This window comes from Pholcus phalangioides, unplaced genomic scaffold, assembly GCF_987345545.1.
Source record: "Pholcus phalangioides strain wild (caught in Gottingen) unplaced genomic scaffold, Ppha-v1.0 ptg000011l_1, whole genome shotgun sequence".
In the NCBI taxonomy this organism is placed as follows: Eukaryota; Metazoa; Arthropoda; class Arachnida; order Araneae; family Pholcidae; genus Pholcus; species Pholcus phalangioides.
Window position 1 is genome coordinate 57,102,658 of NW_028301604.1, and position 119,432 is coordinate 57,222,089.

General features: G+C 34.3%; 1 protein-coding gene across 2 annotated transcripts; it reads right to left on the minus strand.

The window, feature by feature from the left end:
- Positions 1-21,723: 21,723 nt before the first annotated feature.
- LOC149080616 (RYamide receptor-like) lies at positions 21,724-95,920 on the minus strand. 2 transcript variants are annotated; one of them, XM_089239764.1, is made up of 5 exons: positions 95,300-95,920; positions 41,783-41,975; positions 37,898-38,053; positions 35,605-35,826; positions 21,724-26,224 (listed from the first exon to the last, which is right to left on the minus strand). In XM_089239764.1, exons 1-5 carry the CDS (start codon positions 95,689-95,691, stop codon positions 26,015-26,017), a joined length of 1,173 nt encoding a protein of 390 aa, XP_089095890.1. In that variant the 5' UTR covers positions 95,692-95,920; the 3' UTR covers positions 21,724-26,014. The 2 variants fall into 2 exon arrangements, with proteins under 2 accessions (XP_089095890.1, XP_089095891.1); XM_089239765.1 differs by having other exon boundaries at positions 26,068-26,224; positions 35,568-35,826.
- Positions 95,921-119,432: the final 23,512 nt, after the last annotated feature.

Sequence of the window (119,432 nt, forward strand, 5' to 3'; positions counted from 1 at the left end):
AACTCCCATTTGTAAAGTTTTTTTTCCCCGTGATCAATTTCGTATATTTTCCAAATTACGTGGTACTATGTTCTTATTTTCATTTATTATATTATCTGCGCTATCATTTTAGAAAAATAACAGAAATGCAGAATGGTAACACGCACAAAGAAAGAGGAAAATGGTTTGAAGGAAACAATACTTACAGAATTTTCTTACACTGTTGATTATTTAGTTTTTATTACAAAAATAGAAGCAAACTTTTACAAAATATAATTTTCTTTTATCCATGAAAATAAAGTATAACTTTTTGTATGAGAGAAATCGCTCAATGAAAAACATTTAAAAATATCTGTTTATAGGACTATTAACATATAGATAATATTCTTATCAAATATCACAAATTTAAAGATAAGACAAAAACATGTATAAAAAACATAATTATTTCTGAACGCAAAATGAGAAAATAAGTAAAAAATACATTTTTATTTAAAGTTTCCTAATTTGGCTTTTAAAAAGCTTGAAAAAAGACAGACTTTCGTGTGGAAAAGTGGATTAATTGGGTAATTCGCATAAAGAAAGAACGGTTAGTTTGTTTTTCAAGCATAAAAATTCCACTTAATTTTTAGAGAAATTACTTTTTCCATTTCTTAAATACATTTATTTTTTGGTAATATCAACAGATCCTATACACAGAAATCTAGCTATCCAACCTAGCTAAAAATGCAATATTCAAGTGCTTGTATAAGATTTTTCAATAAAAAAAGTGTGCATAAGTTATTCTTCTGAACAGACGTTATGTGAAGGTTGAATATCATTATGCCATGTGCGGGCTAAATGGCCAAGTTTCAAAGGTACAAGTAGTTTTATTTTAATAGTAATTACCAATCGTGTGAAAAGAATGATTTGTTTATAAGTTTGTTGATAGGATTCTCTACAGCAAGTCGCATTGTTAAATTTTTTTCATTGCTTATCAAGATATAAAATACGGCTTTGTAATATGAATTATGTTCATCGTACACTTATTTGCAATCAATTATTTTGGCATTTTCATGGAAAATTGCCGCTACAAGGACACAAACGAACGGTGAAACGCTACTGATCGATATTGTGAAATCTGACACTAACTAATTAGTGTCCCTTAGCTAAACTTTCCCACCTCGCCATTACGATGCATTACACTGTGATGTAGTGCTTTAACTTTCACATCAATTCAACTTCTCACTTGCCACAGAATCGCCTGGCTGATGTTAGTTTGGGAAAGATGAGCAACCATAAGTGATTCAGCTTAATTTACCATTCCAAGTGAGATTGTAATGAATTTATTGTTAGTACATAAGCAGAAAGTATGTTAGCAAAATTTAAAACACAAGGCGGAAAAAGAGGCTTCTCTTCAACTTAATACAATCAATTTTTCAGAAATTGCAATATTTTTGCATTTTAAGAATAGATGGTTTAAGACGTGCATGTGTGTGATGGAAGTCTTATTTTAAACTACTTGAAGTCTTATCTGAAGACGATTTCAGTAAATCGTCGTCAGATAAGACCTTCAAGAAAAATACAATCATTTGCCTGAGAGCAATATGTCCAGGAAAATTGTTAGAGTTGGTTACAAACACATTCATCCCTGAACCAGAATTTGGATCCAGGCCTATAGTGTCTGATACCAGCACGTCATTCTCTCGAAGAGATGGATTTGTCATTAACTATCAAAATTTTTGATCACTTTCAAAAAGTTAAACCCATTTTTTCATTCCCCACTACGCTTGAAATTTTTCACGCATATCTTGAAAATAATTTGGATGACACATGTGATATTGTACTGTATTTGTATAAGTTGCTTTGCATGAGTCCGGAGATGTGAATGATTCTATCTACTGTATACCTACAATGTTTTTATTTTTTTCTCGACGTTACATATACGAAAAATTAATTAAATGAAAATATAAATCTTCATCTTGTAGAAACAAAAAGATTTGAATCGAAAAGAGCGTAAGAAGATTTTATATACCAGTTTTGTGTTCACAAGTTCAATATTAGGATATCCTGAATAGAAGACACAGGATCGCCATTTAGGGCGGGGGGGGGGGGGGCAGGGGGGGAGGGGCTCTTGAAAATACACTAAAAATGGTATATATATATATATATATATATATACACACACACACACAAATATATACACTCATGTCCATAAATTAAGGATAATGCCAGCTCCGGCAAATAAAGGTTCAGAAACAAAACAAACATTACTTATTCATAAAGCCCATTTATTAAACAAAAGATAAAGAACAAAGGCGATGGTGTATGTATGATACCATTCATAAAAACTACGATTTTTGCTCCCTGGAGCAATTGTAAAAAATATCTCCTTTACAAAAACTTACTATTACATGGTTGGTATGATGGTTAATACATTATATGTCTCCCATGCGATGAAATACAGTCCGCACAACGCCTAGGCATGCTGAGAATCAAATTATCGATCTGATCTTGGGGAAGATCACCCCACTCAGCAAGCAATGCTCTCCGAAGTTCCGGTACACATGTAGGAGGTGGTTGACGGGCTGCAACTCGTCGACCAAGCATGTCCCACACATGCTCTATCAGATTCAAGTCAGGTGAGAATGCTGGTCATTCCATACGGGTTATATCCTCAGATTCAAGGACGGGCGTTGGTGAGCCTGACATCGCAGGTGAGGACGGGCGTTGTCATCCATAAACACAAATTCTGCGCCCATGGCACCCCTAAACAAACGTACATGTTGCTCCAGAATGATGTCCCGATAAATTTGGGCTTTCGTGGTTCCGGTTTGAACATGCAGATCTGCTCTGGAACCCAGTATAATTCCACCCCAAACGAGCAATGCTACACCACCGTAACGGTGTCGTTCAATGATGTTGTCTTGGTGGTAACGGGTACCTGGCGTTCTCCATATGAAAGTCCGACGTGAATCAGACTGCAAGCTAAACCTGGACTCGCCGGAAAACATCACACAAGCCCACTGTGACGATGTCCACATTGCACGTTCTCTACTCCAGGCTAATCGCTGCCGACAATGAGTTGCCGTGAGCGGAACACATCTGACAGGCCTGCGAGCATATAGACCAATATCTCCCAAACGTCTGTACACGGTTTGCCTTGAAACTGTGGTGCCTGTGGCTGCAGATAGCTGACGAGACAGGTCGGATGCTGTGCTCCGTCTGCTTCTTTTGGCAGTTACTGCCAAATACCGGTCTTCATTCGGCGTTGTAACTCGGGGGCGACCTGTACTGTAACGGCTACTGACATTTCCGTTATCTTGAAATCGTTGCCAAAGCCTAGAGATGACACTGTGGGCAATTCCAAGTTCCTCGGATACTTACATCTGAGTACGCCCACATTCCAGGCGGCCGATAATTCTACCACGTAAAAAGTCATCCACATGCGTCCTCTGTGTCATAACTATTCGCTTATGGCACTGAGCGCCTTACAGAACTCTTGTGAACAATTTTACTTCTTTGCCACCATTCCTTATATACCCCCCTCTTACACTCTCGTCATTGTGACGTACTATCGGCATCACCTGGTGGCTTCCTGAAATTTGCATATCATTCTTGCAGATTTGTGTGATAATTCTACAGGTAAAATTTTTACTTTAGATTTCGATTTCCGTGTGATTCTGAATTATCCTTAATTTATGGACATGAGTGTATATACATACATTGAATACATGTGTATATGGCTCATTTTGGTTCGAGCAACCCACGGTTCTCTTACGAGTTGAATGGTGTCACTATCCCGGTTGCAACTAGGGTCACCGATTTGGGAATTCTCATTGACGAGCGGCTTCGGTTTTCTTAACATTGTTCAGCGGTGGTCTCATTTTCAAGAATCTCTCTTCGCGTTCTCCTAAAGTCATTCTTCCGCTTCTTCGAGGCTTAGTTCGTCCTGGACTGGAGTATGCTGTAAGGTTTTGGAGACCATACCTACAGAGGAACATAGACTTGGTTGAAGGGGTGCAGAGAAGAGCTACACGTGTCCTTATTGGAACACGGGGCTTGAGTTATGAAAAGAGACTTCATTTTTTGAATAGGTTTACATTGGATGAACGCAGATGTCGAGGAGATATGATCGAAGTGTTCAAAATTTTCAATGAGATGGATAGAATGGACCATGAACCGCCAATCGACTGCTTTTACAAGGGGACACCAGTATCGATTGGTAAGGGACAATGCAAGGTTATGGTGTCGCAGGGAATTTTTCTCTAATAGGGTTGTCAATAAATGGAATAGCTTACCCCCGGAGGTAGTAAATTGTAATACAATTGACACGTTTAAAAAGAAGTATGATAACCATGTTGGGGTAAATCGAGAAGCTATTCATACTTAGAATGACAACCATAAGTATTCTTTATAGGCATTGTATAATATTTTATCATGTGTATATATTGTTTATAATGTTTCTAATTACATTTTTAATTGGGTTGCTTTATTTTTGAAATATATGACATCCATATTTGTTATGGGCATCATTTTCTCAGCCACCTCGCTGGGCATTTTGCCTGTTGTGGTGTTGTATTTGTATTTGTATGTGTTTTGCCCCCCCCCCCCCCTGGAAAAAGTTGAAATGATGGCCCTGAGAGAGAAGACATGAAAACCTTAGTTGTAGCCTATATACGTATATTTTGTCTGCTATAATTTTCTGCGACGCAATCGAAGAATAAATAAACTGTGTAAGTTTTCTACGCAAAGGCAAATACTGGATTGGTTTTGCAAATTCATATCTGTACGTGCGATAACATCAAATCATATGGTGAATGGAACATAAAAAAGATATCTGCTTCTTTTTGGATAAGCAGTATACAGTCAACCCCTTAATATTAAAGGCTGCAAATTAGAAGGATGTGATGGAACTGGACTGGAAACACGTCGGACAGAATGAAATGTGATTTTACGAAGAACCGAAAGCAGACAATGCAACCGATGAGCCAAATGTCACCGAGGATGAATTCGACTAGTAAAAACAGTAATTTTTCCATTGAAAAAATGTTAATTTTGCACTACTTTAGAAATGAAATATTGAAATGGTATCATGAGTTTTTATAGAAAGCTACTCTTCCAGAAAGTGATTAATCATAATTTTATAGGGAAAGGGGGTAGCTCCAAAATTCAAAAATTTGCTCTAGCCCGTAGGACATATTTTTCATGCTAATAGAACCAAATCATGTAAAAAACGAAACTGATTGAATTTTTATTGAAAGTTCCTTTACAAAAACAAGAGAATTCACCTGGTAGAACTCTTTTTTAGCGTTTATAGAATCACCCTCGGGTATTGTTAAATTGGATTCGAAACTAATTGGTTGCATAGCCATTTGGATCAAGGTATAATTTTTTGTCTACCAGACACACAGAACAATTATGGTTACAGAGCAATTGCCAGTTTTTAAACTGAAAATTATCTGTGCGTGTACGATGTAACTGAAGATCATTCTAACTGAAATCAGAATAATCTAACACTCTAACTACATAATTTACCCTTTAGTTTGTTTGTTATGTAGTGCTGAAAAATTATAAGCGAAACACATACAGAGAGTAGTATTATGTATTAATTATAATTTCAAGTGAGTTTTTCTTAGAATCGTATACCAACTTTTTATACGAATACCCTGTCCTAAAGAACCCACGTAGGAAGCTGTTACCCTGTCTCTCCTATAGCCAAAAAAACGTACGTTTCTGAGTGAGATATTCGTTGCAATGTTTGAGTTCAAAAATTGGAGAAAATTTGGAAAAAACAGCATAAACTAATGAACGACGCTTCTTTCCCTCGTTTGTGCTGTTCTTTCCCAACTTCTCTTCAATTTTTAAAATGCTATATCTTAGCGAATATTGCACGAGGAATATATTTTTTGGCCTCAGGAGAGACAGGACAACAACTTTCTAACTGGATTTTTGCGGAAAGGATGTCCGTATAAGAAGTTAATTTTTATAACTATACAACCTCTCGCTATATGAATGACGTATATGAGTTCTGCACTTCATTTGAATACTTTTTCTGATTGTTAGTATGCCTATAGGATCATTTAATCATTTTTGTCGTACCACAGTCATTTTCTGCACACGAGGACTAATTATACCGGGATCTACAATTTATTGCCGATTTTGAACGGCAGCTTTTCCGAATGGCTCTCAACGAAAGGTTGGTGCGCTAACCCCTCGATGTGGGACTCCCTGTGGTAGCAATCTTTTCTGTGGTCATGTCGCCATTTCTGTTGTACCCGTGTGCCAGAAAGGTTTCTGGCAAGGACGAACCGGGTATCGAACTCGCGACATCTCTAAACATCCTTCAGTACTTTAGGCGATTATCTTACTGACTTATGATACCGCGCCCATGTCTCTAGGACCAACAGTTCGTCAGTGAAAGGCGGCAAGAAGAATTATTAATAGCTCTGTGTAACAAGCAAAATAACGTTAACGAGGAAAAAATAATTGAAAATCATTGTAAATATATCAAAAATCTTCAAAGTTACCTAGTCATAAATATCCAAGATGGAAAATTTTAATACACATTTTGTTCTTATATTATAGAAGTATCACTCAAAAAAATCACGCATTTATATTTATTCTGAAACTTGACATTGTAAAAAACACAACAGTTGCCATACTACAAAAATTAATTTTGCTAAACAAATGTTTTGTACAATATTTTTGTTTAAGAACTAAAAACAAATTATATATATTCCAAGAAATAAACCATGACTTTCGTAAATAATGTTCTAAACATAAAAAATAGTTTTTGCTAGAAAACAGCCGACTCAGGTATCGTCTCACTTGGGATTTTATTAACAAGGATTTAAACTCTCTCACACATCTTATTTCAATGTTCGGAAATAAGAATGCATAGAGAAAATGTCCGGTTTTTGAAAAGAGAGAGATTTCCCCGAAAGCAGAAGATATAATTTCTTTTGAAATCGAATACGATTTATTACAAAAAAAAATAAAATTTTCTTCGAGTATGAAGTAGTTGTCATTTTTTACAGTATTAAGAACTTTTTGATACTTTATTTTTTTTGTCATTGATTTCACAGTTGAACAAGATTATATTTCATTCTTCCAAACCTGAATATAGAATCTTAGCAAAATAATAAGATTGATTAATTTTGTTTTTTGCCGTGGAAAATATTGTCTTTTTTTTCTCGGGCGGAATTGTATGTTTTCTGGAATAGTTATGCGTTTGTTGGCAATTCAGCGCTCTTTTGTCAATATGCTGGGCCTACATTCATTAATCTCTAGCGTTGGTCAGTTTCTTACCTTACTCGTTTCTCTTTTTTTTTCTTACTGTTCTCAATGGGCAGCCTTGCTGCATGTATGTAGTGCTGTATATCCATTGTCACATCCCATTATCACTCACTGTAGTTTTTTGTTCGCTGCTGCAGAAGTAAAGCCAGATATTGTCTATTTGCTTGTTTCGCTAGTCAATTACAATGTGTAGTCCTCTACCATACGCTATCTCAATATTTGCTCTTTCTATGAGGATCTTCGTGTGATTTCATCCTGGATACGCGTGTTGCTGATTACCTCCTCAATCTTGTTCATTTGACGACGCTAAGATAGTATGTATGGCATTAATGGCATTGCTTACGCACTGATCGCATTGCATACAAGGTGTCCTGTAAGTCCTATTGCACCTTTATCTCATTAACCCTCTGCCGTAAAGGTATGGTTCCAATTTAAAAAAAATGCCTAAATGTGTTCATGTCAAAAACGAAAAATCTAAATTCCTATACGGTCCCACGTTCTTACAAAAACCAATTAAAAGGGTGTTGCCCTGTCTGTCCGGAGGCCCACAAAAAAATCCATGTTTCCAAATGCAATATTCGATGAGATGTTTAAATTAAAATATCGGAGAAAAGTTTGAGAAGGGCAACATAACCTAACGGACAATCCTCTTTTTTCTCATTTATGCTTTTCTTTCCCAACTTTTCTCTGATTTTTGAATTCCATCAACTTGGCGAATATCACACTTGGAAACATGAATTTTTTTTTTGTCTCAGGAGAAACAGAGCAACAACTCTGTAATTGGAAGTTAGAATACTGTATTTTCACTGTCAAAAATGGTAGAGAGTGACTCCTGAACATGTTTTGAGCATTTTTTAAATTGAAACCATACCTCTACGTCAAAGTTCATGCGATAAAGTCCGAATTAGGACTTACAAGACACCCTGTATATAAATAATAAATGAACAGTGGAACTCTAAATACACAAATAAAAAAAACAGTAAAGTCTAAATTCGGTTCAATAATTTGTTTTAACCGTAGCATTTATTTCGCATCCCATTATAGTTTGTCTTTCTCACATTCTCGTGTTGAAAAAAAAAAGAAAGAATCCGATAAAATATTTAAAAAAAACTGAAAATTGTTGTTATTCAAATTGTTCAAGAAACTGTGACTTTGTTGTGTTTCTTAAAGAAAACTTTTGAGGTTGTCACCACTGAATACATAACCGTATTTCACTCCAAAAAGCGGCAAATGAAATAGAACTTTCTATATTTTATTGTCCTGAACAGAGCTTTCTCTACTTCTAGATGACTTGTCCAACAGAATAAATACTGGTTTAAACTGTTTTCGTAAAACCTATACTGTGCCATAGAAAATATTTATTTTTATTCCACTTTTACAGTTACTGGCTCGGGAAAAATTCGAAGTCAAATTTATAGCAAAGTTAATATTAACTTGACCTATTTGTAAGTGTAATTTAATCTGTGCTAAAGTGCACTCAACTCCTGAGAGATGACTGATATATTCATTCGCCATGCTATTTGCGACGGGCATGAAGGATTTATTTGAATGCATATCAAAATACAATACAAATACAACGCCACAACAGGCAAATTGCCCAACGAGGTGGCTGACTTAAGAACATCATGGATCCCCGAGCCATTTTTTGGTGGCCCTACCTACTACTACTACACCACACATGCACCCCCCCCCCGCGGAACCCCCCAACGAATCGGTACATGCGGGAATGTGCGTGTGCGTGTAGTGAAACCTGACGTGAAGTTTTGTTGTTTCGCTGTAATGCTTGTTATGTGTAGTGCTGCCATCTGCCACTAGTTTTTCTACTATGAGTGAAGTGTTATGATTGAATGATTTATCGTTGTAGGACTGTTGCTCTCTGTGGCGAGACTTTTTAACGGGGAGATCGGCTCACATTTGCGCCTTGAAGTTGGGAACCACAGAAAACCAACTTCAGCCGACCACCACTGTGGGGTTCGAACCCGGATCCTCGCATCGCGAGTCCGTCACTATAACCACTCGACCACCACAGCGGCCACAAAATAAAGAAGACACGAACATTGACTAAAATCAGAAAATTTTGTGATAATACTTACTGGTCTCGATTCTAAAAAAATTCAATCAATCATATTTATTTTTGTACGTAACACGTAAACGTTTGGTTGAATTTTCTTCTTTCTGTCATTTAAAGAAAAGAAATGATTAAGAGAGCATATCCAGATGTGAATATTTTCATTTAACACCAACTTTTATACTAGATTTATAAGCAAAACAAAAAATTTCGATCTTCAGTTCATCTTTATTCAGTAGACTCGATCAAATCGTTTAAAAACTATACCAACATATATTATGTGACAAGATGGCAAAAAAGTACTGCTTAGATATATAATATTAAATATAAATTTAGTGTTTTTAATAAAACAGTTTATCTTTAAATATTGATTGTTGATATTGAGTAACATAAGTTGCTTCGTAACATATTGCTTCTGCCTAAATATAAAAATGCGATAACTTTTATTTGGTTGATTCACAAGGACGTTGAGAAATGTGGAAAAATAATATTTGGTAGTTTAGTCTTGAAAACGGGTCTTAGTGTTTCTTTGGAAAACATCATCAATATTTTATAAATAATTATTTCTTGTTTAAAAACAGTTGTAGATTTGCTAAAAATAATTTCAATAATTAAATAATGAAGCAAATAAACATTTGTTAAAACCTATTGGTTATTTTTGGTATATTCAAGGGATTTTTTTGGGAAGACCAGAATAATTTTTGTCACAAAATGGATTTCCAAGCTATCGATATAAGGTTGAAGACCTTAATCATAGGGATTCTGGTCGACGTTTATCGAATAAAAAAGAATGAAGTGGAGTACACGTAGGTAGTCTTTTCGAAGACAAAAGAGATAATGGTGTGAGAGGTTCTGATAAGGAAATTCGCAAATTGTTCTCCATTACCCTAATGTAATGAGCCGGGGATTGAGCTGTATGTAAAGAATCGATACCATTTCCTTTACTCATTTTTTTCATACACAAGTGAGTGTATGTATCACATGGAAAATGTGAAGCTGGGGTCATTTTCTTCTAGAAGCGATATGATCAACTAAGTGATTTGATGACGCTTGCTCAGCAATGTATTATGCAAATATTGTATACAGATCTACTGCAGTTTTAGTGGGTTGTTCAATAAATTATTGAATAAAAATGGAAATTTTTATTTAATTTCAAATATGTTATGTTTTTTCAATGCAATTTTTTTACGAATAAATCATGCCCTTTTTTCAATGCATTAAATACGAATGCAGCAATTTTTAGGCCTAATGTGCATGATATGCTTTTGTTCATTGTAATCGTCAACATGTAGTTTAATTTAGTTAATGTAATGTCAATCAGTTTGCAAAGTTTTCTGTCATTTCATTTCAACCAGAATGGTAATAGCGAACTCAAAAGAAACAAAAAAGAAAAAAATTATTTCAACGCGGATAATGCTATAAATTTTTCCCCCTAAGGATTTACTAAGTAAGAAAATTTTTAATTATTTTCTTTGAACTGGTGGCATCGCGCTTTTTAATACAAATTCGGCACACTTCCGTGGATATTGCACAATTTCATAAACTAATTTATAAAAACACGATGCTGTTTGCTTACATTTTTGAAGAACAGAAATTAGTCTAACTATTGTGATGAAATAAATTGCATTTATTTAATGGGGCGTAATATTAATTTCTAAACGTAACATTCCATGTATGATGTCAAGTTGAAAAATAACCTTTTTTACCCCTGAGTCATTGCAGGAAAAGGTAATAGATATTGAAGGAAAGATTAAAAAATAGAAATTTCTTCATCATTTTCCAATTCAATTTTATGTGAATATATACATATCGCTTCGCGAGCAAGGCGAATTCAGTCGAACAGCAGTTACTCAAATCCGTTCACCAGAGACCATTTGGAAACCTCGTTAGTACCTAAGCGTCTAGCAATCCCTGATTGTAATTAGTAACTGCGTGGAAACGAAATTATTGAAAAAATAATAATTTTGACAGTTTTGTATAAATCGAGTTTGATTTTTTAAAAATTAAAACACATAACGTCCCAAATGAAAATAGAAATTAGGGTGTGCATTTTTTTTTCATTTTATTTGGTTAATAAATGAATCAGCAATTGCATTTCATTACTCGTATTTCCTGGAATAAGTGCCAGATAGGCAAAAACACAATAACTTGAAGCATTTCAATACTCTTTCCATTTTGGGACAAAGAAAAGCGTAATCTTAAGAAATAATAATAATAGCCAGGACGTAAATTGAATCGAACTTTGTAATGTGGCTGTGATTCCCAATCAGCATGTTATTACTTTAGGATGCCGCGAAAGTGCATCGATATTTAGGGGTGCTTTTTCGTGATATGATAAATTGTTATTCCTTGTTCTGCTTGTTCTGACGAGCATATATTACGAATTTCATTACGTTTCAGTGAAGTGAAGGTCTATTTTCACATAAAATTGAATTTCAACATTTGTTGTGTATCTAAGTTTTGTAATAAGATAATAAATGCGATGCAGTAGAGTCTCGAAAATCCGAGCCCCAAAAGTTCCACTTTTCAGATAATCCGAGAAGAGGAAAAGAAGACATTGAAAATTTTCGAATTCCCTTCTTTTGAGACCCTCTTTCTTTCCTTTTTTTTTCTTCCAAGAACAAACTTATTTATTTTTTCCCCAGGAACACTACGTAGTAAGTACGTAATGTAGTATTTTCAGTTTTTGAACTGAAAGGGACTAGGGAGTTCTCAGCTCTATAAAGAGTAACTTTGGTGTAATAGAATAGTAGATACACTACTCCCTTGAATGGGCGTAGCAATTTTAACTTTCGGGGGTCACTGAGAAAGAGGAGCAGGGAATTTTGTTATTGTTTTTCGAATAATTCGAGTTTTTCGATGATCCGAGATGGCTTCGGTCCCATTCACCTCGAATAATCGAGACTCTACTGCACTTGACTCACGTTTCTCGATGAAACTAATGAAGTGTTGTAGTCTTACTCTGCTTACTCTACTTTTAAAAGAGGCTTATTCAAATATATAAAATCCACGTGAGCATAATACATGTACAGTCAAATCCCGTTTTAACGAATACCGTTATAGCGAAAAAATCTCGTTATAACGAACACTTTTCTAACCCCCCAGATAAGTTTACATAGGAACAATGCAAAAACCTGGAATTCTTTTATAACGGAATATTTTTTTCGTTATAATGAAGTGATTTTTCTGGTTTCTTGGAGTTCGTTATAACGGGATTTGATTATATATATATATATATATATACACACACCAATACAACATCTTACTCGAATCAAATGTGATTAGAATGGTTCATTTGCATTTAAAACCAGACCTTCATCGTTTTTATTTATAATTTCTAAAGTATACATAGTTCGGAATTCTTGCAATCGTATCTAAGAACTATTTCACGTTTAATATTTATATATGATACATTTTTTAATATCTATATGTAATACATTTGTTCATTTTGTACATTTATATGTGAATCTGACCATGTGATTGTTTTAAGAACGTATTCTTTATTTTAGCATTTAATGTGAATGTTTGAATGTGAATTTTGAAGTTTTACTTGAAAAAGATTAAAAAATTATCCATCGTAAGCCACTGCGAATGTGAAATACACAGTTTATAATAAGTAATTTTCATTTCCTTCTACCTTCCTTCTACGCTTAGAGAGGATATTTACTGACACATATTGTACACTTATTTTTTTTGGAATAATTTTTGGCCTCAAGTACGACATAGGTATTATTTTTCTATCCGAAAGAGGAACTTGCTGGAGCTATAAATATCAATTCAATTAACATGGTGGTGCTTCATTACTGATTTCAACGATCGATTTTTTGAGATAAAATAAATATTTATTCCGGATCTTATTTTCTGAAGGCTGTAGGAGATTGGTTCACTATATATAAATATTTTTATTTGTTTGCAGTAATACAGAACTATTTCTCTTTGCAACAAGCATCATTTATGATTCCTACTTAGTTTCAGGTCAAAACAAGATAGGTAGTTCGTAACGTAAGAATCTGTTAGTTTTTTTTGTTTTTCATCTGAAGTTTCTGAAAAATAAGAACTTGCAGAAAAATTGGTGTTTGCATCCTACTACTCTCTTTAGATAAGCACGGATGCCAACTAACGTCATTTTCGCTTATCATAAACAAACACTGAGCAGAGGATTTCACTAACATAAAGTGAAATAGAAACGGGAAACCCTGTCCTACCTTCAAACATGAGCCGCATTCCAAAGATTAATACGTGTCGGCAAAAGTGTTCTGTTAAAAGCCCAGCGAAAGGAATCGAGAGTTGAAAAATAAGAATGTTGAATTCATCTGACTTTTGTCGCTGCAAATAGTTTTCATCCAAAAGAGGAAATATTCATTCCTTCTCACATCAAAAGTGCACCAGACCAAGACACAAACATGGAACAAATGGTGGGAGAAATACGGGAAAAGAAGCACTACGTCACAGTTATTATTTGCACATAACACCCTCGTGTAGGAAAATAGTTTATTTTCAAATATATTACTTTTTTTTTTTAATTTTATGTGAAAATGATTCAAGGAAAATTAGAATTTTCTGACATGGCTTTTCAAAGAGATATGCGAGCAAATAATTATATTATAATGATGCATGAACAAAAATACAGATACATCTTAATGAAGAGATGTGTGACTCACGTGTGAAGCATAGTAAGTTCGTTAACCATATGTGGAGAGATATCGCACACTATTTCCTTTCATTCCAATATATTTATCTTTATCAGCGGAAGCTTCTCATTACGGAAACTTTTAATTTAATTTTAAAATGACATTACTCTTTCTTTACCTTCATAACTGCATTAAAAATTTTTAAGGTTTTCTTTTTCATGTCTTCTTAATAAGTCAGCTTTGCGTAGGGCTCAAAATATACAGGGTGATTCAAAACTCAAAGTATAAACTTTTAGGGGAGGTGGAAAACACAAAAGGTAGAAAATAAAACCGAATCACATAGGAATTTATGACCGAAAACCCCAACCTGATCAGCTAGAGGATAAACGAAGATGCAGAAATTACAAGTCAATAATGGGTGGAAAAACTCTTTATTTAGCGATACTTTACACGAGAACAGTACGTGTATAGGTTAAGTTTCACAACAAGTGCTCAAAGTTCTTACCATCCACAGCTATGCACGCATCACAGCGGCGATGCGTTGATTGTCGAACCCTTTCAAAATTACCCAGCATTTCACGGACGTTTGCAGCTGCGACGGAGATTCTTGCGAGTGAAAGGTAAGAACTTTGAGCACTTGTTGTGTGAAACTTGATGTGTACACGTATTGTCCTTGTGTAAAGTATCGCTACATAAAGTATTTTTCTAACCATTATTGGATTGTCACTTCTGCATCTTCGTTTATCCTCCAGCTGATGAGGTTGGGGTATCCGGTCATACATTCCTGTGTGATTCTGTTTTATTTATGTGTTTTCTACCTCGCCTAAAAGTTTATACGTTGAGTTATGAATCACCTTGTATTTACTAAGTATGCTTTATTGTTTTTTGAAAGTAGCCCTGATAGTTTTATTCTATTTGTATAATCAAACAACGCTATAATAAGATTTTACAATAAAATGTATCTTAACGATATACAGTATATTAACAATTTTGTTGAATCACATTTAGTAATCACTTCTCAGGAACATCAAACTGTTGTGACGTTCAAGGCCGGTCGCCCACTAGAAGATACCACGAGTAGTAACAGTTCGCTTGTATGCGCAAGACTACGGTCTCTATCGTGTATTGGAAACTACTACGAGAGATAACAAGTCACGTATAAGCGCAGGACTACCATAACTGTCTTGCGCATACACGCTACTTGTTCCGCAACTTCTTTAGCACCTTCCAGTGGACGAGCGGCCGTAGTCTTGCTCATACACGCAACATGTTATCGCTCGTAATAGCTTCCAGTGGAAGACCAGCTTAAAATGTGAAATGTACCATGTTTTTACACATGATCATTTTATAAGCACGAATGAGGTATTTTTTAGACTGAAAATGTTGAGATAAATGTTCAGTGATGTTGTTGTTATTGTTATACGAATACTAGTATTATCAGGGTTCAAAATGAAGTTCGCATGTCCCTCTACTTTGCTAAAGCAGTAGGCGAGTATCCTGAGGTCCGGTTAATTTGAATCTTGCGTGAAATGACTACTGTTCATTCTAATGGTATTAGAACAATGCTTTCAAAACCGTAATGTTCAGTACGTTATTTTTGTATTCAAGCATAACAATGTACAGGGTGGTACCTATGTAGCATAGTCCAACCCAACAGAAATAAACCCAGAGCTTACTTTCTTTCCGTAGCTTGCAATATAACATGGCTTTTGTTTTTGTCACGCAGTGTAGAATGCATCAAAAGAGGAAAATCAAAAATAAATGAATTTACATACATTATTTTAGCTCTGAACGCAAATTTTCTATTGAAGAAATAATCCAATTTTTGCCACGTATTTTGCACGCTGCTTTATTTATGCTGCATTTTTACATGTTGCAATTCTATTTCCGGATATAGTTTCCCCGAATTCCATATCGACGTAAATAGTATATTGGGTTTTATGAACTCAAACGTTGAGAAAAATATTCTCCAAGCAGAAGAAAATTGAATGTGTGTTATATAGTAAAATTTCATTTCCAAACGTAGACATATTTTCAAGATGTATATGTCTTGGTTCACGCGGACTATAGCAAGCCTATAACCTGAAAATGAATATTTCAATATTATCATCATGAATATATATTTGAATACAAAAAATTGTCGAAAAGATTCTGTTGTTATCATAGCCCACAAAAATTCAGATGTTTTATTTTTGCATATATGTAAATTTTCTTTTTGTGTGTGTGTGTGCCAATTCGTTTCTATTAGAAAAAAAAGATGTATCTGTATATGGATAAATATCCAAAGTATCTGTTTGATAAGAGACGGTTAAAAAATATACTTTTCTGACTGTTTCTCAATCCTTGTGCAATCTTTCCATGTAAAACACAATAAAATAGAAATCAAACAACATAAAGCAGTCAGCTATTTTAGCACTGAAATGAGAGATTACTTACCATGAACCGTTGTAAAATTAATATGTTCATGCGTGAGAGAATCTAGGAAAAATTGCGTGTTTTTTAATGAGATTCTTGGTTCTAATTATTTTAAGTAAATCTAGTCTCCGAGATCCCAGTACTCAATTATCTTTATGGTGCTTGGGAAAAATTAGGAAAAACAAATGACTTATCAAAACGAAGGTGTTTAAATTATTGTCCTTGTAAACTTCTAGCACTAATTGCGTTGTAGAAGACAAAGGAAACCACTAATTATGGTGTATTTGTTAGATTTACTTTTGGATTACTGAAAATAAAATCAAAATGCCATGTTTTTGGATATTAAGATTTCCATCTAAGGCTTCTACGTGAAAAGAAAAAGCTAAAAATACTGTTCCGTAACAAAGTAAAATCAGTTGCGTAAATTCAAAATTGTTGTTTTGAAACTGTTTCTATAACGATAAAGAATGACAAACTAATTATCAAATGTGATCTTAATTAAAAACATAGGAGGAATGGAAGTATGTTTGTGTGGGCATTTAATATTTTCGATAAGCCTTCTAATGAGCTTTTCCAAACAAAAAAATACATATAAATTTGCAGATTACTAGTTGACCACCTAGAGGTGTTTATATTTTTATTGTATATATATTATTATTTTTTATTATAAGGTATTTGATGGTAAAATATGGTCATTTGTTAATATATGCAACGTTTCTGTATTTTTTTCATTTCTAACGGAATTAGAAATTTGGTCCTCTCATGCTGTGCAGCTTTAATGAGTAGAGTTTCACCATATGGTGCGAGAAATGCCATTTGGAAAATCATGTGATTTTCTTACGGTACGTTTCTATTTCTTCTCAGCTTCCGCCATTCCAAAATATTAGTTCGTTAGTTATGACATGCGCAATTTCCAATGCTCTATCAGCTGCATTCATTGTAATTTCACACTGTATAAAATTCTATCTATCATGTAGTTTTCTTCAAAATATTTGTAGTTGTCTTAAGGTTGGTGTTATGGGCAGGTATGTTATATTGCACTACGCATATGCGAATATCAAATTTTTTTGTTAGAACTTTCAACTGATAGGTCTCTAAACACACACCCCCCCCTCCGATTTCTATTCACTAAGAAGAAAGAAAAATGACTTATCTGATCGAAATGTGTCTCTAATCAATTTTAAAAAAAATTCAATTTTTCATTCATTATTTTAATTTTATTTGAAGTTTAGGCGAAATTTATTTTCTGAACGATGTATATGTTTCTTTTTCGTATTTAATTTTCAATTAAAAGTTTGCTTTGGTGAATAACTTTTTTAAACTAATAATTTTTCTTGAAAATTGCTAATTTGTTGAGGACTCTTTGAAAAACACGATTTTTCATATTTTCTGTTGAGATCATTACCAGCCGTGAAAAAAAATCTCTCTTCTCATTATGTTTTATCTTTTAACAACATTTCAAAGTTTTTATCGTTTTTTTTTGGATTTATCAGACAGGCCTCAGTAAAAATGATTGAAGCCAAGCATTACCATATTACCTCCACCTATCTCCTACGTCATAAAATAGAAAATCTTAAAAAAAAAGATTTCAAATTTTAATTTTTAAGCCTGAATAAGCTTTTGGTGTTTAGCAGAACACATGAAATTTTGATCCGTGCTATTGTAGGCGTTAATCAACAGATGGTTATGACGGTTATCCAAAAAAATTAATAAACAAAAATGGAATTTTCCATTAGTTAATTTGTGAAACTAAATAAGCTTAATACTTGTCATCCAAATTAAAATTATCAATCAAATTGTAGATACCAGTATTTTTGCTATACACCATATTGTTACAGTTCGGATAAATATACAAATACAAATGGGAACGCGATTTCTTGATTTTTAGACTTACATTCGCTCACATGTCACACGGGAATCTTTTAAGACAGTAAAAAATAACTAAAAAATAGCCGATAGGTGGTGCTGACGTACACAATGTCAAAGGAAAATTACACACATAACGAACAGAATGCCTCCAAATCGTTTATTATAGCAGTCTGGGTTCCATATAACCCCCACCACCACAGCAGATAACAAATTGCAGGCGAGTTACAAATCCTGCAAACTGCAGAGTGCAGCAGGGCCACATACACAGTTTAAACCGGTGAACTAATTGGGGATTAGGAGCGCAAGTTCTTATAATCTTTTGCATATTTCCACCGAAGTCGCTCATATCAGCGCCACCTATCAGCTGTTTTTAGTTATTTTTTTTCCAGTTTTAAAAAAGTTTCCATGACCTAGTGATGCCAACCCTGCAAACCGTTTTTTATTTCGGTTATTTTTCCGGTTTTCGACCATTTTTAAAATTTCTACGGACTTTTCTCCCCACCCTGTATCTGTGTCAACGATATAAATCTTATTCCAATATATTCCCATGTAAATGAATAGAATTGTAAAATATTACCTCCGATATTGGACAACCGAACCATAGATTTCGGTTGCTATCGACACAAGTGTTTCAATTTAATGGTTTGTCGAATTTTGGATAATGTAGGCCTAGCTTACATTGGTTTTATTGGGTTTTTTTTTTTTTGACTTGAACTGATTCTTAGCTGTCTCGTTCATGCATTTGATGAAACAACCAATTTTGTATTTCTTGGTGCATGCTTCTGAATATATTTTGTTCAATATTGAGAAATTATGATTCTTCTCTAAAACTTTCCAAAACAAGTTTGTGATTTTCCGCTGATTCGATTGTAAAATTGAAGATACCGAAAACTGACGAGTATGCGAATGAATCATAAAAACACGTTTTTGAGTCAATACTAAACTTGATAAAATAGTCTTTGCTAAACTTGGAGCTTTGGTGAAAGGTATTAGTTCATAAATGAGCCAAATGAAGTAACCACGTAGTAACTCTTACATTAGTCACAAATTACAAAGTTAGCTAAAAATGAAATTACCACAAACAAATATAAACCAAAAATCAAGTAATAATTTATGAATCCCGAAATTGAATTTTAGAATCGGCTTGTCAATCTCAGTTTTTGAAATGTTTGTTTTTAGCTTCAGAAAAGTGATGTTACTACCAGCATTATGGAAGAATGTAAATCTTTCTTTCTACGTGGCAATTACTTTTGCATGAGGCTTCACTTCTGGTTCACAAATGAACTGCAATAAAATTTACGTACAGTAAGTAAGTAAAATCACAAAAAAAGAGAATTTTCTGAAAGTATAGAATAATGGGTAAAATGTGACGGATATATTTTTTTTACAAGATTTTTGTCAATACACTCGCACCGAAATTCTATCAAACAGAGATTAACAAATTTAGACAAAAACACTTCAAAGATTAATACTGGCCATGATGGAAATTTCTGTTGGAAATTAAAGAATTGATTCACCAAACTCTTTCAACTAAAGTGAACGTGTTTTACAACATTCAATTGCAATTGCTAAAATAATTTCCGAAGTTTCCCTATCGGATACCGATCAGAACTATCCCGCTTCTGGCTATAGTTAGTTTCACTGCATGGGTCATCCTATTCTTTACCACACACTCACACGAAGCAAACACGTACCTCTTCTTAGTCTCCTTTTTCTGAAGTATTTTTTCTATGTCTATTGCGTCAACATTGATTTTATCCGAAGAAAGATTTCGAAGAAGTCAATGCTCTCCTCCCACAGCAATTTTTTTAATGATTCTTTTCTCAGGGTGTGACAAGAAAGACAGCCACCTTGAAACATTTTTTTAGCAATATTTGGGGAAAAATATATGCCCGAAAGGAAAGAAAAGTTACACAATATATTGCGTATTTTTCCAAGAAAAGCAACACATTGAAGTATTTCTGATATTCTTGGTATTCTTTACTTCTGTGTCATTAAACGATTTTTCCCTGTTGCTAATGGCTTCAGGTAAAGTAAGCTATCGATGCGCATTTATCCTTTTAAACGTTCGACATAATTCCTTCAATTTTGAAGGATAAGAGGTTATTTGTCTGTCTTAAATTACAGGCATATTGTAATCTTTAAATTAATAAGATAAAATCACTTACACTTGTGTAAGCAGCTAATGCTTCTTCTACGCACGGGTGTGCGTGTATGAAATATTTTTCTTTTTTCTTTTTCAATTAACAAATTTACTGAATCTAAATTTATTTTTAAAAAGTTTAGGAGAAAGAACATTTTATGTAATACAAATATGATTTTCTGGTAAAATCCAATTCCTAAATCAAAGGAATTAAAGATTTTTATCACACCATGGTCATTTTGTCCAGATAAAGACTAATCAGACCAGGCCAAAAGTTTACAGCCCAACCAAGATTGCGTGGAATGTATTTCAAAGGGATAATATCAATCTTGAGCTTAATCGTGAAAGTCAGTAGATTATTTATCGTAATCGAAGAAGATATATTTGAACAGTAGGATGAACTTTTATAAAAATATATTTAATTTTTTTATCTGTAACGTAATAATAATAACTTTGATTTCTCATGTGCACACTCCTTTAAGTTGTTTTGAGGAATACGTCTTATTTTCCATGTATATAGTATGACAAATCAGGCACAAAATACGTAAAAAAAGTGAAAAGCATACTATAATTTCTAAACTACAAGTAAATAATAAAGCACGGCAACAATACTTGTAAATCACTATAAAGAGATGAAGCCTAAGGCCATGTAATCACGTGATAAGCAAAAAGTGGTGGGGCAATGTGGACAAAACAAATATTTTGGCGAGTGGAATTCAATCAGCATAACTCGTGAACACGAAGTCATACAGCGGTAAAAGTTGTGTTGTTAGGTTTGTCTTGTAGAGAACTAACCATATATTTACTGAAATCTTGAATACTAACATATTATTATGTCTCAACGCGTGGAATTAGTGACACCGATAGAATAATGTGCACCTTGCCTGAAATTATGCTATAATTTTTCAAAACAAATGAACATTTCACGACAGTGCAAAGTGATTCGAGAGAAAGATCTAATGAGACTAATGAATGATAATCTAAGGTCATGCAGTTACGTGATGGGTTGGAAGGAACATTCATCACGAAAATAAATCAAAAGATAAATATATTTATCCTTTCACTGTAAGATAAACTAATTTAATGTTCCATCTCAACACACGCTACAGACACCTCACGCTACCAGCAGCAGATGACGCTACGAAGACGTATTGTAGATCGTAAAAAATACCTTCAGCCTTGATTGACACAGCACACGACTGTATTTTGATGATCCTTTGAATGAGTAACTTCTGAGATACTTAAAAAAATAAACACCAGTGTAGTACATCGAGTTTTTTCACAAAATAACAAAACGACGATGATGCTTTCAGTCATGCAACACTTTATTTGAATGAAAATCTTATCTCAAAAACACACACATACACATATAATATGTGTTATACGTACATTCATATATATAAGCTCGGTGATTCGCATACATATACATATACACGCATATATATATATTTATATATATTTTTCATTCAAACATACATGCAAGTTGAACTTCTGATATAGTACCGAAATGTGATAACTTTAATAACAATTCTCTCTGACAATTTTTTTTCTCTCCAATTCCCGATTGAACTAACAACTAGCTCTAATGTATAATCCGCATTTTGTTTTCTCAATATTTTTTTATTTCTCCTTCCTGTTAATTTCATATGATTTGACGTAGCTCTTAAAAAAAGAATTGCCTCAATATTATGTTTCATTCAAGAAAAGGTTTTCATCTCTGTCTACATTTTCATCGTAAAAAAACTTCATTAAATTGAAATAAGTATTGAAATGTGCCTATAATTTTTTAATTGATAATATAATTACAAACATAATTTCAATATTCATATGTGACACCATCATTCGTAAACAAAAAAAACTTGCTCTCAGAGAACGTAGAGTTGAATGTGTTTCTTTAAAACCTTTTTAATTAAAGTTGGAAACTTTCTTGTCAGACAAGTGTTATATGAAAATCTTGAGAGATAAACAAGGTGAAGTATACGCAAAGCTAGCCTGAACGTTTCAAGTCGTGTTCCTGAAACCCTTTTTTTGTGGTTTCGTTTCCCCTGTTAAATTAACAACTACTTCTTAGGGTAATGTCTTTTTTCCCTTAAAAAAACTCGGAAAAAAATGTTAAACTGCACTTCTCGGAATTTCTTCTAAAATATAAAATAAAATGCTGAGAGAAATAAAAAATATGCTAATTCAATTGACTTTCCTTTTTTTAAATCTTGGGAATAGAGTGACGTCGATTTGCTTTTGTTTGATACTTACGTATGTCTGCAGTGATTAAAATGATGTCTGCATCGTTGAATACAAGGATCTACTACGCAGTACTACAGGACAGCGTAATTCAAAGGGAAGACCTTGACATTATATTCAGCTTGAACGTTAGAGGTATCACAAAACTAAAACAAAAAGATATTTTTCCTTTTTCCTTTAAAGAAACATTTCTTAGAGTTTCTTTTAAAACGTCAGACGAGTTGTTTACGATCATCGTTTAATCAATTATGGTAGAAATATATGCTTATATTTTCTTGCTCTTCCAAAATGTTTCCTGAGACACGTCAATCTTTTCATAAAATGATTTACAATTGCTATAAATTATTCGTTTCCAGGTCAAAGAAATATTTGAACGATAAAAAACTAGTGTCAGTCTTAGAATGATCATTGAACACTGGTTAAGAATATTTTGATGTGAAAGAAACTGTAGTTTTGTATAAAAGTTCGCGTTCATTTTTATATAAAAACATGCATTGTACTAAAGAAATATATTTCTACAGGAACAGAAAGCGTTATGAAAATCAATTTTTGGCTACTTTCACGATTGAAAAGCCACCACTTTCCATCTTTCTCGCTTATACCAAATTTTTCGTTATCTGCCTTGCTTAGACACTATTTTTTTATGTGAATAAATTTTTGAAATTAGATATCAGCCCGGACCGGCTGCATCTCTAAAAATTTTATATAACAAAAATACTTAAATGCTCATATCTCAAGTAATATACAGGGTGTCTCAAAAATATTTTGGCAGAAGTTTATGTGAGGTAGATATCATTTAAAGGATTGATTATCGCATGGGAATCCATAATAATCGGAAACGTAACGGAAAAGTGGTAGCAGAGGCACATAAAGTTGAAATGACACGACACAGTGATTACTGTGAAAAAGATTTTTGGACACATTTATAACAAATTCAGTACTCTAGAGCCTCTGAAGATCCCATAATCAATAGCACAAATTTTCATACACAGGCGCAAACAAACGGTGGTCCGGTATATGTGTGGGAAGTGCTCTTGATGAGCTTTTTCATTCTCTCAATGTGTATGTCTTCCGAGTTCATGTGCATTCTCTTCGTACGATAATTATGCTCTAATGATTCGCTCGAATGAGCAAATCAGAAATGTACGCAACGCCACCTACCGGCTAACGGTGACGTTTCCGGTTATGGATTCCCAATCTGATTCTTTTAGATGATATCTGATCCCCACCCCCAACATTTATGCCAATATTTTTCAGATACTCTGTATAAACATGTTAAACGTTTTGGCGTTTTTGGTATCTAAGCATAGATCCCGCTAAGAGAAATCGAATGGCATTTCATTCGGTTGAATAGGTCTCTTGGTTTGAATTTCAGGCTTGCGCCACACTTCACTAACGAACTTGTTTTACGCCATATAAGCGCGATATGAACTACCAGCAAAGGGATTCCACATAGCAGAAGAATGTTGCTTGATATTTCAATCCACGTACATACAAGGACAAATTCAAAAACAATAAAAGAACAAAATCAAACCAATGGAAATGTGGTGTTATATTTTTCTCTTTCGTGTAATTCAACTTTTAACCCCTTTTTTTTATTACTCTGGTTTGTTATAAATTAAAAAAAAAGTAAAAAAATACCTCCAAACTATGAAACAAGTAAAATTAATGCATAATAAAAAGCGATTACTTCTGAGGGAAATTATAGTTCTCACACAGCTTTTATGTGGTTAAATACATATGCTATGCAATTCTGTTTACAATCGCATACTCAATAAAATTATGATATACAAAAGGAAAACTGAGCCACGGCCCGATGTATAGACTCCGTATTCTCCAATGGCCGTGATGACGCATAAGAGCACGTCGCATCTTGCCGCACGAGCAAGTTTCCATCAATTCAGATCAGAATTCACCTCCATCTGTTCTGTCTCGAAAACTATGAGAAAATAATGATAGACTTCTTCAAACAGTGACACCATACTGATCTTGTTCTAAGTTCGCTAAAACAATCTTGCGTAGCAGTACGTGTCACTGCTCGCTCACGCAGCTTACGCCTTGCAAACTGCTTTCGAAATTTGATTGGACATGCACGAGTATACGAAATGGCACTGTATGTACATTTAGCTGAATTTGACTTACGTGAGACTATCAATATAATCCAGAACTGCATGCTTAGGCACGCGACAGGGAGTCCAGAAGTTAATGGGAATACCATACTTTCGTCGGAGACAGCCTCTTCACTCGTTTCGGAATTTTATTAGTTTGCGTTTGTAAATTATGACATTCATCTTTAAAGGGCCAAAGTGTTAATGCATTTTTCAAACTTTAAGTAACTATCGGTGGTGAAAGTTACAGTATCACCGATCGTCGAGTTTTTGCAATATCAGTTATACACAGAGTCGAGTAAAAACTTTTAAACAACCTGCAGGATATGCTAAAATAGCAAACATATGATAAAAATCAATATAATTAAGATACATACGCAGCCAACTACTTAAGAGGATGATAACATTACATAAAGGAGGGGTTACATTGTTTTGGTTTTGGACTCTGTATAGGTTTTTGAAATAATACCCTGTAGTTTCAAAACATTCATTCTGACACATCAGTTAAGAAAGTTAAACCACATAAACGACCTACTAGTGGTTAATTGGAATGAATCGAATCATTCAAGTGTCCACACATACTTATTTGGAAAACTAAAACGCTTGATCAGACTCCAAAACTGCCAGAATAGTACCTCTAGTTTCATTTTGGGTAAGAAACTTTATATAGGCACACTCTTTAGTTTAAAATATCTACATCGAATTCATCAAAATATTTCATGCCATACTTCATGATACTTATAACATCATGATCAATTATTCATCATATTACAATGCTAATTAAAGGCAATATGCCGTTCTCACAAGGTTTCACTATCATACTTCTATTTTTGATTGAAACGTTTTTCAAAAAATTACTTTCGCACTTCGGTACACGCGAGCAAAATAATATTTTTAAATGGATTTAATATGCGGTTAGTATAAAAATGATTACTGGACGCAAAGACGTTTCACACGAATACAGATGCACTCTGTAATAGTGAACAAAAATTACATAGATGTACATGCCGATATCTGCTTTCTTTCTTCATGAAAGCACACAAACTACCAAAGACTAAAATCATGATGGCCACTTACCATTTGATAGCGTTTTCTGCACACACACACAACTAACATCATGCAATCCTAATAATATATGAAATACAACATAAAGTCGTTTGTACTCAAAAAGTTCTCGATTAATAACATTTTCAAACATTTATCATATCCTTTACATCATGACGAAACATTCAAACGTATCAATTCTTCCCGTTCTTCTACCGTGTTATTTTGTCATTGTTGTTAATCATTTGTCATCGTGCAGGGCTATGTCTGACGTTGTTGTCTTTTGCAGAGACCTCAATGGCATAACGTTGCTATTATTCCTGACAGAGCAAGTGGATAAAACCATGGTGGTTGTTCGAAACGAGCTATGGTTACGAGTAGGTTTGGCTCCTCTGTAGTTGCGACGTCGTGGTAGTATGTAGCAGCAAAAGAGAAGCTGCTTCAGATCGGTCTGAAAAGTATAAGAGATGAACATTTCTAATGAAAATGCATTTAGTTCCTTTCCTGGCATACAAAATAAATAAATAAATATATATATATATAGACACTGATATTCGAAATCGAATAAGAGTTAAATTTTCTGAACATAATTTGTTATTCGTAACTCGAAAAACAAAAGTGAGCAAACATGAAAATATGCTGATTTTTAGGTTACAAAATCATACTAATAATTGCTTAGTTTTGAACAAAAAATATGCATAAAGTATATGAACCAATTTCCTGACCCTTCCCCTATTTTGTGTTATCTAGGTGGTTTTTTTTTGTCAAACTTAATATTTTTTGTGAATTTATATACACTGCTCAAAACAATTAAGGGATATAGCCATTTCGGCTATAAACAACAGATCGAGGAATGTTTTGGAGGCTGAAATGTGATTCAAAGGTGTATTATAATACGAGGAAAAATGATCACACATGCAACAGGGAATAATCAAATTCTCTTCGTGTTTTATGCGAAAGAACAGAAAATGCACTTTTTATGCATTTAAAAAAGAGATTTTAAAAAATTTTTTTCGGATGAATAAAAAGGGTTTCTGGTCGACCATCACGTTCATCTGAAGAGGCGCCAACATGAAGAAACATTGGGGGGGGGCTGAAAATCGCCATTCGTGGCTAAAAATACAAATTTTTCTAATAGCTCTAATACTTCGTATTAGAAATGATAAAGCTATTAGAAAAATTAGTATTGGAAAAATTAAAGCTTCTTCGAACGGAAAGTAATGTTTAACAACTGTGATGCATGGACTAGCAGAAATTATTGATGAGGGACAGGTATTCTGCCCCACTTCTGCTAAAGTGCGGTTTCCAGTTGTTAAGCAGTTTGTGAGGGTCATACTGGAACCTGGAAAACTCAGGCCATTTGAGCCCTCCCCACAATAAATTCAATCAATTTTGTGAGGGGTCTGAGCCCCCCCCCCCCGCAAAAAAAATTCATGAATATGCAATGGAACTCACCATTCCGCCCCCTGCGTACGAACTCGAGTACGCAGGAGGCGTATATACGGTACGAATGGCGATTTTCAGCCCCCCCCCCCACCAATGTTTCTTCATGTTGGCGAATGATGAACGTGATGGTCGACCAGAAACCCTTTTTCCTAGAATGTCTCAAATATGCTCAATGGGATTCATGTCAGGAGAACACGATGACCAGTAAGCCTACATTTAAAGAATTCCTTCGTCAAAAGTCATCCACAAGCCGAGCACATGTGGGGTTACGTTATCGTCCATGATAAGGAATTCACTTCCAACTGCTGCAGAGTAGGGGATCACAAAATCTGAGAATCTCGTCTCTATAGCGCTGAGCCGTCAGTAATCCCTTCCTGATGATGTACTGGTAGGTGCGGCCATTTATGAAGATACCCATGCTGATCATTAGTCCTCTTTCATACCGGTTACTTTCCTGCACGAAGGCTGGTTTATTTTGGATGTCACGTTCCCTTCAGATCAACAATCCGTATTCACAGGTTCTGTTAATCTGAAGGGATGATTACTCGGATGAGAATAGAGCATTGGAAAATTTATTTCGACCACAACTGTGACATGTTCTTGGGCTCACCGTCTGCGGGCAGTACAGTAGTGTCTGGTTAAAGCAACGTGCACCATAAGTCTGTGATCACAGATCAACAGATTAGAGTCGGTTTCTCTCAGTTTGAGTTGAAACACTGTTTTCAAAAACTTCCCGAAGTTGTTGCTACAGATGAGTACATTGCATTCATACTGGGGTTTCTCCTGGCTGTTAGTATCAAATATCGATTTCATTTTGTGATTTTGAAAGCTTACGACTTTTACCTGATCTTCGACTTAGTCTCCAGTTTCCAAAAATCGATTCTACAGACGGGAAATCACACTGAGAAATGCCAATGGCTTCCTCTGCAGCGGATTGCCTTTGACCTGCTTCTGGATGACCGATAGCCCTCTATTCTTCTGATTTGTCTAAATTACGCCATTGAGATATCTGAATCATTGACTGAGACATTCATTCATTGAAACGATCAAGGAGCACTCGATCGTTTTTTTCGGTTGCCTTTATAAAATTCGTTGCAAGTCATGTTCCATTGGCTGAAGGTGACACGTGATTTTTTACTTCATAAAAACAATCCTGCATACTCTGAAGTTCGCGAAAGTGTGATGCATTTGCAATTCAATCCCTTTTCTTTCAACATGGACAAAAAAATGAGGTGGTTATGATGTCGCTAATTATAACCAAATTGTCTAGATATATCCCCGCATATATCATCACAATAACTCTTAGTTGTTTTGAGCAGTGTATATTTTTGATATCTGAAAGACAAATTCAGGCGTTGAAATGACAGGTCAGGTAATTATTGAATGATGTAGGCTGCATGGTAGTGCTTTTTTTGCAGAGAGAAAAATAATGAATTGTTTTCTTACACGTTAAACTTAACGAAAATGATGTGTTTATTGTGGAATCTCTTGTTTATTGTGGAATCTCTCTCTTGCCATCGCATGGTTAATCGCACGGGAGTTCTTCACAAAGATGAGTGTTGTGATAAAACACCATAAATTTCTTAGAACCCTCAAAGATTCCTCTTTTTGATCTAATCATGTACCTAAGTACTAATTTTTTCAGAACATGAAAATTTATTAATTCGTTATGAGAAAGAATGATTTTTTATTCCATAATATTTTCAAGATTTTAACTCTTTTAATAGAATCAATAATTTCATACGTTATCCTTCAAATTCGAACATCGCTTTCATATATTTTTCATTCGCCGTTTGTTTTGGGAAACTTCACATTATATGTGAATTGTGTGGCGTGTTCCTGTGAGCGATAACGTGTAATTTTGTTGCATTTTTTTCCTTCCATCACTAGTAATGTCACTCCATAGAATATAATTCAGATTTAATATTTCTATTGTATATATATATATATATAATATTGATTTAATATTTCTATTGTATATATATATATATATAATATTGATTTAATATTTCTATTGTATATATATATATATATATATAATATTGATTTAATATTTCTATTGTATATATATATATATATATAATATTGATTTAATATTTCTACTCAGAAAAGTAAATGTCAAAACGCATTCTCATGCGTCAGAATACCTTATATATTAATGTGAAAACCATTTCTATCGATGTGTTGTTAAAGATTAAAATACGGAAAATGTCAAATAACATACTGATAATAATATAGAAACATATGAGGCACATTCTGGTAGTACAAAATATTTATATTAGGTAGTGCAAATTTGTAAAGGATTTTTTTTTATTTGCCAAAGCTCTATGCAAATTATGAAATGACTTGAAACCGGAGTAGGTTTTTTATACAGCCAATAAACTTCTCGTCCTAATATTCAAGAGAGTTCATTTGTTTTGGCTCATCTCTATGCAATTCGATGTTTTCAAAATCTTTGAAAACGACGATGGATAGGTTTCTGCATATACTACCCCTATTAAAGAAGCTTAATGGGGCTCCCATTAAAAAACAAAATCTGAATTGCAAATTTGCGATGTAATGGTTTCCGGCCAAAGTTCACTTACGGTCAGATTTCGTGAACTTCAGAAAATACAACTTTATGTGATTTCAATATTATAAAGGATATAGACATATTTATTCCTGATTTTTTACAGAGATGTAAAAAACTTTTTTGCTTGATCATTAACAATATTGTTTTGCATTAATGTAGCACCAAAATTCTGCTTACCCCTATACAATGTAATTAAATGCACTAGATATTTCATGTGTACGATTTGACAAACAGAGGTAGAATACACCAATGGCTTCAGGATTTAAAAAATAATAAAAACAATATTCTTTGATATCTCTGCACCTCAGAACCATACTATCGTATGTCCATTTTTGAGGCATTACTGCACTGTGCGTAGTATTTCATTTTAGCTAAAATAATTTTTGAAATTAAAACATTATTTAAACTGAAATACAATACTATGGCCCTAAACTTCAAAATGAGAACTACAAGAATACAGTAATATTTTAAAATTGACAAAAATGGTAAAGATTTAGTAAGTTGTATGTTTTCCCAGATAAGCGCATCATTTTCTGTAAGCTGATCTTATTGACTGTTAGTATAATCATGCAGGGAAAAAAACCAATAAAACTGAATGGAACTTAGTGCTGTTTTACTGATTTCCATGCTGCATGCGAGAAACTGTGATATCACTCTTTTGTTGTTATGTATAACTGCTGAGTACATACGATTCTCATTAGGAATTCAAGCATTGAGATTGATCATCTGTTAGAATAAAAAGCAAATCGACAAACCATTTTTGATGGGTTTGAACCATAAAAAAGAACCCCGTTTAATAGACGCAGCTAAACATTGGTTCGAAAATTTAGCAAACTGACTACAAAAATGCTACTGTTATTACTTAAAATATACTATGAACACGAGAAATATGTATGATTTACGAAAATGCTGCGAGAGTAATTGAACCGCTAAATGTATAAAGGGTCATGTCTCATTTTTTAGCTTTCAGCAGAGGGGAAAAACATTTTCTCCAATAGTCGTTTTTAGTAAAAAATTTAATTGTACAGTAGTATCTGTGGAATACATTTAATGAATGCATTCAATTTTTTTCCATAAAACGACGTGTTGGCTTCTCGATTACACGAATCCATCGAAGCATAAAAATAAAAAAAAAAAGACACATTATTCTTTTTACATTTGGCAATTCAATTATCGAGAATATTAGAAGAAAGCATTGAGCTATTTCAAAATATAGAAAAGGCTATAATAACTACAGTATGCGTATAATCCAATTATATTTTTAGAGTTGATTTATCCATTTCGGTAACAGATCTAAATAACAATAAAATACTTTTATTATTTAACAGAACCAACTATTCTTAGAGTAATGTTCATTGGAAAAGATCACATCGAAAATTATCGAGGAAGGAGAATCTGAATTTTCCTACACTTAAACCGATATTTAATTAGATTGAAATATCGTTAACCATTTGCTGCCCCATATGCCAATAGTAGACCATTGAATTCGTTTATTGGAGTTCATATGAGTTGGCTCTTTTATATGCAGGACTACCGAATCATTGAGTACATATGAAATGTATCTGTATTCTAATTTAATTCCCATTAAAGTAATTTGAAACATATTTTATACACAAGCTTAACGATCATGCATTTCATTAGACGAATGAAAGTAATTTTCATAAATACCATATTCATTTATTGTATCATGTCATTTGAAATTCGGATAATATTTGTTTATTCACAGGGTGGGCAAAAAGTCTGTAGAAACTTTGAAAATGAATAAAAACTGAAAAAAAAAACGGTTTGCAGGGTTAGCATCGCTAGGTCATAGGGATCTTTCAAGACGGGAAAAACAAAATAACTCAAAAAACAGCCGATAGGAGGTGGCGCTGTTAAGAGCGACTTCGGTGAAAATATGCAAGACAGACGGTTATATATAAGAACTTGCACGCTCCTAATCCACAACCAGTTCACCGTTGTAAACCGTGTATGTGGACCTGCTGCACTCTGCGGATTTGTGACTCACCTGCAATGTGTTATCCTGTGTGGTGATGCTCATGTGAAAACATACTGCTGTAATAAACGATTTGTAGGCATTCTATTTGTTATTTGCGTATGTTTTCTTTGACTTGTGTACGTCAGTGCCACCTATCGGCTATTTTTTTAGTTGTTTTTCCTGTTTCAAAATATTCCCGTGACCTAGCGATGTTAACCTTTTCTTATTTCGGTTATTTTTCCGGTTTTCATTCATTTTTAAAGTTTCTACGGACTTTTTGCCCACCTTGTATTTTGTGTTTATACTGCTAGTAAAAAAAATTCTCTCACGATACAGTCAGATTTGTACGGTGAAAATTTCATATAACAATACCATCTACAATCGTCGCTCCATTTTACGAACCTACAGGGTTTTACGAACTAGTCCTCTAGTCCCAAACAATATGCCATATATTTGAACATTATTCCCATTCGCGAAATTTTGATTTTACGAACTATTTATTCAAATTCATTTGAATTCGTACGTACGAGCGTCGACTGTAAAGCGATAATATTGCATATAACAATATTACTCTTGAGGAAGGGAGATTTCCCAAAACTGTAATGTATCGTTGAGTCTATCTGCATATTTAGTCCTAACAACGGCAGTTCTGTTCAATTTCTGGTTTTTCATAGTCTTAAGCCTCGTTTTTTCCTAGGAGTAGAACTTTTGCGCCGTATGCAGCGTGAAAACGCTGATTTTAACTAAACGCTTTTTTAACCGATCAGCGTTTTCACGCTGCGCGCTGTAGAAACCTGCTCCTAGGAAAACCGGGCTTTAAAGTGTTTCACCAAAACATCAAGTATGCCTAACGATAAATATCTCTATAACTATATTTTTTTCAAACTTTGTTTGGAATTGTCGATGATGGAATTTATGATGTTAAATGCATCCTAATACATCGATATATATACAACGATGTCTTTTTTACTACCGTAAATCCCTTGATGACGATATTTTTTAAAACATTATAAAACGTTTAAAAATATTATAAAAAGTGCCTTAAATATATGTCATCACAAGTTTTGCGTTTGCGAGGGTGTTTAGTAATATCAATATCAACGAAAATTTGATGAAGTAACCAGTATTACTATTTTCTATGTAGTTAACGGAATTATGATGCAGTAAACTCTCTTTAAAGAAGCAAAACATCTTCACCGTTGGAGATGATTGCTTATAAAAATCCTATTGCGACATGGGAGTGTAACTTAATTTCAGTGTTTGAATTTAATAAGAACGATTTTCTTATATTTTCAAATTTAATTTTGATCACTGTAATGAGGTAATAATTGTCTTATTGCTTCATTTCTGGTATGAGAAAAATGAGAACTAGGAAGTAGAAATATAAAAAAAATAAGTAAATGTAATCGTACCTGCTGTACCTTATCCCATAATTAATTCATTGAGTAAAACATTTTTTGCTTTTTGATACCATAAGCAAATAGAAAACAGGATTATCTGCAAATTTCTTAATATTTACTACAGCCTTTAATTAAACGAATAGAAGCATAGTAAAATTATAGTTTCAAACTCCAGCATGAAATTTTGCTTCATATATCATTCTTCAGAGAGAGAAGAGAGAGAGAGAGAGATTTCAACCCCCGATATAGAATATTTCCTATTCCTTCAAGAAATAACGTAGCTCGGCTTAGAAGGACATTCATGAAAATAGGAAGAAGCATCAAATTCAAAGAGCACGCTTCGGCCTACACGTTATGTCTCGTGTATCCTTTGGAAAAATATTTTTGAATGAACGTACCCATTCTGTTATCCATGCGAGTAGGCCATGAAAAAATTCAACAATGTTTGAAACTTGAAAAAAACTCAGAAATATTAAGAGAGTTAATAAAAGAGTTACTAAGCTGTTCTTTTTTGTTAGTAATTCACTACCCGGATCAGTTTGTCAAAGAAAATTGCATAATCATTTATATACAGGATGGTCATAAAACAACTTAATTTATAAAAGATAATTTATAGGCCCCAATAACTTGAGGTATACTGATGAAATTCCTTTCATACATACTTATTTCCAAGTATGAACTTAAAGGCTGTGTTAATGACATTGATCAAGCACATACGGTTACAATTACAGTGGCTAAATTCGAAATAAATTAAATATGCACTCTACTTCTTTTTATCACAACCATTTGAACTCTTTAAAAACGTTGTAATTATTCCTATTCTTCAAAACTCAATCACATTGGAGAATATTAAAGACATGAGCTTTGAAGACAACGGGGGTAAAAATGACAGCAAGAAACCGAAAATGAAGGCTTTACTGGAACATTTCTGTACGTGGGCTCTTTCACCGGCAATGGTATATTGCATGCGAGATATATTGTAAACGTTGTTTGAAACGTTTGAACTTTTGAAACTACGTAGAAATAGAAATATGCTTTACACATTTAATGACGTCTTTTGAGTCATTAAGAGTTCGATGATATTCCATGTAACCTGGCGATTTGCAAAGCCCAATTTACGTGTTTATCGAGCTTTTCCCATGGCCAGGCATCCATTGATACTTGGTCAGGAGATCGAGATGACCAAGAAAAATGTAAAATGTCGGTGTATAACTCTGTCGCCGAAGTGATGAAGTAACAAACGTTTGATACGTCCGTTAACCATGCAACAAAGCTGCATCGTGCGTCCACATGATATTGGGTATAGCGTCTCTGTGCTAAAACTTTTCCTGACATAAAAATTTAATAAAAATTTAGTTCTGCATGTTCTAACGTCTATTTTACATGCTTCAAAGATCTCAATAATATCTCTCATGCTTTATCACTTTCATACCCATATAGCACCTCAGGAGTTGAACTCTGACTTCAAGGATTATGGGTGTTTTATCGATGAAGTCATAGCTGAACTCACTGAGGTGAAAAAAATATATATATGTGTAGTAAGACAAAGCAGCCCACACGTTTGTGCGTACCAGGTCTGAAAGGGGATATACGATCGCCAGTAAAGGACCCCACGTAGAAAATTGTTCATTAAAACTTTTATTTTTTTTCTCGTGCTACTTTGTCGTCTAAACTTTTGTCTTTAAATGTTTTTCTTCACAATTGTGTTTTTAAATTAAGAAAAAAATTTAAATTATATATGCACACACACATACAAACAAAAAAAAAACACCCACTTATACAAAGCAAGCATGAAGATGCATTTTCGTAGCACAGACAAATTGCAGACATACACAAAACACTAAGCAAGGGCATAACTTTCGTTTGCGCAGTTTTGGAATTCAAGTTGTGTACGAATGAAAAGACATACTGTAGTTCTAGGAATTATTAGATATCAAACCACTCTTAAACAGAGAAAATTTTTGGTATTCACGAAACCTGTTTTCTAGATTTTGAAATTCGGAGAAAAATCTCACTCACTTTTCTTACACGTTATTGAATGATTTCTAAAAAAGAATTCTCAAAAATATCTTATATTTTGCAAGGTACTGGCAAGTTTTTTCTTATTCTTTCCAATTTATGTATTACTACATTCAAGTTATGCGCACATCTTTTCAATTCATGCAGATGGAAAAACTACGAAAAAATTTAGTCTCGCTCGTTAAATTCGATATCATAGCTAGCATGAAAGTCTAAAATGCCATTCATCTAGAAGTTTTGAATGACTGTAGAATTCCATAACTGCGCAAAGATATATAAGCAAACATGAGAGCTTTGGGGTATGGTGAGAGTGCGTGAGTGAAAAGGAGGGCTATCACAATTGGTTATAGAGAAACAGAGTGAGAGAAAGCCACATTACAAACGTGCGACGATGATGTTTTGGAAGATTTTCCTACTCGAAAATTCTCGCTCATGAAGCAATATATGATGGGGTTGACGAAACTATTTGCCATCGAAAGCCAGTGACATATAAAGAAAGCCGCCGTAAAGGTCAAAAATTCTTCGTCGGTAGTTGGCATTATGAAATCTCGGTCCAAATATATTAGCAGGTTGAAGATTTGTATTGGGAGCCAGCAGAATGCGAACAATAGCACCACGGTTGCCATCATCTTGACTACCTATAATGAGTAGTGAAGTAAATAATCATTATGTATAGCGGAGTGGACCAAATGAAACAACTGATGTTGTTTTCAACCGATGCAATAAAGTTCAGTTTTCGTTCACCACGTTCATTTTGCATGAATTTTTTTAAGTTTCATAATATTTTGACTTTATGAAAACAATGATTATATTCTTACTGCGATTTTGCTAGTGCAGGTGCTATATAATGAGCATTTTTTGTACAAACATAATGGTACTGTACTAGCGGGCTTAATAAATTACTGCTATTGAAAAGAAAGAGTTGCAGCTACATAGTTTTATAGTCAATACACATTTAGTTTCTTTAAAGTTTTATTTCAGTGTGTATTAACTTTTTCCGTGAAAACTGCTATTTTGGAGTTGTGCTGTCTTTTAGTTCTAACTGACATCTATATTTTCTATGGCATCTTTTTCAGCCATCTTGCTTGGCATTTTGCCTGTTGTGGTCTTGTATTTGTATTTTGTTATTTGGATAAACAAATAATCTGATTCTGTCGTAAATACTTTTTGATATAACTGTCTGCTGAAGCCCCTTTTAATTCTGATAGTAGCTAGCGTTTCAATATAAAAATTGTTCGAATAAAATACAAAATAAATTAAATGTTACCGTGATTGTAATTGTACCAATTGCTAATACACCCACTATCATTACATTATATTAAATTCAGAAGTCCACATTCTAAATAGCAGTTTTACTATCTTGTTTTTCAGTCATCTCATGCTATATGAAAAATTTCAGCAAGAACTAATAACGATAATGTAACGCATGTTAATACAGTATATCGCATTTAGGACGTTCCCCTAAACCATATTATTCTTATAAATGGCTTACAAATGTTTCAAGAAAAGTGGGATATAGTAAATTCCTTTAATTTTTTAGCGTGAATGAATAGGTTTGCGTGAACAGTATGCAAAATGCCAAAATCACACATAAATTTAATTTATTATTTATTTTCCTTTTTGTTCTGAACATGGATTTTCTCGAGCACAATCGCAATACAGATCATCAAAAGTTTGTTAGCTCGATATTTGTCATAACAAAAGTGTTAACCGTTTCATATTAAATCATTTAGATATACCTTACCATAATGAGATTTGCAATATTGAATAATTGAAAATTTTAAGTGAAATTACAACGATGCCTTCTTTAAATCAAGAATAAAAAATTTAGTTTTTTTTTCAATTTTTTACACATCCTTCACTACTCATTGGAATTTCAGACAGTTTGCGTTGTAGTTATGCGTGAAGAAAAACAAGATGTATCCCAGTTCTGCCATAAATAACAACATCGAACATTTTAGAAAGTGCATCCATATATTAGTAAACTCGTACTTCTGGGACTTGAACGCAGGGAAATTTTTACTGTTGGGTGTCGAACTCGAGAACCATAAATTGTATTTTTCTAAGGGAAAAAAAAGGTTAAGAAAACAAAATCTTACGCTGCTGTTATTTCACACGGAGACCAAGTATTTTACGTCTGAAAATTCGTATGCATACGAAAACAGAAAAAATTCTTATTTCCTTATTCTATATAGTCTGCGTTTGCTTATATTTGCTATCACTTTTTAGTAATATACAGTATGTTTAATGCTCGCTCGCAAAAAATTATCGATACCATATATTTCTTCCATGTCACAATTTGCTTTTTTTCTAATCTATATTTTCTTTCATTTTGAATTAATGTTCTCAAACAATTTTTTGAAAGAAATGCATTTTGCACAAAATATTATGTCTACATTTTTTAATCTTTTATCGAACTTGTAAAGCAAATTAGAGAAACCTTTTTGTTAAAAAAATAACAATGATTCAAACTAATTAATTCTTTAATTTAGTCCTCACCCTGATCAATTTTAGCTACAAATGAAGACAATGCTAGGACCCCGTAAACTCATCCTTCGATCTTTGATACCTGTTCTTCTATCCTCTAAAAGCTTCCCTATTGCGATGATCACAAACAAACATTTTATTTCTTTCTAGTGATTTTTAAATTTAAAAAATTATAAGTTCATTGTTGTTTAACATATGTGGAAAAAGTTTGAAATATCTTACTTTCATTTTCGCCAACATTTGTTGTTGGTCACGTGAAGCATCGGCGTTCCCAGGTGAGGTGTGGCGCCACATTTTCCACCCAATTGAACTATAAACAAATGTTAACACCACCATCGGTAGGACAAAAGTGACAACAAACACACCAACTGTGTACACCTAGATGAGTGAGAAAAAAAGAACACTGAGCTATTTTGCGGTGAATCAGTGTGAAATTAATTTGGTTGGAAATTATAAAAGCTTGAATGGAGTATGAAATAAGGGTGTGATAGTCCTTGATACCTACATACGTATATTATAGGAATTAAAAATGTTTGAATATCATCAGTATGAAATTGCTAGATTATCTTGAACAGCGTATTTTGAGAATTTACTACCATATGATGCTAACTATCATCCACAACCATAACGCGACATTTTCTCTCAGACGAGAAATATATAGTGATCTCATAAATGTATTTCTTTTTCCTAGTTAACATAGCCAACGCATTCTCATGTAAAATAGAAAAGTAATTTTTTTTTAATATTGTCGGTTACTTATTAAGGTTTCTTGATTTTTCTGTCGAAGAAAAATTCATGAGCTTCCTCATCAACTATACAAGTATTATTTATTGAATCAGTATAACATTTAGGACATGGTTTAAACTATAGTCCCAATTTTTGGATAGAAGATCGACAAGGATTGGTTAAATTCAGGTTTTAACCACTTCGTGTCGATATCTTATCCAAAAATTGCGACCATACTTTAAATCATGTCGGTCCACTATAATGTTGTAAATCCGCAATTTATATATGTTAATTGAAAGTCTATTTCAAAAGTTTTGAGTTTTTGACCGTAACCTACTGTCATGATGTAACTGTAAATTACTGATTCATCAATGTTGATTGTTGTTTATATGGCACATATACTGAAATATCACATACTTTTGTTGCTAATTAAAAGATTTATATTAATTTGGACTATCTTTCATTAATAAACTGCCATTTTAATGGCTGTCATTAAAATTTAACTAAAAGTATTTCCTCTAAGTTTGCTGCTATTATTATGTCTATACAGATCATGACAAAACATCACTTATAAAACACGAGTGTTCATGTTTCTATAGTTTCGCTAAGCCATGCTATGAATTCCAATAATGTAACACACAGGTTTGCGGGAACAATATCAACAAGTTTCTACATTTTATTTATTACAACTTATCTGTATGAGTTTCATTTTAATGAGCAGAAAAAGAAGCATCTGGTGCTCCGATCATGTTTCCTCATATTTTTACGAATGAAATGTTTTTACTGCGTATGAATTCGATAGAGATCATGGTTCTTTCTATACTTTATAGTTCTCGGTCACTCTACATTTTTCTATTTTTGTTCCCAGGGGTCATACTCATTGCATTTCCATAAATTCCATAAAAATCGGTGGTGCCATGGCAAATATTATTCAAAAGTCCACCTCTCCGAAAAAAGGTGTTCAATTTTTCGGTTTAGTAACTGCAAAAAATATTGTGGATCTTCTATCGGAGGTCAAGGTTTTAAAATTCAGAACGCAGTTTCGTTGATGTTTTCGGTCACTGTCCACTGACGATGTGCATCTTTTATTCAACTACCCCGCCTAAAGTTCTTGCCCTAAGGATATTCAACAATTTTATTTTCAGGGAAGATGTTATATATTCTGGTTTTCCAAAAAATGACAATAATTCACTCACTCACTCCGAAATGTATCCAACTTTGGACAGAAGGTACTTCAAAACCAAGCGCACGATATACACGTACATGAAGCATCTATTATGTAAAACATTTCTTTTGATTCAAGAACAGCATAGTCTGATCATTTTTTTACAAAAAAAAAAAAAGCAAAAAAAAAAAACAAAAAAACCAAGATATTCACTCTTAAAGTAAACGTACTCAACTTTCTTTCCTTATTATCAGTGAAATTCGCTTCCCACATTTTAGAACCAAGCAAGGGATTTTTAAGTGGGATGAAAAATTAGATATAATGAATTTGTTGCTGCTGATTGAAAGAAATATAAAAAAATCTCCCATTGTATATATATATATATATATATATATATATATATATACAGGGTGCCCTGTAAGCATTGACATACGCAAAGGGGGGTTGGGGTTCTAACCCCCCCCCTTGAGAAGAAAAAAAATTGAAACCCCCCCCTTCCCGAAAAAATTATGCTTAAGCCTATGCCTGTAAGTGCTAGCACAGCCTTTATCTCATCAACCGTCCATCGTAGAGGTATGATTCCAATATAAAAAATGCTCAACAGGCGTTCAAAAATTACCCTGTAGCAGTTTTGAGACGAATTTTTTATACGGTCACCCCTGTGCTCTAACTTCCAATTGCAAAGTTGTTGCCCTGTCTCCCCTGATGCCATAAAAAAGCAATGTTTCTAAGCGCAGTATTCACAGAGATATTCGAAATCGAAAAACATAAGAAATTTGGGAAGGGACAGCGTTAAATGCGGATAAAACGGTTTTTCTGCATTTAATGCTTTTTTCCCCAAATTTCCTCCGTTTTTCGAATTTGAATATCTCTGTGAATATTGTACGTGGAAACATGGATTTTTTTTTATGGCATTAGAAGAGGGCAACAACTTTGTAATTGGGTTCTTGAGCACACGGGGACCGTATACAATTTTAGATTTTTATTTTTATTTTGTGGTGACACTGTATTCCCACTCTCAAAACTGCTACAGGGTAATTTTTGAACGCCTGTTGAGCATTTTATAAATTGGAACCATACCTATACGATGGACAGTTGATGAGATAAAGGCCGTGCTAGCACTTACAGGACACCCTGTATATATATCTATATATATACACAAAGACATGTCTTGACTGATTCACTGATTCATCATCGCGGAGCCAAAACCGCATAGAAAACTGTATCAATAGCAGCAATTGCGTTTTTTAAACAAAACAAGATGACATTATATAACAAATTGATTTAGAATTTTTTTTAAAATACCATATCATAAAACCAATTAGATGCTAGGGGATTTCAAGTGGGTTTAAGAACATCTTAAGAACATCAAATTATTTGCAGAATTTTGTCATATTTTGCCATTTTCAGAAAATATTTTCTCTATAGAAATATTTTTATGATAGAAATATATTTATAAAATTTTTCTGAGTTCATTTGGTTTGTAATTTCGGTTATGTTAAATCATTTTCGATATTATGCGGTAATCTCAAGGGTGTACCGTGTTTCAAACCATGTATTAAACGCATTCAAATCATTTCTGGTACGAAATGAAAAGAATTCTTGAAAAAAAATCAACCGATAAGAATAAAAACGGACATTTCTATTGCTTCATGGTACCAATGTACCAACTATCGGCGCAGGACTGGAACTTGACGCTTTCTCCTCGAGTAAGCATAAGTTCTTTTGTCCTTGCACTTTGTCATTGGACCAATTCAGCACAAAGACACAAGGACTTATCCAAATAATTTATTACTTCAACTCTGTTATTTGATATTACGATTGTTCTATTATTCGTCATTTTTCAAGACCCAATCACTGCAGAAATTTAAATCATGAGGGTTTTCGGTGTTATCAATTCACCATGAGCAAATACTCGTATAAGTTTTATGAATTTTTAAAGACTTTTCAGTGCGTCTTAAAGCGCTGAACCTTGTACTTACATATCTGAATCTGAGAGAAAACACAGTTTGTGCATTTTCGTCCATCGTTTACAATCTAGTTTCGGAACTCATTACAAACCTTACCTTCCAAAATTATATCTTTAGAGTTAAGAATATTGGATTCAAAAACTTAGAGCTCTAAGTAATACTCCGTTGTTAAAAACTGTTTTTATTTTAGGCATAGATTTCTTACCTTTTTTTCTGTTACAAGCGTTGTTTACACTTGGTACTTACCTTGCCTTCAACCTCGCCCCATATTTCATTGCAGTCGTAAACATCTTGTGTACCGAAAGTGAATATTTCGGCTTTTCCATGAACTAACTGAGCACTTGACAGACACATGGCGCAAGACCATATAACAGTCACAATTATTGGTCCTCTTGATTTGGTCCAACGGCAGCTCAGTGGGTGCATGATAGCATAATATCTAAAAGTAAAACAAGGTATATTGTGGTAAAGGTCTTTCTTTTTATATCGAAATTATGATTTCGTTAAAAGAAATTTGTGAATATTACCAGGTTCCAATAAATTGAGCTACGAGTATAATAATCTGTCAACAAGCATTGAAATCATGAAAATTTTTCTTCCGTTTGAAAATATATGAACAGATTCACACACATAAAATAAGAAAACAAATTAATTCGAAGTTAAAGTTACTCAAGAAAAAATTACGAATTGATTAATAGGCCACTGCAGTAACTTTATGTTTTTATACAATTTTAGTTACGTTCAAATGATACGAATGTATTTTTGGTAACGCGTCGTTTCTATTAAATCATACACTGAGGGACCAATTTGTTATGATCACGTGAAAGTTTTAAGTAAATGAGCTATATGGCGTCTAATTGCTGCCGCCACAGAGCTAGACTAGAATGAAAAATGAAAGCTTAGTTCCTGAAACAGTGACATAAGTGAATTGATTGTAAAGATAGTTATGGGAGGAAACGTGATTTGACGAACTTTGAACGTGGGATGATTTTAGGAGCTCGAAACCATGGAGTGAATATTAGCGAAACTGCCATACTTATGAAATGTTTAAGAGCAGCTCTGTAGTTAAAGCGTTTAAGGACTGGACTGTCAGGCGAACAACTGGGTCTCAACGTGCAACTTGTGGTCGCCACCGACCGGTGAATGTTCGGGCGGAACAGACTTGTGAAAGGCAACAGAACGGTAACAGTGCAGCAATTTGCAGCAGATATAATATCTCTGAACGCACTGTTCGACGCACAATGCATGTATGGGATATGGAAGTCGAACAAGAAAAAACATCTCGTCACGAAAGCATGGACGCCAAGTGTAAAGCGACAGTCCTTCTTGCTGTTGGAGGCAATGTGATGGTTTGAGGATTATTTTCGTGGAAGGTTGAAAAGAACCCGTTTCCACTGATCTACGGTCCAATTTCGATGTGCTTTGCACCACATTAACCGAGCAACGCGGTTGGACTTTGTGATCAAAGGCTTATGGGCAGCAGCACGACCATGAAAACCAATCAGATGTGCTTCCTTACGGATGGTATTCATTGAAACAATACTCACGGATCCGGATACCTGTTGAAACTCCTCGCGGATGAGGGCCATCGGTTGGGTGCGGTTCTTCCGAATTTCTCTGGACAGCACCCGGTCGGTCTCTATCTCCCAGTTTCGTTGGTCTGCCGACTCGGGGCAAATTCCGACAATCACAGCTCACCTTCCACTTCTTAATCACATAGGCCACTGTCGATTTTGGGTACTTCAGCTCGCTAGATATGTCCCTTAAGGATCGGCCATTTTGGTGATACCCGATAATTATACCTTTCTCGAAATCAGAGAGCTCCGAACTGCGCGGCATCTTGCATGCGATTAATGCCGATGTTGTTTCCTAAACGATATATACCGGGGGAGGGCGTGACGTATCTCAGGACCGCAGATATCGTCATTTACATAGGTGTTCAAATACTTATTGGTAGATAGTGTATATCAAAAACACAGCAACCTAATAAGAGCAATAAAAAACAATAATTATGATAAAATATAGGGACGTGGTAGCCCAGGTCGATAACATACTCGCCTAAAGTACTGAAGGATGTTTAGAGGTGTCGCGAGTTCGATACCCGGTTCGTCCTTGTCAGAAAACGTTCTTGACACAGGGGTACAACACAAACGGTGACATGACCGCAGAAAATATTGCTAAAGCAGGGAGTCCCACACCGAGGGGTTAACGCACCAAAACCTCTCGGCAAGGGCGTAGCGAGGGGGGACTTGGAGGGTCTGATCCCTCCCCCCCCCCCCCAGAAATGTGAGAAAATGACCGAAAAAAGGGAAAAAGAGGGCCAAATCTATTGGTCTATCACTTTGCCCCCCCCCCGAATGAAATTTCTGTCTACGCTCCTGCCTCTCGGTGATTATAAAAGAAAAGGCTGCCGTTCGGAATCAGCAATAAAGTGTAGGTCCCGATCTAATTAGCCCTCGTGTGCAGAGAATGACCGTGGTGCGACAAAAATGATCAAATGATAAGATATAAATATAATGTCCACAAAAAATTACACTTGTCTCATCTAAGTCTGGATAACTTCCCAATTTATCCTATTTGCATTTTGATAAAATATATAAAAATAAAAAATATTTTTTACACGTATTTTCACACCTTGGATATTAATTAATGTGCTGCTTTAAAATTTTTTCCATGAAATCATATGTATATATATATAGTATGTATTATATAAGGTAGGTTCGATAGATCTTTTTGAAACGTTTGCAATTTCTGTGAATATACATCAAACCAAACCTCTTTCGCACGTGATTGATGACACAAAGACGTTTTCATTGGCATCAAAGATAAGTGGTTTGCGGTGTTTTGTTGGTGAGAAAAAGTCAGAAATGAACACAGGATATCAGCCCATCTTTGAACGTAAATATAAATGTTTGAAAAGATCATGGTAACACATAAATTCAGAGAAAAATAAGGAAAATCATTTTTATCGGAAAGTGTTTGAAGGTGTTTGTTACACGCATAAGCTTATGAATATATATATGCATGCAATGTATGTATACATACATGTATGCAGATATAGATGGATGGACAAAGTGCGGGGTTTTCCGATGCATAAACTAGTAGCTGTAGGTAATAACAAGTTAAAAGCGGTATTATCTGCCCTGTGGATAGAAGCAATCAATCTTTATTGTATGGAGCAGTAACACTCCTAAGAGTTTATTGTGGGCCGCCACGGAACAGAAAAGAGAAATTTTCATCTTAGTTATTGATATAAATTATGCGACACAAGCAAGTTGATTGACTTTTCTGATGTTTTATGACAATTAATTTTTTACTCATATACAAATTGTTGCTTGGAAACGATTTTCTCGTAAACCAATTTCGTAATGCACGATCGGCTGGCAGTTTAAATTATAGAATTTTACAGTTCTTTTTTAATGGCAAAGCGTGAAACGCTACTGTATCACTTCACATTAATTGTTTGTTCATGTACTTGTTTTTCTTTCCTTGGTCTTTTATTTTTAAACTTATGAAAACACATAAATCAGCACAATTCCGAAAGTAATGCAAATCTAAGAAAATTAGATGAAAAGAAAAAAATTGATATTTTTGGTTCTTCAGTTTTAAATATCTTTGTAGACTTAGTTAAACAAAAATATGCGCAATAAATAAAAATGTATAAAATAAACCACTTCCCACGTAATCAATTGCATAGTGTATTTTGTTTTAACGAATTACTAATTCTGCTCATGTAAGGATATTATTTTCAGTTATTAAAGGTTGAAACTTTCCGATACCTGTAAAATCCTCAAGACATCTAACTACGATGTGAGAGAAAAACCAAAACTGCAGCGTCATTAAACTGCATCTATGAAATATTACATATGACAATATATCGATCTCATTCAAGAAATGGTCCGTAGGCAGGTAAAATTCTCTATAATCCCATCAACACACAAACAGCGGTGTCTCTTTCTTTACTTCTCTCAAAAAACTGACAAGTATTGTTCGTATACTGACGGAACTTTGACAAAATTTTGCTCTCAATAATTTTACCAAAAGAACTACCTCAAAAATCTAAAGAACTACGGCGTTATTTGTTCATTGCGTTCTATATCTAGCATACACATTACCTGTATCAAAAACAAATTTCTTCATTTTCCTAAAATTACTTCTCGATAAAAAAAGAAAATTCAAGAAATTTTTTAGCTTAGTGTTTTTTGCGTTTTGTTTCAGAAATGTATTCATAAATAAAATGAACTTGCAAACATTCATGAAATATAAATAATAAATTTTCTCAAACACACACACACACATACCCCGAATATATTATTTTAGCTTTAATTCACTGCAAAACATCAAGTAAAATGTTCTTTATTTAATGCTTTCATATTCGTTTGTATATTTTTCCTGGATATATTTATCTTAACTATGTAACCATATGAATGGTGTCTCTATAAATATAAAAAGTGGAATCTGTTGTATAAATTCTATACGTACGTATTATTGAAAATTTTTTATGTTTAAACAGATTTATCTAAACGTGTAAAATGAAATCCGAAAATATATGAATGCAAAAATGAACTTTAATGAATATTTGTGAAAGTTTTGGCAGTCTCTATTTCAGAACGAAAGTAAGAGAGCAAAAACAGCTACCGGAAAGATATGTTGAACAGATGTTAACTTAAATTAGCTTATATGAGGAAGTGCTATTCATAAACTGAGTAAATTTACATGGAACGATGTACCTAAATACTAAAATGGCATGTATACAACAGGCTAAAACATAGTAAGAATTCGAAACATGACATTAAGTCATGATCTCTATACTAGATTTTCAAAGAATATAAATAACATTACTCGTTCGGTAAGATACAAATCATTTGAAATGGCTAGGAAACACATGTGTTTCCTTGAAAGTTTGGTACTTTTCCAAATACATTTTCCGTTGTTTCTTTCGTTCCACTTGGCTCGGCAAGATATATGAAATGGACGATCAACGGGCGATGATATCCCATCATAGTGTTTGCCGACGCCTGGTTGCAAGTAACATTTTGATCATACAACCGGAAAGGATACACAAAATGCTATTTGTCATGATGTTTGTTGCCTCTTCAGTTGACAATCAAGCCAACCGTTTGTTTTTGTTTCATTTTCTTTCAGAGAAGAGGAAACTACGAAAAGTTCCCGGAGGCAAGTAATCCATTAGATGAATATTGAAGACTCAGATAGAAGAGGATAGAGTTAACTTCTTACTCCTTCTTCATATAATTAATTACCAGTGATATTTCGACAAGATCTACGAACAATCAATTAAATTCATTATCCATGCCAAAAGAAACAAAAGAATGAGAATCATGCTGCTAACAGGTGATCGCAGCAGCCATTTTGATTTATAACAAAATTTTCATCTGTTTATCAGTTTATCAGAAAATTATGATTTTTTTTCACGTGGTTTTATATTTAGACTTCTAGGTGTATAAAACTATATTTTATAATCCTCTGAATTTCTTTTTTTTCAAAATGATGCGTCATCCCAAACATATTAGAACTTACGTAAACCATTGTAACGTACAAAGTAAACGCGATACAAAAAATCAAACTGAGAGATTTTTCTTAAGTAACTCATTTCAACACACGAATTTTTGTTTTTGATCTCAGTAGTTAATCTAATTTAGGATTAAAAACTCAAAAATAAAATGAACATGTTTCCATTACACTTTTCTAATCACAGATGTTCTATTCTTGGTTATTTTAATTTGACATTGAAAACAATTACATTATATACAATAAATCAATAATGGACTATCATATAAGTTGTGGAATTATCATATAACATAATACCACTAGGGTACTTGTGGGTAAAAGAACAAGCCTGGAATTGATATGAACAAAGTTGCGTTGAGATCTTCAAAGGGATGAACAGGATAAATCATGCTAAAATTTATACTTCATGAGTCTATCGCTTCAACAAGGGAACATCAGTTTATGTTTTTTAGCGCCAATTACATGCTATGGTGTTATAAAGAGTTTTTCGTTAATACCCCTATGTGGAAAAAAGTCTGTGGATACTTGAGTATCTCTGGGAACATTTTACTTTTATTTAAAAACTAATATGGTTTAGGGTCACTTTTTTTGCTGCAATTACACTGTCCTTTCTTCTGAGCAACACACTATACATCAGTTTTCAATAACATTTCACCTGCATTTTGCGCAGTTCTTGTTTCAATACAGAAACTCACAGAGGTCGAAAATCTTCACAAGAATTGCAATCATCGGTTTATCCTTACCAAATCACGACCCGCCGATCTGACTCAATGAAGAGATTTTAGCTGGTGGTCGAAGAAGACTTGGGCTCATGCTGCAAGCGAAGCTGTGTATGTATGTGTCGTGAACCTGACGCGTGAAGTCCGTATCTTTTTAATGCTTGTTATGTGTGTAGCACTTACGGGCGTCTGCCGTCAATTTTTCTAACTATGAGTGAAATGTAATGATTGAATAATTGTATCATTGTGTAGGCCTGTTGCTATCTGCGGCGAGACTTTCCAACGGGGAGATAGGCTCGCATTCGCGCCTGGAAGTTGGGAACCACGGAAAACCAACTTCATTCGACCACCACTGTGGCAACGGTGGGGTTCGAACCCTGGTTCCGTGATGCGAGTCCGTCATTATGACCCATCAGTTTATCCCAAAGAGCATCTATTGAATTACAGTCAGATCTTTGAGCAAACCTGAAAAAGTTTTTCACACCTAAGTGGTTAAACCATTTCTTAACCGACCATGCAGTGTGACAGGAACGCTATTATAATGAAACAAGTACAGGTCTCCCAATCTGGAGCACTAAAACAACGTTATAGTGACGGACTCGCGATGCGAGGATCCGGGTTCGAACCCCACAGTGGTGGTCGACTGAAGTTGGTTTTCTGTGGTTTCCAACTTCAAGGCGCAAATGCGAGCCGATCTCCCCGTTAAAAAGTCTCGCCACAGAGAGCAACAGTCCTACAACGATAAATTATTCAATCATAACACTTCACTCATAGTTAGAAAAACTGGTGGCAGATGGCAGCACTACACATAACAAGCATTACAGAGAAACAAAAAACTTCACGTCAGGTTTCACTACACGTACACGCATATTCCCGCATGTACCGATTCGTTGGGGGTTCCGCGGGGTAGGGGGTGTGGGTGGGGTGCATGTGTGGTGTAGCAGTAGTAGGTAGGGCCTCCAAAAAATGGCTCGGGGATCCATGATGTTCTTAAGTCAGCCACCTCGTTGGGCAATATGCCTGTTGTGGCGTTGTATTTGGATTTGTAAGTAACAGTGCATTTTCTAAAATGTTCACGTATATTTCGGCATTCGTAATTCCACCATCGAAAGCAGTCGTCTACGTAATTTTAATTTACCAATTCCTAAAATTCGTGAGATATCACACTTTTTCAATGCAGAAGTTTAAAGTATCGGCGTGAAAAAATTCTCTCTTAACGTTATAGTGAACTGATTTCGAAAATTTTGAATAGCAAAGGTTCTCTGCATGGTAACGGAAGTGTTAAATATTTGTTACTGCAACAGTTGGGGGATGGAGTTATATCCTAGCATTTTGTGTATGTCTGGCCAACGGCCAACTTCGTCTCTTACTCTAACACCAATAGATTTCTGGCTTGGCTATAGGGTTTTGGAAATTACTACAAGAAAAATCTTAAAATTCCTCCTGACTTGAAAAAAGTCATTAAACGTTGAGCTCTGCACATCCCCTACGTCGGTGATACATGCTCGAATGTGATATGTCATCGCCAGTCAATGAGCCCACGCAGATTTCTTCGATAAAGCCTTCATTTTTCCAGTTTATTGCTCTCATTCTTACCTGCTTTTTTGCTCAACTTGTGTTGTTTAATGTTCTCCTGTGCTATTGAACTTCAGAGTAAAGGGAAAATTCCAACGTTTTTATAGGTTTCAAACGGGGCTTATGGCATCGCGATAAAAAACATATGGTGATGCCATTTAAAATTCTTAGATTTAGTTCACTGTAACCGTAACGCGTGTGTCGTCTTACTGTTATTGACATGATCTTTGATCGCATAATTTAACATAGGTATGTGTGCAACTTCTTTCACACACCTCTAGCATTGCTTCCTCGATGATCGTGCCAACGTGTTTTTATGTATTTTATGTGATAACCCTGTACATATTAACATACAGACAACTTCAACTTACTCGTGCATACGAAGGTTTTAACAGCTGGCTGATTTATAGATGAATTTAGGAAAGAAAGAAAGAAAATTAAATTGCCCTTGTGGGGGGAATCGAACCCACGTCCTCGCATTTGACGGGTGATGACCCAAACCACTGGACTACAAGGGCAACATATCTCAATCTTTCATCCCGTTCAGTGCACACGAACTCTAAAAGAAAGGCTGAGATTCGTTGCCTTTCTAGTCTAGTGGTCTAGGGGTGCTCACCCGACAAGTGAGAGGTCATGGTTTCGATTCCTCGCAAGGTTAGTTGGATTTTCTTTCTTTCCTAAAGTCATCCTCACGCCAGCCAGCTGTTAAAATCCTTCGTATGGATAGTGCTTGGATCACACGTGCATGTTCGAGTATAATTTCGTTATTTATAAATAGTGTATTATTTCATCACATTTAATGTAAAACAATATAAATTGGCTGCCACACAGAACAACTTTGTTAGTCTCTTGTTATAACACTATATACAGGGTGTCCTGTAAGTGCTAGCAGGACCTTTATATTTATTATAAAGGCTGTGCTAGCACTTATATTTATTTCCCGAGTGGCAAGATGCTCGTCTACCCCGTAAAGGTTGCTATCAGGATCCTAGGTTCAAACCCAAGTGAGGATATAGAGAAGTTATTTTCCCTAACGGCTTGAGACAACGATCGATAGACAGCGCCTTCATTTCCAACCCATCTAATTAATGGCAGTAAATTGCAATATAGCGATATGGCCAGAGCTGGTGTTTGGTTAAGTATATAGCACGGCCTTTATCTCATCAACCATCGGTCGTAGAGGTATGATTCCAACTTAAAAAATGTTCAGCAGGCGTTCAGAAACTACCAGTTCTGAGAGTGAAAATACAGTATGAAACAAAATAAAAATACAAGTTTTTATACGGTCCCCTGTGCTCTAATTTCCCATCAAAAAGTTCAGGAAATTCTATGTTTGTGAGTGCAATATTCACAGAGATATTCGAATTCGAAAATCGGAGGAAATTCGGAAAGGAACAGCGTCAAATGTGGAAAACCCGTTTTTTACCCGCATTCCACACTGTTTTTTTCCCAAATTTTCGAATTCGGAGAATACCTCTGTGAATATTGCACTCAGAAACATGGAATTTTTGTGTTGGCATCAGGAGAGACAAAGCAAAAACTTTCCAATTGGAAATTGGAGCACAGGGGACCGTATAAAGATTTAGATTTTTTATTCTTTCTGAACACCTGTTGAGCATTTTTTAAATTGGAATCATACCTCTACGACGGACGATTGATGAGATAAAGGTCATGCTATCACTTACAGGACACCCTGTATAATGCTTACAAACATATTATACAGGATGTTATTATTATACATCAGAAAAAAGAGGAAAACAATCCCCTGAAAGGAATTTTGTTGAAATTCTGAAATGGTTTCAAATCATTCAAGGGTACTCGCAAATATCTTTACCGTGACAGATGTCGAAGATAACGTGGAGAATTTTCTGTTTTACGTTGTTGGTGAATTATTATATAGAGAGCAGGAATATGTGTATGTGTGTGCATGTATACATTTTATTTATCTACGCGATAGCCCTAAAGAGCAAGATGTAATGAAATTGTGAAAAGAGAGAAAGAAAACTGTATATTTCAGAGTGAATGATTATTGATAAATCAAGAGAATTGAAACAAGTGATGGCTGCAAACTGAAGGTATTATAACTGGAATATGTCATAACACAACAAATACAATAAAAAAGACACAGTAGAAAAATAACAAGATGATGTCTATTTTATACGAAACATTGAAAATTGAAATGGTTGGACACAACAGACAGCCAAAATTACTATGCAACAAAGTATGATGAGATTTGATGGGTGAATGTAGAACAAATGCTGTCAGTGCCGAATCCAATATAGGTGATTTTAATCTTAATAATGAGCCCACAGTAAAGAAGATGGCGGTAAACAGTTTTTTCCTGGAAATCGAATGAATATGCATAATGTGCATAATGCTTTGTGAAAGACAAAAAGTATACCGCAGCATTCGTTTCAGGTATGTATGGGTGGTCAAGTCCTAACCGCACCCCAAGGCCACTAACTACCGTGGTCAAACGAGAACAAAAATTTTTATTATTTCATGGGCGTTGGCATGTCGATGGGCGGAGAATGTGAATTTCAAGAAATATTTCCAATTGTGCAATTTTATATTCATTCTACCTTTTCTGACTGTATATTAGAAAAATTTGAAAATGGTCTGCATTTTTTCACACATACAAAAGTCATTTATTTTAAACAACACAAACGTAAAAATTAAATAGTGAAGAACTACTTGATAATGGGATAAAAAAAATCTGAATGTTCAAAGGTTCACATTACGCATTATTCTAGAAATTTATATTTCCTCTCTTACCGACGATTTATAGATATATCGTCGTTAAAATATCACTAATTGTTTTTGTAAGCTAAATACTTGTATAATTATTATGTTCACAAATTGTACATGCTCGCTCATTAATAAAAATAAATAAGGACAAGTTAGCGAAAAATAATATATATGTAGTAATTATGGATGGCAATGATATGAATATCATATCAGGTCAAGATATAAATACGAAAGGATACTACAAAAATAATATTGATTTCCGCGATGCAAATGACGAGGGTTTTCTTTTTTTAGTCCGCACCTACGTGACTCGAATTAATGCTCGCAAAAGTGAAACAAAATCTGTTTATGCTTTCTTTTTCCAGTGATGACTAGGTGGGAAATGATTATAATCTATTTTGGTTAGGTATCTCACTCTCTAACTGAAGAATCCAAGACCCTAAAATACATCTTAATACTAGTATGTCGATGCCTCCATGTTGCCCCAAGGGGATAAAGAAAAGAATAACGAACGGTAAAATCCAGAGATTCCCATTTTTCTTATGTTTGCCGCACTATTGAAAATGAGATTAGAACTTTATATAGTTCATGACATTTTTGCTAGATCTTGATGCACATATGTGGCATGCATAAATGGCATGACACACTACTTTCGCGTCAGAGCCCTATTACTGTGTTTCGTTTAATCCAGTTTTATCCTCAAAATATCTCGTGGGAAAATTATTAGAAAAATTTGAAAATAGTCTGCATTCACACATACAAAAGTCATTTATTTTTAACAACACAAACGTAAAAATTAAATAGTGAAGAACGACTTGAAAGTTCGTTGTCAAAAAAGCGAATAGAATGCTTGGTCTCATTTTCAAAAAGGTCTCTTCGCGTTCTCCTAAAGTCATTCTTCCGCTTTTTCGAGGCTTAGTTCGTCCTGGACTGGAGTATGCTGTAAGGTTTTGGAGACCATACCTACAGAGGGACATAGACTTGATTGAAGGGGTGCAGAGAAGAGCTACGCGTGTCCTTATTGGCACACAGGGCTTGAGTTATGAAGAGAGACTTCATTTTTTGAATATATTTACATTGGATGAACGCAGGTGTCGAGGAGATATGATCGAAGTGTTCAAAATTTTCAATGGGATGGATAGGATGGACCATGAACTTTTAGTACACCGCCAATCAACTGCTTTTACAAGGGGACACCAGTATCGATTGGTGAGGGACAATGCAAGGTTATGGTGTCGCAGGGAATTTTTCTCTAATAGGGTTGTTAATAAATGGAATAGCTTACCCCCGGAGGTAGTAAATTGTAACACAATTGACACGTTTAAAAAGAAATACGATAAACATGTTGGGGTAAATCGAGAAGCTATCCATTCTTAGAATAAGACAACCATAAGTATTCTTTATGGACATTGTATAATATTTTATCATGTGTATATATTGTTTATAATTTGTGTTAATTGCATTTTTAATGGGGTTGCTGTATTTTTGAAACATATGACATCCATATTTTTATGGGCATCTTTTTATCAGCCACCTCGTTGGGCATTTTGCCTGTTGTGGCGTTGTATTTGTATTTGTATTTGATAACGGGATAATAAATTTTCATATTTTTCTAATAATTTTCCCACGAGATATTTTGAGGATAAAACTGGATTAAACCGATAAGTTGATAACAGGATCGTCCGTCGTATATACCATAGGATACTGTAGCATACCGTTTGGGTGTTACTGGTCTATAGCCGTTGTTAAATGCTGTCAGATCCACAACTAGGGGAAGGGCAGATAAGTCTGGTGCACAGGGTGCGGTACCCGGAAGGTCACCGGGTTTTCTCTTTATTCGTTCAAAATGCAGCAGAAAAATCAAAGGTGGTGAACTTGATGTTATATCCGTGAAAATATCATTGTACTTTGACACTTCTTATGTCTTTCGAATCATTTTCGTATTCCACACAAAATTCAATGGTTCCACTTTCAAAAAATTACTTCTAATATGAGATCTTTGAATTATCGTCTAGTTGACAGTAATATTAGAGCCATTAATGTTTCAAAAACGCAATGGTATGTGTATTAAACACTCAATAAAACATCCACTGAAGTATTTCTTTTGAAGAAGCAAAAAAAAGTCCATATAATCGAGGTCCAAATTGAAATTTTATCTTTTTCGTGTATGAAAACTTTCATTTCACAAAACATTGAATAGCTCTACAGTTTTAACAAACTCGCTTTAATTTTCTTTGATAATCAATTTATAGAACTAGCTCGTTTGATGACTTGCATGATTTTTATTATTTCACAAACAATTTTATGACACAAAATGTCTACTATTTTTTGTTGACTTCCCCTGTAACAAACGTAATAAAAACAGTTTTGTTCTTTGCTCTCTCGGGAAATAGGAGCATCGATAAAACTACCTTGGCCCTGGGCTTTGTTTGCTGAATAGCGTTGTGCGTGCGAACTGCCTGAGAATGTTGCACGAAAAGCCTGATGCGCGGATTTGTTGGTGATTTCTTTTTTACGACTTGCATGAAAGAAATAATGACCATCTGGGAGAAGAAAAACCAGGCTAAAATTGCTGAAAAGATGCGAAATAAATGCAAGTGACCGCGTTTTCGTGGACAACGTGAACAGAAACAAGCGAGTTAACAACGTGTGAAGTTTCTCGGGCACGTGACGAGTCTTTCAAAAATGGTCAAGTGCAATATATGCAGTATTTTGCAGTCAGAAAAAAGAGCAGTATATAGTATAATAAATTCTATTGAAAATAACTAGAGACAAATTTAACGCATATTTATACCATTTTTTTTATTAGCAATCCAAAAAATATATAACTTTGCAGGCTGCTGTAATATTTCAAACGCTAATTAGTTCTAGCTTTTACGAGAAATGGATTCTGATTCTGGACATGCGAAAAAGGTATTGTCAGGAACTATATGACGTTTTTTATGATACATATGCTGTACGATTAGGATATATATACCTATATATATATATATACATTAGTCCATTAACAGATAATTCTGTATATATATATATATATATATATATATATATACAAAATTATCTGTTAATGGACTGACAAACTCAGAGGGTTGTTAGTAGACATCAGAGGAACAAAAATTGCAATGGAACGTGGTGTCGCAAAACCCCGTTGAGAGGGTGAAAATCGCGAAAAACACATGCAGGTTTCGACGTCACGTTGGAATGACAAAGAGTACAATAATAACTACAAAAAGAGATTTATTTCATTAATTATTACAAGAGTTTTTTTGGAAGTAGCGGCCGCTGACGTCATTGCAAGGTCTTCAACAACGTAAAAACAACTCCCGGACGCGCTCGAAGATACCAGGTATGCTTTTGATGTCTGCCGCAGCACCACTATCCGCTGTATGAGGTCTTGAGGTGTGTCCACAGGCGTCGCATAAACGAGTGATTTTACGTCAGATATGGTGAGCGAACCCGCGAACTCATTCAGCTAGCAACTGACATCCACCTTTCGTCTCCTCTGGACCAAGAGCTTGCATGCGTTCTTCACGATTTTCCCCCTCTCAACGTGGTTTGCGACACCATGTTCCATTGCAATTTTTGTTCCTCTTGATGCCTACCAACAACCCTGTGAGTTTGTCGGTCCATTAACAGAACTCCCTGTATATATAGGCTGTCCAAAATTGTTTGCACAGCGGATATCCGTGTAGCTGTTGATTTTGGAAACAATACTTTCAATTACAAAAAGTTTTCAAGTGACGCGAAATTACTCAAAATCTCAAAATTTGTTTGAGGGGTCGTATAAATGAGGAAATAAAGACACACATTAACTTTTTATACACTCCCTGTGTGCTTAAAAACCCAATTAAAAAGTTGTTGCCCTGTCTCTCTTCTGAGGCCAATGAAAGAAATTCCATATTTTTAAGTGCAATATTTACTAAGATATTCGGAATCGAAAAACAGAGGAAAGTTAGGAAAAATCACTCTAAATGAGGAAAAACCGTTTTCCCCTCATTTAATGCACCTTTTTTCTTAAATTTCCTACTTTTTTCGAATTCGAATATTTCAGTGAATATTGCACTTCGAAACGTGGAATGTTTTTTGTTGGCTTCAGAAGAATCAGGGCAACAACTTCTAGTCGGGTTTTTGAGCACAGGGTGTGTATATAAAAATTATTTTTTATTTTAATAGCTACACAACTCTTCCATGTTATTCTTCCAGTCTACAAATGTTATTTGGATACTTTTTTGAATTGGAAATATGCTTCTAGGATCAACGGTTCGCCAATAAATTGCGGTGCCAGCTGTTAGCTATATTCTCCCTGTATATATTATAATCCATATACAGAGGATGCATAGCAAACAGGGGGGTATGGCATTTTACTGTTGAACCGTTGATCCTACTTCGAATTAGAAAAAAATTATAATGCAATCGGATATATCATTCATGTTTCATAGTCACTATTACAAATACAAATGCCACAACAGACAAAATGCCCAACGACGTGGCTGAAAAAGGATGCCCATAAAATATATGAATGTCGAATAACATACTAAACTATATCAAAAATACAGCAGCCCTATAAGAACAATAAAAAGCCAATAATTATGATAAAATATAAATATACTGCCCACAAAAAATTATGGTTGTCTCATCTAAGTATGTGAATAGCATCTCGATTTATTCCAATATGTTTATCGCATTTTTTAACAGTGTCAATTGTGTTAGAATTCATGACCCCCGGTGGTAAGCTATTCCATTTATTCCTTTGGGAAACACTGTTCTAGGAGACCGCAGAGATACCTTTTTGAGAATGGAACCGAGCATTCTATTCGATATCTGTCCACCGCTGACCACAATGTTCAGAAATTATATTTTATAATTTAGATATCCACTATAGGACGGGATTTGTGAAAATTCATCCCCCATAGGGTTCATGAGGGATTCAAGTGTTATAAGGGGGAATCATCACCGAGTAGTTTTCGGATTACCGAATCCAGAGGAGCGGATCCACATGTAACAGCTAGTATATGATATAATATATATGAACTGTGCAAGGTTATATTTCAGTTATTAATAATCAGCAGATATAAGTAATATTTTATGTGTTTGATAAATTTCTCAAAGTTATTTTCATCGAATCGATTCTCAATATTTGAAAACTATTATGTCAAGTTGTGTGTTTAAAAGCTGTCAATTTTCTTAAATTATTTTTTATCAATTTATAATCTTGAATTAAATTTTCGGCTACGTGATTGTAAGATACTCTAAAATAATGAAAATCTGAAGAACATCGTTGATAAAAACAATTAATAATTTATTGAGCTCATTTTGAGAAATGGTTTTTGCCCAAAACTATTTCTCTAAAACTAATTAAGGAACAAAAAGTTTTTAATAGCTAGTTGATGCGAAGATGAATTTAGAAAAAAGAGAAAGTTCAACAGCCCTTGCGGGGAATCGAATCCACGTTCTCTCACTTGTCGGGTGAGCGCAATATGACTACAAAGGTAACGGATTTCAGTCTTTCCTTAAGCCGGGTTTTCCTAGGAGCAGGTTTCTACAGCATTTGCAGCGTCGAAACGTTGATTGGTCAAAAAAACATAAATTTCATGTTTTTAACTAATCGGCATCCTCACACTGCACACGGCGCAGAAATTCTACTCCTAGAACAACCCGGTTTTAGAGCTCGTGCGCACTGAACGCAACCACTAACTGAACGGTAGCTGTAAAGAAAAATTGACGTCCGTTGCCTTTGTAGTCTAGTGGTCCAAGGCGCTCACCCGGCAAGTGAGAGTACGATTCCCCCATTGGGCCGCTGAATCTTTTTTTTTTTTTTGTTAAATTCATCTTCGCATCAGCCAACTGTTAAAAACCTTCGTGCGGACATTATTCTTGGAAAACGAAAAGCATGATTAGAATATAAAGAATTCATCGTCTATAGCAAAGATCTTCAACCTTTTTCTAGTCGCGAGCACCACCTGTACCCATCTTCAAAAGAAGAGGGCACTTACGATAAATTTGACATACCGAAATTCACGAAATGCATACTGATGCATAAAAACAGGATGATTTCAATCATTGAATGGAATATGTATAAGGTGTTTAATTGGAACGTTGATCAAGTGGCTCGCGAAATCGGAAACGAGCATCAAGCACTCTGGGTGCTTCAGAGAGCACTGTGGTGCTTGTGAGCAACGGGTTGAAGATACCTGGTCTATAGCAACAATACAAATACAAGGCCACAACAGGCAAATTGCCCAACGAGGTGGCTGACTTAAGAACATCATGGATCCCCGAGCCATTTTTTGGAGGCCCTACCTACTACTGCTACACCACACATGCACCCCGCGGAACCCCCAACGAATCGGTACATGCGGGAATGTGCGTGTACGTGTAGTGAAACCTGACGTGAAGTTTTTTGTTTCTCTGTAATGCTTGTTATGTGTAGTGCTGCCATCTGTTTTCTAACTATGAGCGAAGTGTTATGATTGAATGATTTATCGTTGTAGGACTGTTGCTCTCTGTGGTGAGATTTTTTAACGGGGAGATCGGCTCGCATTTGCGCCTTGAAGTTGGGAACCACAGAAAACCAACTTCAGCCGACCACCACTGTGGGGTTCGAACCCGGATCCTCGCATCGCGAGTCCGTCACTATAACCACTCGACCACCATTGCGGCAATGATATGGATGTATGGATGATATGGATATGAATATTACGGAAGTACAGTATATTCCTTCATGTAACTGTTCAGGTGAAACTTGTAGTTCTTATAAAATATGTAAGATTGTCACATAATTTAAACACTCATTGTAATTTGCCCGCGAGTTCAGTTTTCAGTTATCTTTGGATTGACTGCTAGACATAACTGCTTAGAGGTTGGTCTGTACCATACTGATGGCATGTAATCCTTCTGTGCTCATTGTGTACTAGCGCAGTTGTCATCGGTCAAAATTGTTAATCATCTTGTCCCTTTCTAATTGGTCGAATTATAGGGCAGCGGCACTGGAAAAAGCTTTTTTAGCCGCTATAAATATCTCTCTTTTTTGTATTGTTTATATAATTGATTGTGTGTTATAATTGTGTTTGACGGCAATAAAGATAATTTTCCGTGGTCGCTGCGTTGGTGCTAAAAGCGTATTAATTTATATAGTTTATTAGATCTATAAAACTAATTCATTGACTAACTGACTGACCTATTCATCATCGCCGAGCCAAAACCGTTGAAGCTATAAATATGAAACTTGGTCAGTATATATATATAGTTTTATTGCATGACGTAAAGAGTCACTAAGAAAAGGTTTCTCAAAATTCGACCTCTAAGAGGATCATCAGGCGGTTCAAAGGTTACATAGAGAAATCATGCCGAGCTGAAATCACTGAAGTTACAAATATGAAATTTGGTCTGTATTATATTTCATGATGCAGACACCCACTAAGACGAGGTTTATGAAAACTCAACCCCCAAGGGGATCATGCAAGGTTCAAATACTATATGGGTAAATCCTCGTCGAGTAATTTTCAGATTGCCAAATCCACGAGAGCGAAGCCGCGGGTAACAGCTAGTTAAATATATTTTCGAGACAGTAAACGAATTTATACAATACCTACGGAAAACTGCTTGAAAAGATATTGATGTTTAGAAAAGAAAAGCTTATTTCTGCCCTCACGGGGACTTGAACCACAGTCTCTCGTAATCCGTACGATTGCTCTAAGTTATGAAAGCATATAGAATAATCCCATATAGGTATATATACGCTGAATGCTGAATGGCTCCGATACTATCAGCTATCATAACTTAGAGCACTCATTCGCCATACTAGGAACCAGGGTTCAAGTTTCCGCAAGGGCAGAGACAGCGATTTTTCTTTCCTAAACATCAATATCTCTTCACACAGCCTATTTTTCGTATGTATTCTATTAACAAAGTAGAGGTGTTATTCTCTAATATACACAATAAACAAATCTCTTTCAAACTCATTCGCGTTATTACGCACTCTACGTGAAAATATCTAGTACCAAATACGTAGATGCAGAAGATCTTTATTTTTTTCTTATATACAGGGTGTCCTGGAAGTGCTAATGGGGCCTTTATCTCATCAACCGTCTGTCGTACAGGTACAGTTTCAGTTTAAAAAACGCTCAAAAATCATTCAAAAACTACCATGTACCAGTGTTGAGAGTGAAAATACAGCGTGTAATAAAATAAAAAGGTGTAAATTTTTATATGGTCCCCGTCCTCTAACTTCCAATTATGAAGTTAGAATACAAAAGAAAAAAAATACAAAAGAAGACACAAGTTTCTTAGTGCAATACTCACTGAGATATTCGAATTCGAAAAACGAAGGCAAGTTGGGAAAGAACAGCATAAATTAGGGAAAAGACCGTTGTCGTTGTCCATTAGTTTTCTTGCTGTTCTTTCATAATATTAAACTTATAAACATGGAATTTTTTCTGTTCGCCTCAGGACATATAGGGCAACAACTTTCTAACTGGAAGTCAGAGGACAAGGGGACCATATAAAATTTTAGATTTTTTTATTTTGTGACAAACTGTATTTTTACTCTCAAAACTGGTATAGGAAAATTTTTGAACGCCTTGTGAGCATTTTTTAAATTGGAATCATATCTCCACGATGAACGGTTGATGAGATAGAGGCCGCAATAGCACTTACAGGACACCCTGTATAAATCAAGTTTTTTTTCATGTTCAAAAGTTAAAAATAGCGAGCGCTCTGCAGAGTTTTCTATACTTATGTGGAAAGACAGTTCTATCTGTAGTTGGAAAGAAACTGCAAAGAGGTCATCATCGCAATATTTTTCTCGAACAGGAGACTAAAAAAACGCAGCCATAAGGTCATAAGCGAAATCCATCACTTTGAAAGATGTTTGTCGAGAAAGATAAAAATATTTTGAATTTATATCTCCTTCCGAATGCTGTTGCTATTGCTGTATTCCACAAAAAAAATTGCTCTACCAGTACTAAAGTAGAAGGATCAACTATCATCACACTGCTGCTGCTCAATAAAGCATTTGGAGATATAGAAGAAAGGCTTGAAGAAAATACTTTTCTTGGAGTATTTCGTATCTAATGATTATGTCGTATTTGGTGTTTCAAATTCCCCATCAGGTTATCTGAGATCTACGGGTGTAGTACACATATATATATAGATATTGTTTGTGTACACTTACCCTAGAATCGAATTCTATATTGGGTCGTATCTTATATATTCGGATGTATTGAACTTAGTAGAATCACTTGACCTACTTTCCAGCTATTTTTACCATTCTATTTTTTGTCCATAGAATGCTATTTTCAGTAATTTTTACTGTTCAAAACGAATCGCGTGCATGTATTTTTTTAGGAAAAAAACTGACCGTAAGATGCGTTGTGCGTGTCAACGGACCGATTGTTATAAAATAAAAGATACATTGTTTCACAGCAAAGAAACGAGTTCTATTTTATTTTATAATGACTAAGTCGTTTATTAATAATCATTTGATCACTGTATCTCGTCTGAATTTATCAATTTTTCCATTTAATTTGTAAAAACCACAGTCGGTCATTACTTCTGACTTCCATCTGCAACTTGTGTGTTCTTAGACACAGTATAGAAATGCAGCGTTCAAATGTGATCTGTTTTATTACAGTTTTCCCGTTGTGACATCCAAAGCTACTCTTAAGGGTGTGCGACAGGTGTAATCGCACTGGGCCCCATGCTTTGGGGAGCTACGCACTCACGGAAAAATAAAAGAGAAAAAAATATATACTGCATACTGCACATTAAAGAGGATCGCGCCAAATTTTCAGTTTTTTCATCAAAAATAATAGAGGGATCACAAAAATACATGTTTACCCCGGGTAACTAAATGCATTTTTCGTTTGTAGTTTGGAGCCAAAGGGACCCAGACTCCCAAATCAAACAAGGGGACCCCAAATTATAAAATGTTTCATTATAATTCTTAAATCACTTACTTCATTAATTCAGAATTTTCATTAGTTCTGGGATTATTGCATAGATTCTGAAATTATTTATTGCATAGATTCTGCAATTATTTCTTTCGTAGATTCTGCAATTATTTCTTTCGTAGATTCTGCAATTATTTCTTTCATAGATATTGCAATTATTTCTTTTATAGATTCTAAAATTATTCTTTCAGAGATTCTAAAATTATTCTTTCAGAGATTCTAAAATTATTCTTTCAGAGATTCTAAAATTATTCTTTCAGAGATTCTAAAATTATTCTTTCAGAGATTCTAAAATTATTCTTTCAGAGATTCTAAAATTATTCTTTCAGAGATTCTAAAATTATTCTTTCAGAGATTCTAAAATTATTCTTTCAGAGATTCTAAAATTATTCTTTCAGAGATTCTAAAATTATTCTTTCAGAGATTCTAAAATTATTCTTTCAGAGATTTTAAAACTATTCTTCCATGAATTCTGAATTTTCAACAAATTTAAAATTATTTGTTTCATTAATTCTGAATCTCAACAAATTTATAATTATTTGTTCCATAAATTCGGAATTTTCAACAAATCTGAAATTGTTTGTTTCACATTGTTTTTTTTCACAAACTTGCATAGGTACTGGAATTATTTCTTTCATTTTTGACCCTTTAAGCGGTCTTTAAAATTTTCCTTGATCTGCATTATATGCCTTCCCATATTGCCACGTATTTTAAGATTTTTTCTGATTACGAGCAGATAATTGCTTCCCCCCCCCCCGACAATAACATTTACTCCGCCCATCGCTTTTATTTCCCTGACCATGATACAAAATCATCTGCCATGTGCTGTGCCTTACTAGGAATAGAAATACTTTTTTTTGTATCATTTATAATGAGTATATATATATATATATATATATATATATATATATATATATATATATATATATATATATATATATATATATATATATATATATATATATATATATATATATTCTTCCTGTATTTTTCTCGCTCTTTCTCCTTGTCCAAGGTTGAACAAGAGCTGGCTCCGCCCACTTCAGCTGATTGGTTAGAGGGAGGGGGATGGAAAACATACTTTATCGTAAAAATAGCTTTATTGCGTTTTCAGAAGACGAAATATCTCGGGATGACAAAAATAAAGCAGATCAGGTTTGACGAGATATCTCGGGATTGGATTGGTGCTTAAAAGGGTTAAACATTTTCTTCAATTCTGGATTTTTATCGGTTCTAGAATTTGTTCATTAATTCTGAATTTTCATCAATTACGGAATTATTTCTTTCACTGATTCTGAATTTACATAAGCAATGCAATTATTTCTTGCATTAATTAATTTAACTTTTTCGTAATTTCTGAATTTTCATGAATTTGAAATTTTCATTAGTTTTTGTGTTAATTTACATATTGTCTGTTCATAATTTTGTATGAATGTGTTTCATCATTTCTGTATATTCTGTAATGTATGAACTTCCTCCCCCAAAAATACATAATATCGGAGCTAAACATTTATAGGGCTCCGAAATTATCGAGATACCCTAGCCCTGATATTGATTTTAGACCACGCTCTGCGTCTGTTAAGGGCAGCCCTGATGACTTCCAAGCTTGGAAATGTATGCACATGAAAGATTATCGTCGGATTTGTCCTGATAACATCTCTGTTCGTAGACACCATCAATTTGGATGCATACTATGTCGTTTCTGCGGTATCCAAAAAACCAGAGATCGCCAGGCGTAGTTTTGCCCTCAAGTGCTCCCACCAGGAACCTTCGCAGCCAAAGCTGGGTCAATAATTTTGATCATTTTTGTCGCACCATGGTCGTTTTCTGCACACGAGGGCTAATGGTTAGAACATAGGATTTGCACAATGAAGATTGTCGGCTTGAGAGATTCCCGTGAAAATCCACTCAGAATTTTATTTAAAGTATTACCCGCGGACGGTTTTTGGAACATCCTGTTTGAACTTATCATATGCCATATCCATAATTCCAGTTGTGGTGAAAACAGAGTTGATATTTTCAGTCCGGGGGCAGGGGCCCCCTTTAACGGCCGGAGGAGCGAAGCCGTTTGCGGACCGCAGTAGTATTTACTAATAAAGTAGTAGGAAACTTTTTTTTCCGTTGTGGTATTATATTATATATCGTTATCATTATGATAATTATTTTATATTATATTACTATAAAATTATAGATCCTTATAATATTACCGCGCGAACAGTCATGACAAAATAAAAGTGATATCGCGCGCGTTAATGAAACCTCTGGTGTCTGGCGATAAGTTGCCAAACGTAACAGCCATAGCTTTGAATCGGTAATGTTCGAGTCTTCGGCTACTACGTCACGAGATAGGTTCGAAGTTAGAATTCCCCTCGATCTTTAATGATGTAATTGTGATCTTAGCTAATGAGAGCATATCGCATGGTAAAGTCTGGGTACATTATGGAATTGTGCGACCGGGACCTACAATTTATTGCTGATTCCGAACGGCAGGTTTGTTTTTTTTATACTCATCGAGAAGTTGGTGCGCTAACCCCTCGATGGGTGACTCCCTGCGGTAGCAATTTTTTCTGCGGTCATGTCGCTTTTGTTGAACCCCTGTGTCAGGAAATTTTTCTGACAAGGACGAACCGGATATTGAAATCGCGACACCTCTAAACATCCTTTGGTACTTTAGGCGAGTATCTTATCGACCCCTGGGCTACCGCGCCCTATAAGCTGGGTTAGAATTAATTATCCTTTTCTCCCCAAGCTTTGCTCAAAGCTGTTATAATGAGGATTTGTTTTTAGATTAGAACAAGTGCCATAAGAACTAGGGTTGCCTGTCTTGAAATATTAAGACATAGGGTTTTTTGAAGAACGAGGGGGTCCCAACGCGTCAAAAAATGTTATGCTTATATATTTGAGCTTATGTTTCGTATTATTTGTCGCTATCAAAATTTCGGAATTTAAGTTGCTCCACGACATCCGAGTGACACACCACCTTCCTACTCTGGGGTTCCGGTAAGGAAAAACAATGAAAGGTTATTAGGGATGCCAGACGTCTGATATATATAAGGGATTCAATAAAGCACGCGGGGAATTGTACGTGCATTGCTTTGTATGTTTATGAATTATTGGAGGCACGCTTCACAGAAATTGCCGAGGACTCAAGTGACCCGAATCCTTAGGATTTCGTCACCTACGGTCGTCCCCCATCCCAGTCAAGAAAATTTCATGTTTGAAGCTAATACTCAATATATACCAGCAGAAAGAACCTGAGGTGTTGTCATTGCAATTTTGTAGCTTTTGTTCTCATGTGATTGCAATGAACAAACTATTTTGTCACTTATTATATAATGATATAATCAGCCCAAATAATATGGAAAGTAATGGCTCTGTCCGATAAATAACGGAAATAGGATCACTGTAAAACTTTCACGAGCACTTAGTGGGCTCTTTGACACTAAGTGCAGTCTCCGGCTACATGGTCGAAAATAAAATAGATTTACTTCCTTGGCTTTACCCTCAAGAGCACTCTGGCATATCTGTTTCCTCCTTTCCACCAAGTATTTGTAAGACAAAAAAATAGATAATTTCAATGCATTCTACCACCTTTTAGGAATTAGCTCATCTTTTTGAAAAACCATGTACGTTTGCTTATGCCTGAAATAAAGTGAAACATGGACGATTCTGTGCCCTAGTTTTAGAATGGTAAATGAATAATTTCATTTCCTAAAAAATGCATTCATAGTACTTTTAATGACATAAAATTTTCGTTTTTGCTTCAAAAGATTCTTTCCGACGAATTAGGAAAAGTCACGGAGGGAAATTGTCAAATTGTGAAAAATAAAGAGTTGAAAATGACTGGTGCTTAGTTCTGGTGCTAAACCCCATAGAAAGTCATGAGAGACAAAAGAAAAATTTGACACGCGTGTAATGTGTGACACATTACTGTGTAAGTGGAAAAATTTAACACGAAAAGTACACATATTTGCAGTTCAATGGCAGATGTATATAGCCTATATAGCTACAAATAATACTCGAAACTTCATATATGTATATTATTACCTATACGCATGAAAGGGAGCTCAATTTCAAAAGAAACACAATTACTATGGCTTTATCAGAAGTTTAATGACCGAGAGAAAAATTGAAAAAATCTTTCAAATTCAGAGGGATTTCCTATAAATTATTAAAGCATCGACATAATTTTATTGAGCGTATTCAAGTTACTAATGCGAAATTGTGAAGTTCGAAATGACGTGGTTTTTACAGAATGTGAACTAATGAGAGCAAAAATATAAAAGCAACCAAAATTTCTTAGATGTTTGTATTTCATAAATTATGCTGACTTCACCTGCGGACGTAAATGATATATTTTTAGCGGGAAAATTGATGTTTTCAATTTCCCTGTTTCTGAAGGAAAATTGTATTTGTTCACTCTGCGATTTTTTTTTTTTTTTTCATTTTCACAAATGAAATCAATCGAACAAAAATTGCATAGATATTCAAAATCAATTCCTGAAATTCATTTCTTTAGAAAATCAAGAATCACACGTGGAAAAAACGAGAGGTATATTTTTCTTGTATCTCAGAGAAAAAAAAGGTATGTATAGGTTGCTTATGAACTTCACTTTTACCATTCTTTTTTTTACTTGGTTAAGTTTCTTTTTTACATTAAATTTCTTACAACATTTTTTCAGAACTTTACAACTTTTTTTTCTTACGTTTTTTCAGAAACTTTATTTGATGGTAATAAAAAAATTTGTAGTATCAAATACTTTTTTATGAGTTTGTGGAAATACAAAAAAGAAAAAAAAAAGGAAAATAATTTTATTTTATAAGCCAAAAATAATCGAAAAATCTGGAAATATTTATCAATGTGTGGAAAAACACACACACAAATATTTTTCCATAATTGTATCATTTTATCAGAATAAAGTAGAAAAATTACATTTCGGTAACTATTTTACTCTCTTTTTAACCTCAAAATAATAATTAATCAACAACAATAATAACGTGTTGGCATAAAAGCTCACTGCGTTGTTTTTTTGATCCCTTAAAATTTTCTTTCCGACATCAATAAATTTGTATTTCAGATTATAAAAGAGAAAAAAAATGAATTTATAAATTGAATACCCTTCTTTGTGCTGTCATTAAAAAATATAAATCTGTTTCATCATATGTACATGTAAGTTATTTACCGAGAATATCTTAATAATTACTCTAATTACATTTTTTACATGCTACTAAATTGCCATATATTCCGGATATTATGCTGAGGTGAACTCGGAAAGAAAACTCATCACAAAAATAACTGTTTCCTTGATATCTCGGGCTGAGAAAAAGCCATCTATCTCTAAACTATGGCCCGAGGGCCATTTCCTGAAGAAGCTACTAATGCCTCTAGTTCAGCGCCTCACGCCACAGTGCGTGAAATAAGAAAGGCAGGGTCATGTCTCCAGTGGTGTAGATGGTAGCATGCTTGAGGACCCTTATGCAAGAGGGCCTGGGTTCGAGTCCCGTCGGAGACGTGATGGCTTTTCTTTCCTCTTTCCGAGTTCACCTCAGCATAATATCCGGAAAATAACTGTTTCCTTGATATCTCGGGCTGAGAAAAACAAAAGCCATGTATCTCTTTAAATATGGATTTTATTTATAAATTCTAAAAAAAAACTAATTTTATTCTGTGTATATTCTATATTTCTTCTATATTTTTCAGTAAAACTCTTAATTTAAACCATTACCCATTATAATCTATGGGTTTTATTTCTGTTGGTTTGTGCCACTAATCTTTTTTTTTTTCATATTTGTATTTGCATAAAATTTTGTGTGGCCTAGAAGTGTGTGTTGATCTGTTTCGAAAAAAAGCTGTTAAAGATGGGGGCAAACGTTTTGAAGCATTTAAAAGAGAGGCTTCAAATTTTTCATTCCCATCTATTTAATTTATATCCTCACCTTTATTCTTTGTATTACCCATGTTACAAATAATTACATGACAAGGAATGTTATATAGGCTTGACATTTCGTCCGTGTCACTGAAGGTGCGCATGTAGAAATTCTTTAGTACTGCAAGTAAAGGAATTCTTTGATACCCTTTCTTTCAATGCCTTAAGTCGTTTGTCTCTATCTTTAACAAATTTGTCTTATATATATTTTTTTCAAAAGGGCTGAGGACTTATGTACCACCCAGTATTATTGATCCTAGAAACCATGCACGGGGAGATTCGTTGGAATATCTTCTACTGACATCATAACATTACTTTCGCAATCGGAACTACGAGTATAATTTGAACCTTCTGAACGATATATTTCTTGAGCAATGTCATGGAATGGAATAAGAAGCTTACCGTCACAAACCTGATTTCGCTCTTCAGAAAATCTATATACATCAAATAAATCGCCTTACATAGATCAATATCCATCGTGACTTCGTCGTAACCAACTCAAAAAGTTTGTTCCGCAGGATACCTGTGTTCCCTTGCCTTTCCCTTTATTATATATATTGTTTGTAATTGCATTTTTAATTGGGTTGCTGTATTTTAGAAATATATGACATCCATATTTGTTATGAGCATCTTTTTCTCAGCCACCTCGTTAGGCATTTTGCCTGTTGTGGCGTTGTATTTGTATTTATATTTTCCCAGTTAAAAAATCTGTCTTAAAATTTGTAACACACTTATGGATCATTTCGTTCTTGACTACATGATTTGAAACAATTCCTTCTACTATAGTTAAGATATTTCATCCTCTTCTCTTACCCTCAGAGGAAATATTTTGATTTAAAGATCACTAGTTATTTTTCAGCAATATATTTTTTAAATAATTTGATTTTTTTAATAATGATTTTTATGATGAATGTGATGAATAAAATTTTTGTTTCGAAAAGAATAGGTTTTTATGTTATAAAACCAGTGATAAATCAAGACTATGAAAGAATTGGTGACTAGAAACAAATGCTTTGTAACGATATTTTTCAAGAAACCATTTTTGAAATGTATTGTAGTTTTCGATAGTTTCTTTTGTAGAAGGCATTAGTTCATTTTCCATTGACATATTAACGTGAGAAGAAACTACCAAAATTATATTAACGTATTAATTTTTTTTTAGTTTGAATAAATCCATCGTGATTTTATTAAACATCAAGCATCATTGATCTGATGATATGAGCCTGAATAAATGTAGAACGTAGTTTTGTTTAAAGCCATTACATTGACGTGTGATTATGGCTAAAAAGGCTGATGTATTTTAATAAGAAATACTCTGACAGATTCTATGCTTCTTTTCCAAATACATTTCTTAAAAGAAATGGTTATTCTCTCAGAATTTTATTCCTCAAATTCATCATAAAAATTGTAATGCACCTAACTAGTAGCTACACATTGTGTAAAGAAGTTGATATAAAAAACTACGCCATTTGAACGTTTCAAATTACAGTTTATAAAAATGATAATCAAAAGCCGTTTTTTTTCTGAAATGAACTACTTTATGGAGATAAAACATTATAGTGTTTCAATATCTTTACGTTCTTCATAGCTAAGAAACGGTTTTAAGAAAAAAAATGCTCCCACACCCCCAAATTTCTTCTCTACTGAGTTTGGGAATCTACAGATAATGGGTCAGACATTTCCACTGCCAAATGGTTTTATTTATTTATGTCCTCTTTCTGTTTTCGGTTTCCACAAAACCTCTTCCTTCCACCACTGCTATTAGACAGAAAAACGGTAGGCGTTTTGCTTCTATTTCTTACAAGGAAGTGTATTTTTAGATTTCTTTCATGAGGTTATGTGTTTTATGAAGGTGACAGAAAACTATTTAAAAATTACAAATTTGGTTATAACTAACGTTCATAAGAATCATCCGACAAAACTGGTATAAATAAATATTTATGGCTCATTATGATTAAGACATCAGTGAATGTTTGAATTTACGGCATTTTACATGCGTAATAAAAAAAAAAGTTTCCTACATGATTATAACAACAAAGCAAGTCTAAGATAAACATGAATATGGGATATTGACTATGAATACTGTATTTTTTTACTATTACTTACACTATTCTCATGTCCATTTAGACGTTTATCTGATCCAACGACTAACGTTTAAATTCGAAAATAAAAAAAATTTAAAAAGCATGCTACTGCAGTGATATTTTTGCCGCTGCTATTGCACGTTATTGTCAGAACAGAATCAAGAGCTAGATGAATGTTTTTCGAAGGGAAGAAGTAATAATCACACTTGGGGCCCAATGCAGACTGTAGGCATGATGACTGAAACAATTGAATGTTTAGGTACATATTTCTGTTTGTGCGTATTAAAGTCAATCCTTACTTAGTCTGTCGTTTTTAACATCTCTCCGCTTTGTTTCATGCAATGCAGTTATAAATTACACAAAACTATTAAAACGCTTTCGTAAATAACTGGGACTGTCTTAACTTGTATGTAGATAGTTAGGTACCTACGTTATCACTCAATGAACTTTTTGAGCCTTTTTTAAGTCACCCTACGTATGCAATAACTTGTAGTATAATAAAACAAAAAATGTCTAAAACGGATTTTGTCATTCATTGTACTTTTATATTACTTTTTTCATCTTGTTGAAATATAATTAATAATTACGACAAAAAAAAACAACAAGAGCAATAATTGTACTGTTGAAATTTCTACAACTGAGACAATCATCTGGATAATGTTCGCTGTAATTTGTAATTTATAGTTCACGATTTACAAACGATCGAATTATTCGACATGGCAACAAATTAATACTAATGATGAAATAAATCCCCATCATTAGTATTAAATAAATAAATATTTTACACTAATGGTGAAATAATTGGTTGCCTACTATTTGAACAAAATATACCTTAACAGACATATTTTGCTACCCCAAAAACTTCTAATCTCACTCTAAAGAACACTGCTATACTTTCACTTACACTACGTACTGTATACTACAAAACGTTCCGTGTATATCATTAATAACCGAGTCATGCCAAGATGTTTGAGAGATATTATTAGTCTGCCATATATTGAAAACTTGTAACTCTAGAACGCCCTTGGCGTGATTTTAAACATTCGTCAGGCTATATGAGCATTATAAATGATTTTTGCTCCGTTTCGATGCGTATAAAAGCTATGCGGAAATTGAATCGCTTTTAAACACATTTCATACATCGCACGTTACATTTTTCTCACGAAGTTTCTTAGTGTTTGTATACTCCCATCCCATATATGCATGTTTGTTTAAAAATCAAAATTCTTCAGTCGTGGTGAAATTCACATTTTTCTATTTTTTTTTTTTTTTTGTAAATTTTTGATACCATAGTAAAATGTATAATTTTCAATCATTAAATTCTGATATCGATTCATCATCTCAAAAAGTTATCTATAAGCACCTGATCTGAGAAGAAAAAAACCATCTGGCATAATTTCTGGTGCTGTTCCATGACGACCGATCATTACGAAAATATTTTGCTATTGTTTCAAAACACTCGAAAAACGTTGGTTTTCTTACTTATTGTCTTAAACTGTAACATTTAAGTATGAAGTGGAAATACACATAATTTTTTCACCAACAGATCAATGCGGTTGAAAATTGATTAATTTAATTTTATAAAAAACCCGTTTTTAGTATAAATAATTCATCTTCAAACAGTGCATTATTATATTAAAGAATATTATTATATTAGAATATTATTATATTAGAATATTATTATATTAGAATATTATTATATTAGAATATTATTATATTAGAATATTATTATATTAGAATATTATTATATTAGAATATTATTATATTAGAATATTTATTATGTTATTAGTTTATTAGGCAATAATTAGATTCAAAAGTAATATTCCTTTCCGATAATTCTCTTTACATTCATTGTGAACTAACTTGCATATTATTCATCAATTTAATCAAATGTATGTAATTTTCTTCACTTTGCAATTTTTGTGTTCAAAGCTGAAAAGCCAATTTGCTCAGAAAAACAACCAGAGGCTACACTTTGATTCAGTTTTCCAACACTCTCTACTTCATTATTCAATTACTTCACTTTCAGGCATCTTGAAAATATTACAATTATTTTTCTTTCTTTTCAAAACAGTACATGTGAAGAAAACTTGAAGATCTATACTGATTTTATTCTAATCAAACTATGTATGAAATGCTTTAAGGAAATACTAAAAATGTAACCAGTAATACTGAACTGCACTTGAATATAATTTGACTCATTTTATTCGAAAGCATTCTCTCCCAAGACAAAAATCCCTAGAGATCTTTCGATGCATCATTCCGATTCTCGGGTTATTACGGAAAGTGCCATAAGACTGGATACAAAAAAACCATTAATGTCATGTTTAGTGCATTTTATCCTGGAAAATAATGTTACGTTATTTTTCACATGGAATGATATCCCTCTCACCTAAAGAACAAAAAATATTTTTGTTTTATTTGTGTGTGAAATAAAGATTTGTTATGTGAAAAATGAAATTACAAGTAAAAAAGCTATTCAGGCTTGAGCTGTTTTTCAGAGAAATGTTTTCCTGTTTTTTCAAGTCTGAATCTGTCTTTGTTTTTTTCTCTTCAATTTTATGATAGTTTCAAACTTATTATAGATTACATACAGACGTTTTTGTGAGAAAAGTAACGTCAGAAAAAAAATAGGAAATGTAGCCTCGAAGGGTTGAAACTACTATATTTTTATTTTCAAGGGACTGAAAATTTACATCTGGGGGAAAAAAAAATCCGGCTTACGACAACATATATACCGCGTGGGCGACATCACAACAACTTCGTTCGAACCACTCTCGAACACAACTGCCACGAGAGCGAATCTCGGGCGCGCCACCTATATTAACGGATACGGTCGGCCTTGACCGTCACAGACTCCCCCCTCTGGTTTCATGAAACCGTCTTGGTATGAAACCAGGAAGAGTCTTCAAACATAAACAATACGGTGCATATAAACAATCAAAAATATTTGACGAACACATTTCAATGGTGGGGAGGAAAAAAAAAATCACACATATTTTCAAAAATAATATATAGTTCATTCTTCACGAGAACGATGACTTGTAGGTAGATCAATCTACGACTTTTTCAAAGGGCGGCCTCGTCGACGCATAGGCATCACCGGTGTCTGTGCAATGTTCTTGCAAGGTCGAAATGCTGATGTATGATTCACTCCAAGTGATACCTGAGGTGAAGATGTATTGGCCACATCATGGCTACATGGAGATCTCTGGGACACCGCAGAATTTTGGCGCCTCGGCGATGAGCGTCTACAGTTTTCGTCTCTTTCTTTTGTCTTGTGGAACTCTAGGTGATCCTGGAAGACGGATTCGTCCTCGAAGGTCATCTCACAGTATTGACAGACGATCACCTGGACGCGAATCGGCTGTCGCGATTCTGGCAATGACGCTGTCGTTTCCTCGTCGTACGCCTCGTTCATGTGGGTCATGACGTGCTTTATCATCTGCAATTTCCGACTGAATGTAGACTAGCAGATTCCGCAAACGTATGCAGCCCGCGAGCGACTGGAGGACACGACCTTGCAGCTGCTTGAAGTTGGTGACTTTGTGGAATGGTTTCTTGAGTGTTGCTCGTCAACGTGTCTCTGAAACTGACTCTTCTGAACGAACTGGCAGACGTGACATCTGAATAAATATCTGGCGTCGAGCGGAGGATTCGCGGCGACTCTTTGTTTCTTTGCATCGTCTTTTCCGGGCATAGCCGTTGTTTCTATCAAGGCCTCGACCTTTTTGCGTCCCCTTTCTCTCTGGCTTCGGATATTCACGACTCCAGGCGGGACAGGCTTGCGACCCCTCTTGGTTTTCGCTGGAGACATTCGGTACTGAGACACAGGTGTTGGTGAACTATTACCAGTGTTGATATGATGTTCAACGAATGAACTAGGTTCTCCCCCTGGTTTGAAGACATCCTGATGTTCGCTTAGCAGGGCGCTAAGTTGACGCTTTTGTTCAGGAATCAAATCTCTTCCCTCGTCAACACGTAATCGGTATGAATGCATGAGGTCCACTGATTCCGATACTACAGGAGCCGTTGGAACCTGTGGGAATGAGAATTGGTAGTGGGGAGTGTCACTGAAAAACCAACATTTCCTCTTTAGATCCACAGCGAATGCCTGCTGCCGTCAGGAAGTCCAATCCCAGCAGCGATCGGTTACCCTTTGCTTCTGGAAACACTAAAAAGGTGGTATCAATAGTTCGATTTCCAACGCGTACAGGTACTTTGACTTCATAGACCTTGCTGATAGACCGGGTACCATCAGCCAGACAAATAGTCGAGGTGTCACTATTCATTGGTACATTTTTACTTAGAAAAAGCTTGTATAAGAGTTCCCCTGCAACCGAGTGTGTCGCACCTGTGTCGATACATATGAGACCACGATCTTGACATACTTGAATTTCCATCAGCGGTAGCGATACCTGAGCGTCTGTGGGTTCAAGTTCGAATTGCATTTCCAACTTTCGGATTTCGATTTCCTTTTCCGCTTGAAGCGTGGCTTGTTCCCGTTGATCCTGGCGTTTAGAGTCCGAAATTCTCTCATCGATGACAGTTAGCAGGAATTCTTTCATAAAGTCCTCATCATAATCGTCGTGGTTGATTATTGCAGATTTTATCTGAATGACTGTCATGTCGGTTGACACTGCTACTCCCTATGCTTGAGCTAGAACGATGAGGTCTTGCTTCTTTCCTTTTGCTAAATAAGCCATGTCACACTATATATAAACGAATGTTTCAATAACAATAAAAAAAATCTACACTTTTGAGACGTGCGGAACGACATAAAAAAAACGAGCATTAAACATTTTCACACTCGACGAACACTTCCGCGAATTTCGAAACAGCCGATGTGATGAATTCTTTTCAGGTTAAAAACGAACACGGATGAACATTCGAAACAACTGATGCCATGAGTTCTTTTCAGGTTGAAAACGAACATTTGCGACGAAAGTTTCCCTTACCAATTCGTAGGTACGTTCAGGCTGAACGCTGACGATTTTCCTCGAGTTGAAAAAAAACCGTCATATTTCACGTTGGGCGTCAAATTGTAGCCTCGTAGGGTTGAAACTACTATATTTTTATTTTCAAGGGACTGAAAATTTACATCTGGGGGGGGGGGGGAAATCCGGCTTACGACAACATATATACCGCGTGGGCGACATCACAACAACTTCGTTCGAACCACTCTCGAACACGACTGCCACGAGAGCGAATCTCGGGCGCGCCACCTATATTAACGGATACGGTCGGCCTTGACCGTCACAGAAATGAATTATATACGGTGTGTGTTGTAATAGACTGCCTATTAGGCTAATTTTTGTTGCAAATTTGAAGCGGCTTCTTTCCATTCTGATCGTGGTTGCGTGATCCGGATTATATCGTCGAGTCTCTAAAAGTAGTTTCATGTATGAAGAGAAAATATGGTCTCACCCTATATATTTTACATTAGAAAATTTTATTTAAAAGGGATAAATGTTCCCATTTCATTTTTTAAAGCTAGTTTATTTTGCTTTAGTAGAATCAAGATTGAATTACGGCGTTACATGTTGTTGGGGGGAGGGAGAAGGAACATATGCTTCAGCAATCTTTCTACACTTTTCGTCACACAGAAGTCCTTCATCCGTATCATCTTGAGTATATAAAAATAGACTTACACATGCTTTCCACTTAATTCTCAATTAATTAAAGATACTCTCTCAGCATCATTTGTATGTTTGTAAATGTTTAAAAAATTTTTTATGAAAGAAGTGTCCATCTCTCTCAATCTGAAGTTACATACAGCTGCCATAACCAAAGAGAAAAAAACTTGTTTCAAAAAAATTTTCCTTTACTTAGCTCTTAAAATATTTTATGATCATATATGCAGTGAAATGCCTCCATAGCGATGGAACGGGTGTGTATACTATTAATGAAGTAACTAATATGTTTATATTGTACATATTTAATGAATAACGAAACAAAAAACTACAATACTATAATGAAAAATGTCGATATCAATGAAGGTGAATCACTATACAGTAGCCATTCAACCTAGTGAAAACCCCCAATTAATCCACTGATGCAATATTGCAATATTTTCACTCATTGAATGCAACCTGGATTACCTGGAAATTACCTGGATCTGTTGATGTACTTCTTATATTAAGTAAGTATCAAGTTAATCTCAGCAATATATCGTGATAATGACAGAGTTGAACAACGGAATTTTCATGTTGAACCATAGTAAAAACACACGGATCTGCTCTGATATTGATTGAATTTTTTGTAAGCATCACTCTAAGAAAAAGTCAAATAACAATACGTTTACTTTATATTTTTAACAAAATACTAACGACAAATAAAAAACGAGATTTATTACCTCCCATAAAGCGGTCAGCTTTCCTTGAATTTTCTACTTAAAACTTGTCACTTCAATACCAAACATTCGCTTGATGAGTGGTTATATCAATAGAAAATACTTTCGGAATACATATATATAACAGGCAGTTTTTTTTTAGATTTAATTTTTTTTAAGTTCTATATTGAGATCAGAATTTTTTCTTTCTATTCGACAAACTTATTCTTCTCGTTTCTAAATATATTTGACGATATTCCTTTTCCAGAGAAGACTCCAAGGATTATCCACAAACTCTTCAGTATTCTCAATACAAAATATAATATACAGAGTGTCCCGTAAGTCCTAATTCGGCCTTTATCTCGTCAACCATTCGTCGTAGAGGTATTGTTCTAAAAAAATTTCAAAATCTGTTCAGAAATCACTCTGTACCAGTTTTAAGAGTGAAAATATAGTGTATCACAAAATGAAAAAGTCTAATTAAAAATTGCTGCCCTGTTTCTCTTGAGGCCAAAAAAATTCAATGTTTCTAACTGCAATATTGACTGAGGTATTTTTTTAAATTAAAAATCGGAGAAAAGTTGGGAAAGAACAGCATAAATTGCGGACAACGCTTCATTCTCTCATTTATGCTGTTCTTTCCAACCTTTTTTTCTGTTTTTAATTCAAATATCTCAGCGAATATAGCACTTTGAAACATGAAATTTTTTCGGTTGGCCTCAAAAGAGGAAAGGCAAAACTTTCTAAATTGAAGTTAGAGGACCATGGGACTGTATAAAATTTAGATTTTTCATTTTATGAGACACCATATTTTCACTCTCGAAACTGGTATAGTGATTTCTAAACATATTTTGAGCATTTTTAAAATTAAAACCATACCGCTACGACGAACAGTTGGTGAGATAAAGGCTGAATTAGGACTTGTCCCTATATAGGTATACGGCATTCCAAACGTAATTTCAATTTATAATTCTTATATTCGGCAAAATTTGAATAAGAGGAGAGCGGATAACCCTCCCACTATCACGGTTTTCTTTTTATATGAACGTCAGTAAATCCCTGTTAAACATGCTGATATTTATAGTGCCACTTCTTATTTATTATGATCATTTTAGCCATACGCATAGGTATTTTTAAATGGTGTTTCCTGGAACATAGGTGTTTTAAGAGAAAAGGATGTTCTGAAACAAATGACTTTATGAATTAGAGAGTTGATTTTTCTTTAGTAAATTCCATGGGTCATATGTCAGTATTGGGCCGATTTGATGCATGCAGTGTATCTAATGCAAGGGAAAAGACAAAAAATTGTAGGCTCGTTATTGATACACAAATATTATTGACTAATCAAATTTTTTCACATGAATTTGTTTTTCATGGTTAAAATAGATCTATAGGAGGATTTGAAAGTAATCATTTACTGTTGTTGCATTGTGTTTGAAAAAACATTTATGATGCTTTGTATTTGAATGATTTTACATCGGAAATGGTGAAAGTTGAGGAAAAAAGAACAGTAAATATAAATAAGTTGAAAAGACAGTATATGCAGTGAGAAATGTTTGTTAAACTTTTTCAAGTTAATCCTTACTCGTTCAAGACAATCGTTATATAATCATAGACAAATGTGTAAATGAAAGAGGTTTTGATAGTTATTTTAATTTTCCAAACAATAATATTTTTCTAAGTTTTGCTGTTTTTTATAGAAATTTCTAACCATCACTTTACTAAAATAATATTTCTTTTTTGTTACATGATCTAATGTCATTGATGCATAGTTCAATTCCATGCTTCCTTCATGTCTGAAAGCAAAACACTTACCGTTAGTTTCGTCATTATTGAAGATATTGTAATATCCGCCGCTATACAAGAGAACTTGGAACACTTGGTTGGATTAAGCAATTAGTTAACAGCGTGAAATGAGCAATATCAATTTAATAATGTAACCCGGCCATGCGATTTTCGAGTTCATCACGATAATTTCACATCCGAGAAAGAGGTTTACCTGCGAGATGAGCTGCCGCGTATGCAATGATTGCATTATATTCTCATCATAATTGAGTAGATATTTTACTAAGCTACCTTATGTTAAATTGACTCACTTCATGGTATGAACACCGCTTCGTTCGAATATCAAATGCCCGAGACCGAATAATAATCTCATCAGTGGCTGCACTGGAATGACAGCTTGAATAAGTGGAACTATATTGCAAACAAAGAATGAGTTTACCAACTCACCCACGCAGTTTCAAATTGAATATGAAAACTCGCTAATCTATATTATATATATTCTACCTAATAAAAATAGTTGTCACGTGAGAGGGGGAAAAAGCAGTCATATTGTAACAATGAAATGCTTATTAGCATTTACACGAATTTAGTTAGTGCCGAGTTAACAATTGAATATAAAATGATGACATGCGACAATTGCTGTTATAACCTATCCTGTCTATTGCCCTTACAAACTTCTGATTTAAGTTTTTTAAATTCATGAAGAAAATGAAAACGTGTATCCAATCCTCCGTTCATGTGAGAGCACTTCCATCCGTTACATCGCTCTTCAAATTAATGACATGATAGAGTGTGTGTGTTGGACTGCAGATAATCACAGAAAATGTAAGGGCATTTTTTTTTTAATCTTTAGCAAGATAACAATCTTAATTCCAGTTTTTTCTCTCCATCGTTAGCTCGATAGATTAGAATGAATTCGTGTCCTTAACGAGGAAGAACATACATGATTTGATATCGATGAGCATACGATATTGTCACACAAGAGGCACGATTTTTTCTCAAAGTAATTAAGTGGCTCATAACGACAAGTTCCAAAAATCTGTATGCGCACTCTACCTGCTATGAATGTTATAAAGGACAAATGGCATGCACATTTTCAGTTTCTGGTTATTTGAAAATCTAAACACGAAAGTGAATATAAAATGAAGCTCTATAGTTTTCTCCGAAGGTAATATTAATCTCGACTGTGAATTCAGATACATTTCGATGCCGCTGTGATATTTTTCTGTTGATAATATCCAGAGAAAATGCATAATTAGACAATATAGATAGAGCATTCATATCGAGTGCTTTTTTTTTTTACTTTTAAAATAGATGAAATTGCAAATATTGGAATGACAATTAGATCGCACAAATGGTCTTCCTAAGCAATTCTATGAGTTGTTTCGCTAGAATAGAGACATTTTTGAATGTCGGTGAGTCTTAAAAAATTTAATATAAAATTGAGTACCAGCCATAGTAATCGTTATGAGAAAATTATGTAGAATATTCCACGTTTTTTTCAAAGTAAATGTGGATAAAATTATTTGTGTGTGTGAATAAAAGTCTTCCACTTTTTACAGTAATTAATTACAATAACTTCTTAGATAATGATTTTTTTTTCATTGAATACCCTTTGATACAAATTCTTCAAGAAACGAAATTATAAAATAACGTACTCCCACATCGAAAAGAATTGGTTATCCATTTTATGTCAGGCCTAAAACCGAAAGCTTTCCCCTGCAATAAGATTGATGAACTACAAAATACAAAAAGAGATGCTCCCAAGTGAGTATTGTCGATCTAAAACGCTCCATTGCTTGCTGGGAACTGCAATAGAACATCCTTAGGCGATGGATGGAACTGTAAAGAACCACTCAAACTACTGTTGGAAGCAATTTCAATTACTTTTACACAAAAGTATGGAAGAAGCACTTTTTCATAGTGAGCCACTGGCAGCCACTAAACCTCATTTATTAAGGCATGATATTTTCCATTTAATTTCCAGTTATGGTTTCGAGAAGAAATTCTCATGTTCTCAGAAAAATGAAGACAACTTTTCCTATTCTATGTATATTATGTTCTTCAACCTTCTATGTTTTTAGTACGGGTTTTAAGGCAAGAAGTTGAGTTTTGAAAGATTTTTTATTAACGAAATATACTGATTTTTTCCAACCCTATTGTCAGGAACAAACATACGTAGTACGTCAACATATATCGAATGGTGCCAGTGCAACAATTTGAAATTGTCTCTCTTACTAATTACCTTTTTTTTAATGCATTTTACATTTCAAAAATAAAGCATGAAATCATCGATCAGTATAGCCAATTCTAAATACAAAATGCAGATGCTCAGATAACTGCCTGTTAATTTTTCATGTTGAATTATCATCATCGTATTTCTCAACCTATCCATCACATGGCTTACGTTCATAAAAACATAATTTTAGAGGCTTAGAGGGATTGACACGTACGCTAACTTTTCATTCAAAAAACATAATCTTTGAGAAAGTGACTATGAAAATCATTGTTTGAATTTCAAATATCAGATATCCCTAATCGGTTTTGACTATTTTCTAATAAATAATTGTGTTTTGAACACAAGAGAACAGTAATTTCGCCAAAGATAAATTTAGTCCTTAGAAATTGCGAGCCAATGTGGAGCTTACGATAATCAAACATAATGTTCCGATATTTTTCTTTTACACTGTGGTGCTTACTTTAAGAAATCCGATATTTCTCCGTATTATTTTACTGATCTACGAATTCAACTAACAAAGAAAATAAACTTCTCAAAACAGTCGTGGTTTTACAAAGAAACATTCACTCTTTTTTAGATATGGTGCATAAATATTTTTTTGATAAAATAACAATTCACAAAGTATTTTCATAATAAAAGTTATCAATTATTTAACGATATTTTAAGATTGGTATCACACACACATACCAACATCCATTTAGGATTCGTTAAAGCATCAGTATTTCATGATGTTGAAGCAGCTCTTATTTTTGTGGAATTTCTTTAGAATAATAAATACCGATAAATACAAAGTTATGTGAACCAGTCGCATTCATGTTTATGATCTCACGAATAAGTTCAGTAACAACGGTTAGTCATTTTATATTTCATCTTAAAGATTCTTTCATGCTGTGACTTGAGGCATACTTTTACTTTACGCATTTTTGAAATCTGAGATCACGTTTAGATAAATGAAATTGAATGTTTAAAATAGAATTCTTGGTGATATTCAAATTTATTGAATTACCCATTTAATAAACTGAAATTTCCTAATATAAATATTTTTTTCATCAATTTCATGAGCATAATTAAAGAAAATCTAAACATCAAATCATTTTCAGGGTTTTAAAGTGGTTAATGTTCTTGAAATATATTCCGAGAGTATGTCACGTGTTCATAAATTGATATTTTATTTTATTTTTCTATAATTTATGCAATTTTAAAATATACTTCTTTATAGTTTTGAGACTTAATGTGATATATATAAATACGGTGAAACCTCGATTCAACGATACCTTGCGGGTCAAGGAAAAAATCGTTCTAGAGAGAGAGAGATGAGATTATCGAGAGGTGGCATTATCATCAGGTACCACCAAGTTCATGCCGCTGTTGGCATCTCTTCTCACACAATAGGCGTTGTTAGTACCACCATAAAATGCATTTATAAGCATTTATTCGGCAACCAAAAATTCTAATTGATTAGTTGATGAACAAAATTCAGTTGGTTGTTTCACCCTATAAAGTAGCTTCTTTCGCAATATTTTTGTACATTACACAGAAAATAACTTCACGGCAACTTCATTAACACCTTCGGAGGGTAGATAGTGCGAAATGCCCATGTTATTATAAACATCCTACATAAACAAAAAATGGTGTGAGGAATTTAAAAATATATTGAAGATGTCGTACGAAAGTGCATTCATCAGAGAAAAACAACAGTTGCCGCAAAATCTGTTCGTGCTGCACTCTGCTGTAGGAGCCAGTGGGTGACGTCTACGCGACGAGCACAATCTTCTTCATTCAATGCTTAGACTCGTTGAAAATGGTATGGGTACAACCTCTCACTCTTCAGCAACCACCATGTCGTTTCGCACAGCTGCCGATGAAAGCGCGCAAATGTTTTCGGATTGGGCAACCGCCTGTGGGGAAAACGCTTACCGTACATTCGTGCTGCCTCTGTGGTACTTCCGTTTGCAGCTCCGTACATGAAATGCATGTCTGCTTTTCCAGTATTACTAAAGTGCGCCATTACCCCGTACGTTACAACTGTTGGAATGGTTGCACGCTGGAATAACTTCACAGGGCTGGCGTCCGCACCTTCCACTCACCGTGACGCAGATTTGCATACGGTTTCTTCTTCCCCAGGTTACATTTGGATGCATGGTGTGTTTTTTCTTCCGATAAATTTCAATAGGAATGCCGTTTTAACGTTTCCGGAGCGACCGTTTCGAAACGCGCTAGCGCGTTTGCGTTTCATGTTAGACCATGCATTCTTTGATGACAATTGTTTGTATTTGTGTGTACTAGCACCTCTCTTAAACTTTTCCCCCCCATCTTTTCTGAATCACCCTGTATAAAATCTGCATCTTCTATGAAAATCACGAATCTGAAAAATAATGAAATTGACATCCAGAGTGATTAAATTCAGTGTTTGTACCCAAACACTTGAAATTCACATGCATGAATGTCATCTTAATTTACTAACAACGTAGCACAAGGCTTCATTAGTTTCGTAATTTCCTATATTTTAAATATTAGCCAGAGAAATACTAATATGTTAATACAGTAAAAGTCCGTTATAACGGCAGTTTACAATCAGAGGGAAGATTGCCGTTGTATCGGGCTTTTCGTTATAAACGAATTTTAGTTTTTTGGACTGTGGAAACAAAAAAATGGGGGAAAAACAAACCAGATAAGTTTACCTTCCTTTTGTTTTGAACTACTTTTGCTGAAATTGCATCTAGAGTTAATTGCTTATGCATACACAATGTTGATTATATAACAGAAAAAAACAGCTGACGGCGGAAGCAAGAATTTTTTTCGCGATGTCATTTTTTGTTTCATTATTTCTTTCATATTCGACAAAAATATGAAGTTTTGTTTTGGTTGCTAAACTTTTCGTTTTTTTTTTTTTTTTTAATTTGCAAGAAAAAGGTCTAACTAAATCTGACACTATCTCGCTCATGCAATTTTTACGTAAAAAAAGCTGAAAGATCTGGTAGCGAAAGCAAGTTAAAACAGAAAAAATGATTAAGACCTGTTTGTCCTGTGTCCAGATAAAGCCCTGAATGATATTAACAGGCTTTTACTTTACTAAGTTTCAGCTAATTTCTCATTATTCTATGTTTCGCCTTTTATATTTATTTATTGTCAAAATATTTTTTTTATTGCACAACTGAAATGTCATTCAAACTTCGCATTTTAATGATTAGTAACAATAGAAAAAATTATTTATTATTCATTGATATAATTTTGGTTTTAATGAGATTAACATGGCATAGTTCAACATGGTATTCAACTTTTATTCAACGTTAAAATAAACTAATAAATGACACAGTTTGCCATTTTTACTGCATTGAAAAAATTGAAATATTACGATCTAAAATTTCGAAAATATTACCTTTTTAAAATATTTTTCCATATTGTTAATTTTTTTTTATTTCTACATCGACTGCCTTCTGTGCGATTCTTTTTAAACCAATGTTTTGAAGAGCACTCAAACATTTTTATATGAGAGAGTTAATGGTCATGCAAAAATTGTGTATCTTTTACTTTCAAGTAATAAAAAGACCAAAACACATTACCGTTGGTAGTAAATCACTCACTAAATGCCATTTTCTTTTTCTAGCCGAATATTATACTATACAACAGTTTGTAGTTTTAACGTATTTGCCGACTTCTCTAAAATCCTTTTTATAGCCACAAAAATTGTGAATAATACGTACGCGGTAGTTTTTTTTTCATTAAAAAGTTTCTGTTGCATAAATATTTTAATACATAATGAGAAAGCCACTGAAAAAAAAGAAAGAAAGAAATCCTTACTATAATATATATTCTGAAATATATCTGTGATTTGAATTTTCCACCGAGTTCCTTATCAGTTAACGAACTCCAGTAGCAGCTAATTTTCTTTTTTTTCAAGTAACGTTGAGACCATATCATATTTAATTAAGATATATGCTGTGAAACATTTCTGGGCGCTTCGAAAATGTTGGTTGAAATTATTCTTGCCGTAAAAAGAACCGAGAAAAAGAGTACTACTGAAAATATTCAAATTGGCTTTTTAACATTAACAAGCATATGGCTATCTATTTAAGTAGCAAGTTGATAGAAGATAAGATTTATATACCTCGTTCGTTTCGCCACTAGTTTCCCAACCTTTTTGTCCCATCGCCACCAACGCAATCTAACCCATAGGATCCCATGTTATACCCGTAACTTCTACCACCCCCTGGAACATTCTATCGCCCCCCGGGGGCGTTAACGCTCACGTTGGGAATCACTGGTTTAGTCTATATGATGCAGATGCATGTACATATACATGTGATACATGCGTACAGACAGGGCCCGTTCATCATAAGGTCGGTCCCGGGGCAGGCATAAATTTCGGGGAGGACCCTTTATATATAACGTTCTTTGAGGTAATGTTGTGAATGTTTGTTTTCTACAGGTGCTGCCGTCAATATTCTATATTTTGAGGTGAAAATGGCATGATATCATGCAACAATTATGTACAATTACTATCAAAGTAAATTGTTATATATACTATGGCATTTGCTTACTTTGCACTTTCATCAAGGTATTCAATTTTGCATTTGAAAATTCAACATCATGAGGAAACTAAATAAGCAGAACATACTCATAATTTTGGGCTTTGAAAATAAAGATGATGAAAATATAAACACACGATACATAAAGATTGAGTGAGGATCTATTTTGTTCCAACTAGCGTATATTTTCATGAAAAAAAGCATTTACATATTATTAATGAATAATTTTCATAGACTATATATATTAACACATCCTCTTTACAAATTAATGGCAAGCATGAATTGCTGTCAGGTACCCTTGTGTGTGTGTGTCCATAACAGTCACTAAAATTCACTTTCTTCTCTTCAGTGCTGCAAAGTCTATTGAGTTCGTCATATTATAAATTTCAAGTAGTATCACTTTCAAATGAAAGTAAATACTGAAAGTTGGAAATGGCTGATACTCTATAATTGTCCCTAGGAGAAAGATCTACAGAAGCAGTATACCCCATCACCCAAAGAATCTGCTTCTAGGTGATTTTCTTTTTTTGTGGTATCATACATTCCATTAGGATTGAGTGACCCTGCTACTGCCTTAAACACATAAAAATGTTCTCTGACTGTATTCTACAAAAGAGAGGTAAATCAGTAATATATAAAAGACAGAAATTTCTGGAGAAAATCCCTGAAAATTAGTTGGCCCTGGGCACGTGCCACGTTTGCTCCTGCGATAAACAAGTCCTGTGCACAGGGTATTCCACAAAAAGTGTCCAAAAGGACAAAAAAAATTTCACTTTCCGAAATTCAAGTAAAACATGTGATACGATCAGCAAAAAATATTTTATGTAGTTGAGCCCCCAAAAAACGACTATCAGGGAAAATACTAAAATTTATATTTTTATATAACCCTAATCAAAAAATGTTTAACTAGTTAAATTTTCATTTCTCTTTATTTTAAAGAAAGAAATTTATTACGTGACATCTGATAAAAATGTACCATGACGTCGGTGATCGAAATTGGTCTCTTCGAAGTGTGAGAAACTATTTTGAGGTTGTTTTAGAACGTACAATGTGGGGAAAAAGCAAACATTTTTCAGTCATGCATATACCGAAATTTTTTATTCGATTGTTACAAATTGAATTTCTTTCGGAGTAATAAATTAAAAAAATTTTGATTGGAGGAAGTATGAAACAATAATTTTTTAACATTTTCTCAAATAATTTTATACGAAGTTGCTGTAATTACAGCCGAACTTCTTTTAAGAAGGAAACTTCTTATATATTTTAATTTAAGAATCAACCATAGAACTTGAATTCCTTTCGGGCACTTTTGGTAAGACAGACCATGTGTATACAGTGATCCTAAAAACATGGGCAAAACTTAGAGGTGGTTAGAACATACGAAAGCATTTTTGTCATAGAATTTTCAATTGGAACAGCGATCACGTAAAAAAACGTGTTTCTCTCATTTTTTTGAAGGGCCATTTGAAAACCATCGTCTACATATGAGACTTCCAATGAGTCTCCTGGGGTCCTCGCTGTGCACAATATGCCCGTTAAATTTCAACATGCACCATCCGTTCCGTGGACGCTATGGGGTCAGGATTGGTGGTCGCTCTTTGAGCAATTTCTGTGAAAATCTAACTATTAAAGTTTATTTTAAAATGTCCGGTGTCACTACTATGTTTGTCTTTCAATAATATATGAGATTCGCTTTATTTTACGATAGCAAGGAAGTGCCCATCTCAGCTTTCGCTATTCAAATTAGACCATATATTCTTCAACAAAAAATGTTTATGTGTCTGTTTTAAAATTCTTCAATATGTTTTGCCATCTTTTTAGACTCACCCTGTGTAATTGTTGTTTATAATATGTATTTTATAGCGATTAGTTAGATGAAAAAACGTTGTTTTGGAGATTATTTAAAATTAAGTAATTAAATAAACAAATTTCAAAACTCGTTTGCGTATGCATCACATACTATCACTCTATAGAATTGTCTTTTGCCGGAATTACGTATCACTTTATGGCCAATTTATAGTTTTCGGAAGAAACTTTTTTTATGTCATAATTTCAATAATTATAAAAGTGATCATTTTGTTAGCATCAAGACATTTCCATATCTGATATGACTGAGGTTTCACAAGAAAATCATCATAAATTTCTGATTAATAGACTCAGAATAAATTTGCTTATGGGCTTAAAGAATTTATTAGGTTTGAAAAGCATTTACTTCGAAAATTTATGTGACACGGGGCTTTAACCAGGTATGTAAATGAAGCATCGGGGAATAATCAAAGCATCTAAAAAACAAGGTTTACGAAACCTCATTGCTTATAATAAATGAGCCGAATACCAATATTGAAGACAAAATACTTTGGAAGACAGACGAGATTCCAATAACTTCATGTAAAAAGAATAATGTGGGAGGGGGGGGGGTGTGGACTCAATCTCTTTCTTTCCATTCTTTGGAAAGGGTGGAACGCGTTTACTGCTTGAAATGTTTACCCCATGTTACCTGCATATAAGGGAAAGGTATGTTCCGTGATATAAGCCGGAGCTTGACTTTCTTGAGCTCGATAAATGTCAGCCAAGAGTTTTAATAAAGAAACAAATATATATTGTTCCAAGATTGTGGAATGTTGCCTACCTTCTTTCCCCAATTTTCACTTGATTGCAGATCAGAAAATCATCTACCACATCCAATATTAAATGTCAATAGACATTCATCTTGGTGACATGTAATCGGTTCTTCGAAAGTGGCATAGATTAACGTTTTTATCTCTATGTCAAGTGAAATGAGGTGGATAAAGAGCTTCTTGCATTCTTCGAATAGGATTCCTATGAACTACAGGCACTCAAAAAGAAAAAAAATTAAACTTGCCATAAAGTCATTCTGTACATCATCGAAATAATACATTATTTTGATTCTACACATTGTTAAAAAACCAGTGGTCTGAACAATGACATTGAATTGAGAATTATCCACAAAATTTTCATTATTTGATCTAGAAAATATAAAACTATTTACTTTATCGAATGCAACCTTTTTAATTTATCGAAAAAATATCCTTTCATTGTATCAAAATAATTTTGTTTTAACAAAATATTTTTAATGCTTATATCAAGAAAATTTCTTATTATTTCATAAAAAATACTCGTTGTATCAATTAAATGGCAAAACAATATTTTAAAACAAAAAAATAAGGATCACATACAGCTTTCTTTTGTATGGCTTTTCATTCGGGTGATGAGCTTAGCATGTACGTGACTCAAATTTTCGTTATTTCCGTCAGTTGAATAAAAATTTAAATTTAAAAATCACAGCAAAGTGATTGTCTTCTTCACAATCGCAACTATCAGTTATCGAACACGTATAATATGCAAATATAAATTCGATGTAAAACGTGACTACAAAATTGAAATGTATTTATATGTTCTAGTATAATAAGGTAACTGTGAAATTGAAACTAGTTTGAGTATTTCATCACTGCCATCATTCTATGCCCACGAGAGCTAATTAGACCGGGACCTACAATTTATTTCCGATTCTGAACGGCAGCCTAATCTAGACTCACCGAGAGGTTGGTGCGCTAACCCCTCATGAGAAATTACCATAAAAAAAAGTTTAAACATTATAAACGGAATTTGATTTCTTCTTCGTGTGCTGATCATTTGTTGTTTTTAGGAAACTAACAATAAAAATAAAACTTCTTAGGTACCGAATTTGAGATGTGTGTCCCCACGGGAAACTTCTAATTCCATACGAATTGTCCATATAACTCCATTTCGAACACGTCACTTCTAGCCAAACTACAACGATATTCATTTATAGAATAAAAATAACTATTTCATATTGAATAAGAGCTTGGTATTTGTTTTGTAATAATACAATTTGAAGAGTTTTGGTAAATATAATGGTTGAGCAAAGGTTTTTTTTCAGTGTTGAAAACAGCAATTTGGAAATAAATTTTGAGAACTATTCTAGTACTAAATACAGTAATACGTTATTTTTTGCAGTACAAATAATGGCCCAATAAAAATTTTAAAGATGGAAAAGCTCATAAATCAATAAATAGTTATGAGAAACAATTTTTTTCGGTTTAAACAAAGCTAATATTTATCAAAATAATTTATATTACGTCTCCAGGACATTTGTGATCGATTCTTTTTCAATGTTTCAACTCGACTTATGGTTAAATTTACGTGTGAATAAAATAAACAAGAAGTAAAGTAATACTTATAAGTAAAGTAATACTTATAAGAAGTAAAGTAATAAGACTTATCAGTTTTTACCAATTTTACATCTGTAGATTTGCTTAATAACTATCATTTCACACACAGTTAACACTTTTACTAAACCCTTGCGTGAATTTTCATGAGTCATCTTTAGAAAGCTGTGTGATCATTAACCCAGGCATTCACTTGGGTTTTTTTTCCAGGTCCTCGTCATTTGGAAACCCTTAAGATTTCAACTACAACTTCATTTGCGTAAAGAGCTGAAAACCATGGAACCTGAGTCTGTGCTATATGGTGGGTGTTTCAAGTGCTCCCATTTGAACATGCATATGATTTCAGGTGACTCGCTGCAGTATGAATACGAGCTTTTCTCTGTAGAGAACAACAGCATTTCTCTTATGTTACGAATTGAAATTTGTAGAAGCTTCTATGAGAAGAAAGCATGCGAAAACTCGTGTCAAAGTATGAGTGTAAGTGCCTCAATCAAACTGATATTTGTGTAGAGAAATAGCGTTGTACATGAATTTTGTATAAAAAGAGTTTGTATATTTTTTATTTTTATTTTTATCGATTTTCTAAAATTTGAAAAAGGAAAAAACTACATATTTTCTTACTGTGTGATCCAAAGAGTTTGCAGGATTAGTATAGAAAACTTTTTACTTCACTTTCTATTTCATTCTAGTTTGTAGACGAGCTGACAAGATGTGAATGGCACAAAAATTGATTACAGTCTTCTACGAAGAAATTGAGCGGAAGACGTTGAAAGCAAATTAAGACAGGTCTGCGTGTAAATGAGCGTTGGGCTGGTATCGCGACCTTTGTCCTGCTTGCATGTGGAGCTAATTGCCTTAGAGCATGAATGACGAATAATAAAACTGTTAGGGGATGTTCGTAATGTTTAAGCATCGACTTCTTTCGTCTCCCTGAATGTCAGAGACAAGACAAAAGCAATAAAAATTACGCGTGAATGGAGGTAAATAATGTAACAAGTTCAGTACGTGTGGTCATTTGCAAATGCTTTTCCATTAATTATATACTATCTGGAAGTTACGAGAGCAAAAGAAATTGCTTGGAATGGACAAATGTAATCGGAATTTTAAACTTTCTAGAAAATAGCTGTGAAGATAAATAAGAGAAGTGGAAGAAAAGAGAAAAGTTGAAGAAAAAGTCTAATACCTTAACAACCATTTGCGTATTTACTAAAACACTATAAAAATGCAATATTAATTCTCTTTACAAAGAAACATTAGTCTTTTCTGTTCAAGAAATTCGCAAATGCTAAAAATTCAAAAATGTCCGGAAGCATAATGAACTTGTTTGCACCACATTTCTTCTTTTACCATACTCATTTGTTTCCCCCAAAATGTTTTTTCATTGTTGCGCATTTGTATTCTTTGTGCTCCTGAATTAAAATTTATGAGCGTTAGTAATCACGTGATGTCAAATGTTTGCAATGAAAAATTGGTGAAAAGGATGTGCTCCGGAAAAGGCAGCGCTTTTTAAAGCACCAAGTTCAACTTCGAATACTTGTATTTCTTTTTTCTGCCAAATTTTAAAGTATGACTTAAAAAAACCCACATTCATTTGTACTAGTTGAAATTAAAAAGAGCCATCGGCTTCATAGTCAAGTACTTGTGAAGAGCATGAATTGCTGCTTAGGGTTTTGAACTAAAACAAAATAAATTCATATTCCGTTTGCAACTCACTACATCATTTTATGTGAGCTCAGGCTATTCATTTTTTCACCCAAGAACCCACAAAATATACAGTTATTGATTAATTTTTAGGTAGAATTGTTTCTTATGCCTTTACCACGTGAATGTGCACATGAATTTGTCATTTTTATATTAATCATGCTCAGAAAAGAAAATATGTCTGCCTATGAAGCCATAAGTTCCTGCTATTGTAAATAAAGTTTTGCAGCAACACAGACGAAAGTTGAAATAGACTTTCATACATTTTCATCTTTCCTACCTATAAATACTTATAAAGCATTCGTTAAGTTAACCAACACTGAAAAAAGGAATCGATTGCTTCTATTTTTTTTGCCTTATTAGAGCATTAGAACTGAACTTTATACTTGATCAATCCTAATGCGAAAACTATGGATAATAACTATGTTTCTTCACATTGGTTGTTGTGACTATTGAAATGATGGCCGATCTTTTTATTACCATGCATATCTTCTTCTTAATGTTCAAGAATAGGAACTGTTTAATTTAATACCAATTTTTTTACATTAAAATAGGAGAAAAATCATAAGTTTCTGATTTTATTTCAGTTTCAGCTTGAAAATCGTTGTTAAGACAGAGAGGGAAAAAACGTGCGTTTCACTAAGACTCACGTCATCACGTGAAGCGTTAAATTTAATGAATAATTTTTGGCGAAAAATTTAAATGATCATAAACTATAGCGGGTAGCCGGGAATACTGATATGCTCTTCTCTAAGCATTTGTTCAGAGCAGTGTTTCTCAACATTTCTAAACCCAAGGACCAGTAAAATGTTTGAACAATTCGACGAATCGCTTGTGTCCCGTATTACGGGACATTCCGATATTTCAGTTGCTCCGAATGGTTTTCATTGTTGTTCATTTTACCAGTTTTTTCAGCGATGCTTATTTAAATTTATAATGTTTATTAAAATCATCAACAAACAGCGTTTACATAATTATTGCGATAATTATGGCTATAAATATAAATAAATATTAGTCGTACGTATTTTTATTAATTTCAGCGTTTTATTTATCAATTTTTTCGCCATTTTAAATATAATTAGGGATTTCGCCGACTTATGGCAACATTTTTGATAAAAATTGTCGGCGTACCGTATTTTACAGTATTTAAAATTCCAGTTTTTGCCCTTAATTTTCTCAATAAAATATCATCATCATATGTGCACCTCAATGTGCTTTTCGTCAAATATATTTTTGTTCACTGCAATTAGTAGCAGCCGTTTATTTTCCCACCTTTCACCCATTTTTGCAGTAATGAGCAAATTTGTCAAAAATTACATCTTTTGGCTACAATCAGTGATATTCCCGTCCCCTACGAGTGATACATTTCGGCAGCCATAATCTTTTTTATGGGCAGTGTGTTACATATTATTAAATTATTTTAGTTGATATATGCTTTTTTATTGGGTATTTTGGTTATATTTGACATCCATCTTTCTTTATGGGTAATTTTTTTTATTTTTGTTTCTTTTTTTTTTTAGCCACCTCGTTGGGCAATTTGCCTGTTGTATTTAGATTATTTAGATGTATTTGTATTTAGAATCGCAATTTCCCTCATTTTCTTTGATGAGGTATGGTAAACCTAAGTATGAAGGTACAATTTTTATTCGAACCCATATGAATATTAGTAATATCAATTGCAACGACTAAATAATATTTCATTCAGTTAGAATCGAATTATCAAGTCTGTCCGTGGACCACCTCTGGTCCGCGGACCATAGGTTGAGAAACGCTGGTTCAGAGGAATTAAAATGAATTCGTTTCTACCGGAAAAATTATTTTTGTCTTCTTGCTATACTCTGAAGTTTTGTCTCACAGGACTCTGCCATCTGTTTCATTCAAAATTCAACGATCAAAGGCTAAAGGGAGCGTGAAGAAACCTGACAGGTGAAAGGCGTATAAGAAACGTTAAGGAGAAAAATGTGTGTTTCTCCTTCATCTTCCATTTGTTCACGATTTTCAGTTAACGTTATGAGATCCCAAGAGAAGTTACTACTTCTTTTTAATGCATAAAACAATTCATCCGCTAACGTCCGTTATTTACGATCCAAATATCGAAAATATATCTGTATACTCCATGAGAGTATTATAACTATTATAAATTTTAATGGCCAGTTGGCTTTTTATAAGCATTGTTCCAGCTCAATATTTCTTATTGACAGATAGTGTTTAAAATATCCACTGTGGTAATGGCTTTCTATTCCGATAGCAAACTTTCCTATCATGTTTTTTTTTCAAAAATTTTATTCATTGTGAAGTCGCGAAACCAAATACTTTCAAAATCCATAAAAAGTCTACGTTATAATCGAATATCTTTCGTTACAAATCATAACTATTAAGTTAATTGATTATTCAAGCTGAAGAGAAAATTGCTGTAGGTTGACGGATTAGTATATATTTCAGCTACTCAACTAAATTCATTTCCTTTGAAATCAGAGATCAGTATAATTGATTCTCATGACTTACTATTTATAAGCACTAGATTTTAGACATATTATATCAATCGATATCGCATTAGAATTAATTACGAATATATGTATAAATGAATGATTGTAAGCTTGGGAGCAATAAAATACCATAAGCTTGGCTCTTTGTCGGTAGAAACACACAAATTCGTAAGATAAATCTTTGACTGTAATAGCCGGTTCGCATGTACCTGGAGTATATTTTATTGAGCATTTACCTCCGAATTGAAAATACCATTGGAAAAATCTATTATAAACCATTTCCTACACAAAAGGTTTGAACTACTTCTAGATATTACACATTATATACAGAAACTTTGAAGCAGTTTTTAATGTATTTCTCGAGGTAAGAAATATAACTTTTATGCCATATTCATAAGGTTAAAAAAAGGTTTCTGTCAATATATTATTGGTGTTGAGTAATATTAGAAACTTACCTCTTCAATCAGAAATGTTAGTCAGTATTGGAATTTCGAGTAAAATAACCCCAGTATGAGTTATGGATTAATTGAACACCGAAAGAACCACTTACCTAGTTTTAGCTTAATTTTAAACCGTTCAGTACAACATGCTTTCGTACTTCAAAAAATAAAAAGCTAAGTGTAGTATATGGGGGATAGTTTTTCTTGCCAACCTTAGGTAGAGTAGGGATAAGAAATGAAAATGAATACAAAACTTTGGTACACAGGGTGCACACTTATCGATGTTGAGTAGCAAATTGTTATAGGAATCTTTCAATTGCAATTAAAGTTTTGAATATTTTCTCACATCAAACTAGAATTCGAAAGAATTATTTCTTTGAAAAAAAATGAAATATTTTAAACTTTTTTTACGGGTACTGAAACGCATCAGTCGTTACTTTTACAGGTTGAACAAGATATCTATTGTCGGCTTTTCAACCAAAGCATCACAGTATGTCGGAAACTATACAAATTGTGAAATAGTGTGATTAAGTGTACCGTAACTGGACAAATGATATTATTGCTATTAAATGGATTAAAAAGAGCGTTTCACCAAGTGCCGTTGATGTCAGAAGTTATCCTCGGCTGAGAAAGTGCGGGATGGCCGACCGATACACTACAGTTGAGAAATTTACCGTCTAAATGAGCCTTTTTTCTATTATTTCCTTAAACATGGTACTATATGAACAGTAAAATACCATGCAATAAATTTCACCGCGGTATTTAAAGTATAAAGTAAGAAACATGAAAAGCAAAAACGCATTGAACTGTGTGACGGTTATATTTTCTGTGATTTTTCGATATTTATGCAAAACGAAATAATTCGAATTTATAACCAAAGAAAAATTATAATTCTATCCTTATGTTTATTTTTCTGAGGAGAGAAAATTACATGTAATGAAAATCTTAGTACATGGGGCGAGAAGTAAAAATTGAAATGAATCAAATTTAACCCCCTCAAAACAAAATTTCGATACGTGTCTTAGCAACTCATAACACTCAAATATTTTTTGTTGTTAAAGATCTGTCAGAAGTACGAATGTCAGAGCATTAATATCCGTTTCAAAATCCTCATGAGCTCTCAATTCATGTGAAAATCACGTTCCTACTTTCATAGCATATTCCAAATATTCAATACTTCTATGAGTAGAATATATTAGTCAATGCAAAATAATTTTGTTTCAAAGCTAACATCTGGGCATCAAACTAATTTTTAACAAGACGTGTCATTTGAAACTAAAGTAAACTTAAGTGAAATTAAATATGCGCTTGCTGATCGATTTGAATACTCTTACTTCACTAAATCATATTTCTGCAAAGTTCTGTAAAAATCATATTTCTACCTTTATTTTTTTCTCATAATAGACATGTTAATAATTCAAAAAGAACATAGCATGCATAAATGGAACTACTTTTGAACTCTTCCGAGGAAGAAATATATGTTTTTTGTAGCACAATAAAATTTCTTACCTGTCCACACCGATAGCGGTGAGAGTGTACACACTAACGATGACGGATACATGCTGCATGAAAAGAACTATTGGGCAAAATGTAGGATGAAAAATCCATCTGCCTAGCATGAAGTCTGTGTATGTGAATGGTATAGAAAATAACGCCATGGTTATGTCAGATAATGCTAAATTCATAAGAAAAACACGAAGCTCTCTTGATGATTTCTTTCCGAATAATAGAACAACAATAACGGTCGCATTGCCGCCTAAAGCAAGTAGAGCTGTTAAAGAATATAAAGCAATCAGAAATGATTGCATTAATGGACCTAAAGCTTCTAGTGAATTATAAAGATCTTCCAGCTGCCCACTGTCCAGCTCAGTAAAGTTGCTCATATTACTTGATTCGAACATGATTTCAATTTCTTTATTTCTTTTTGAAGAACTTCGGTGGAGAAAAGTTTCCAGTTATTAAGTAAATATTCAGTGAAACTAAATACTAAGTCAATTCAATTCACAGTTTTTTTTTCCGTGTGCTCCATTTTCTGGCCAAACTTGAAAATCCGCACACAATTCGATCACATCAACTTAACTCTGTAGATTTTAAATTTCAATTATGTTTTCTGATTAACTGATTGCATTCAGTAACATCAATAATAAAAGCTATTCTCTAAAAGTTAATTAAAAAATGTATATAAAATCATTCAATACAAACAAATTTGGTTGAAAAACGACGATAGCGAAAATTGAGTAGAGTATCACTTTCAACTCCTTTTCTTGAAGCACAAAGAAGTCGGTTTAACACCCTTGCCAATATATCAGTACTTTAGGAATAAAAACAAGAATATTTTCATATGCTAGCGAAAAAAATATTATTCGTATCATAAAACCGCAAATTTCTAATATTCGTTTGAAAATTATAGTTCCGTATATGGTATGAAGTTAGACGATCAGATTCTGTCAGGCATTTTTCACACAATTCAATCAGTCGTAGTCGTCAATATAAGTTCTTATGAGATGATTACGTGAGTATATCTCTACAAGGACTAATTTTGAGATCCACAGTTAAAACCAGATTTTATATGCTTGCCTGTATTTCTTTGTTGTAAGATCCTTTGATAGATTTATCTCAAAAAATATTGAAAACATCCATCCGAAAATAAATTACGAGAGAGTCATCAGTTGTTATAATTAACTATATGATATACTCGAACGTCTGAAACTTTCACGCTTTGTATTACCCCAACTTCTCTTCCCACATCCACGAAACTCTTTTTATCAAAACACAATAGTCGCGAAAATTTACAATTTGTATATATGAAGATATATTTCCATTTCCAGCAATGACAACTTTTCTTCAAAATGTTTCAGGGGTGATAGAGAAAAGGAGAAAATCACATACGTATGGGAGCGAAGTATTTCGGGAGCTTTCCGACCAAATTCCGCCGTAACCTCTTCAGCAAAACGAGAGCGCGCGTTTGAAGTGCAGCGCCGACCACATGTGCTTCATAAAATTCGGTCGGATGCGTCTGCGCATCAGACAGTTGATCGCGGGATGGCAGATGCCCGTTACCGCAGACTTTGAAATTCCCTTGTGGATGGGCCTTGGAAAATAACGTAACAATTTTTTTTAAATTCACATTAGCACATTTTCATCGCTGTGATATACCAAAAAATTGTGAAAGAATAATTCACTTTGCCTTTAAATTCCAGTGTATTGTAATTTGAAACTAAAATATATTGAATATTTATTTAGATTTTAACTGGAGCTTCTTTATGTGACAGATGAAATTTCATTTTTATTGGTTGTTCGGTTGGTTGCCCTAAGTGATCAAAATTTGTTGGATGTATTTTGAAAAAAAACAGCATAGAGATAAAAATTCAGAATGGTCCAGTTTTTACATTCCTCAATGATAAACTAATTCTGTGCATGCTAAAAAAAGTTAGCTATCATGTGATCATATTTAAGGTTTTTAAAGTATTCAAAGTTTTTTGAATCTTTTTTCATAAAGTAAGAAAAAATAACCACAACAATATTAATATAATTACTGTTGCATAACTAAGAAATATACAGGGTGGTCCGGAACACCGCCGGCAATTTTCTAAAGGGTGATCTTACACGTCAAGACAAATAACTTTTGCAATGGAAACTTGAGTCAAAATTCAGTGAAACCTCGATACAACGATAATCTATAGGGATTATCGTTATTATCGAGAGGCAATGTTATCAACACATGCGACCAAATTTATGCTGTTTTTGACATCTTCGCTAAATCGGCGTTGTTAGTATCACCAGAAAATGAGCTTTCAAATATTGTGTAGCCGCGAAAAATTGAAATTGTGTGTGTGTGATCGATTTATAAATAAAATTCAGTTAATTGCATTGACCCTGTAAACTGCATTGCACTTTGGTGTCTTATACAGAAAGCAGCAATACCAACAGGTTTATTAATATTTTCGGTGATCATGTGGTGCAAAATACCGATGTTATTAGACGCCCTCAGAAGAACGAAAACAAGTAATGAAGTTAAAATTAAATTCGACACGATTTTGAGCGAAATATGAGACAATATCGTTGCAACTGTTTTCAAAACCTTTTAAAAAATATCGTTGTAGAGGGATTTATCGTAGTAAAAGATATCGTTGTATCGAGAGGTGTTTAACATTTAGACCATAGTCTCCGAAATTTTTTGTTCCATCGTCCCCTTCATCAGAAATTTTTTCCTCTCATCGCCCCCTAACTCAAGTAAACCCATAGGATCCTATGTTAAATCAGTAGGTTCAATCGCCCCCTTGGACCATTCCATCGCCCACCAGGGGGCGATATTGCCCACTTTGGGAAACACTGATTTAGACAATGTACAAATACAAACAAGGGTTAAAAAAATATCGTTGTAGAGGGATTTGTCATTGTATCCAGTATCTTTGTTGCGAGGTTTTACTGCACATTTATTCCATCGGTAAACCAAGTAGAGAAACAGCCGCAGGTCGCTGATATCAGAGAAAATAAAACATACCCATGTAACAAGCTATGCGAACACTTACAGTAGCTGCTCAAAAAACGTCCGAGGGTGCTGCTGTACAACTGACATCAGCAAATAAACTTGAAGAGGTGACGCCTGTTCGAAGCGGCTGGTGTCAAGTTAATCTTGTCAGCAGCGACAAGAATCCCGGTAACAAGTTCTTCTGCTGAGTTCATTGGTACGTCGTAGACTAGTGAGGTGACCCCAAGATAAAGTAGTCCGCGAGATTCAGGTCCGGAGAGTGCGTAGACCAGGTATCTTCAACCCGTTGCTCACGAGCACCACGGTTCTCCCTGAAGTACCCAGATTGCTCGATGCTCGGGTCTGATTTCGTTCTCGCGCGCACTTGATCAACGTTTCAATTAAATAAACCCTGGAGGAATTGAATTCAAGCATTGGAATCATCGTCATTTCATGCATTCGTATGTTAAACTTGCCATAAGGATGCTCTTCTTTTCATGATGAGTACAGGCAGTGCTCGCGACTGTAAAAAGGTTGAAGACCTTGGCGTAGACCATGCCACCGGTTCACTATGACCAATCCACTGGCCTAGATATGTTGCTGCTTGTTTGGTGGTTATCCCGTTGCTAATTTCTGACTACGTTGTTTCTGCACTGTAACTGTTAGTTTTAATACTTTGTTCTTACTGATATTGTGGAAAAATAATTTTGATACTCAAAATGCCACTGTAAACCGAAAATTTTGAAACCACTGTCCTAAATCCTCAAAATTGTCTTATAAAAAATTCATATTATGACAAACAAGAGCTCTTGTCATAGAGTATTTAACAACGTTTCTCATTGTATGGTCCACGAAGATGAAATGGATGAGATACACTGCTCTATGTGTGGGATATACTTAAAAAAAAATTGTAACGTGAAATTTCAATTGAATCGGTGAGAAGAGGAACAGTACATTTTTTTATGAAACAGTTCGATAAACGTTTAGTAATATATATATATATATACAGTATATATATATACTGTATATATAGGAGCATTGCTATACCAGTCTTCTTTCATTGGTTCCAGGCATGTTATAAATTTTAATTTGTGAAAGAAAAGTGCCAGTTTCGAAATTTCTCGACTGGTACTGTTCTTTTCCTTGGCGAGTCAATTGAAGTATTCGGATGAAAAAAAGATGAAATATAAACACGAAAAAAATATGTCATTTCTATATTTTCATACTTTACTGTGTAATGGTTTACTCTTGGGCAATAAATCACTGAAATGGATGAAAGAGATTCGTTGTAGCTGAAAAACTAACTAACAATAAACGATTTGCTTTTATATCGTTTTACTAGAAACGCACGTTTTTTTCCCAAGAAAATGGATGCTATGTGATCTAGAAAGCTCTAACTTAAGTTTCTAAAAGAAGTCTCAGAAGAAAGAATTGCAACATTTGAATCCATGAATGAATAAAAACCGAACATAGCACTCAGCAATAAGAAGCTTTGTCCAAGAATGAGTGTCAACACATTTCAAACGCCTACTGTACCCCTTCAGGCGAAATTAATTCCTTTACTCGTACATTTTTCGATTCGTGGAGTAGCAGCAAAAAGAGCTTATTCCCTTGAGAAATTTTGAATTAAAAGCAATTCTCTACTCTTCCTGTTTTTTCCCAGCGTGTATATCACTTCTTTATTTATTTATATTTTAGTGCTAAGGTAGGAACAAACAGTGAAATAAATAATATGAGCTGTATGAAAAATTTCATAACACTCTACTGGCATTCATTTAATGTCATGATGAAACCTGACGTTTTAAAATTTTAAATTTAAGGCTTCTAGGTTCTTCCTTTACCTGGTTTGAATTGTGTTTATATGGTTTCTTGTGCTCTTGGGATACTCATCCGATTTAAGCGAATCTCAAGAGAATACTGCTTCTGAAGAAGAATTGTCCTTTTTTTTACTTCAAATAGCTAGCGTAAAAACACTAAAAAAACAGTCACATGTAAATTTTTGATGTAACAGTGATGCCACTGTTAGGATGATCCCGAATCGGAGCTGCTCCGTACTTTAACCGTTAGTTTGATAGCTCGAGTTTCTTAAACGGGCTGTTTTAGCTTCTTAGAAATAGAGCTAGTTGTGTTAAAAGAATACGTATGTAAGAAGTTCCTTTATGGGATTAAACAAACCTAAGCTCAATATTACCGTGAATATGAGCGTGTGTATTTTGAAAATGTCCTCAACATATTGCATTCCGAATAAAAGGCATTTTTTTAGTCACGTGCATATTGTATTTTGTTAATATTTGTAGAAATAAATAATGTTTCTATTTTTATATGAACCTACAACGAAATAATACCTGCTCTTATTATAAGTTAGTGCTTATTAATTCTTAATTTTTTCTTTCATTTTAGCAAGATCAAATCTCCAATTAAAATGTTAGAAGTATATAAAACGAAACTATGCGATATTGCAATTGTTCCACACACACACACAGGGTGATTCAAAACTCAACGTACAAGCTTTCAGGGTAGGTAGAAAACACAAAAACAAAACAATCACATAAGAATGCATGACCGGAAACCCTCCTGATCAGCTGGAGGATGAACGAAGATGCAGAAATGACAAGCCTATAATGGGTTGAAAAACTCTTTATCTAGCGATAGTTTAGATTAGGACAGTACTTGTACACGTTAAGTTTCACAACAAGTGCTCAAAGTTCTTCTCAAAGTTATGCACGCTTCACAACGGCGATGCATGAGGCTCTTTGGATTACGTGATATTTTCCTCTTTCTTTGAGGGGCATACAAACCGTATCCAAGGCAACCAACATGGCGATTTCCTAGACAGCTCATGAAAGATTGGAACAAAATATATATTAAAGAAATGTATAGAAATGAAATAGACCTTTTTTCCTTGATGTGGGTGCTAAATATTTCTATTATTTTTTATTTTTTTATTTTTTTTTTTTTGGAAGTTCAAGTTATCTATCTGCCTGCCCATTTATCTCAATTGCTGCGGAATTATTTCAATGTAATTTATGAGCCATTATTAATTTTAAAAAAAACTTAACATATATATATATATATATATATATATATATATATATGAATAGATGCAATTGAATATTAAAAGGCAATATATAAGGGGACAGGAACGTCAATTTTCATATTCAAGAAGATAGAAATAAAAAGTGGAAATCAATCTTATGGCATGGATATCCATCTTGAAAGTGCGCCCTTCTAATTATTTTTATATATTTAATTTTTTGGGTTTTCGTATCTTTAAGCGAACTAAATATGTTTCGAAAATACCGTATTCAATTCAGTTTCTAAAATTATCGGTGTGGCGGAAATTACCTTCTAAATTTTCGCGTTTCTACAGTAAAATCGACAATTTTAACACTGATTTCTATGGGGATCATCCTGTGCCTATCATTCAAAGTGATGTTGATGATGATTATGACGTCTATTCAAAAAACCTCATTGATTGTCGAACCCTTTCAAAGATACCTGGCATTTCGCGGAAGTTTGCAGCTGTGACGGAGATTCTTGCGAGTGGATAGTAAGAACTTTGAGCCCTTGGATTTTGACGTGTACACGTACTGTCCTCGTGTAAAGTATCGCTAAATAAAGAGTTTTTCCACCCATTATTGGCTTGTCATTTCTGCATCTTCGTTTGTCCTCCAGCTGATCAGGTTGGGGTTTCCGGTCATTAATTTCTATGTGATTCTGTTTTGTTCTTGTGGTTTCTACCTTCCCAAAACGTTGTACATAGAGTTTTGAATCACCCTGATTTTTTTTATTCATTTATTTATTTTACCGAATACGGGAATGTAATGGAAAACTAAATTTCTTATCACAATCAACTGCATAAGAGGACTGCGCACACTCTCATTGTGAATATAAAACAATGTATTATTTTGAAATTTTTTAAATAATTTTTTTTAAAAAGACTCTAAGAAACTTTCATAAATGGGAATAAAATTTTTCTTGAACCACACTCCAATAACACCCAAAAAAAGATGCTTTACTTTCTGCATTGATACTATACTATTTTTGGTATTTAACAAATGTCGATTAGTTGCATTACCACTTTATAATTCGCGAATATTTTTTTTAATCATCTATATAGTGTATAATATATATGTACATTCATATATTTTCATCTTGTATCCATTCGGTACCTATGTTTTATTTCATGCAAATAATACTCCTGTAACTTTGGAAAGGAGCACGCCGATCATATACCGTTTATTGAAAGCAGTCATTTACTAGAATTGTCAAAATACTCTTTCACCCATTAGTTCCATTATCTTTACATACGATTTGAAGTTTATCGCATTACTAGTTTGACTCATGAGAATTACATTGAGAATCACTCTTTCATTACTTACATTGAAGCCTTTCAGTTAGGAATACAAGAAAGCCCGCTCTAAAATGAAAGATAGAGAGAGAGAGAATATTTTATTCGTATAGCATTCTCGTTTGGAAATATATTCAGGGTTAGTTGGACCGTGGATAATTAATTTGAATAAAAATAACAATAATTCAAATTTATGCAAAAAAGTAAACGTATTTTATACCTATAATCATCTATATATGATTATGTATAGATGATAAATGTGATAAAAGTGGGTATCTCCTTATTCTTTTATTTCGGTAAGCAAACGTGATCACTGATTGGAAATTCTTTTATCACGACATCTGAGTTCCAGAAATCTTTTGATAACAGAAACTGACAGAAGTGCGGTAATCTTCGTTCGATGAAAGGCGGTAAATGCATCGAATTTCTAGACTTCATATGAGAAAGTAATGCCACTTGGAAATAGTTGTTTAAAATCCAACGACTCGCGAAATACTTTGAAAGGTGCAATATACAGTACGCTATTTGATGATTTTCAAATATATCTGGCCAGGTGGTACTTATAAAATTAACAGATAATTAAAGCACCGTGTTTTTGTCCGTATAATCCGCAGATTATCTTTTAAAAAAGTGGTTAGACATTTAATGCGAATTATCTGCCGCTGCGGACAATCTCCAGAAAATGATGATATGAGAATATTCATCAAGTGAATGAGTCTGAATTTGAAAGTTTTTGATTGTCTGTAAATTTTGTTTTGTGTGTAAATAATGCTATTGTTTCGTAAATAAATTTCATCAATTAGCATACTTAGCATACCAATGGATTGAGTACTGAAACATAAGATACGTTTTTATTATTATTTTTTTTAATTCTGCGAATAATACGCCTCCGCGGATTATAATATATAATACGTTGTTTTTTTTTTCTTTCTTCAAATTTCGCATGTGGATTACGTGCCACCGCGAATTATGCGCAGGAAAATATGGTATTGTTACATGTCGCTGTGGTGATCGAGTGGTCATAGTGACAGACTCGCTTCGAGGGGTCCCAGGTTCGAACCCCACCGTCGCCACAGCGGTGGTCAGCTAAAGTAGGTTTTCTGTGGTTTTCAACTTCAAGGCACGAATGCGAATCGATCTCCCCTTTAAAAAGTCTCGCCACAGAGAGCAACAGACCCACAAACAGTACAAATGTAATTCAATCATAACACATCACTCACTTCACTTCTGAAATATAGATGGCGCCACTGAAAAATCTAACACAACCCAACATACGCACTCAGACTGTTAGGTACACAAACAGTTACACTTCCGGCACAACTCACTAGGTAGTAAATCTCCCATAGATGGTGATAGAACTGAGTTGTGCTCGGTTTGAAACAAAGAAAGCTATTGTTATACGTAACTTTTTTATATACGAGGTGTTTCGAAAATGTTTGTCACAATTTCGAAACAGCCCAAAACAATATACGGGTATGCACAAATGAATGACACGATTCTAAAATTTATATTTTCAAAACTATTACACATAATATAAACCTGTGATACATAAAAATGAAGAATTTTCATAATCACTCAACAGATGGTAGCATTTCCGTAGAACGCCATGACCGAAAATGACTAAACAGTAGCGGAAACAGCCCTTGCATATTCTAATTCACAAAAACGTTTTTCTCTCATTGTGACCATTTTTAATTTCAGACACTGCGTTCTAAGGAAATGTCGCTATCTATTGAGCGATGTTGAAATAAATTGAATGTCTTCCTTTATTTTTATGTATCACAGATTATATTATGCGTACGGTTTGAAAATGTAATTTTTTTAAAAATCGTGTCATTCATTTGTGCAAACCCTGTATGATTCTGTCAAAAATACCTGTGTTTACAAACGATGCGTTTAAAGCCAGTAAATATTATTTGCTGCTTAAAATTTATATATTCACTCTGAACAGGTTTCTTTGTCATGCAAAAGCAATAATGTTCCCATAGGGAAATGCGGTTTTACCAATTACTTTCACGAAAACCCTACGTAGGATTGCATAGATTAGACACGGGTTATACGCGACAATTTTAGCGTTTCTGGCAGGATTCAACTTAATTGCACGTAAAGGTGAGTTTTCCTAGAAGCATGTTTTCTGTGCCGCGTGCAGCGTGACACGCCGTCCACTCATCAATAGGAAAAGCGATAAAGCCGGATTTTCCTGAGAGTAGAATTTCATCGCCGTGTGCAGCGTGAAAATGCTGATTGGTTAAAACACCGGAATTCAGGTTTCTTCACCAATCAGCGTTTTCACGCTGTACGCGCTGTAGAAACCTGCTACTAGGAAAACCTGGCTGAAGACTGTTTTCCTACAGAGCGCAACACGCCTCACGCCATTGCTTTACGTCGGGCAAGATTGACCGACTGCTTCTTTGTGGTGAAGTCAAATGCACCGCACGTTTTATCGATCTTGTCTTCACGATTTTGTTGTTTTCTTTTTCTTCCTTTCTGTCTCCCTTTTTTTATTATGCAGAATCACAAAAATACATGGATATGCAGACGACAGAACAGCTGATTTGCCATCCTAGTAACACAGAAACGCGTAGCGTGACGAAGTTACACATTTCTGCCGACGCAAAAGGAGCCTATTCGGTACACACGTCACAGAAAAACCTGCTTCTAGGAAAACCCGGCTTCAGACGTATTTCTAATCCATGACTTCTGATTCCTCTTTTCCAAGAATTGATGTTTTTCTGAAACAAAAATTGTAATATTTAAAGCATACCTACAACTCAATTTTATTGTAATTTAACTGTTTTTGAATAGTTTTGAACGAAGAATATTCGTCTTCACTGTTAATCTGCGCAGTTTCCAGTGCGTATGTTTTTGTTTTGCTTTCAAGAGCAACTATATACTTATCAATTATATACTTATCTGATGTATATAATTTCGGAAAAAAAACTGTAAATGTGCGCGTAATTATATCAATAACCATTAACCGGAATTTCCAAATATATTAAAACAAAGTAAAAATGTGCAATAAAAAGTTTTCTTATGAATACACTGAATTTGTTTATTAAATAATATTTCAAAGCACAAATATGCAGAACTTCGTTTAGTAACGTAAATTCATTGCAGACTTATGTAAGACTTAGTTATATGCATTATTCACCAAAGCATGCTTACTTAAGTCGATACATTTATTGTACCATACATTTCTTTTTTTACAGATATCGACTATTTTCAGACCATTCATTCTTGCGTTTGCGTTTGTTCATCATTCAGCTTGGGTAAACAAGATGACGAGTGTAATCCCTGCGGAATTGAAGTGATAGTAATTTCCCGCGTCCTCTTACACGGTTCAAGAGAAGTAGCTCAGAGACGCGATAAACGCAAAAAATCTACTCACTTTCTATAAACTTCTTATCTCCACAAAAAAAAAAAGCCACATGAAGCTTAAGAAAGAAGAAGCTGAAAAAAATTATGAAGTCAAAAAGAAATTCCAAATGACCTTTATAAAATTATGGGCTTCACGTAAAATATGATGTACGTGATGCGTGTAATTGGAAATTACTCCGAAAAAAACTGTTGAGATTGACCAGTGATTGTTTTGAAGGAAGCATTTAAACTATCACATCAACTGTTCGTGCATTAAAAAAATTACCCCAAGTTTAAATTAAACTCTTTTATTATAAATCTTTTTTTATTTTTTGAGACATAGAACTTTGGTAAATGAACTTTTATACAATTCTGAATAGAACTTTTGACGACAGATACAAGATAATATTTTTTTTTAATATACATGAAATATGTAAGCATCATAACGTTTCAAAGCATGGATTTCCAGAATTTTAATGTTTAGTCTTTTGATTTATTAAGAAAGCATTAAAACCAGACAAACTTGTAGATAGCACATGAATGTTATTTGGAGTGAAATGGCAAATAGTTAGAGATGGTTGCTGCTTTCATCAAGCGGTCTCCAGAAGAAAATCGATGTACATAAACAGTAAAACATTTATTAACAAAAAATGTTAAGAAAAGTAAAAAATTTAAATGAAAAGTGAAATATTACGTAGGAATTTACAGAGCACCGTGTAGCATGGTGTGAGATATTACAGAATGGATATTCATCTTCAATTGATATTCATCAATTTCAAGTTTGAGTGAGTAATTTGCGTCTATTAAAAATCAAGTAAACTTTAGTGAAACTCCCAAAGAAACTCATGAGAATTTCCGAGAATGTTGATTTTTACTTGAATAAAACTTATTTTTTCCTCAAAAATAATCAAAGCAAACTATGTGTGAGAGTGCATCCAAACTTTTTTGCAATATGCAAAGCTTTCAAGTATATTACTAACCCAGGCGAGTAATCAAAGTACTCTGAGAAATATGGATTTTTTTACCACACATATTGTTAACCGTGAAAATAAAAAACCGATTATTTAATTATTTATATAATGATAGGTACGACATTTGACATTATATTCTCAATGTCAAATGGCTAAGAATCAAAGTTGTAAACTTTCAAAATGTACAAAACAAATAATTGGTAAACGGTATTACATATAACCAGCATCCTAGTGATATACAAGTCAGGAATACAATTTATAGTGATGAAAATGGATTCCAATTCGTCTTTAACGATAAAAGCACAGTACACATAATGTACCACATCTTTCAAAGCCTATTAACCCCTACAGCGGCAATCCGGAGATATCTCGTCCAACCTTATCCGCTCTACTTCGGGAATCCAAAATATCTCGGGTTCTTAAAACGTTTTTATTTCGACAAACCCCGATTTCCGTTGTAAGTTTTCCCTTCTCTTCTCCGTCCTGTCAATCAACTGCAAGTGGGCAGAGTCAGCTTTTGCTCAAAGTCTGTTAACCGAAAGGGGGGAGAGAGATGGTGTACTTCTTTTCCCTTCGAGGAAGTATAGGATTATTGCGTATAGCAAAAATAACAGAAAATGATCGTTTTTCCCCTTTCTTTTCTTTTTTTATTAAGATTTTTCGTGTTGAGCAGAGGGAAGCATTTATCATATCACACCCAATCGAAAAAAAAAATTCTTCTTCAAGAAGGTGGCAATTTCTAGAAAGTTAGTTCAGTGGAAGTTATAATGCGGATCAGGAAAATTTTAAAAACAGCTTAAAGGGTTAAAAAAAGCTTGAAATGTATAAACTTTTGTGGGTATATTTATTTTGGGACAATACATCTCAATGGACATCCTTAACTATTTATGTCTCTGTATATTTAAAAAATATATTACACAAGGCACCAAGAAAAATCTGTTTTTTAGAGAAAGAAATTTGCTATGACAATTTTATTAGTTTAGTAAAAATATTGAAGTGTTGCGAGGAGCAAGCAAAATTGGAATGAAACCGCTCACAATTTGAAATGACATTCATAATACCAATGCATGGGTTGATGCACGTATAGTCTGTGATATACTGAATAATAACCGTATGTATGACACGACAACATAATGTCTGAACCCGAAATTTTAACATTAAACGAAAATTATAGTTTACTGTATGTTATAATTTTTCATTTCGTCGAATCTGCATTTTGCACACATCGAGTAAATTTCTTCAAAACCTGTATTATTACCTATTCATGATTAAAATTTGAACTTGAAATTTCCCGGCGGAGACGAGATGACTTTTCTTTCCGAGCTCACCTCAGCATAATATCCGGAAAATAACTGTTTCCTTGATATCTCTGGCTGAGAAAAAAGCCATCTATATCTCTCTAAACCGTCCCACCCGGGGGCCATTTCCTGAAGTTAAGAGAGGCTACTAATGCCTCTACTTCAGCGCCTCACGACACAGTGCATGAAATTTGGAAGGCAGATTCATGTGTCTCCAGTGGTGTAGATGGTAGCATGCTTGCCCGGTATGCAAGAGGGCCTGGGTTCGTGTCCCGGCGGAGACGTGATGACTTTTCTTTCCGAGCTCACCTCAGCCTAATATCCGGAAAATAACTGTTTCCTTGAAATTTTAAGTTTTACGCTTTTTTTATCCCAAAATTCTGAATTTTTTTACTTATACTCGAACTTCCGTATATTCATGTTGGTGGTTTAGATATCTTACAAAGGATATCCAACTGCCTTTTTAATAGCTACATCGCTTTATCTTACCGAGATCATCCAGAGATCTTTCAAACGATGCGTATCCACAAGTACCAACACACACATTTCATAAATATTTTAAATAATTACACTGGCTCTATGCATGTTTCACCTATTTAGTAACATTAAGTGCATTTATAGATTTAGAGTCCTTTTTCTCACCAGTATTAGAACAATTCTGCACGTTACTGATATCGTAAAAAATAAAAAAAAACATGATATGAAATTAATGAAATGTATACAGTGCATATATAGAGTTAGTGTATTTAAAAACATTGCATAAAAAAGTACACCATCACACTTTTTGATCCGCGTGTGTAAATAAATTTCGTAACACATGAAAATAATAATCAAAAGGAGTTGGTTACTTCATTGTTTGAAACTCGTTGTGTATATAATTCGTAATGCGTATTACTCGAATTAATACCGGTTCAAGATCTGGCTGCCAAAGCAGCTAAAATATGCTAGATATATTGCTCGATAATATTCTTTGAAATTAGAGAGCACAAACCATGCACAATGGCAAAAAATAACCGTTTAAATGCACTCATGTCCATAAATTAAGGATAATGCCAGCTCCGGCAAATAAAGGTTCAGAAACAAAACAAACGTTACTTATTCATAAAGCCCATTTATTAAACAAAAGATAAAGAACAAAAACGATGGTGTATGTACGATACCATTCATAAAAACTACGATTTTTGCTCCCTGGAGCAATTGTAAAAAATATCTCCTTTACAAAAACTTACTATTACATGGTTCGTATGATGGTTAATACATTCTATGTCTCCCATGCGATGAAATACAGTCCGTACAACGCCTAGGCATGCTGAGTATCAAATTATCGATCTGATCTTGGGGAAGATCACCCCACTCAGCAAGCAATGCTCTCCGAAGTTCCGGTACACATGTAGGAGGTGGTTGACGGGCTGCAACTCGTCGGCCAAGCATGTCCCACACATGCTCTATCGGATTCAAGTCAGGTGAGAATGCTGGCCATTCCATACGGGTTATATCCTCAGATTCAAGGCATTCGTTTACGATGTTTGCTCGGTGAGGACGGGCGTTGTCATCCATAAACACAAAATTCTGCGCCCATGCCATCCCTAAACAAACGGACATGTTGTTCCAGAATGATGTTCCGATAAATTTGGGCTTTCGTGGTTCCGGTTTGAACATGCAGATCTGTTCTGGAACCCAGTATAATTCCACCCCAAACGAGCAATGCTACACCACCGTAACGGTGTCGTTCAATGATGTTGTCTTGGTGGTAACGGGTACCTGGCGTTCGCCATATGAAAGTCCGACGTGAATCAGACTGCCAGCTAAACCTGGACTCGTCGGAAAACATCACACAAGCCCACTGTGACGATGTCCACATTGCACGTTCTCTACTCCAGGCTAATCGCTGCCGACAGTGAGTTTCCGTGAGCAGAACACATCTGACAGGCCTGCGAGCATATAGACCAATATCTGCCAAACGTCTGTACACGGTTTACCTTGAAACTGTGGTACCCGTGGCTGCAGATAGCTGACCAGACAGGTCGGATGCTGTGCTCCGTCTGCTTCTTTTGGCAGTTACTGCCAAATACCGGTCTTCATTCGGCGTTGTAACTCGGGGGCGACCTGTACTGTAACGTCTACTGACATTTCCGTTATCTTGGAATCGTTGCCAAAGCCTAGAGATGACACTTTGGGCAATTCCAAGTTCCTCGGATACTTCCATCTGAGTACGCCCACATTCCAGGCGGCCGATAATTCTACCACGTAAAAAATCATCCACATGCGTCCTCTGTGTCATAACTATTCGCTTATGGCACTGAGCTCCTTACAGAGCTCTTGTGAACAATTTTACTTCTTTGCCACCATTCCTTATATACCCCCTCTTACACTCTCGTCATTGTGACGTACTATCGGCATCATCTGGTGACTTCCTGAAATTTGCATATCGTTCTTACAGATGTGTGTGATAATTCTACAGGTGAAATTTTTACTTTAGATTTCGATTTCCGTGTGATTCTGAATTATCCTTAATTTATGGACATGAGTGTATATTAAAAATTCGTTTAAACAATGACTACGAGAAACTGAGTTTTTAACTAGTCGAATAAAACAACCACGTAAAGGATGTTAACTTAAAATTTGTATCGAGTATTTTCACGTACACCTAAGGGAACTTACCACGTTTAGGGAAAAAATCTTTTGAAGTAATTATTCATATTTACTAAATTCTCCATCACATCTCTTTACATATTTTATTAATATCGAGAAATATTATTGTAGCTAAGAGACATTCTGAGACTTTATAATTGAAAATTTCATTCTCAGACCAATATGCTTCATTTTGTTTCAATCTTTTCAGGTCGGCACAAACATTCTGTTTAGTTATTTGAAAAAGAAACACGAAACTGTTCACAATATATTTTTCATAATGCTGTTAGAAATAAATGAAAAGCAAATGGTACAGTAGGAGATTGCGTGTGCCTCTTATTCAACAAGTGTTTTAAAACTTCGGCGTCCTAATTTTCTTTCTTATCGATGGAATTTTTATGCCTACTTAGGCTATATTGGACTTTTATGTCATCGGTTTTCATTCTTCATCATTAGCCCTGAACTCTAAAAAAATACCCGCTGTAAAAGCGAAGAGAAGGAATACTTGTTCTAGAAAATCTCAATGAATCATTAGAGCACGCCGTTTCTTTACTTCGATAAATTTGAAAGTATGTTAAACTTTTGGAGGTACAGTAACAAACTTCAAGAACACTGTTCATTATTTACTAAGGACACTTGTCTTAGCAAACAAATATAAAAAAGTTGAAAAGAAAAACATACGAGTACTTGTAGCAGCAACTCGAAATATAAAAAAAAATATATATGTTTTTCACAAAAGTTTTTGAAATGCTTTGTAAAGCTTGTTAGTCGGGAGTTATTCGGGAACAAGATCGGAAAACGTGGATAAAAGGAATTTGGGATGAATATTTCAAGAACATCTACCATTTAATGAGGAGAGATACTTTTCTCTTAGGCGTCATAAATCAACGTGAAGGGCTCCCACCATGGATGCAGTGGACTAGTTTCTATCGCATAAGCCTCACTAAAGCTCCGATCCTTCCTCTGAAGCTATAAGTAAACCATTCATCCATTTGATTGATTTACAATATCACTAACTAAATGGAAGTGAGGGACTTCAGTTTTACTAACGCTTTCCGAATACGTCTTTAATTATACGTAACTTGTAGAAGTCATAACCTGCAATGAATATTGACGTATTTTCATAGACTAGACCAGGGGAGCACAGGGAGTCAGCGGGCTAGATATGCGGTATTTCTGCTGCTTCTGCGGCCAGAAACTTGTATATGCCATAAAACCCGTACTTTACGGAACATTCTAGTAATTTTGGTGGTCCCAAATTTTTTAAGAAATGTCCCGTTTTTCCCTTATTTTTAACGAGGCTTACTTGAATTTTTGAAATAAAGAATTGAGATTATTTCCATGCTTATAAATTATATTATGCTAATTATGACTATCATGAAGGATTATTGTCATACAATTATAATCATCTCGCATATTTGTCGCATATACGTTTTTTTTTTTTTTTTTTTTTGGTGAATTACATTTATACCCCTTGTGTGACTTGCCTCTATTTCTAGCCCCAATATCAATTTATCTTTAGTGTTTATACAAATACAAATACAACGCCACAACAGGCAAACTGCCCAACGAGGTGGCTGACCCAAGAACATCATGGATCCCCGAGCCATTTTTTTTGGAGGCCCTACCTACTACTGCCACACCACACGTGCACCCCGCCCACACCCCCCCCCCCCCCCGGAACCCCCAACGAATCGGTACATGCGGGAATGTGCGTGTACGTGTAGTGAAACCTGACGTGAAGTTTTTTTTGTTTCTCTGTAATGCTTGTTATGTGTAGTGCTGCCATCTGCCACCAGTGTTTCTAACTATGAGTGAAGTGTTATGATTGAATGATTTATCGTTGTAGGACTGTTGCTCTCTGTGGCGAGACTTTTTAACGGGGAGATCGTTAACCTCGTTAATCTCGCATTTGCGCCTTGAAGTTGGGAACCACAGAAAACCAACTTCAGCCGACCACCACTGTGGGGTTCGAACCCAGATCCTCGCATCGCGAGTCCGTCACTATAACAAATAAGTGCATGGTCAATCATTTTAGTTCGAACAACCCACGTTTCCCCTACGAGTACTGTATTACTATCCCGGATGCAACTAGGGTTACGGATTTGGGAATTCTAATTGACAAGTGGCTTAGGTTTTCTGAACAGTGTTCAGAAGTGGTGAAAAAAAGCGAATAGAATGGTCGGTTTAATTCTTGAAGATATCTCTTCGCGTTCTCCTTAATTCATTCTTCCGCTTTTCCGAGGCTTAGTTTGTTCTGAAATGGAGTATGTTGTAATGTTTTCGAAACCACGCCTACAGAGGGACATAGAGGGACATAGAAGGTGTGCAGAGAACAACTACGCGTGTCCTTGTTGGCACACAAGGCTTGAGCTACGAGGAAAGACTTGATTTCTTGAATGTGCTTACATTTGAGAAACGCAGGTAAAAGGGGGATATGATCAGTGTTTAAAGTTTTCACCGGGATGGATAGGATGGACCATGAGTTATTTGTACACCTTCAATCAACTGCTTCGACAAGAGGACACCACTTTCGTTTAGTAAGGGTCAACTCCAGGTTGTGGTGTTACATGGAGTTTCTTTATAATAGGGTTGTTAACAAATGGATTAGCTTATTAATGGATTCTTATGGGCATCTTTTTTCAGCCAACTCATTGGGTAATTAGCCTGTTGTGGCCTGTTTGCCTGCTGCATTTGAATTTAATCAGTATTTTATTCGACTATATTATTCTTCAAAATGTTAAAAAAAACGCTGAAATAATTTCAAAAAAATAATTGAATTCACAGAATATTGTGACTGCATGAATGTAGAAAATATCTATCAGTAACCAAGTAATCGAAATAATATTATTTGAGATTTTACACGTGTATTTGTATAAGTATTAGGAAGCTCTGGCGCAATTCGTCTGTCTGGATTCTTTCATTCTGTTTCCTTAGGCGATTTTCGATACTAAAGTACACAAAAGTTGAGATTCGGGTATTCATCTAATGGAGTGCTAACATGTGCATGCAGAGACATTTCTTCACCTTTTACTAGACAGCTTAATCTGAAGATTATTATAGGCCCCTACATGTATTTCCTTAACTAGGTGAAAGCAAACGCTTGTTGCTTGGTACGTATCGGGAATGTACAATAAGGATCGTGTTATACACGGAAACATGAGAAGTGCATACGAAATAATTTGATGCTAATTGTGGTTGCGCGGAGCATAATTCAAATATGTGAAGCTATACCATGAAAAAATAAGTATCGACAATGTTTGTATTGGAAATAAAAACAGCTATAGGTATATAATCTAGAAACTTTTATTGTGTAATTTTTTATGTCTAAAAGAAAATTAATTTATTAATCCTGATTTTGTTGCACCATTTGTTTTCATCACACAGAGTAATCTCACAGAATAGCAATACATAACAAGATGTTGTTTATCAGCAATGCGGTGGAGTACATTTAAGTGCGATTATGTTTTTTAAGAGACAACGTTTCTAAAAATGACTGAAATCATCATCTTTCTGTAGTTATGCAGGGTGATAACTATCAACCGCCCGATAATTACACCCGGGATTTTTTGTGAAAAACAAATAAGAGAAAAGTGTTTTTTCGTTTTCGGATCAGACGAATATTTAATGAGTTATAACGTTTTGAATTTTTGCGACATGTCATTTGATCATTTTTGTCGCAAAACGGTCATTTTCTGCACACGAGGGCTAATTAGACCAGGACCTACAATTTATTGCCGATTCCAAACGGCAGGCTTGTTTTTTTTATACACGTCGAGGGGGTTGGTGCGCTAACCTCTCGATGGGGGACTCCCTGCGGTAGCAATTTTTTCTGTGGTCATGTCGCCGTTTCTGTTGTACCCGTGTCAGGAAAGTTTTCTGACTAGGATGAACCGGGTATCGAACTCGCGACACCTCTAAACATCCTTTGGTACTTTAGGCGAGTATCTTATCGACCTGGGCTATCGCGCCCGATCATTTTTGTCGCACCATGGTCATTTTCTGCTCACGAGGGCTAATTAGACCGGACCTACCATTTATTGGCGATTCCTAACGGCAGGCTTTTTTTTATACTCATCGAGGGGTTGGTGCGCTAACCCCTCGATGGGGGACTCCCTGCGGTAACAATTCTTTCCTGTGGTCATGTCGCCGTTTTTTGCGACATGTCATTTTGTAACGGTCAGTTACGCGCCAAATAACCAACGAAAGTAAAATTCTTTCTCAGCGGAGAGGGTTGCAGGCCTTTTGAAATTGAACTGAAATATTCATTCCCGTAGAAGACAAGATTAGTAGAAGATCATTTATTTTCTTTCACGATTGACGCTTTTTCCTCTTCCTATAGAGTGATGCTAACCTTGTATTAGGTATTGCATTACGTATTACATTCGCCCCACCATATTGGCAAATTTATCCAATTATATTATTGTAAACCAAACGACATCTATTGAAAAAATTATTTTCCCAAAATCAACACATTTTTGCCAAAATGTGTTTATTTGTTTTTCTTCACTCTGAACTCAAATATTTTGAGGGAACAGTTGTGTTGCATATAGTGCATAGTATTTGCTGCGTGATCGTTTTTTTATGTTATCGTTTTGATCAGATTGTATGTTGATCAATAAACTAGGGCAATATTTTTTGAATTATTTTAAAATTCCATCGAAATTGTTATGCGTGAAAAGCTTAAACGAAGATTGTAAAATTAGTAGCTCGACAAAGGTGACAGGTGGAAACAGTAAAATAGTAACAACGGTTCAATCAGAAATTTTAATCCAACTAATTATTTTATGAATTGCCATGTTCAAAATAATTAGTGGTTACGGATTTTTACTATTGATTATTGATCCAGTCCCATTTTCATATCAATTCAACATGTTGCAATAAAGATTTTCAATTTCCTTGTGACTGCAATTGATTTTTATTGCGCTGAAATGTTAATAACTTTTTACTTTATCTTGTTTACAAGAGATTTTGACGACTTCGAAATTTATTCTAGCCTGCATGATTCGCGCAGAACTTGGTAATTTTTTCAGATGAAATTTCATTCGGGGGCGTATTTATAAATGGGCGGTTGCCATTGGGGACCTCGGAAACTCCAGATTTCTCTTTTTCTACCTATATATTATTTGATCAAAACGGATTAAAAGCTGAATAGTTCCGATTTTTTTAAAACGGATGATTCTTTTTGAAACACCCTGTATATTTCTGTACTGTTCCTCTCTCCACCCTTATTTCTTTTCCTTCTTTCTTTCTCTTTCTTCCTTTTTTTAACAGGCTTCTATTACCAGTGCATTTTATTTACATTTACCTCTCTTAAATCACACACAAACTCATCTCAAGAATTTTCTTTTCTTCTCATATGGGAAAACTCAAATTGATAATAGTTGTGATAAATAATTGTTTTATTTATTTTTGGTTGCAAGTAACAAACCGAATGCATTTTTATTCGATAGTTGAAGTCCAGTTTTCCAAATGGTTTATATTATTTCCATAAATGAAATGTATAAATTAAAGATATATCATTTACAGTGAAATTTCAAATTGTATCAACTGATATGGGACAACTCATATGGGGTCTGTTGTGACAGTGAAGTATTGTACTGCATTTTCAAGTTGGAATATTTTTAAATGCATTAGATGAATATCTCGCAAATTCAAATGTATCGGCTGCCAACATTACGCAGTTGATCGTCTCAAAACGTTGGGAAAATATATATTTCGAACAAAAACAATATCTGCAACAGATAGGTTGAATCCCGATTTTTAATTTTAGAATTATTTATCATCTTCAAACCTGAGCGAAAAATGGTTGTTGAAAAAAATTATTTTGATTAAACTGTATCTATTGTACGTCAAAATGACCTTTAAAAAAATGAAAAAATAATTGACCCTTTATTTGGCCGTCCATACACACAATATGAGTTTCTTATAATTTTCAAATAAAGGCATTGCATTTTTGTCATTGTTGCTTCTAAGCAACTCCTAACCATTCGATTTTTACTTGTGACCTGTTCATAAAGTTTCTATAATTACCAGCGGAACGGCTCAAATGTACACGTCTCCTATTTCTGGAAAAGTAAAGCAGGAACGATTTTTGACCCTTGCATTTTGGAAGGAAATACCATGTGTGGAGGAGACATATTGCTGTGCATTCTTCAACAATGATAGAAAAGTAAATTAGCAAACAATAAATTACATTTTTAAACTGTTCAAAACTATGTAAATCATATAAATACAGCGTGTTCCCTGAAGTGCAACATCCCATATTTTTTAAATGTTCACAATAATTTTTTTTTTGTCATCTAAAAGTATTCAAGGTACTGAATTTGCTTAAAAAAATAACTCCTCAACATTTTGCTCCTCTGGATATTTCAATTCATGCCATTTAAAGGGCTAACTAATTGGTTGATTAATTAATTAATTTGGGTCGGATCTTTACCAGGACCATTTGGGTTAGGTGCACACATGTGTACCCATACTTGCCAACTACGTAATTTTCATAGTTTCTACGGATTTCTTCCATAAAATACGAAACTACAGCGAATCGTGAAAAACTAGGGAAGGCTGGTTTTTTTCAGAAACTTCTTTTGTTCAAGGATTTCTTCGACTTCCATTACCCTATCTATATCTAATTCGATATAGAATGTCAGATGCACAATTTTTTTCTAAAAAGTTGAAGAAAATTGATTTATTAATTTAAAAAAAAAAAAGCCATGAAGAAAAAGAAATTTTTCGAATTTTTTTTTTTTTGAGGGGGAGACTCCTTTCCCCCTCCCGGCGATGAGCATTGCCACTACGGAGAGGTTTGGTTCCATGGTTGCCATGTATGTGTACCTCAGGTCTTCATTTGAAAAAGTTATCATTGAAACCATTTAAAACCGTTACAAAAAGGAGGATATAAATATATTGTAAGTAAAGCAAAAAAGGTGGCTTTGTTGCATTTATTTCCATGATGGTTCTTGGTTTGACAGTAATTATAACATATTATATAATTTCCTTTCAGTTTCTCTTAAATAAAAATTGTTAGAATATCTGAAGCGAAATTTCATTTTTTGAACTTTGAACTTATTTCGAACTTTGATTAGAGAGATATTCTTACCAATTAAAATAATTCATGCACGTTTGAAAAGAGATCATGTAGTGAAAGTGCTCTCACAAAAGCTCTTACATAGAATAGAGCTTGGGAATCACCTCCTCCATTTGAAGATAACGACCTAGTACGAGATGAACAAGCATCTGTTTCATAATTGAAGCCACGGCAAAAGATTTGTTGTCAAAACTACAAGAAATTTGTGAATAGTCTCATGATTACTCTAATCTAAATTAACGTCAGCTGTTAATAATGTTAACGCGAGGGTGAAATTTCTCTGAGCAAACCACTTATGCATGACTTGTTCCATCATAATTCTACCCTCCCACTTAAAATTGCAGATTTAACTTCCATACACATATCTCTGAGGATTTTAAATTCATTCTTACAAAGTATTATAGCTTTCATAAAATTGCCTTTAAGACAATGAACATTTTTCACATCAATGTAAAAACATGAGTGTAACTTACTGTTGATAATAGCTTGTATTATATGGGAGCATTGGTAGAAAAAGAGAACTATTGATCTCTGAAAAAATCAGATCTGATCATTTTTATAGTTGGGGAATATTTACCTTGTACAAGATATACAGAACACTGGATACAATGCAGAGATGATTTTTGGAAGGAAAATTTCCATGCTACTACGGGGTAGAGGGAACCACTCTTCGCTCGCAACCCCTCGTAGGTTTGAAATTAAAAGTTATCATCTCTACATTATACACAATTTTCTCTATATCTTGTGTGGACAGTGAAATTTGACATCATCATAATGCAGGATATATAGAAAAGTCCTTTATCCTGGAATATAACTCACAAACTGTTGTGATCGTAGAAGCATACTTCAAATTAAAAAAGTATCCAAATAAAGTACAGATACGTCATTAATATTGCGTCATCATTGATATATAGTTTTTAAAATAAAAATATTAACCTTTTTATTTCGTCACCCTGTCCTAAAAAGTAAAATTTGAAAGTTTTTGCCGTCTCTCATTAGCCCACAAAAAAATTCGATGCTTTTAAGTGTAATATTCGCTTAGATATTTGAATTCGAAAATCGCTGAAAATAGTGGAAAGAACAGCATCTAAGCGTAGCTATTGATGAGCTTGATGGTGAATGATGCGATTGTCCATTAGATATACGGTTCTTTTCTTCATTTTCAGTGATTTTTGAATTGAAATATCTAAGCGAATATTGCACTTAAAAATATGGAATTTTTGTTTTTGTTTCGCTCAGAAGAGACAGGGCAACAAATTTTTATGTATAGTTGAGTTTTTTAATAATTACTTTTTAAAAACTATACAACCCCTGCAATATAAATGGTGGTCTATCCTCTAACCCGAAGCTTCAAAAACTGCTAAAAAAATATTTGTCAATCTTATATGTTTCTTTAGTGTTTGTAGACTGATAGAAATTAAAATTTTTCTGTAAGTATTCGAGTGAGCTAGAAATTAAATAAAATTTTTTATGTAC

Coding starts and splice junctions, on each gene's coding strand:
- LOC149080616 (XM_089239764.1), bottom strand. CDS start 95,691: ATGTTCGAATCAAGTAATATGAGCAACTTTACTGAGCTGGACAGTGGG. Junction 35,827..37,897: donor AAATGTTGGCGAAAATGAAA/GTAAGATATTTC, acceptor TACTCATTATAG/GTAGTCAAGATGATGGCAAC. Junction 26,225..35,604: donor TCATGAGCGAGAATTTTCGA/GTAGGAAAATCT, acceptor TATACTTTTCAG/ACCGATCTGAAGCAGCTTCT.